We start from the raw sequence: 121896 nt of genomic DNA, 5'->3' as shown, positions 1-121896 counted from the left end.
GTCAGACGTTGAAAAGACGTCCCCCTCAGGGTGCAGAATGAAAGGTTTTCCGACGTCTTTTTCTGACGTCTTTTGGACGTCCAATAAAGACGTTGAAAAGACGTCCCCATCAGGGTGCAGAATGAAAGGTTTTCCGACGTCTTTTTCTGACGTCTTTTGGACGTCCAATAATGACGTCCATAGGACGTCTTTTTAAGGTCCAAATTTAGTTGAAATGTGGTCATTGTGGACATATTTTCAACGTCTTATAACGTCAACTGCAGACTCATTTTAGACATCATTTAGCTAAATAAAGACTCACACTTTGCACTCCATTAAACGTATTTATTCAAAACTTATTTTGTATAAATGTGGTTGTGTGTGTGTGTGTGTTTGTGTGTGCACAAATCCATAAAAGGTAAATACAACAAATAAAAACAATACAATTATAACATTTAAAAACAACATAAATAAACAATATATATACTTTAAAAAAAAATTAAAAGTGCATCTATTCAAAAAGTAATGTTAAAATGTTTTTTTATTGTGTACCCCTCCCTTTCTTGATGGTGCACGTTTAAGATGGTCTTAAGCATGTTTTCTTATCAGCTGCTCCGTTGCAACTTTACTCCATTACTCCACCTGTAAAAATGGAAAGACAAAAAATATAAATATGCAAAAGCAGCCTGTAGTCATACACCAAGTACACATACATGTTATAAGAAAACAGCAAGGTTTAAATCCTTTGTACACCCTTACTTCATAGCTTTTGCAGCACTGTACCAACTGTCCTCTAGGTGTAAAATTTCACCTCATGATTTATCATCTGTTAACAATTTCCCTGTATTTTTACAGTACTGGCAGCACGTCTATGTCTTGTTTATTTTCAGTGTATTTTACTGTAATACCTGTAATAATCATTTTCCTCACAGCTGCTCTTGTCTGCATTTAGCCGCCGCACGCACACACAGCAGCCTGTCATCAATCAGTGCACGTGAACAGAGCGATCTCTCTCACGTCTTAATGCTACAGTATCATAATTCATCTCTCAATACAATCACTCTCTGCTCTTGACTAAGGAACTGTTATACTTCATGAGAATGTGTGTATATTTAATACGTACAGTAAAGACTGTGAAGTGTTTTATTTTCAGTACTCTTAGGAGACAAAGTTTTTAAAGAGATATTAAATATCTCTTTGGAGAAGAGTACTAATTTATTTGATTCTCTATTAAAACAATAATATACCCAATTACTGTAAGTAATATAACAAAGGCAACATCTGTGGTATTACTTTATCTAGAAAAAAATGTAACAGTTACAGTCATCAAATAGCTTGCATATCAGCTAAAAATTGGAATTGGTATCGGCCGATCGCGAAGATAACAGATTGGTAATTTGTATCGGCTGAAAAAATCCTGATCGGAGCATCCCTAATCATATGGATATAATGATTAACTAAACAATTTGTATTATGTAATAGGTGTAATTAATGTAATTGCCTTCATAGCTTCATTCTGTATATTTTTAAAAAGACTACAAATGTTTTCATAAAACTATAACATTAATACCATATCATATGCACAATTAGTTGGTTCAACAGCCTATTCCTTAAGTATATATGTCCTCAAGACAGGCATTTAAGCATACCCGTGTGTATATGAACATTTCTGTGTAATAAATAAGTCGCAAAAAATAACTTGATCTGTTACTTGTTGCAAGCAGGCGGCTGTGTGCGCGTGCATAAGAGCACACTGAGTGAAGACAAAAGTGGTCAAGTTCTTTATGCTTTAAAGTGGCTTGTATTTTTAAAATGACATGACTTACAATGACGTGCAAATGCCAGCTCGGTCAACGGCCTGAAACGCGTGCTAAACTTTTGTATTGCAGTGTCAACTCACAAAACGAAATCATTGCAAAGCAGCTCGAGTTAGCAAGCGCTTTCTGCGGTGTCTTCAGCCTCCTGCGCTGATTGGTCGGACTCATGACTCCTAACAAATCAGATGGGCGGTAGGCGGGCATTGCTGTAGGCAACTGAAGAGTGCCCTGTTCCGTGTTCTGACGGCTCTCACTAAATCCATGGCTGCGTCAGAGCCGAAATAGTGCATTTCAAAATCAAATTACATTATCGGCAAATAGGCTTTTAAAATGTCCGATGTCGATAGTCAGCAAAATGCTTAATATCGACGTCTATAATCGGCCAGATTGATAATCGGTCGACCCCTAATTTTAACCACAGATTCTTCACAGCCAAACATTTAGTACACCCTCCTTGAAAATGTCTCCTTTGGTAGTGAAAAGAGCACAAACTGAAAACACAGCATGATGTTTACACACTAACTAGCTGTGGGCAGGTCATAGTTTTCATTTCTCCCGCAGGCAAGGCTGTAGGCGGAGATTAGTATCTCGTGTGACGTGGAAAATGTTATATGGACTGATTCTCCTGCCTGACGACTCGTTTCAGTGAGTCAGAGTCGACTCCGTACTTCAGAAGCCAATAACTTTATTAATCGTGCACTTTTTGGTTCAACTACTTTGCACATTGTTTACATTGATGGACAGCTACATGACACACTGCAATACAGGTCAGTTTCGATTTTGGATCTGTGTGGCTCTTTAATAATAACTGAATGATGACTATGTATATCAGGGTTCCCCAAATCTCATCCCGGAGGTAAGGAACACTACAGAGTCTATGTCCAACCCTAATCAAACTTACCCACCTGTGATTTTCTAGTGATCATGAAGACCTTGATTAGCTTGCTCAGGTGTGTTTGATCAGCGTTGGACCTAAACTCTGCAGTGCTCCGGCCCTCCAGGGTAAGATTTGGAGAACCCTGATGTATATATAACATCTGTAAAAAAAAAAAAACTATGTTACAATCACACTTGTGTGTTTGTGTGTGCTTAAGAAAGTATGCACGTTTGTTCTCTAGAACCGGGGATTTGTACATGTACATTATTTTCACATTAATATTGGATGCATTTCTTTTTTCGACAAATTAAACTATTAAAAAATTGTAACTTGTCTTATTCACATTGTAGCGTCGTTTAGACACAGAGGATCAAAAACAGTAAATCTTTTAAACACCTTCAGAAAAACCAAATCAAGCCCAGATTTTTGTATTCAAATTTAGACTACTTAGGAAGTCAGGGTTGAGACGAATGCCACTGAAAACAAAAAAAAAATGACTAACCTTAAAACCAGGAATTACTGGAGGCAGTGGAGAACGAGGTAAAATCTAATAAATTAAAGAAAGAACATTAATATGTTATTTGCAATTGTTGACACACAATATTACAGTACAGTCATTACCAAATGTTGAGAATTATGTTATTATTAAAGTCAAACTCCAAGAATGTGCCAGGCAGTTATAAAATATCTTAGGATGCCAATAATCAAGACAAGCAAATAGGTGAAAGTTATTACATGCGTGTGTATAGATATGCAGTCTTAAACATGGGACATTATGGGGTGGTTTCCCAGACAGGGATCAGCCTAAGCTAAGACTAGGCCCCAGCTCAATTAGGAAACACAACCAGTCTCAACAAACATTACCTACTAAAAACATTACGGACAGTTTCCCGGACAGGGATTAGATTAGTCCTAGACTAAAATAAATGTAAGAGCTGTCCAAACTGAAAACAACTTGCACTGATATATCTTAAAATACATTAGTGTCCTTTGTTTAGCCTCAAAATGGACACCAGTAATGTTTTTAGTAAGGCATGCTTGTCGAAAACTAGTTATAATTCCTAATTATACTAAGGGCTCATCCCGGCATTAAATAATACCCGTTCGGGAAACCACCCCTACTTGTGTGAATTTGGACCAAAACAAAGAGCACTGATGTGTTTTAAGATGTCACTGCAAGTTGTTTTCAGTTTGGACAGCTCTGTCTAATCCCTGTCCGGAAAACCGCCCCTATAAATAACAAAGAATCAACAAATCAAAATGATTCGTAGGCTACATAGTTCTGAAAGGTTCAGATGTTCATAGTGCTTTTCAGCATCCTTGCATTTTAACATACAGCCAATTATTGTTGTGCATTTAACGTTAAAAGTTAGCCTATACAATATCTAGCTCTCACTCACACACCTGTTTATAAGGAGTAAAATACAGGTATATTATTATTAATAATATAAATAGATAAAATCAGACATTGTTGAATTTATTAATAACGAATTAGATATTTGTATTATCCCAAAACAATTTAAATATACACTGTAAATGTGCATTTTGCATGTGGTGAGGGGCATAGCTGTATATGTAAACGAGTTATGTTGTCATTTTACTATTGTGATTCTGTAGCTGCTGGTGTTTAATTGCTAACTATATATAGTATAGTGTATTAACTGTTGTAGTTAAAGAACTAAATGCTGATCAAATTGAATCAAAATGTTGATTAAATGTTTTGGGCATTTTTTGTGCATTTGGGCGGGTTTTGGACAGTTTTTGGGGAAGAAACCATCAACTCTGGCAACACTGCATTTGAGCTTAGCTGGCAACTGATATATTCCTGTGGATGCAGGTTAGGAAAAAACACCTCTAATATTGACATCATTCAACCGGGAAGTAGGGGGCTGTAGTACAAACCGGCAGGTCACTGAAGGCTTTGAAAGGTGAACTGTATTAGAGAAAATATACCTTTATCATTTTGCAGGTATTATTTATGCTCTAACAGCAACATTACATGGTAACTAAAGTTTGGAATATGGGATCCGGAAAACGGGACCTTTACATGAAATTGAACAAAATGGTTAATTAAAAAGATCTTAAATTACCTCAGGAAAACTGGCACTACTGAAGGTAAACTGGCACAACTGAAACATAATTGAAAAAGAGCAAGATATTACATACGTCAGAATAGTTAAAATTTATTTTGTTTTCTTTGAGGTTAATCAAAACAAATACTTACTGTACAAATATGCTTGGTAAAATGGCTCTGAAAAGAGCCTTTGGAGTGTATGTAGGTCCTGTTTACAAAAACAGAAAGGAGAAAAAGAAGTCAAATATATTGCAAATGCCTTTGTAAATTAATATGCATTCAGTTTTCATTGATCTTTATTGACTAAACAGTATGTTAAGAACATGACAGAAAAGACAATTATTCTATTTTGTTTCAAATCCAAAGGTTAATAAAGGCTCTTAATTTTATGAATAGATTGCTAGGCAAAGGGGGTCATTATCAAGTTATCATCATGTTAGTTTCCTTACTTAATCACTTCTTTGTCTGACTGTCTACAGTGCCTGTGCGCTTGTATTGAACTGAGCTCTTTGATTGACAGGTGAACTTTTACCATAGAAGCCCACTTTTAAGCATGTCACTTAGACAAAATCATTAAAAATGCATTCAAATGGTTAATATTATAAAAGGACGGATGTCATTTTTTGTGTGGGAAGAAAAAGTCAATTTTACGACCGTGTATTTACTTTCATATGGCTGTTATTAAGGAACGAGTTCCCCTCGGACTGAAAGAGATAAACGAGTTCCCCAAGACGGTCTTAAATAACTCACTGAAAAATATTTAATACGCGAACATATTAACAGTCAGTTAATAACACCTAACCAAGGCATCAGTTCGTTAATAACAACTAACCAAGTCTGAAAATAGCCTACGGAATGTCCGCGGTGTCAAATTCTGTCATCCGTTTATCGAAAACAATTCTCGAAAAACTCGACGTTTTCTAACAAAAATATTTTTGACAATAAAATAAGTACACAAAACAAAATAAACACACACTGTTTGGAATGGATAAACATAACTTACCTGTTCACAGCAGGTTGAATCCGTTGAGTACGTTTACGGCTGGGGCTCGCTTAATTACGTCTGTTGATCACGTGCAAAAAAGATCACGCGCCACCTCGCCACCTAAGCTTTTACACACCCTTGTGGTTAAACTTAAAATTGCAATGTTGATTATTTTTGTAAATCACACTTGAATTTGGTTTAATTTGCAAATTACACAAAAGAAATGCAGTAGATTTTGGCACGCGTTGTGATTCATAAAAATATAACATTTTTTTCACTAAAAAAAACAACAACGTAATGTTACATTGTTTGAATCAGAACTCATATGTCGTTTTTATTGCATAAGTTTTTATATATTTTTTCCGAACCTGTTTTGAACGTTTAAATGACGTCCAAGAACGGACCCTCAAATATTGAACTGCATATCAACGTCCAAAAGACGTCGTAGTCAGACGTCCAAATACTGTACTGGATCTGCACGTCGTTTAGACGTGCAGATTAGGTGCAGATTAGGTTCTGGACCGACCGACCCGATATGGACATAATCTGAACGTCCTTTGGACGTCTCATGTTTGTTGGGATGGCTCTGGCTGAGTCTTTCTCAACTTCTCCCCAACGTGACGTCATCGCAGAATTGCGTTAAAAAAACCGTTAATACCAAAAACGTAAAAAAAGTGGTCTTTAAGACCATTTTTGAGACATTTTAAAAATTATACACATATCTTGAGTGATTTATGTACCCATTAATCGACAGTGGTGGTTAACCTGCAACATACACTTTAAGTGCGCGTTGTCAACTTGACATTCCTGCACGTTAGACTGAGTGTGACAGAGAAACGGGAAATAATCCGCCAACAAATGAAAGAGTAATTGCTGAAATTTCATAATAAGCACCAGTGAGGTGCAGGTCTCTCTCTCTCTCTTTCGCGCGCGTGCTCGCTTTCTCTGTGCTTGTGACGTGCAGCTGAGTCTCTGGCATGCAGAAGTCTCTCCAAGCGTGCGCAACAAACTCTGCCGCCAAATAAAGAAAAGAGTTCCCGCACATAATGCTGTTAGTTGTTATAAAGTTTAAGTTTACTCGCGTTTATATCAGTGACGCGTGCGCAGCTGGAGCGATGTAGTTTGGCGCGACGTTAGCTCACAGTACACACATCTGTTGGTTTAGATTAGAAAATCGACATGCAACGGTAAAGGTGCAAGGCTTAAAGTAAAGAGCGACAAGACCATCTCAAATGATCATCCCCTGATAGCACCATTCATATTTATAATCTCCTTATCTAAAGATCTTACACAGGTATGTTCCCTGTCTGTTTTGTGCATATTCATGCTTGTTCGTTTATGTATGCATACTAAATACAATGCATACTATATCTTCAATAGCCTACAAAATAAATAACTGTTTAAAAAATAAGATTTTGTCTATAAAGACTTATCTTTTGTTATCATTAATGCATTTTCACTTTAAAACTAACTTTAACTTATTATATGCTTAAAACTGTGCTGAGCATTTGGTTAGTGAGTGGCAATGAATTTTCTGCAAATTTGTATATTGCAAAACCTATATAAACATAAAGCTTATAAACATATATACTTTCACACATTTCGGTTTTATTATCACCACAAGTTGCTGTGTGTGGTTGTTAAATAAAGTGTCTTGTGTTTATGCTCAAGTAGTAGATATGTTAATAATGATATTATTGTGTTTTCTGGGTCAAAGAGGGAAAACTCACTGTTGTATGTCTCGAAAGAAACTAATGCATTTTGTAATGTAGATTACCTAAATATTACACTTAAAAAAAAAAAATTAGACTATAAATCGAGGGTATGGGGGGCCTACAAAACCTCTCAGCCCCAGGGCCTCACATTAGGTTAAGGCGGCCCTGGTCATTGTGGTTTAATTGTAGAGTTTTTAGGACCTTCTTTTACTGTCACTGTGCTATTTTTTATATGACATAGCTAAAAGAATTGCCCCCAGACACAAACCATTAGATGCTGAGTGTGTGGGCCTCATTTATACCATTCTCGTGGCACTAATGATGTGTGTGTGAATGTGAGACGGGTCTTGGTTTTGATGTATGAAGGTCTCTGTCCCACTGGCTCCACCACACACACACGATATGTAGGTAATGAGTAAACAACAAGCCTTCATCTTCCTCATCACGGACTCCGGTCCACATTTGATGTATGTCTCATTTGGCCGTTCCCCTCTGGTTGGATGCAGCCTCCACTGACATAAGCAGCAATTAGACAGGCGACGGGCCGAAAGATGGGTGCTGCAAGACCATTAACTCAAGAAAATGCACGTCTCAGACTGGGCACCCACACCCGATAACGCTCACTGGATACGCCAATCAGTTTCCCACAAACGGCCCATTATGGCTGCGGGTTCCAGTTTCTCTGCAGGACAGCCTTATATCCAACACATCACTGTGTAACTGTAGCATCTAGCGTAGAGGAAATGTGATGGTAAACAATGAGGTGAACATGTGAGCGTGCAAGAGAGTTTTTAAAATTCATCACAAGTTTTTTCTGAAGGTTTGTAGAGCACATAGTAATGCTCTCTTTTGGTTTCAATGTTTGTGCGCACGTCTTCTGCCTTCCACCCACTTGCGTTGCCTTGTTTGTAAAAGTATGCTAATAATAATTCAGATGCTCTAAAGCACATTTTGGAGACACCTTACACATTGGGTTGGTGAATATATACAGTGGCATGAGATGAAAGGCCACAGTGCTGAGGCTGACTTCACTCGAGAGTCAAATTCAAAGGAATTACAGTCACTGAGTGAAAATAATCTTTTACAGAGTTGGATGGATGCAAAAGTGTCATACCCATTCAGCCAAATGGATTTAGAATGCAGCTTTTCAAAAAATGTTATTCGTATATTTGATCTTTCGTCCGCTCAATGATGTTGTGTTTATCTAAAACGCTGTGGAGAAAATATGTTGTCTAAATTTAGTTAGTCCAGTCGAGATGCACTTTTTTACCATAATATTTTCTGTGGCACAAAATACTTTATTTTAACTACAAAAACCATGGTAAAACTACTGTAGCAAAGCCATGATTTATTTTGTGGTAACCTAAGTTTTATTTGTAGTAAAACCATAGTAAATTTGGTAACACTTGATGTGTTGTCCTTAATTAGACACAAGATGTGTTAATTTAACACATTCGTTTTAAGAGTGTACTAACACTTAATGACATTTAAATGACAAATTATATTTTTACCACTGTAGTTGAGGTCAAGAAAAATATTCATGATGCTGTTATTAACTCTTTCACTGCCAGCATTTTTTTTTAAAAGTTGCCAGCCAGCGCCAGCATTTTTCATGATTTTTACAAAAGTTTATGCCTTCCAGAAACTGTTCCTCTTTAAATATCTAAACATACAATATATCAAATGAAAGAACAGACCTTCTGCTTTCAAACAAAAAACCCTGTTTCATCCTACCTTCATCAGTTCTCTTATCACCTCTTAAATAAAGGTAGGTTTATTCAAAAACACCAAATTTTGAGCAAAAAGCTGAGATAATTCCATTTTTTGTGAAGGACTTTTGATAGAGATCAGATGCAGAGCGATCCTTAAAACATACACGGAGGTCTTTCTCTTTCATGTGAGGTGTTACTTTCGGGTTGTATAAGTTGATAATAGCGGTATTGCGGAAAGACGGAAATTCTCCTCATTGGCGGGAAGCGTTTTCTCTTAATTGACGAGATAACTCGTCAATGGCGGGGAAAGAGTTAAACTATATGACAGAGTATTAACACTTAATGACATTTTAATGACAAATGATATTTTTACCACTGTAGTTGAGGTCAAGAAAAATATTCATGATGCTGTTTTTAAACTATATGACAGAGTATTAACACTTAATGACATTTTAATGACAAATTCGATTTGTATCACTGGTAAAAAAGTGGTCAGTTATGTTTTCTCTGTAATGTCAAGTTGTCATGACAATTTATGATGTTTTGGTTAATTTCAAGTTGTCATAACAAAGACATCTCAAAAAATGTCAATTGAACAAATGACACTTAATGACAGTTCTCTTCAACGTGCATAAAATCTCCTTCATGTTCATAGCACGTGTCATGTCAGTCTTATGAACACCACTTCAAGTAAAGTGTTACCGTAAATTTTCATAACAGAAGCCCCCAAAACTACTTGCCCCAAGAAAATAGATCTATAATAACTGTGGATGGATGTGTTTGAATTTTGGATCAGCCCCTTGGATTGCTTATACAAGCAAGGGCGCTGATCCCGTGGAATCCCACAGAAAAATGCCAGATATGCTCAATTAATTTGATTCAAAAACCCTTTTGAAATTCGGGAGCCTCTCTGATTGGTGGATCTCGCGAAATGTAACATCTACAATGCTTTGATGAATAAGCTGAATATGGGACATTTTGCGTCTAAAATCGCACATACAGTGCGGCCACTTGGGCTCTCCTGTAGCATTTACTGTTGCTAAGCAACCTAAGCGTTGCGTGACGTTGTGCGGAGCACCAACCGGTAGAAAATCTACGCCATTCTTGCATGTATACAGGATTGCATATAGAGTAAAGGCTGCAACTTTTGGACACATGATGAGAGCAATGTAGTCATTAAGCTTGTTTTTTTCCCTAGACCCTAATAAAATTAAAAATAATAATAATAAAAATGTTGTAAATTCAACAAGCTTTTTAGTCTGGTTCCTCCTGGAGGTGTTGGAAAAACATCACACACTTAAATAATAATCTAAAGATGAGATCCATGCAGTAATCAATACTTTCCAGGGGCATATTGAGGCTTTGTAATTTGTTTTGTTTTGTGTTGTTGTCATCTACGGTTGGCCTGTTTTAATCTTTCATGGTGATTATTTAATCATTTTCTCCAAATCCAGTCTTTGAACCGACTGACTGCCCCTTTTCACTTTTCTCATTTGGCTGAGAATTATTAACTGAGATTTATCTAAAGGCCTCCGTTTGAAATCGCTATTTTTAGTGAATCTCCCAGCAACAGCACATGAAATCTCTGTCTGTCTCTCAAATCTATTAGCTTTTTCTGTATACAGACTAGTTTTTGATTAGCTTACCACACTCAGATCATTACCTTAACCATGTTGAATGTCTTAAGCTCAGATCCGTCATTAAGGGTGATATATTACAAGTTGAATCTCAGTCAGAAGACGTGTTTCAAATCATATACTACACAATATGCACTTAAACTGTGGACTATACTAGAGATGCACCGATATATTGGGCATTAATCGGTATCGTCAGTAAAAAAATCCACTATAGGCTAATGGACGATTTAAAGTTTAAAACAGCCAATAGTCATGGGCAATATAGCCTCTTAATCAAAAGTAAACAGGAAAATGCAATGAATTTGAGCTCTCTGAACATCACCAGAACCCAAGCGAAAATGGTTTAAAAACAGAAAAAAATTGAGAAACCAATAAATAAAACGACAAAAAAAGATGCACCGTTTAAGTGAATGGGAAGGACTGGCGTATCATATGCACGCCAAAGTGGAATTTGGCGTATGTATTGCATGAGTTTTACACTTCGTGCTATTTATACGCATCCTCTGGAGACTGGGTAGGATAACCCAAGTATGACGCCATAGACAAGCAACATTTGGGACAAAGTAAATACACATGTGAAAACACTTCATGAGTTTACACGTACATAAAATCAAAGTAAAGTCATTTGTATATTAATTTATGCGTATTTGGCGTGCTGTCCGGGGAGGGCTCAGAGCCCCCAATTTGGCCTGAACCCAGAGTACTCCCTCCCCTTAACTGGGAAAGAAACCAGCCAAGAGTAAGGTGAAGGCATGCTTTAAAACTTGTCACGGGATAAAGGTGAAAGATTTATATACCGGCTTCCTCTTGCACTGATTGGTTGATTACCTGAATGTGCGCCTCCTGAATTATGTTAAATAAAAAAACTTCATTAAGCTAGTAGTTTTTGGATGTTTTAATGCAAAAATCTTACACAATTGCACCTCGAATTTGAAGACCTTTAATTTCCAATAAAATATGAATACTGCTGATCATTTATATGTGTACGGCTTTATATTCTGTACCAGCCAATGCATCAGTTTTCTCATTAGGATTGCGTCCGTCTCTCTCTTTCTCGCTCTCTCTCTCTCTCTCTCTCTCTCTCACTCACTCTTTCTCCGCCTCAGCAGTCTGAGCAGATGGCGTTTAAGTAAAATATTATTTGCACCTCCCAGCAATCACACACAGCAGCACAGGTGAAAATGATTAACATAATGGAATCAAAGACCTTACACAAAAACTGAGTGCTCATATCAACGCCTTTCAATCAAACATCACATCAGCATTTACAGACCTACACAACATTCATTTTTAAGGTTGAGTTGACATTTTTTATTATTATTAATTGTATTGCTGACATGCACACACACATCTGTATCAAACTGAATTGTTATGGGAGATTTCAATATGGCCATCTCTGCTCACAACCTGACGTGTGGAGACAGGCCAGTGTCAGAGAGGAACACAGTTTTTGCCCGATTCATTGATTGAGTTCATTTTCCGGCATGTCATTCATTGGCATGCAGCTCGCGGTGTTACAGATTACAACAGCATATCCAATGCCGATGCGGTCATGTTTTGTATCCTGTTCATTTCACCTCTATCCTCCTGTCCAAAATCGAGTACTGTGACAGCACTGAGTTAAATGAAGTACTTACTGCTTGACCATTAAAACAGTATGTGTTTACATAGTATGTGTGGGTGCAGTTAGCATACTTTTAGGGATACTGCCATGTTTTCATTTTGATGTGATCTATACAGAATGTATGTCAACCTATTATGTACTGTAATAACAACAGGGGTGGTGGTACCTTTTCAAAAGTACACCTTTGTTCCTAAAGAGTGCATATTAGTACATAATTTATCATCGCAAATGTTGTTGTGTGTCCTTGTATCTGTCAACCCTACTGAAAAATCCAGCTAAGACCAGCATAAGCTTTTAGCTGGTCTCCAGCTTGATTTTAGCTGGTTTTGCTGGTGTAGGAAGCTGGTTTTGCTCGTTTAGCAAGCTGGTCTAGCTATGTTTTGGTCACTTTTTAAGCTGGTCTAGCTGGACTTAGCTGGTCAGGCTGGAAGACCAGCTGGCCCACCAGCATGACCAGCTTTTTCATGCTGAGAGGACCAGCTTAGACCAGCTACTGCCACCTTATACCAGCTAAAACCAGCTACCCGCCTATGCTGGTCTTAGCTGGACTCTTCAGTAGGGAAGAGGAGGATAAGCGAAAATGTAGCCTGATGACCGTAGCAAGTCTTCTGTGTCTTTTAAAGGGTTAATACAATGGCATGTTATATAGCAATGTCATTCAATGTTTAAAGTGCAATCTCATAAACATGTTGCAAGTCATGAAGTCATCATTGTCCCATTATTTGGTACATGAAAGCTTTTGCTAGTGCCCGAATTTGTTTTTTTTACAATTCTGATTTGCAACATGGGACCTACTGAGTGGATTGAAACACAGGCAGCATGTTGAAGCTAGATAACAGATGACCACAAAAGGTAAAATTGAGAAATAATAAAAAAGAAAGGGCCTGGCTACATTCTGAGACGATATTTCGGCGCGTCAGTGTGGGTGCATAAGAGAAACACATAAAGAGAGAGAGAGAGATAGAGAGAAACTTTAATATAAAGGGGGAAAAGGCAATACTCTTATATGTCACCGACAGATATAGGAAATGCCACTATTCTGACCTTTAACATTTGCCCTCTTATCTTTGCTGGAAAATTGAGCGTTTAACTTTTGTTCACCACTTCAAATGAACACAGAAACTCACATACCTACAAAAAAACAGACATGACCTCTGCCATCTTCAACTGCTGAATTATTCTACCTTAGGAGATGGACACACACACACACACACACACACACACACACACACACACACACACACACACACACACACACACACACACACACACAGTGAGAGAGAGAGAGAGAGACACAAGAGACCAGGAAAAGTCTTGTACGCATACGTTTAAAGAGGATGAATATACAGTATGAGTTGACTCTAACAGGTCAATGATTCATGAAATAAAGAAGTGCAAGCCCCCATGCACTCCTCAGAGAATGAGTGTCTATTAAAACTCAAACTGAAGTTTCAACCATTTTCATGAAAAAAAAATTCATGAAAAGATTTAGAGGTCTGCTTTGGATCTCACTGCCATAATGATTTCAGCCTCAGGTAGGAGACAGAAAGAAGGAAAACATCTTAAGGTAGAAACACACAAGGGCAGTAACCACACAAACAGCCCAATTTTGCCCCAATGTTTGATTTTTTAAAATAAAAATAGTATAGCCCTGAATGTTTTGGTCTTAAGACACACCAAACCAACGCCAACAAAGTAGCACAGCTTGTAAAGTCAACTCACATTGCCCACTTGCTGTCCGCGTCTGGGTCCAAAGTCGTCACTTCCGTTATTCTTCTTGTGCACTGGTTGGCTCTGAACCCCTTAGGCGTCTGCAGCAGGCACTTATTTTGACATGACACGTGATGCAAGTTTACATGACTCGCTGGACACATATTTTGAAATGACGAGCCACACACATGACGGGCTAAATCAGGGGTGTCAAACTCAATTCCTGGAGGGCCTGTGTCTCTGTAGAGTTTAGATCTAGCCCTAATCAAAAACACCTGATGCGTTTAATCAAGGTCTTCAGGATTACTACTAGCTCGACACTATTTACGCTGAAGCGGAGATCATTCACCAGCATGACAGAACAGCGCATCACGCGCTCCTTATGATCTTGTCATTAACTCTTTCACCGCCACTGACAAGATATCTCGTCAATTAAGAGAAAACGCTTTCCCGCCAATGACGAGATTTTCCATCTTTCCGCGATACCGCTATTATCCACCAGGTGGTGCCCTTCTGCAACTTTTTAAACCCGGAAGTATTGCCCTATGGCAAGCGGCTGCATGTCCGTGTCTGTTTTAAAGATCGCTCTGAATGGGATCTCTATGAAAAGTCCGTCACAAAAATGGAATTATCTCTGCTTTTTGCTCAAAATTTGGTGTTTTTGCAGAAACCTACCCATATTCAAAAGCTGATTACAAAAGAACCAAGGTAGGATGAAACTTTGTTTGAAAGCAGTATATATAAATATATATATATTTTTTTATTTATTAGATTTTTTGGTCAACAAAAAAATTCCATTTGCATCATTTTGCACATGAAAACATAAAAACGTATAAGTACATACATACAATTATGCATATACACATACAAAATCATTCAAAAAGAAAAAAAAAGAATATTAATACAAATAAAAAAAAATAAAAAAAATCCATTACACTTTTATTGACCAAAAGGTGTAGGCTGAAGCAAAAGCTTATTAAGCCCACCCTTAACTCCATACAAGCAGCAGTAATTTTTATTATTTAATATGGCGAAATAAAGAAGAACATTTTCTGGAAGGCATTAAACTTTGGTGAAAATCATGAAAAACGCTGGCGCTGGCTGGCAACTTTTTAAAAAAACGCTGGCGGTGATAGAGTTAACTAAAATGCACGTGCATTGTTTTTCGAGAGAAAAATCACGGATAATTAGCAAACTTCAGACGCTGTGAAAAACATACGTAATGTGTCTTTGTGGGAACTTTACGATATGTGTATGAATGCACGCACAGATTCCGGAAAATCATTGACAGTAAAATCACATTTTCCATCTATTTTCGTAATCTCTATGTGAAAGGGCTACATGTTGATACACTATATGTGAACCTGGACCACAAAACCACACTGTAAAAAAAATCAGTAGAAATTAGTGTTACTTGCAGCTGGTTGCTGGTAACTTACCGTAGATTTAAATTTATGTTATTTACTGGCAACATTTTGTTCAAAGTTAAATGAACATTAAACATTAATAAGTCTTTGTCTTTCCAGAGTAAAACTAAAATAACAGCATCAAGCTAAGCTTTCTGGGAAACAAAATCTGAAGCAAAAAACAGGAAAAGGTTGATGATGATTTCTGGTTCCCAGAATGCTTTGCATAAGGCTGTTATTTTAGTTTTACTCTGTAAAGACAAAGACTTGGAAATGTTTAATGTTCATTTAACTTTAAACAAAACGTTGCCAGTAAATAACATACATTTAAATCTACAGTAAGTTACTGGCAACCAGCTGCAAGTAAGTAACACTGTAATTTCTACAGATTCTTTTGCTAAGGAATTCATTTGGACAACATTAAAAATTTTGATTTTTGGACCCTCAGATTTCAGATTCAGTTGTACACTATATTGGCCAAATACTGTCCTATCCTAACAATGATGTATAAATGTCTGTGTAACCAGTATGACTGGTTTTGTGGTCCAGGGTCACATATAGTAGGTGAGGTTTCCAACCAAGGTCCACTTTCTTAATAAATCATCTTATACACTGCAAAAAGTTACTTTCTTACTTAGTATTTTTGTCTTGTTCTCAGTAGAAATAACTAAAAGTTCTTAAAGCAAGATGTATTTTCTTGATAAGCAAAATGACCTAAGAAAATAAGTCTAATTTTTAGACAAAAATTATAAAATTTAAGTGAATTTGTGCTTAAAACAAAAGGGTGGAAAAATTTTGCTTGAATTAAGTGTTTAAGAAAAAAGCTTATTTAAAACTCAAAACTTATTTCAAGATTTTTTTCTCACCCCATTGGCAGATATTTTTACTTGTTTTAAGAACAAATTCACTTTAATTGCATATTTTTGTCTAAAAACTAGACTTATTTTCTCATCAAGAAAAAGCTTCTTAATTAAAGAATATTTAGATATTTCTACTGAAAACAAGACAAAAATACTAAGTAAGAAAGTAATTTTTTTGCAGTGTAATTTACTAAAATGTAATATTTTAATATAGTAGATTGCTACATCGCAATTAAATATGATTATTTTGTTAGCCAAGTTTCCATCACCAGTACACCTTAATAAGGTGCATGATGCCCCTACTGGTCAGAGAAGAGAAAAACAACCACAAAAAATGACCAATTAGGATAGTTAAAGGATTGCTACACAAATGATCATGTCACTTGTGTGTTTTCTGCATCACCAGCTCTTCCTCTGAACAGAGCGCTTACTAAAACCTCAAATGACTCTGACAGGGTATTGAATTCAGTGAGTGCTGCTCTAACATACGCTTTGTGCAGAAGAGAGCACACACTGCTCTCCTGGTGTCAATAACTGAACGTTTAAGCGATGTAAACCATTCAACAATACCATTATAGACTTGGCTGCAACATGACAGCAGGCGGACTGAATACCTGATGGCCAGAAACGCTCTTTGTGGACCATAATGGTGAGATGTTTCCAGCTACAGGGTTTAGTGATTTTCCCAAAGTCTGTCTGAGTTTTAAATCATCTGGTTGGAAGGCATTTTGTCAGATCTGCTTAGTGCAGGCACACATTCATGCAATCAATGTAACAAATAATTCTTACAAAATACATTGTCTATAAAATACAAAAATGTTTATTGTTAATTTGTGTAAGGTTGTAATGCATTACCCAAGCATTATGTGTTTAAAGAATAAACCTTTAAAGGGCCAACATTTTTACAAGATATAAAATAAGGCCCCATTTACACGTACATGGTTATTTTGAAAAACGGAGACATTTCCCTTCGTTTACACGCAAACGGAGAATTTGCCTCTAAAACCGATTCTTTCTAAAAACTGTCCAGAGTGGACATTTTGAAAATCTTTGTTTGCACGTTTGTATGTAAACTGAGACAAACGGGTGTTTAGGCAGCCAACATCACAGTATGCGCCAGAGCTCGCACCATGACCTTGTTCAAAAGAGGAAGAGGAAGTGGAAGTGTTGCTGTTGTTGCTATTTTCAAGATTCTGATTGGCTTACATGGGCTTCTGCTTCTCGTTACACTGCCACCTACAGACTTGGCATGCTCTTGACGGCATATATCTTTGGGAATGTGTAAATGAACACTTTTCTGAAAACTGACATGTGTGCACGGTGTTAATTTTGAAACCGGAGAGGCTGAAATGTTCGTTTATGAAAATAGCGCCCATGTGTAAATGTAGCCTAAGTCTCAGTTGTGCGTTGTGTCTGTGAAGTTTCAGCTTGAAATACCCCACAGATTATTTCTTATAGTATGTCCAAAAAGCCCCTATTTGGGTGGGAGCAAAAAAAGCGCTGTTTTCATGTGTGTACCTTAAATGCAAATAAGCTACAACTCCTTACTTCCTTACCAACAGACCGTGAGCGCTTTTGGTTAAAATAGATCTGATTTCTGTAAATACAGTCTGAGACAATAGTATAATTAGCCACATTAGGGCTACAACACGCTTACAAACACATTAAGAAAACCTTTTGGGTAAAATTAACCAGTTAGTCAGTGGCTTTGGGCGGGGCTTTGTTTTTGTGATGTCACATTAACAAGAGAATCAAAACAGCAAGTCTAATGAGTGGTTGAATTTTTTTCCATTGTAGGGTTGTTGTGTTCACACACTGTCAATACACATTTATGTCTAAACACCTTGTAAACGTTGATTTTGCATAATATGGGCCCTTCAATGGAACAAATTTAATTAGTGAATATTATTTAATATCATAAAAGCATTGTTTATGGACAATACATGCTAAATGTTGTGTTAATAAGTAAAGTTAATGAATTTTTTTAATGTGAGCCTGTCTGTGAAATCTAGGCTAAAGTCTCATAATCTAATTTTACAGATTTGGAGCATCAAGATTTGATTTCCTTCATTAATTTCACTTTCATTTCAATCTTTGACAAGACCTCCCATACAGAGCAAAAAAATAAAAAATAAATTTCTCTGACCAAAAATATATTTTAAATATATGCTAAATATATTTTGTGAATGTTTATGCTCAATTGAATATATTTTTGAATTTGTATATATATTTAGTTTTAACCTTCATATATCAACAAATATTTCAAAATGTATTTCAAGGGCAAGCAAATACATTTCTAATTATCCCATATGACAAAAATGTATTTTTTGCCTAAATATATTTTAAATATATGCTAAATAAGTTAATTTTATAAAGTATACTGCAGTTAAAACTATATTTAATTTAAACCCTTTTAAGTTTTTCTTCCAATGCGAAGTGAATATATTTCCTTGAATTCAAGTATATAAAGGGCTAAATATATATTTTTAATGCTTTAAAATGTATTTACTTTTATAATATATGTCAAAATATACAACAAATGGCCAAAAAATATATTGGTGAAAAATATATTTCAACAATTATATTTTTTGGCCATTTTATATTTTGAAATATATTGGGCTTACTCAGTCAATATTAAATACATCAAGTATATATGTGTTCTTTACATTATAAAAATGATTTTATGTAGAAAACATACATTTACTTGGGTTTTTACAGGCAGGGTCACAAATGTTAATGCAGTTTCTCAATGCAGTGGAGAAAATGTAAAACAGATTTTTTTTAATCTATTCCCATCTTACTTTTAGTAGTCAACACACAGATAGCAAACACATCCGCCTGTGTCTCATAACCTCCCTGTGTTTACATATTAAAAACCAATACGCTTATAACTTCACATTATGTTCTTATACCCTCTATTGTGGAGGCCAAGATCAGACCTTTGTGACACCCAGCGGACGAACGCTTTTATTATGTTTCCCCTTTAAAAATGAAAGTGCTGACAGCCACTTATAAACACGGTTCTTGTTGTTCCCGCTTAAGATGCGCTGGAGAGAGATCCACAGCTCTTAAATTTGTCCTACCCCAGACTTTAGACTGTATTAAATCGCATTTATCCCTACTGTACATGGATGGGGAGACATCACAACACAGTGCTGAATGAATTTGATGAATGCTTTTATTGGGTCAGCATGCATGGACTCAAAAGTAGTTTAATGGTCCACAACTCACTCAATCAAGTCTTGATGATACAGTACTTCAGTCTTCACCAAACTTTCTCACAACACAATGGACGTGGTCTTACTGCTCCTTAGACGCTTTCGAGATATCTGGGGATGTTGTTAGTTTGCCGTGCCGAGCTGGGTTTGCTGACCGTAACTTCACCTGTGGGAGAGAAACAACACAATGAGAAACTTCTTTGAAAAGTAACAGTATTGTTCGCACAGACAGCGGGAATGATCATCTTTCATCTTGTATTTACGCTGTGTACACAAAATATCTCTTCTGTCAGAGCTGTTATGATACACTTTATTTGATTTAAGCTCTCCTGAACCCACGTCTGAGCGGTTTAATGTTTTCATTCGCCAATTTCCCGGTAAACAGCATTTTAATAAATCTCGCAAAGATCAGCTGTTATGAAGAGTCGGCTGGGTTTTCCTCAGGGGAATAAATTGTCTATATAGAGCTTCTGCAAAGACAAAGCAGGAGAGTTCAGATTGAGCATTTGTTTGTTGTTGTTTTAGTATTGCCTGTGTAATCTCTCAGTAATGTTTTTTCACAATTTACTCAAGATAATGATTTACTAAACCTGGTAAGCGTTAACAATAAGGATGAATTTGATATAACATGTATTAGCTGATATATCTGGTTTATGAAGCCACATGTCAGCGCTTTCCTCCTCCCAATCAGTGGCGGCTGTTGACTTATTTTTTGAGGGCGCACGATGTGAAGCTCGTCACAACATGTATTTAGCCCATTTGTGGCTCGTCATGTCAAAATAAGTGTCTGCTGCAGACGCTTTGAAGAGGTTTATGATAAAAGAGACGCTCGTGTTTGACAGATACACGCTTAATCTCATGCGTAATCAGAAATTAGTGTTAAAGGGATAGTTCACCCAAAAATGAAAATAATGTCATTAATGACTCACCCTCATGTCGTTCCAAACTGGTAAGACCTCCGTTCATCTTTGTAAACACAATTTAAGATGTTTTATATTTAGTCTGAGAGCTTGTTGATCCTTCATTGAAAATCTACGTACAGTATACTGTCCATGTCCAGAAAGGTAATAAAAACATCATCAAAGTAGTCCACGTGACATCAGTGGGTCAGTTAAAATGTGTTAAAGCATCGAAAATACATTTTGGTCCAAAAGTAACAAAAATGACAACTTTATTCAGCATTGTCTTCTCTTCTGTATCTGTTGTGAAGCGCATGTGCGAAACTAAAGTCACGTGACTGCAGTGATGCGGTGACGTACAACGCGGCTGACGTGTTATCTGGTGCCTCCCAGCTGTTTTTTTTAGTGCGCCTGGGCTTCATTTACAGTCTGAGGGAGACGCACGCTGTAAGTTTAAAAAAAACTTTGCAAACATGTCTGAGGATAACACATCATCCGTGTCACAGCAGTCACGTGAATTTAGCCTCCGGCATGCGCTTCACAACAGGGAGAAGAGAAAACAATGCTGAATAAAGTCATAATTTCTGTTATTTTTGGACCAAAATGTATTTTCAATGCTTCAACACATTCTAACTGACCCACTGATGTCACATGGACCACCCCGATGATGTTTTTATTATCTTTCTGAACATGGACAGCACACCGCACACAGACTTTCCATGGAGGGCCAGAAAGCTCTCAGACTAAATATAAAACATCTTAAACTGTGTTCTGAAGATGAACGGAGTTCTTACGAGTTTGGAATGACATAAGGGTGAGTCATTAATGACATTATTTTCATTTTAGGGTGAACTTTAAGTATTTTGTGAATGTGAGCGTCTCTTTTATCATAAACCATTTTGACGCATGTGCAGCAGGCACATATTTTGACATGACACATGATGCACATGGTTCACATGACACTCTAAACACATATTTTGAATTTGCGCCCCTCAGAAGAGAAGTCACCAGCCGCCACTGCTGCCAAGACGCATGCACCTCACTCTCATGTTAGATGACAACAAACAAACAAACAAACTTCAAACAAAGACGACACACACATTGCTTTATGGATAAAAAAACTTTTTAGAACCAATAAAATGGCAAACTCATATATTCAACAAAGAAATAAAACTTTCAGAGCATTTTGTTAAGCGCTTTTCCCCCTGTCATGGACCTGTACATCATCACGGCATCTAAATCTTCTGCTGCTCTGTACCTTTCGTTGTATAAGCTTCGTCTTAAGTTTTTTAAGGTTGAGTAATGAATAGTGCAAAACAACGTTATTTTGTGTTTTTATGGTTAAAAAACATTATTTTCCACATAACATATATTTTTGTAGCTCCAGATTTAACTTTCTTCCTGAAACGTACGGATTTGAAAAGCTCTGTGTCCCTGATTGGCCAGCTAATCTGTATGTTGTGATTGGCCTGAATACCTCTAACGTCAGCCGGAAATGTGAGGCTCTTTACCATGTTTGAAAGATTTGTGCACAATGCAATGCTAACAGGAGTTAACTTACAGGCTGTGAGTCCAAAGCGGGAGCAATTATGATAATGTCGGTCTTGTCTACATCACCAATCTCAGGAAGTAAACTGCTCCCAACAATCCGTGTGTTTGTTGTAGTCCAAGAAAAGAGATTTACGTTGGAGACGATAACTGGCGTCATCGTTTACTTTGGGGTTTGTAAATTTTGCATATCGTAAACATGTACTAATACACACTTACACACCAAAGGAAATGTAAAATCGTGAATCGTGCATGGGTGCACTTTTATAAATCCGATCAGAGAAAACACATGAAGTGACCAGGTGTAAAATGGCCCTAACATTAACAAAGATTAATAAATGCATATCAACTATATTGCTCGTTGTTTGTTTGTATTAGCTAATGCATTTACTAATGTTAACAAATATAACCTTAATGTAAAGTGATTTCAAGTTTCTTTGTTTTGCACTGATTTACCCACAGTTTATACAATAGTTTTTTTAATAAACAGCAGCACTGATTTGCAGCAATACGAATGCATGAACTGTTGTTTTTACCCTCTATCCACTTTTTCTCTCACTGCCTTTGGCAAAAAAATTGAATGCGCTTAAAAGAATATTTGTGTGGGGAAAATAAACGCTTGAAAACAGAAACTTTGAGGCACTTCATGGGTGTCAAAGATTTTCTCCATGGGCACTGAGAGCCAAAGACCTCAATAAAAAAAATATTCTGGTTAGTAGTGTGGATGTGGTGATAAATAAAAAAATTTTTTATTCATAACCAGACATTTTACGCTTCTGGCTATGTATTCATTGCAGCTGTTTACCAGGGAGTTGATCTGTCAACCGTTTCGGCGAAATGCTGCAATTTTTGCAGTGTTTTATAGTTCAAATCGGTGATTTAATTTAATTTAAAGGTGCATTGTGTAACTTTTAAAAGGATCTATTAACATAAATGCAATATAATATACGTAACTATATTATCTGTGGTGTATAAAGACCTTACAAATGAACCTTATTGTTTTTATTACCTTAGAATGAGCCGTTTTTCTCTACATACACCACGCGTCCCCTTACATGGAAGTCCTCATTTTGCACTCCCATGTTTCTACAAATGGACAAACCCTTCTAGAGAGCGTGTTTTGTCACTACCTAGCTCTCTCTCTCTATGCGTTTCGAAAGAGAGGGGTGAGTTATGGACTGAGCCATTGGTTGCAATTCACAGTCTCACCACTAGAAGCTGCCACAAATCTACACAGTGTACCTTTAATATTTACTTTTAATCTAGATATTGCAATGAAGACTTATATCAATAACGTATACGCTACGTTTCTCAATGCATATAACTAAATAAAAAATGAGCAAATATTAAGTTTCAAAAGATATAACTAAGACTAATTAAACAGAGTCTGTTTATCTAGAAGTATCTTTGCTTTAGGCCACCCAAGACACTTACCCACTGAAGCAAAGCCACGGATTCAAGTATCCACACTTCATAATGAAAATGATTATTAAAAAACTTTAAACAGTTACCCTCAGGTGGCCGCATTTCAAAATTTAACAGCTAAACCCTGCAGCTGTTCTCTGAATTCGGAAGGTTAATTGTTCCCTTTGGAGCTTTCTCCTTTAAGAGATTTGTTCAAATTTTCTCCATTTGTTAAAGCTTTGAACAAACCTTGTTTGCATCTTCATTGCTTAACTCGGTAAACACCCTTCACGAGCGATTACACAGATAAAAGGGCTCGTATTAATTCCACATTCCACTGCCTTTTCTTTGCCTTGGCATAAACTCAACACAGCGTTTACTGAGTTTTTCCCTTGGCCAATGCAATCCCAGAATGCTTCTGCCTGAATTTATTTAATTATTTAATTATTTATTATTTATTATTTAGTTTTAACTTCTCTCCGCATTATGATGAAGCATTTTAAAATATTAATGATCATTAATACTTTCATATCCATTTGGGAGCCTGAATTGATTGCATTTTAATATTTTATTTTGTAACATCATATAACAAAATTTTAACATCATGGGCCAGATTTACTAAACAGGGCAAATTAGTCAAGTTAAGCCAAGTCAAGTTGCTTTATTGTGATTTCAACCACATATAGGCAGTTTCATTGGATGCACGGTTAAGCATCTGGGCGTAACTTCACTTCCGGTCTCTGTTTGTTTAAAGGAATACTCAATTTTCTAAAGAAAAAATCCAGAAAATGTACTCACCACCATGTCATCCAAAATGTTGATGTCTGTCTTTGTTCAGTCGAGAAGAAATTATGTTTTTTGAGGAACATTGCAGGATTTTTCTCATTTTAATGGACTTTAATTAGAACCCAACGCTTAATACTTAACTCAACACTTAACAGTTTATTCCAATGGAGTTTCAAAGGACTCTAAACGATCCCAAATCAGGCATAAGGGTCTTATCTAGCAAAAAATATGCACTTTTAAACCACAACTTCTCGTCTATGTCCGGTCCTGTGACGCGCCAGCGCGACCTATCGTAAATGCGTAGTGATGTAGGGAGGTCATGTGTTACATATATGAAACACACATTTGCGGACCATTTTAAACAATAAACTGACACGAAGACATTAATTATGTTCATTCCACATACAACAACGTCAGAACAGTCCTCTTTCTCAACACATGTAAACACTGGGGCGGAGTTTCGCATTCATCCTCTGTGACCTCTTGACGTCATGACGTATTGCATGAGGTCACGCTGGCGTATCACAGGACCGGGGAAGACGAGAAGTTTTGGTTTAAAAGTGCATATTTTTTATTTTTCTTGTCAAAAATGACAATCGTTTCGCTAGATAAGACCCTTATGCCTCGTTTGGGATCATTTATAGTCCTCTGAAACTCCATTGAAAAAAACTGATAAGTGTTGAGTTACGTATTAAATGTTGGGCTCTATTAAAGTCCATTAAAATGAGAAAAATCTGCAATGTTTTCCTCAAAAAACATAATTTCTTCTCGACTGAACAAAGAAAGACATCAACATTTTGGATGACATGGTGGTGAGTAAATTATCTGGATTTTTCTTTTAAGAAAATGGACTATTCCTTTAATGGTCTGACTAGTGTCTAAACTAAATTCTGGAACAGATACCTTGTCGAAAATAACAAATGTTTTGGTTCCCAAAAGACGAGGGAAGACAAGTTTGGCATGCATTATATAGTACACATTTTACACAGCTAGCTCAGTGTAGTTTTTGATACACTTTAGCTATTAACTAAGGTAATGTATGAAATAAGGTAATCTACTAATTTCTATAATGACCAGTTTTGATCCTTTTTGGACGTAAAATATTGCCGTAAAAACCTGTAAACTAGCAAGGGCACACCTTGGTAAATCCAGAAAGGACTTGCTTATTTATTAAAGGTACTGTATCATTTTTAGTGGCAACTAGCGGTGAGACTGCGAACCGCAACCAACCTCAATGTCGAAATGTAATGAGAAGCTACGCTAGCTGCCAGTGGCGGCTCGTTACTGCCTTTGCGAGGGGCACAAATTCAAAATATGTGTTCGGAGTATCACGTGTTTTGCTCGCGTCTCCAAAACATGTGTTTGTTGCGTCATGTTAACCATGTTTTGTCAAAATAAGTGCCTGCTGCACACGCGTCAAAACTGTTTATGATAAAAGAGACGCTCACGTTCACAAAATACACGCAAGACACTTCCTTAACGGTAAACTCTGATTACGCATGAGATTATGTGAGTATCTACCAAACGCGAGCTTCTCTTTTATCATAAACCCTTTAGTTTGCCTTATTTTGACAAGTGAGGCACTAAGGTTCACTCGACACGCCAAACCCATATTTTTAAGTTACGAAGCACACACATGACAGGCTACATACATGTTGTGACGAACTTTGCATCATGCGCCCTCGAAAAAAGAAGTCACCGGCCGCCACTGCTAGCTGCCACAGGACAAACATATCATAATTTGAGACAACACGTGCCGCGAGCAGTTTGTCCGTTTAGGGCTAGTGTAGCAACATGACGCCGATTTCCATGTAAGGAGACACGCGGTGTATGTAGCATGGATTAAAGTTCTCCGTCGATTGCAGCGAGTCTACGACGGATTTCCGTCAGTGGCAAAATTATTAAAATATCTTTTCATAAAGACGCCGTGTATTCACCTTGTTAAGTGGAATGTGATCAAAGCCTGGAGTGGAGCGAAATCACGTTCCTCTCTCCACTGTAAGCGTTCTAATCACTACACACCAGATCCGCTCCGGGTTTTCTGGCTGTATCTCACGTTAAACTGAGGTAACTTTATTTCTGCTAGCATGGACATACTTGTAATGCAGAAAGGACCCGATGTTTTGGACATCGATAAAGGTGTATAAGACCAATGGAGTTTAACTTGGCTTAGCGAAATGAGGAAGATTGGCAAGCTTTCAGTTCGTGGGCTAAGAAATTCAAACAGCAGATCCGTTCCGGAGCCTATTGCTATCAGGGAGGTAATTTACGTGTCTTTGCACAGTAAAGGCCCGGGTATACTTTTTTTCCGCGTCCGGCTCGCGCGCGCACGCGTCCGCGCAGCTTTCCGAGTATTCCCCGCGGCTACACGCGGATGGCCGCGTTCGACACTATACGCAATACAAATGATTTCTTATTCAAATTATAAGTCTAACAGGCTGTCAGGGCAGCACTGATTTGGAGACATTTACAGTACATTAAAACATTCGGATAGGTGAAGAAAAGTAACTGATCCACCATTGCAAACACAGTTTAGAACAAACAATAAGACAACAAAGAACAGGAATAAAACAAACATGCTCCAGAGCTTTCTGTTCTTGGAAGAAGTAAAAGTTAAAGAAGAAAAACGATAGTATGTGTGCAAATGCTGTCTATTTCCTTTGTATAATTGTTTATAGTGGAGTGCCCTGTCAAAATATTTTCACGCGCATGCGCTGTTGTACGCGGACTGTACGCGCACTGTCCGCGCGGTCTCAAATTTTGGGCTGCACGCGGACGGTCCGCGCGGCCGGCCGCGGACCCTCTTGATGACGAAAATGACGTCATGCGGACGGCGCGCGTACGCGGACGTCCCTAGTATACTTTCGGCTTAAGCCTAGGGTCCTGTATTTTTGGGGTAATTGATTTGTCTCGTACGTGATCGTTTTTTACTGCTACGCTGATCTAACCACTTGCTGATACAACGAGTTTGTTAAACTCATGGGTAAACTTCACGTGGCGCAAAGATGACATCAAAATCCCGTCAGAGCGAACCGAGAACTCATTAGACGAGACTGCTTCCGAAATGCTCTCGCAGTACTTTGATGTCACCCACCTGTCAGTTCTTGCAGTTGCATGTGCGCGTGGTCAGGAAATCTTGACGTTTGTACATTTATCCGCATTTAAAAGCAAGTGATTTTAAATTGAAACAATAACAACAGTCTTAAATGTGCGCGCTGTTTCTGTATGAGGGGAATAAGCAAGTCGCGCATTCGCTTCTCTTTGAGCTTGTGAGTATTTTTGCCGCTTTATTGGCCTTAAATACACATAAGGTTATGCGCCAAAAATTCCGTCTTTGCAAGTATCCTCAAACACGACCATTTAAGATTTAGGAGAAAGTAAACAGCAGAAAAAAGGGTGAGTTACCTTTTTTTGCTTATATCTGTCACTAATGTTAATCAAAAAATTAATATCTCACTGACTAAATCAATTTATACCTTTACTAAGATACATTATTGTTTATTATCCTTATTTCATCACTGACTGTTTATCCTAAGTGAGCTTGAATTTTGTTCTTGTGTAATATACGCACGTTGCGCACAATGCGTTGTTTTAAGTGCATAACATTGCGAAAATAGCCCTCAGCCCTGCCTCTATTGTAAAATAATAATTTGTTGATAAAGGGTACAGTCATTTAATGTAACTGTCACTATGATTACAGGCGTTCTGTGTGAATTGTACACGAGTTTTATTCGAGTTGCTCGTTCAGGGTTTATATTCATACATACTGTATTAGAGCTGTGACTGTAAGCGGTTGTGTGAGCAGAACAGACCCTGGATTATTCGTTTATGTGTACTGAATAATATGATATAAACATTTCTGTACCACTTTTGAAAAAGTTGTATTTGTTCACATTATTAAATGCATTATATAACATGAACAAACTATGAAAAATATAGAGTATATAAGCATTTATTAATTCATGTTTATGTCATTAAAGTAATTGATGTTAGTTCATGGTGCATAAAACTAATGTTAACAGTTCCAACCTTGATTTAAAAAAAATGTATAAGTAAATGCCAAAATTAATAAGATTTACAATTAATAAATAATTAAGATTCATTAAAGGTTGTGATATTCATATTTATTTTTATATAGTGAGTTATTTAGCGGTTTCACCTTAATCTGAAATGCACTGCAAACTACATCTTACAGAATAATTTTTTTTAGTTTGTCACAAGTAGATTAACATGACGGGATAACGTTTTTAACTGTTAGTGCAGGAGTCACAAGTGTTTTGTTTTAGACAGATATTAAAGGTAATGGTTAAATTAAAGGACTGTGTTAAAAGTAAAGCTGTAAATTAACAAACTATTAATAAACCTATCATATGTTGTAATTAAGTGTTAACACTGTTTATTCACAAAAAAACATACTCGCACCGCTGCTGCATTTCATAGTGACAGTTGGCAACCCTATAAATGCCACAGTAGACTTCAATATGGCATTAATGGCAAAAAAACATCTCCCCTTAGAATGCTATTGGTGTCGCCTATTTACAAGGAATATGACGTGGCCTGAAAAAAATTTCAGTCAGAAGAATTTTTTTCACTTTAATCCATGATGTAGATAAAAACGGCTCATTTTGAGTTAATAAAACCAATACAGTTCATTAAGTAATTGCATTTCCGTTAAGAGATCCTCCTTAAATTTGCACATTGCACCTTTAAGTAAAACACAAGCAATTGTGTTTTATTACTCTTACAATGTAAGAAGAGATGACATATGACCATGCTTTGTATTATACTTTGTATGCTTTTCATAAACACCCTGCACTCTTATTTTCGTCAATTTGCGTAATGCATTGTATACTACGTCGCCAAAAGTGTCTGGGGCCACCCAAATAGGATTTTCTTTTCAAAACCGCATGCCAGGGTGTTGTACAACATTTTCCACCCTTCTGGGAAAGGTTTTTTTTACTAACGGGTGTATTGGGTAATGGTGGGGTCTGGCTTACAGCTGACATTTCAATTCATCCCAAAGGTTTTCAGTGGGGCTCAGGTCTGGGCTTTGTGTAGGCCGGTCAAGTTTATCCACACCATTTCTCTATGGACCTTGCGGTAGAGGTTTGCTGATGGTTACTTTATAGGCCACTGTGGGAAGAGCTGAAAGTGGCCATATTCCTCTCCTGGAGCCATAGGATTTCTTAGCCCCTTTGAAAGTTTGTAGCTACACCTGTTTTATTCAGAACATCTGTTAAATAATTCTGATTCAAACCTCGGGCTTGTGCTGGTTTTATAGATGGTGCAAATGGATCACGCCGATTTGATGAAGCTGGGATTGCTTCTTGATGGGATTACTATTCAAGTCACAAGCTTTAATACAGACAATTTCTTTGTTGCTGATTTCAGATATCAGTAAGACGCCATTAAAAAGATTCTGCTGTTGGCTAATGTTTCACTGCGAGAGATTTAATTGTTCTCTTTAATGGATGGGTTTAACTGCACAGATTAACATTGTGGATTTGCTGCAATGTGTTTCAAAGCTTTATGTTTGTTTGTTTATTGCATTTATTTGCTTTTGTTGCCCGTGGTAAATGGCTTTGTCCAACATTTCCATTAAAAACTGCAATAGGTTCTTAACATCAACAGGGTAATTTAAAAGTCATTTCAAAGGTGCGCTCGGTAATTTTCTGCTTACGCTGTGCTGGCCAATATGGCTGTCGTCCTAGATTTAAATTCAGTTACTTATGGCATTTTAGAAATGCTTGCGATCAGCCATAATGAATTAATTTTACGAGCAATGGGTCCAGTAGCAGGGGACGTAATGAGGTAAAGTGAGTTGTATTTGAGTGATATTGTACTTTACTGTGACCATCTCTATGCAAAATAAACCAGACCTTTTTACTGCTAATATGACTGAAATCTCAATGCAATCTCATGGCAATTCAGATGCATTTTACAAGGTGGCTAATTCGTATTCATTTGTACAACGATTTGCTTTCAACCCTGTGACATTGGGGTTGGGGTGGAGTTTAGGGCAGATGTTTCATTATTGTTTTTATGATTATCATACATTTTTTGTACTATTCACTTTGTATGAATTAGTCAATTCTTAAAAAACATATGGGAATAATCTCAAGTGAGTATTCATGATTTTAAACATTATTCTTAAACTTTAATTTTGTTATTAAAGTTTTATTTAGGGAAACATTACCTTTTAAAGGAGACATTTACAAGACTTTTTTAAGATGTCAAGTAAATCTTTGGTAAATAAAACACATATGTGAAGTTTTAGCTCAAAATACCATATAGATAATTTATTATAACATGTTAAAATTGCCACTTTGAAGGTGTGAGCAAAAATGTGCTGGTTTTGGGTGTGTCCTGTTAAATGCAAATGAGCTGATGAAATGCAAACACTGATCACCATAATGGTGTTTTGTTGAAATTGAAACTCAATTGTTCTGTCAATTACTTTTTTATCTCTCTCTCTGCACTAAATGGCAGTGCCGTGGTTGGATAGCTATGGTAAGATCCCCTTCTGACATCACAAGGGGAGCCAAATTTCAATTACCTATTTTTTCACATGCTTGCCAAGAATGATTTAACAAATCTAAGTTACTGGTTTGATCTTTTTCACCCTTTCTAGGTTGATAGAAGCACTGGGCACCCAATTATAGCACTTAAACAAGGAAAAAGTCATGTCCCCTTTAAAATATTTTCATTGTGAATTTTGACATAAACTATTAAAATATAAAAACACTAGTGAGATCTGTTTATCATCTTAATTGTTTCTCATTTCATTTTAGTTTTATCATATTTTTTGTATATATATAAAAAAAAACAGCTTTAAACAAATGAGTAAATGACGAAAAACAGATAAAGTGATCTCTACTGCTTTACTCTTATTGGTTGTCACTGCTGAAAATCGCTCGTCATTTGCATAAACTTATCGCAACTTTTTTGTGTAGCTGGACACGGCCCCTTCCTGCATTTTCATTACCCTTCAAATTGTGCAAATCGACATTGCGAGTTGAATATATGGACAATGGAAACACGTCAATTGTGTCAAAACTCGTAAAAAAGTTTTTAAGCTTACATGAGGTGCATTTTTTTAGGAAATGTGGTATCTGATCTCATGGAAAGTGGTGTTATAGTCATGAAAAATGTGATTAATTTATTTGTGCCCATGGCACGAAATTCAACTTTTTTCGTGTCTTGAGCACGAATATCTTTTTCGTATCAGTCGCACGAATTTCTATAAATAGTTTTTCGTGTTCGTTGCACGGCTATCTTTTTCGTTTCATTTTATGTATTGTTTTCTCGTTGTTTTTTCCTATTTTCTTACTATTGCTGCTTGGGGTTGAGTTTAAAATCACTTTTTGTTACATTTTCAGACATCCTAACCCAAACCCCAAATCTAACCCCAACCCCAAGCGACAATGATTTAAAAATAGAAAAAAATTAGAAAACAATACATAAAATGACACAAAAAAGAAAGTTGTGCCATGGACATGAAAAACTATTTATAAAAATGTGTGCGAGTGACACGAAAAAGACTCCATGGGCACAAATAAATGTATCTATTTTTTTTGTGATTATAACACAACTTTGGTATTTACAGGTCACCTGATGTACAGGTACTAAAATGTACTAGAAACACCTCAATAAGTGTCTGCTCTTAAGTATAACAGACTTTCCTTGCCAGCAGGGGCGTCATGCACCAATTTTTTTTAAGGGGGCACAGTGTCAACAGCTCACATAAATTTGTGCATACACAGACATCAAACGAAATATTATAGAGCTTTCAGTCTTTTCCATGGCACTTACATTTCTAACAATCTGAAAACCCCTGCTTTCATGCAAAAACAAATAAAAGTGATGACTAACTTCCATATCAAATACTATTTAATCGGAATAATGACACATTTGCATCATATTTACATCTGAAACTGCATGTTTTATTTATTTAAGTCTTAATGGCTTGTTTAATTGTGTCATTATGCATTTTGCACAACAACTGCATCATATAAAATTTATGTAATTTTAAATCCATAAAGAATATAAACAACGAAAATGACATAAGCTATAGCCACGTGATTGATTTTAATGTTCAATAATGATTAAAAAAAATATGAATGACTTATTGTGAGAGGAAAAACTATGTTTCAGATCAGCTAAATGCAGGGTCCATGATCTCTCAATGCCAATGTTGACATTTGAAATCACTTTAACAAACCCGTCCCTACTCAATAGAATCTGGACCTTCTTTTGATAGACCCGCCCCACACATATGCAACCCAGGCAAAGATGTCGTTTCGTAGACACCCCTTACTGTTGACTGGCTACAAGTGTGCTTTCATTTCGACATCATTTCGCAATTGATTTTTTCGTCGACATTTAAAAAAATAACGCTACAGTTTTGCGCAAATCTGTCATGGAAACGCAGCTGCTGCCAAGCGTCCATGAGATCGCGTTGTTGCTAGTCACTGTGGTGTGCTCAAGGCATTAGCCTTTAAACAAGTAAATCTGTAGACCAACCTCACTGTGTCCTGCATTTCTTCTGGACAGAAATCTAACCACCCTTTATGTTTAACCCCTGTAAGTTTCCAGTGGTTGTTATAGTTTAATCTCTGATCTACACCTTACGGGTCCTAAGGCCACAGATCTGATACAAGTCTGGCCGCTGCTTTTCCGTCCCAGAATTCTCCAGCCCAACGCCACTCCCAGCCATTAATCTCCTTTCTCTGCTTTGTTTATGGCGGCCCGTAAGTCAGAGCACCGCTTGACAGGGTCATCCCTCTCCTTCTACAAGATAAAACTTTTACAGGGCTACAAAGATAACAAACTGCAGCTACTGCCATGGGAGGCCAGAGAGAGAAAGTGAGTGAGCGAGAGAAATGGGAAGTTAAAAAAAGAATAAATAGCTACTTGTAAATTTGTTCTGGCAGCTGTCTTCTCTCTGATCTCTGGCTTGCTTGGAGCTAGCCGTGCTTTAAATATTTCGCAGTTATACTATATGAAATGCTACATACTGTAGGCTTAGTGGGGTTTGTCCTATCAGCATTGCAAAAAAGATGGAAAGGTATACGAACAGGTGGAAATTATGGTCAAACGCATCTGTTATGCATCTTCACACATGCGCACACACCCTCCCTTCGGTGCCCCGCAGAGATTACTCACATCGGTATAGTGCAGCAGAAAATAATGGCATTGGGTTGTTTTGAAATCAGACATTTGGGAGTGATTATCTTTTTCATGGGCCAATAAAAGCATTGGCATCCCAATTCATCCTGTTTCCATCTGCTAGAATGGCAGCTCATATCTACAGTACTGTGCTGAACTCCAACTGAAGCTCAATAAATACCAATAAAACTACTTTAGCCCCCTGATACGCACACACACACACTGGTCTAAACTCTAAGCGTGCATCCTCCAGGCAAAATACAGAAACAACAGCCGCGCCTGTGTTATAATTAAAGCTCATTATCATAACTGCACTGGAGTTTTGGAGTTTATACAGAATCTCTCAATTTTGCATCTGCCAAAGTTTTCATCAGATTGTGTAGTGCTGGTCTACACAAATGTGCTCTCCAACATTGCCTGAACATCAAATCCATTACAAGCTGAAGAAACTTCACTCAACTTTACTAAATACTCAAAGGTTGCTCTTCTATAGCTGGCACTGTTGTGCTGGCATTTTCAATTACAAACCATTTACAGTAAGTGTCAAAGTTATCTAACGCAGTATGTTTCACTTTTTCAGTGCCTCCCACAGAAACGGCAAGATTTTTGGGCACCGCGTGCAGACGTGCTTTGCTTCTCTCTGCATGTCTCTCCTATTGAAAATGAACTAGACACCCGCTTGAAATTATTTTTAAATGATCTATTAATCTGATAAGGAACACTGTGCCGTACATGGTACACCCCCTCCCTTGCACGTGAGGCTGCATAAACGTCATTGTAACTTTGAAGCAAAATATACGGTCATGCGGCACATCGTTGAAAAGCTTAGACTTTCGGGATTCCATTAAGCGCACACACAAAGCATTAGATGATTTTTAGCAGTCATAAAACTGTAATCTAGTTGTTAGTTACCTGAACCGGGCGGCGCCGATTTAGGATATTTACTTACCTTCAAAATCTTCCCTTTATCCGCTTTGGTGAAATTGTCCAAAACAAATTGTTCATAAATCCCCAAAAGTCCAAGGAAATGGAATATCCAAGCCTTTTAATCCAAAATGATTTGTTCATCTCACAATCTTGACGTTTCTGACTGAATTATTATATAAAAAGTGTATACAATTAGTTCAGTAACGGACATTCGTTCGAATCTCACTTTTCATTCACGATTTATAATGAATATATTCGGATGTCACGTTTATTGTGCAACGTCTGAGGAACAAATACGCCCCCTTGTGGAATTTCAGCCGTTCCATAAGGGGCTACATATTTAAAAATCAATTTTAACTTGATATTCTGTTATATAAGAGGTCATCATACTTAAATGAACATCCTGCAAGCTTCAGAACCTAAAACGTCGGAATGTGCCAAAAGGTGAAGTCAGATTAGAATTTAAACACCTCCTCCAAACCCAAATGGCAACGGACCCTTTTGTAGCCCCGCCCACAGCTTTGCGTGACATACATGTGGCCAGGGGCAAAGCAAACCGTATGCAGTGTCTCAACAATCAGTAAACATGTCTTTAAAGACTGCCAAATGTAACCAAAATTACTTTTTAATATATTTTTCCTGAGAGACTTTTATTTTGACGCGGTGATGTGTTATGAGTACCCATGGAAACGGAGTGTATGAATCATCATGCGGGCCGAATTGGACACCTTTTTGGGCCGTGTTCAGGATAGTTCAATGGAAAATTTTAATTTTATCATCATTTACTCACTATCAAGTTGTTCCAAACCAGGGGCGTCGCTAGACCCCTTTTACTGGGGCACGTGCCCCAGTGTAAATCTTTTGTGCCCCTGTGTAAATCTCAAGTTTACATTTTAGCAGTCAACTAGTTTATTCCTTTACAAAGACAATCGCGGCAAAACGGATCTATATGCAAAGTACCCAATTCACGTTTGAAAAAGCGAAGCAGGAGTCGCACTGACGTGTGCACGCCTCAATTCATGTCCGCGTCCGCGCACCCATTCATGTCCGTGCGCGACTGTTTTGCCGTGCGCAGCCGCATTCAAAGTACACGCGATTGAGTTGGTTTATGAAAACATGACGAGACTAAAGTAAGTTTCTAAATAATAATGAAAATCTTATTTTCACCCGATCATTGACGCATGTGATGGACATCAGAAATGTTTTGTGCAAAGCAGGAAAAGGGAAGCAAAAATGAGAGATGATGAATTTAAGGGAGTAAAGACACATCTTACCCTGTCAGGGCTCAAACATTAGAGGGAAAATCTCAGGAAAACCTCTGTCAATAGTCTATAAAATTGCATTGTTCACATACAAAAACTGTGTTATACTGTTCTGTATTTTCAGATATGAAATTAATATGTAGTTCACTAGCTCTAGGTCATTACATAAACAGTTAGCTATATAAGATAGATTTTTTTAGTAGCAGTCATAAAATGAAAATATTCTTAAAAATAAAAAAAGATGTTATTAATCATTGTTATGTAAAATGCAAATGTGCATAAACATTTTTCTCTCCTGCCATTATTTCCAAACATTTTATGCCTTTAAACATATAATAATATAATAATGTTGTATATATGTATATATGAAGATGATACTTAAATATTTTAAATAAATGTTTGTCTTTCCCAGTACTTGCAATGTTGGAATAGTGGGTTAAGCAAAGGAAATTGTATCTTAGCTTTCAAGAAAAAGTAAAAAAAAATGGGGGTCCCGTGCCCCAGTAGAGCTTTATGTCTAGCAACGCCCCTGTTCCAAACCAAGCAGATCTGGGGCACCATTCTATAGTAAGAAAAAAAGTCAATGGTGCCCCACAGATCTGTTTGGTTATTTACATTTTTCAAAATATATTCATTTGTTTTCATCAGAACGATAGAATTTATATAGGTTTGCTACAACATGAGGGGGAGTAAATTAGGATTTTTTTTTATTTTTGGATTAATTATCCCTTTAACATAAAATACATTGTAAAATTGTTAACTCTTTAATAGCTCAATTATTTCTCTTTGATATCAATGAGGTTAAATGGAGATCAAATGGAAACGTTTGTTCAAGAGAAATCTCACAAGTATCTTCATTAAAGCTTCAGAAGAGATCCCAACATTGTCAAAATCTTGACCATCTTTGAGTTTAATTCATTTGTTTTTTCAGATAGTTAGGTAGTTGACACTGTTATTGAACTTGTATACGTTTTTTTCCAATATTATTCAATGGTAGCGGTACGCTTTCTACAATGGGCAATCGATCGGACCAGGGAAATCATATTTCCCCTCTCTCCACTTTCTTAAAGCAAATTAAATTTGCTCCTAACTGTCCCACTGCAGTTAATTAGCTGCCTGCGGTAGCAAATTGCAAATTTACATTTTTATAGTTTTTCAAGTTAATTAGCTTGCTCGCTCAGCCAGACATTTCCTGTTTATGCGTCTTCCGTTGTGTACCGTCTGTTTCTAAACTATTCTGACATAGCGGTGTCTCTCGGTGACAAACCTGCGACAAACCCTCAATGTTCCCTAATTTTCTCAAAGCGATAACATGAATGATATATTAACACCAAACAAGAACATCATTCAGTGTGAATCAAATTAGTCAAACCCATTTATTTATCCCTCATTTTCTTTTTCTCTGCCAAATGGTTCCTGTCGTAATTCATAGAACATTGCATAAGCAATGCACAGGTCATGGGATCCGAGGAACACACATAGTGATAAAAAATATAAGCTGTCAAAGAAAAAATTCTGTCGCTGGGGTGGTACCCTCAAAGGGTTCATTTTTTTGTTATACAACACATTGAAATCTTTTGGGGTGCAATATTATACCCTAAGGACCTTACAGTCACCTGTAACTTTAAAGGTACATAATAGATTCTTAAAGCTCATGCTGTTTCTGCTTATCTAATGTTAATCTTGAATACCTATAGAGTAGTATTACATCCTTCATATATCCAAAGAGTCTTTAGTTTTATCAGATTTATAAAAGACAGTTTAGCTGTGCCGATTCTTTCCGAATAAACCAGACTCAATCGAGGCGTAAAGCGCGCAGAGCGAGTCACAAGAAAAACATAATCCCACTATCTCTGGATAACTTCTGATTTACTACATGTTTGTGTCGTGTACATTATGCACTTATGTGCCGACTGCCAACAAAACACAGACATTTGATGCAGTTTTACTTGCTGCCTGCGACTCATGACCCGGTTGGGACCGCCCCATTTCAACGAAATCCAGCATTAAGCAAACACACATGCACAACTCCGCTGCTACCTTGGATAAACAAACTATATCCATTGTTTCCATAAGCCTGGGTTCTTTGGGAATTTTTCTCACAAAAAACAACATACTTCTATGGTGATGTTGATTTCGTGTCAGCTTTTAGTTGGTGTGTGCGTGCCAAGCGTGTCGCACAAGCCCTGAAAAGTGAAGGCAAAATGTCTCGATCGCACCCCAGTGACTGGTCCTAGTATAGGTCATAAACCCCGCCTCCACCATGTTATTCAATAGGGACTTGAGTCCAAATGAACAATTTAATTACACTTCAATTATCTTTTTATCTTTTTTCCGAAGCTGGTTTCTGTCATTTACTGTAGTTTTTATCACGCTGATGTAAATTCAAGTGTTTGTTTTTAAAATAAGTTTGTTTTTAGTTCGTTTTTTAATGCTGTAAAAACAGTGGTGTCACTTCATGATTGACAGCTGTGATATGCGCATTCTGCGAGAGCGAGGGCGGGGTCTTGATTTTGTGGCTTTACTTCCTGCTCACTACTGCGCAGGACTGGTCCCGAAATCGCTACTGCGCAGACTCAAGACTAGGGATGCACCGAATCCAGATTTTTTGAGTTCGGCCGAATACCGAATCCACCGTTTAAGATTCGGCCTAATCCGAAACCGAATACCGAATCCTACTGGCATCCTTATTCCATTAACACAGTAAAACACATTAATGAATTATTCAACGTCCACAGCAGTGTATTTTTCATTTTATTTAATTTTAACTGTACATTATGCCAGAATGACAAGTTGGAAAAACTATTTTGACAATTACCCTATGCATAATGAAAGCGATGCGTTGCGACACGCTCTTTTTTCTAATAAGCAAGGAGCTACACGCTGAAAACTATATTTAACTTTGAGTGAGAAGCTCCGCTCGTCAATGTCAGTTTTCACACGGCCGTCCAATTACAGTGGAGGAGGGGCGGGACATTACCACAGCAACCAACCGGCTCACAGCTGAAGCATCACAGCTACCAAGCGCTCGGCTGAAAAACAGCTGGCATTTGGCGTCCTCAAGGCGTTTTCAGCCGTGTTTAAAAGTTTTGGTGTGTCCAGCCCCTAAGGCTCACCGAAAGAAAAAGCTCATCTCCACGTCAGCACCCGATGTGTGTAATCAACGGCCGCGTGACGTCGACCAGCGTAGCGCAAGCCTAGGGTTCGGTTCGGTGAAAAAAAATCTAGGATTCGGCCGAACCTGAACCCCGTCAAAAAGCCCAGTATTCGGCCCAATCCGAATCCTGGATTCGGTGCATCCCTACTCAAGACCCAAGATGTCAGAGCCGTATCGAGACACTGATGGCTTCACTTTTCACCAATGGAAGAGAGCGAACGGGCGTCGTCCATCTTTTTTTACAATCTATGGTGTGTGCGCTATTCTGGGTGAAGTGCCCATATAAGGACATCCACTGTACTTCCTGCACTGAAATTGCCCATAAAAGAAATAAAGGAAGATTGTTATGTATGAATCTTTCATAGTTGAAGAAACTTAGATGAACCCTGGCAAAGTGCTTTCGACATAGACATACCCAGTCACACGTCCAACGTCAAAATTGCATGATATAGCTTTACACCCCCCTCGCATTATGTTTAGTATAGGGAAGAACGAAGGCAAAAGTAACGTGGGACAAGGCAAAAGTAACAAAGCGATTTTCTCCCAAGCCCTGATAACATTTGTATCCCAAACTATGACAGCATATTTAGCACACAAACCCTTGACAGAGATGACAAATATTGTGTTATTTCCTCACCGTTTTGCGCGTGTAGGTCCAGAAAGCTGTTTTTGACCATGATAAGTAAATTCCAAAAGCGGTAATTTTTTCTTATAACGCGTTGTGTTTTTCGTTTCATGTGTTACAGTACTGATCATTCTACAGGTTATTTAGTGCTCTAACTGTGGGTTTACACCAAACGCGAAGTGTGCAATCGCATCGCGTTGCTCGCTCTCAATTACTCGCGGGATTTAACTATGTGTCATGCTTATTTTTCGCTCGAGTTGAATATTTTCAACGTGGGCGAAGACGCCTTTAAGGCGAATAGCGCGTGTTTTCACGGCAAACGCGCCACCCATATCACGTCTGATTGCGTCTTTGCATTGACTTTGTATGTAATCTACTTGCACAAATCGTTGAACTTGCATCTGGTATAAACCCACAGTAACACATCCTGAAGTTTCACTTCTCTGAGTTTTTCAAAATAAAAGTAAATCGTGTTTAAATGTGAGAAGTTCCTGTCGGGATGAACACTTGTTACTTTTGTCCTGCTGCTAATACTGTTGTATATGTTGAAAACTGATATTATTCTAATTTGATTTAAAGGTGCAGTGTGTAATTTTTAGAAGGATCTCTTGACAGAAATGCAGAATAATATACAAAACTATATTATCAGTGGCGTATAAAGACCTTTCATAATGAACTGTTATGTTTTTATTACCTTAGAACGACATCTTTTTATCTACATACACAGAGGGTCCCCTTACATGGAAGTTGCCATTTTGTGCCGCCATTTTTCTACAGAAGCCCTTAACGGACAATTTTTTTTACTAAGTTGTCTCCGACGATGACATGTTTGTCCGGTGGCAGCTACCGTAGCTTCTCTATGTATTTCAAAAGCGAGGGGTGAGCAGTGCACTAAGCCGTTGGTTGCAATTCGCAACCTCACCACTAGATGCCGCTAAAATTTACACACGGCACCTTTAATTTTATTTTCATAGTGTTCAAACTGTTGACATTTTTTTTTATTCTTAACAATTTAAGTTTGTACTGTTGGTTGCTTTTGAAACATCTGATAAAACTGAAATTTAAAATAAAAATGTATTTTCATTACCTGTAAAGTTACAAAACGGAACCAGTTTGGATATGACTGTGTGCCAAATGCAATTAAATGAATGAATAAAAATGCCACTAATTATTTGGGGGGTTGCAAAAAATCACTCCCAAAAAGCTGGGTTCTTATACTGTTTTAGAATAAAAAATATTGTTTCTCATTACACGGGGTCATCTCCATTTCTCCTCCGTTCCTAATAAGTGTGTGTACACAGGCTGTCACATGACTTCAGGGAATTACGCTGTGCAACATCATGTTTGTTGCCATTGCAAAGCTCAATGCATCTGTCTGTCAAACACATCTCTCCTGTTCTCTCACGGGTCTCACTGTTTTTCGGGGGGTGTGAGGGGGTCTGTCTGTCTGCCTCCGACATGCTGTTCCCCTAATCTCCCCTCTCTTCATTAACGCTATTCACAAGCCAGATGTTTATAATTAAATTTATACGCAGTGTTGAATAGCCAGATAAAGCGAACAGATAAATCTAACACGCCAGAAAAGGACAAATATTTGTACATTATCACTAATTAAGCAGGGGTGCGGGGGGAAGCCGTAGGTGAGCTTGCGCTTGCTGGTATACTTTTTCTTTAAAATTCTTGTTTTGTTATACAATATGAGTGTTTGTGTATCTCTCTCTCTTTCATTCTCTCTTAGTGTTTTGTAACCTTGTCAGAATCCTCTGGAGGGCAGCTGGGCAGATTGAACAAGCTTATCTTTTGTCAGTGAGAGATACATACAGAGATACAGAGTGAGTACATTTTCTTATGCAGTGTTTTTATAAAGTCCCCTTTCTTCTTGTATGGGGTTATGGTTCCTCAGTGGGTAAACAATTGGGAAATTTGCCTTGAATGCATAGCAAGGGAGACAAACGCGAACACATTTAATTACCACGCAGAGACAAAACACATAATTAAACAAAAGAATAAGATAAGCAAATCAGTAAAAGCCATGTGGTGGTCTAGGTCTTTACAGAATCATTTAATTTCTAAAGCAAACTAACATGTTACTGTGTAGCTCAGTGGTAGAGCATTGCGTTAGCGGCACAAAAGGTCATGGGTTCAAATTTAGGGAACACACAAACTGATAAAAATCGCTTTGGATAAAAGCATCTGCCAAATGCATAAATGTAAATGTAAACATCTTGTAGGTTACTTTACTTTTATATGTTATATTACTTAAAGGAAAACACCACCGTTTTTCAATATTTTACTATGTTCTTACTTCAAATTAGACGAATGAATACATACCAATCATACCTCTGATTACGCATGAGATTATGCGAGTTTCTGGCAAACGCGAGCATCTTTTTTTATCATAAACCCTTTAGACGCGTCTGCAGCAGGCACTTATTTTGACAAGACACGCGATGAGATCACCCGACGCGCAGAACACATATTTTGAAAAAAGTAACCACACACATGACGGGCTACATACATGTTGTGACGAACTTCGCTTGGAGCGCCCTCGAAAAAAGAATGCGTGTATGAATTGCACGATTTTTCAAAAGGCACGCTATTTACACAAAATTAATGTGAATTGGTCATTATTTTGTAGCCTGACCAGTTGTCTGAAACTCTCTTAAACCATAACAGACCAAACTGACCATGCTGGAAGGTCAGCAAACCAGGTTAGGCTGATCTAAGTTGCATTTCAATCAGGTGCGTATATATTCTTAAAAATAAATGCCACATGATGCCACAGAAGAAGCAGTTTTGGCAAGTAAGATTCCATAAAAACCTTTAACATTAAAAGATCCTTTACCAACGTTTTTTTTTATAGTAAAAAAAGGTTCTTTGGGCTGTTAAAAGATAAGAAAGAAATGGTTATTTAAAGAAGCTATGGCAAAAATGGTTCTTCCATGGCATTGCTCTGAAGGACGTTTTAAAGAGTATTGGTGAAATGGCTGTAATGCTTACTGGAGCTGGTGCTATCTTCAATTAAACACCCATTCAATCATTGTGCAGCGATGCAGACGTTGCTGGCAGTCCAGTTGCTGTGAAAACTGGCATTGGAAGTGCTGTCTCATCATCAGGCTTGCAACTTCTTTTGTATCTGTTGTTCATGAAAGTTGAGAGGCTGGAGCTGTGACCGGTTGACACTTAGACCAGACATATGGGCTGTGTCCGAAATAGCCTCCTATACCTCAAATAGTGCGCTATTTGAGGGAACATCCATTTTTAGTGGTGTCTGAAATCATTGAGTGCACTCATTGAATGCAACAATGCACCACAATAATGAGTGTCCGGCAAGCTCAAGTGTCTGAATTCACTCACTCGTTCTCATTCACTCCTTCGGGTGACCTATATGAGTGGACTAATGACTAATGAATGAGGGTATATGGGGGCTATTTCGGACCAGCTATAGTTTCTCTGTCCATGGTGCTGAAAGTAATGGGCAATGGGGAAGAACCCTTTAGAAAGAGATTCAAAAAGCTTGGGCGCCACGTGATTCATGGAGACTTCAGTTAGTTCCTGGAACTCATAATGAGCCGTTGAAAGACATTGAGTTAGAGGCAAAGAGCTGCGATTATTTTTAATCAATAGTCAAAATATGCATTCATTTATATATCACATGTAGTATTTTTATGTAGTTCTATCAAAAATGTTTTTTGACAAATAAAATCCACCAATATGGGAAGATTTGTATGATCAGCTGCTGGTATGTGCCTTATTAACATCTTTTACAATGCCAACAACTTCAAGGCTTTAAAATGTATCACACTGTGCACTCAAAAAAATAATTCATTGGATTAACTCAATTAAATTGTGGGCAGGATTTCCATCCAATATGAATGGAACTCATAAAAAACTGCTTTACACAATTAGTAGTAGCCCAGTTAGTAATAGCAACAAAAATAATTAACGTTGTCCCAACATAAAATTATTAAGTGGACTGAACATGATAAAATTAGGTTGAGATAAAAAAACAGTATTCTTTTTTTCAGAACCCAAACTCAAACTAATTGTGTTAACACAATTAAAAAGAAATCAATAAATTATAGTACATATTCATTTTGTGTTAGACTAATTTAAATATATATATACTTACTGCTCTTAATGATGTATTTTAAATTAATTCAACACAATTTTAATGTGTCATTTCTAAGAAGGGCTTGAATAAATTTTTTTGAGTGTGTAGTATGTATATAATGTTTATGCATGATTATAATGTAAAATTGACTGTGTGCTGTGTATATATGTCGTGCCTGTCTAATTAATAAATATACAAAGAACAAGATTTAAAAAGACTCATAAGGCACATTTAATTTATTGTAAATTATAATAATACCCCACTCAAAAAACAGATTAATTGGATTAACTCAATAAAATTGTGGGCAGGATTTCTATCCAATATAAATGTGTACCCCTAACTCATAAAAAACTGCTTTACACAACAAAAATATATTGAGTTAGTCCAACTCAATTTAAAGTAAATGGCAATACTCAATTAGTTGCCTCAACTCAATTTAGTGTAGTCTGAATAGCTCAATTTAGCATAGTTTGAGTAACACAATGTAGTGTAGTCTGAATAACTCAATTCTGTTATTTTATATAAAACGTTTTTATAACATACTAATTAGCATAAGCACATGTTAGCATGCTAATAAGAATAACATATGATACTTTGGATGAGCATGTGAGAAGAGACTGATCTCCAAACAGGCATTAACACAGTTAGTGCTCATTGAGAGAAATACATCACATCCACAACCTAACCACAAGCGCCACTCTTCTGCACAATGTTAACCAAACAATTAAAAAAAACACAAACGCTTCTAAATCAATAAGATAAACGGACATTAAACACTATTAAGTCTTTCTCTTTACCTAAAAATGCATAAAATAACACTAAATTAACAAAATTACTCTCCAAAAGCAGTTGCATGCAAAGCATGCTGGGAAATTCTTTTTCCAGAACCCAAACTCAAACTAATTGTGTTAATGCAATTAAAAAGAAATCAATAAATTATAGTACATATTCTTTTTGTGTTAGACTAATTAAATATATACACTTTTTGCTCTTAATTAGGTATTTTTAATTAATTGAACACAATTTTAATGTGTCATTTCTAAGAAGGGCTTGAATCATTTTTTTGAGTGCCCTTGCTCAGTGTTGTTTTCTTTTTGTTGTTAATATGAACATCTGATGGGAGATGCCGTCTTCATAACTTTGAACTATTATTAATCACTGGACGTATTAATATATGCATTTTGTTAATACAAGTGTTTAATAAATTAATTTATTGCATTTAATGTAATTTAATTAACCAGCAGAATCACAGTACCAAAAACACTCCACCCATAAGTTTTATGCATAAATATGCGCATGGTTAAGTATGCACATGTGCCGCCATCGCATTTAATAGCCTGTATCTCTAATTACACAATAATTGATGAATGTGCATTAAGACAACCTAAAAAGCTGCTTGTGTTTTGTTTTGTGTTGCTAATGTTTTCCTCATCCTGTCTTAGCCTGATCCATTTTCTACTAACATCCCCTAAATGTACTAATTTAATGAGAAATAATCCACTACAAATGCACTGATGAAAAAATTGATTTGATTTACATGTAGTGCTAATATACAATCTTATTTTTTAAACATTATTGGTTGGTTTCCCGGACAGGAATTAGACTAGTCCTAGACTAAAATAAATGTAAGAACCGTCCAAACTGAAAACAACTTATCTTAAAATACATCAGTGCCCCTTGTTTTGCCTCAAATCGCACACAAGTAATGTTTTTAGTAAAGCATGTTTGTTAAAACTAGTTATATTTCCTAATTAAACTAAAGCCTGGGAAACCACCCCTTTAAAGGATTAGTCCATTTTCTTTTAAAAAAATCCAGACAATTTACTCACCAACATGTCATCCAAAATGTTGATGTCTTTCTTTGTTCAGTCAAGAAGAAATTATGTTTTTGAGGAAAACATTTCTCATTTTAATGGACTTGGACCCCAACACTTAACCGTTTTAATGCAGTTTAAAATTGCAGTTTCAAAGGACCCTAAATGATGTCAAACGAGGCATAAGGGTCTTATCTAGTGAAACGATTGTCATTTTTGGCAAGAAAAATAAAAAATATGCACTTTTAAAACACAACTTCTCATCTTCCTCCGGTTGTGTGATGTGCCAGCGCGACCTCACGTAATACGTCATCACGTCAAGAGGTCACAGATGACGTATCGAAACTACACCCCAGTGTTTACAAGTGTGGAGAAAGAGGACCGTTCCGACGTTGTTGTATGTCGAATGATACTAATAAATGTCTTTGTGTCAGTTTATTGTTAAAAATGGTCCACAAATGTGTTTCATATATGTAACAAAATATTTAAATATATCGTTTAAAAGTGCATATTTTATCGTTTCACTAGATAAGACCCTTACGCCTTGTTTGAGATTATTTAGAGTCCTTTGAAACTGCAATTTTAAACTGCATTAAATCTGTGAAGTGTTGGGGTCCATTAGATCATATAAAAATTGTGTGTGGGGGGGTGATAGTGTAAATTAAGTGTAAATAACTTTCTTAAAGTAAAACATATCTCAAAGTGATGCATATCTGCAAGAAAAGAGAATCTAAGCTTTCAAACAGTATCTCATATGTGGTACTGGGTCCATGACAGACCATTAAAAATTAAAGGAATATTTTATATTAAGTCAAAATAAAATAATTCTGGACCCGGTACAGGGTCCACAGAGTCAAACAAGTTAAAGTCCATTAAAATGAGAAAAATCCTGGAATGTTTTCCTCAAAAAACATAATTTCTTCTCGACTGAACAAAAAATGACATCAACATTTTGGATGACATGGTGGTGAGTAAATTATCTGGATTTTTTTTTTTTTAAGAAAATGGACAGTAACTTTCGGGAACTCTTGAGAGGTTCCATGATCAGCCTTTTGCATAAAAAACAGTTCCATTGGAGTGAATTGAGTTGACGCGACTCTCTTCTTTCCTGCAACGTGAATCAACCCTTTTTAAAAAGGCCCTTTTGTAAGGAATGCTCAGGAATACTGGGATCCATTTTGCGATGTTTATTAAAACAAACCAATCTGGCAAGCAAATCCAAGACGTTAGGCAGAAGAGTAATCAATATACAGGCAGGCAGATCAAACACAGATAGGCAGTCCAAACCAGGCAAACAATACAAAGGGTAAATCCAAAAGGCAGAGAAACAGGTAAACAGGCAGATGGTCAATATCAGGCAGTCAGAATAATTACTCAGAAATAACGCTTGGTATGCAGGGGTTAGCTGGCAATACTTCGCGCTAGCCCTAGGCTAGCTTGAATCTTAAATAGCAACAAACAGGAAACAGTCAGAGAAGCAGAGGGCGGCGCCATGTCAGTACTCCGGCGAGGGCTCCCTCTGGCGGCGTGGCGGTATGGACGTTACAGAATCCCCCCCTCTAGGAGCGCCTCCTGGCGCTCGAGGCCTTCCTCTAGGGCGTGGTGCAGGACGGTCAGGTCTGGCTCGGTGGAACTCCTCGATGAGGTTAGGATCCAAAATGTCGTCCGAGGTTACCCAGGACCTTTCCTCAGGGCCATAGCCTTCCCAATCGACCAAATACTGGAGACGACCCCCACGCCGCCTCGAGTCCAACAACTCTCTCACGGCGTAGGCCGGTTCCCCTGCTACGTCGAGAGGAGGCGGTGGCTCAGCAGGCTCAGCGTTGGGGTCGTACTCCGCATGGTAAGGTTTCAGCAGGGAAACATGGAAAGAGGGAGAAATACGGTAATTAACTGGCAGTTCTAATTGGTAAGTCACATCATTAATTTGTCTAACAATACGGAAAGGTCCTACGTACCTCGGACTCAGTTTCTTAGATGGGAGCTGGAGTTTCAGATCTCTGGTGGAGAGCCAGACCCTTTGACCAGGTTGATACGGGGGATGAGGACGTCTGTGACGGTTGGCATGGAGCTCCTGGTTACGTATCGCCCTCTGGAGCCTAACATGAGCGCTTTCCCAGACTTCTCCACTCCTCCTCATCCAATCGTCCACAGCAGGGACATCAGAAGGCTCTCCAGACCAGGGAAACATGGGAGGTTGGTAGCCGAGTACGCACTGGAAGGGGGTGAGGTTGGTGGAGGAGTGCCTCAAAGAGTTCTGTGCGTACTCGGCCCAGGGCAGGAATTCAGACCATCGATGTTGCTCTCTGGTACAGTAGGACCTCAGGTAGCGTCCAATCTCCTGATTGAGTCTCTCTACTTGGCCGTTAGACTGAGGATGGTAACCAGACGTTAGGCTCACATTGATATCTAGATTATTACAAAAGGCTTTCCAAACCTGGGAGGTGAACTGGGTTCCCCGGTCGGAGACAATATCCTCTGGGATACCGAAGTTTCGAAAGACATGGTGAAACATAGCTTCAGCAGTTTCCATGGCTGTGGGCAATCCCTTAAGCGGTACCAGACGGCATGATTTGGAGAAGCGATCAATGATGACAAGTATGGCAGTAAAATTGTTGGAGCGGGGCAGATCTGTGACAAAATCTATGCTGAGATGAGACCAGGGGCGTTGGGGTATGGGCAAGGGTTTCAGAAGACCAGAAGGTAATTCTTTGGGGGTTTTGGACTGGGCACAAACTCGACAAGATTTAACAAACTGAGCAACATCGTGGTTCAGGGTGGGCCACCAGAAGGATGTCTTGACCAGGGCTGTAGTGCGAGTGATACCTGGATGACCGGAACTGAGTGATGTGTGAACCCATTGCATAATACGGGGACGTAGGGTAAGCGGGACATAGGTTTTTTCAGGAGGGCATTCAGGTGGTACCGGATCTTGCAGGTGTTCCTGGGTAATTTCTTGCATAATATCCCAGGCTATCGGAGCAATGATGTGAGTGGGTGGTATGATGGGGGTAGGTGAGTGGTCAGATGGCATGGGATCGTGATAACGGGACAGGGCATCAGCTTTACCATTCTTATGTCCGGGTCTGTAAGTGATTGAAAAGTTAAAGCGAGTGAAAAACAGGGACCATCTTGCCTGGCGAGCGTTTAATCTTTGAGCTCCCTTGATGTATTCAAGGTTCTTGTGGTCGGTCAATATTACAAAATGGTGCTTAGCGCCCTCCAACCAATGCCTCCATTCTTCTAGGGCTGCCTTGATAGCGAGAAGTTCCTTGTTGCCTACGTCATAGTTACACTCTGCCTGTGTGAGTTTACGGGAAAAATATGCACAAGGGTAGACCTTGTTTGCTGGACCATGACGTTGAGACAGAACAGCTCCTATTCCGGTGTCAGATGCGTCTACTTCAATGATGAACTGTTTTTCAGGGTCAGGGTGCTTGAGAATCGGGGCTGTGGTAAAGCAGGTTTTCAATTTCTGGAATGCATGCTCAGCTTGAAGGTTCCAGGGTAGTTTCTTGGGTTTGCCTTTTAACAGTGAAGTCAGAGGAGCCGCCACCATGCTGTAGTTGCGAATGAATCTGCGGTAGAAGTTAGCGAAGCCTAGGAATCTTTGTAAGTCCTTTACGGTGCGTGGTGTGGGCCATTCTGTAACGGCCTTGACTTTAGAGTTATCCATTTCAACTCCCTGTGAACTGATATTGTAACCAAGGAAATTAGTCTTATTCACATGAAATTCACACTTTTCTGCCTTTACATACAATTTGTGTTGGAGGAGGCGAGACAAGACTTCCTTCACATGGCAGAGATGGTCCTCCATACTGTTGGAGTAGATCAAAATATCATCAATGTAAGCTATCACATATTGGTTCAGCAGGTCTCGGAACACTTCGTTGATGAACGACTGGAACACTGCGGGAGAGTTAGATAGACCATATGGCATCACCAGGTATTCATAGTGCCCTCTAGTGGTGTGAAATGCGGTTTTCCACTCGTCGCCTTCACGGATGCGTACGAGATTGTAGGCGCTGCGCAGATCCAGTTTAGTGTAAATCCGGGCTTCACGAAGTTGTTCTAGGGCAGAAGGTACAAGAGGTAACGGGTATGGGAACTTGACAGTGATATTATTCAAACCTCGATAATCAATGCAGGGTCTCAGGCCACCATCTTTTTTTTCGACGAAGAAGAAACCAGCTGCAGCAGGAGAGGTGGAAGTACGGATAAACCCATTTTGTAGTGCTTCAGAAATATAGTCCTCCATGGCACGGGTCTCAGGTTGTGAAAGAGGATAGACTTTACTCTTGGGGGGCATGGCGTTAGGAAGCAACTCAATAGCACAGTCCCAAGGTCTATGGGGAGGTAACTCAGTAGCTTTGACTTTACTAAATACTTCAGAAAATTCATGGTAAACATCAGGAATCTTTATATTCTTACCAGACGGACTTTCTATGTTGGTAGATAGACAGGGTTTTGGTTTCAGGTGGTTGATGCAGACTTCCATACAGCGTGAAGACCACTGCAAAATCTCCCCAGTCCTCCAGTTAATTTTAGGATTGTGAGCTACAAGCCATGGGTGACCTAGGATTATGTTGTAGCGAGGAGAAGAGATTACATACAGAGTTAAAGTTTCTTGGTGAAGGGATCCAACTTGTAGTGTAAGAGGGACAGTACGGTGAGTAATCCCATTACCAATGGGAACGTTATTAACAGCAGAAATGTTTAATGGGGGTTGACAGGGAACGATAGGGATTTGAAACTTTGTGACAATATCTTCATGAATGATGTTTAAAGCTGAGCCCGAGTCTATCAGGGCAGTGAAAGACAGGGTTTCATCATTGTATGTGATGGTTACTGGTTGGGAACACATCTCATGACAAGAAGGGAGGTTTTTAAATTGGCTTACCAAGTTATCTTCACGAGGTTTCTTATCTGGACAGAAATCAATGCGATGGTCCGGTCTACCACAGTAGAAGCATAAATTCATGCTGCGTCTGCGGTGTCGCTCCTCCATAGTGAGGGGTGAAAACCCTATTTGCAGAGGTTCTATAACATTAGCGGTATCAGGAGCATTCATGGTTTTAGCTTGAGCTTTAGCAGGCACGTTTCTCATCAGGTTATCAATATGGACTGCCAGAGTAACAAAATCAGAAAATGTGAGGTTCTCACCTTTACAAGCCAGTTCCGCTTGAAGTTCCATATCTAGACTGTTCTGGAAAACATCTTTGAGTGATTTGTCATTCCATCCGCTTTGTGCTGCAAGCGTGCGAAATTCAATGGCGTACTCAGCTACGGGGCGATGATTTTGCGACATATGGATGATCCGCGATGAAGCACTTCTTCCCCCCGCTGGATATTCAAATACTTCTCTTAGTTGTTGAACGAAGTATGAATATGAAGTGCGGATACGCTGATCTGTGTCCCAAACAGCGGCTGCCCACTCGACCGCTTTACCAGACAGCAATGAAAACATTTTAGAGCACAAAGCCACATCAGACAGATTTTCACTCACATGATCCTCGAAATAAATATCAAGTTGACGAAGGAAACCTCTTACGTGTTCAGCAGTACCATCAAACTTATCTGGTTCGGATACACTCACCCGGTTAGCAGATGTGAAAGGCAAAGCCTGTATACGGGTTTGGATATAACCGGTGAGGTGATCGTTCACGGACTGAAGACGTGTGAGTTGTTCCTGAAAGCCCTGCAGGAGACTGCTTTGGTGTTCGCACGCAGCCCTCAGATTGGTGACATCCGCTGGATCGATGTTAGGCGAAGTATTCTGTAAGGAATGCTCAGGAATACTGGGATCCATTTTGCGATGTTTATTAAAACAAACCAATCTGGCAAGCAAATCCAAGACGTTAGGCAGAAGAGTAATCAATATACAGGCAGGCAGATCAAACACAGATAGGCAGTCCAAACCAGGCAAACAATACAAAGGGTAAATCCAAAAGGCAGAGAAACAGGTAAACAGGCAGATGGTCAATATCAGGCAGTCAGAATAATACTCAGAAATAACGCTTGGTATGCAGGGGTTAGCTGGCAATACTTCGCGCTAGCCCTAGGCTAGCTTGAATCTTAAATAGCAACAAACAGGAAACAGTCAGAGAAGCAGAGGGCGGCGCCATGTCAGTACTCCGGCGAGGGCTCCCTCTGGCGGCGTGGCGGTATGGACGTTACACCTTTACAGTGCATCAGGATCATAATCATTTGATAGGTTCTGCTCCTGTGATAGCTAAAATGTAAACAAATATTTCTCTCAAATAATATTGTTTACCAGCTGTTTTCCAAGGACCATAATGGCGCAACGTTAATAGTGCCAAGCAAGAAAGTTTTGTGAATAAGGCACAATCTATTTTTCTAATTTACATAGAAATGATGGCTTAATTGAATGCTCACAGTAGAGAGCTATTTTAGCGCTTTGTTAAACTGTATTGAGGGTAGTTAGCGAACAAGAAGCAGCTTAATCATATCGTATCTGCACCGATAACATCACATATAATAAGATTAATACAACAAATCCTCTACATTCTCTTGTTTATCTGAATAAATAATAATGTGCTAAATAATGCGCTGTCGAAAGAAGACTGCGAACAATCAGTGTTTGGTGGATGTGTCTTGTCCTGCTGTCCAATAAACTGATCATCTGGTTTGTTATCTTATGTGACTCATAAAAACAGTTTTGTGTAATAAAAGTGTTAATTATCTTAAATAATTTACTGTCTTTAGTTTGTGTCATATTTTATTTCAGAATCCAACATATAAATCGGCAAATTGCAACACTGTAAAACATGAACACAAAACCTCTTCTGTTCATATTCTACCTAACTCTTGCTGAATTCCCAACAGCTGGTATTTACAACACCACAAAACCATGTGTACGACGTGAGAGAAACTGTCTGCTGGAGAAAGAATCTTGTGTGAGAGAAAGCAATTTGGGGAACGGGGAGTGGAGACAAAAAGCTTTTCAGACATACCTTTATACTGAAAACATCCTGTTGAATTTATGGTGAAAAGTGGCTGCGGTTGCCAGACGTCTGCTGTCAATGATACAGTACAACTGCAGCAGAGGCTTTGTTTGATGCCATTTTTGTGCCTGTATTTTGCACAGGTCATAAATGTGCATACTTCACAGTGCTTTAAGTGGCCCAAAAGAAGTGCCGGTATTCTATTTTTTTTTATTCATTCTTTTTTTGCTGAATGGACTTCTATATTGAAGGGTTTTTATATTCAGCAGTCAACAGACGACCTTGTAAAAAATAATAAATCCTTATATAAGTTTGTGGATTTGCTTGAGCTAGAAATAGCAATTGAACATACATAAAATGTGCAAAAGGTAGATATGCAAGTAAAATTTTCAGCATGGTCAAATGCTAAAACTAGTTGTTCAGATAGAAAGAGCTTAAAAACAAAAACTTTAAAATGACACCAAGACCATGTCTATGGGTTCAAGAATAAAAAAATACTGGCCATTTTAAAATAGGAAGTCATCACTTTATTTTTTCCCATTGTTTTCCATTTTGCGGGTGGTAAAACTGCTGTCCGCGTCGTTTAAATTCATTGAAATTTCGTTCACTTGTAGTTTAACAATTAAACTAAATGTCTATTGCAATTTCAAGAATGTTTTTACTCTGCACATCGCCTGAGGAAATCCGAAGTTGCGTCGAGGGGAACCAAACTGACAGCCGCGACGGCGGAGATTATCACGTACAGTACCTACAAAAGGGTATTGGAAAAAGCTTGCGTCTGACCTGCAGCTATCATTCTGGCTTGGTGGGATGTCAGCCAGCGAGTCCTCTGATTCTGACCTTGTTCTTTTACTACTCAGAGTCTAAAACAAGGAGTGCATATTACGTGTTCATTGTATTTTCATTTTAACCGAGCAGCTATTGTTGCGCGTTTCATACACAAACACACACCTCTCCACACCACGTTGAGGCTGACTGACAGCAAAGGCGACGCATGCGCTTTTAACTTGTAAACTCAAGGGTGTATGGGTAATGTCGTCTCTGCTCTCGGTGGGACGAATTAGGAAGTGTACATTGTGAAGAGCTCTCTGAAAAGTGGCAGCGCAGCCTAAGGATTAAAACCTCTGATTTACACAGATGTGCATATGAGCGTTCCGGTACGCTAAAAGCAGTTTCTAGGCTGAGGGTGAGGTGGTCGTACGCTCTAGAGCTATATTTTGAAGTGGCCGTACTGAGTACCGACGCGTTCCGGCCCACTTAAAGCACTGGTACTTCATAAGTTTTATATACCAACTTAAACTGCCAAAACAGACTTTCTACCTTTAATTATATACTATAGACGACAAATAAATCGGACGCATGCCAAGTGTCGCGGTTACGTGCCTGAACCGAAGTGAACTTTCGCCTGTATTTATCTATTGGTCTGGCTAGTGGCTAAACTGATCTCTGAAACAAATACCTTGTTGAACATAAAAAAAATGGTTTGATAAGGATCAGGGGAGACGACGAGCATGGATCACAACTGTGAGGAGAGGTTTGGCAGCCAAGCAAGAATTCAAGGACCTCGTATACATTGTATACATTCATTTTAAACAATAACTTTAGCTCAGCGTAATAGTCAACTCTTTTCCTGCCATTGATGAGTTATCTCGTAAATTACGAGAAAATGCTACCCTGCCAATTACCAGTTTTTGTGCCAATCCATATTTGCACTATTATGCACTAGATGGCGCTCTTACCCAACTTATAAAACACTAAAGCATCCACTGATCTTAAAAACAGTAAAACTCTGTGTATGTTTTAATCTTCATTTAGAATCTGACCTCTAACAAAAGTCCTTTACAAAAATGCATTTTTTTTTTAAATTTGGTATTTTTGAAGAAACCTACCCATATTTGAAAGGTGGTAAAAAGAGAACAAATAAATAAAAAAATGAAAGTTTTTTTTAAAGCAGAGGGTCTGTTCTTTCTGGAAGGCATTAAACTTTTGTGAAAATCATAAAAAATGCTGCCGCTGGCTGGAAACTTGAAAATCATAAAAAATGCTGGCGCTGGCTGGAATCTTTAAAAAAAAAAAAAACGCTGTCAGGAAAAGTGGAAAAAAGTCACAAAGCCACTTGTTTATGTTGTTGCTGCTGAAACCGTCTATAGTAACAGTCTCAACTGTCCTGTACCTGTTTACCAAATTTCATTACTTTCCATTGTATGGTTCTATGTGCTGCCATAGACATCCATGGTGGAAGAAGAAGAAAACTATCGAAAGCGATAAATGTAAAGTGTGACACATAACTTGAATTATACTTTTCCAGGTCCAATACCCTCAAATTCAAGGAATAAATGTGGGGACACATTTCAAGTGAGAGCAAGGTTACATCATGTTACATTTTAAGATACATTGTTACAGTGCTTTTTGAGGGAACTCCTGCTGCGTCACTGTGGTGACACTTTGGGGACGCCTCCAGGGGTAAGTGCGTCTGAATATGTATATCAAATTCAACCAATGGTGAGGCTTAACGACAAAGACAGGGTGACACGGGAGCCAGGAAGTATATTGCTATCTGAAATATTGCCAAAGACGGCGTTACAGGGACGGAGGAAGTATGGCAAGGGAGACGCAGCGTCTCGTTCCCTTCTCAGAGAACAACAGTTACATACGTAACCCGAGACGTTTTCATGTGTCAAACACAACTATGCAAAAAAGCATTTTGGTAACATTCACATACAGAAGATATAAGAATTTAAAGCTAACTGTTTAGCATGTGTGCATAAAAAGTCTAGAAATTTTATGATATTATCCTACACTTTTTTTCCAGAAAACTATTTGCATAAAATAGATTCAAGCACTTTTAATGACCTGTATCTATGTATGTATATTTTCAAAAACTTCCAAGGGCCTTGAACCCCCCCTCCCCCCAGATTCACAAACTTTCAAAAATTTCAAGGACCCGTGGGAACCCTGTAATTTTCAGCTCATGTGGTATTTTATGTTTTTACATTGAATTTCTGTTAAATCGGCAAACATTTGCTGTGAAGGTCGGTGAGGTGAGATGAATGCAGACTTAAGCTCCTCCCCTCCACACACTAATTAGGTATTGACCAACCAATAAAGACTACAGAGAAAAGGAGATTGTAACTAGATTAAAAATAACCCATCTAACGAGCTAATGTGAAGGAGGTTGATCTATATCCGCAAGACCCGTTGACCGGGCTGACTTATTTGAGACAATACATATGTCAATACTCACATTCAAACCCAAATTCGAGCGTATAGTGCTATTGATCTGCAGAGGTAAACAAAACGGCTGACCACCCACCGTCGCGTGCATGGCCACCGAAACTATAGCGGCCCCAAGGCTACTGTATGAAGCGTTTATAAATTCATTGGACTTCAGCCCATCTTTTAGCACAAACGGACCTATGAGCTGAGCTTATGGGCCCATTAACTCCTCTGCAGCTCCATGTTTATCGTAATACTGGCAGTGCAGAATAGTCCCCACGGACAATACGCCAAGCATAAATCCACTCTCAAAAACCTCGGCGATGTTTTACAGCTCATTCTCATAGACTAAACGGCTCTCAAATGGGTGTGCGGGAATTAAAGGGGCCGTAGCGATTGTTAGCGGCATGTCTGATAAAACCCAACCTTGTAATGCTGAGACGGTACCGGCGGCATCGAATCAAAACACACACATAGGAGCAGGGCATCCATATTCACATTCGGCATATCGCGTGTCTCTACACATCTCGTTCTTGATTTAATCTCTACGGGAACATGCCCTCAATCTCATTCTCTCATATCAAACATTGACGCTCCCTCCGTGTGCATTTAAATTACGGACGACGACGGTTCGAAATCCTCATTTCCTGTCAGTTATCACAACGTGCGAACACACACACATCACTGCATTGACACAAGTTGAGCTCTGCTGGAAGGTTGAAGTGCTAATGGGGGTGAGTTATTCGAGACTGATGCGTATGTGTCGTTGTCAGGAGGATTTATACATCCCTGCGTCTGGATTTTCATTTGGGAGAGAATAATAACAGATCAGATATGGGAATTAATCACTGCTTTTTCCTTTATAAACCCTGAGAATTAGACATAGCTCGACCGCTCTCTCTCTCTCGTCTCGCTCGATCTCTTTCTCCTTCATCCCCAACCTTCTCCATTGTCATCTTGCGCCCTTCTTTTCTTTTTTTCTGCGTAAATGCCTCATAAATCAGGTTCATATAAAGCAGGCGTCACGTCGGGTCAGCTGTTGTCCCCTAGAAACTCATTAAAGAAAGAAGACAAGCACTTTTCCCTAATGAAAGCGAAGTGATGTCTAGGTCTTAACATGCATTATTCTACAAGGGATTCGAGAAGCAATGGTAAAGAATAGAAAAGAGACATATGCTGGAGAGAAGAGAGATAATGGGATGTTAATATGATTAATATAAATATGTGAGACAGAAAATTGGAAATTGGTGTGGTTAAACCATCAAATAATTTGGGACACTATCAGAAAAAGCTGTCATTGAGACGGCACCCTTTCAAAAAGCACACCTTTGCACCTAAAGAGTTCATATTTGTACTTAATATGTATGTATAGGTACCAATCCAGACAAAAGAGTCTCGGAAAGAGTGCATATTAGTACCTTAAATGTACATATATGTAATGTGGCAAGAAAAAGTGTGTGAACCCTTTGGAATTTCATAAATTTGTCATAAAATGTGATCTGATCTTCATCCAAGTCAAGGGTATTGACAAACACAATGTGTCTAAAAATAATTACACAAAAACTCTGATCTTTCATGTCTTTATTGAACACACTCATTCAACATTCAAAATGGCAGTGGAATAAGTAAGTGAACCCTTAGAATTAATAACTGGTTGACCCCCCTTGGCGGCAATAACCTTAACCAGGCGCTTCCTGTAACTGTGGATCAGACCTGCACATCAATGAGGAGGAATTTTAGCCCATTCTTCCTGGCAGAACTGCTTTAGCTCTGTCATGTCTCATGTGTATGGCCCTCTTCAAGTCAATCCATAGCATCTCTATTGGATTCAGGACTGGGCTCTGACTTAGCCATTTCAAAAGGCAGATTTAGTTTTTCTGAAGCCATTCTGTTGTGGACTTGCGCTGGTGTTTTGGATCGTTGTTCTGGTGCATAACCCACCTTCTACATAGTTTTTGCTGACATACAGACATTCTCACATTATCCTGAAGAATTGTCTGATATATTGTCTGACATCCAGGCCCTGATGCGGCAAAGCAGGCCCAAATCGTGATGTTTCCTCCACCATACTTTATAGTTGGGATGATGTTTTCATGATGATATGACATGCTTTTCTACGCCAGATGTAGCACTGTGTTTTTTCCAAATAGTTCAATCTTAGTTTCATCAGTCCACAAAACATTTTACCAAAACCGCTGTGGAGTGTCAATGTGCTCTTTTGCAAACTTCAGATATGTAGCAATGTTCTTTTTAGTAAGCAGTGGCTTTCTAAGCAAGTTCCAATGATGCCTTCAAATCTTTGGCTGTCATTTTGGGTTGTTTCTTTTCCTCATTGATCAGTCTTCGTTGTGTTCTTGGTGTCACTTTGACTGGGCGCCCACTTCTTGGTAGAGTAGCAACAGTCCCGAAGCGTCTCTATTTGTAGATTGTTTGCCTAACTGAAGACTGGTGAATTTAAAAAGTCTTTGAAATAACTTTGTAACCCTTTCAAGCTATATGTAAAGCAACAATTCATGATCACAGCTCTTCTGAAAGCTCTTTTTGGGGAGGCATGGATCACTCGCGTGTTCTTCTTGTGCAGAGCAAACTCTAAAAGTTTGAGAGGTTTTTATCAGTCAAAGTAGCTGTAGTCCACACCTCCAAGTTTATTATCTTAACCAGACTCCAGGTGTGCTAAAACCTGACTCCAATTAACTTTTTCGAGGTCATTAACTCAAGGGTTCACATACTTTTTCCACAAGCACTATAAATGGTTTTGGTTGTTCTCAATAAAGACATGAAAGATCAGATTTTTTTGTATAATTATTGTTTGACACATTATGTTTGTCAGTAGCCTTGACTTAGATGAAGATTAGATCACATTTTATGACAAATTTATTAAACTATGAAATTCCAAAAGGTCCACATAATTTTCCCTGCTGAAAAAACAGCATACCAGCAAGACCAGCATTGTGTTTTGTTGGTGTTTGTTGGACTTGGTTGTTGTTGGACAAGTGTGAATTGGCCTTTAAAGGGTACTGCCCTTTTTGATCTGTTCAAACAACTGCAGCACATAAAATCAGAAAGATGGCATTTTGGCTTGTGTACTGTAAAGTTTGCTTTGGTATGCTAGTCTGTAGTTTTCATTAACGGGTCTTTTGATGGTTCTTTTGGGAACAACTGTATGCCATTATGACCACAAGCTGATTCAGCGGTTACAGGATTACATTTTAGGCTTTAAATCAAATGGTTTTCCCATTACAGGCATGAAATGAACATCCTTGGGGACGTCCCCACAAGAATAAAGGTTCACAAAGGAACTAAGTAATGTCTTAATATCCTAATTTCCTGCAAGGTTTATGTTAATATGTGTGTGTATATGGGAATTAGCTTCGCTAATCAATTTGAATGGGGCGTTGTAGATTTTTGTTGTTGTTTATTCTTTGTTTATTCTTGGTAGCCGATAAAAGGTTTGAAAAGGAATATTGGTCTGATAACCCAAATTGCCTGTAACTATAGGTAGAGAACATTCAGACTCATGCAATAACTTTTCATTGCATGAAAGTTATTAGTAGCATTCATGCAATTAGTAACATTGCCGTAACATTTACCGAACACATCCTGTGTGAATAAGAGTCAGAGACAATGTCATAAGGCATGTTGCATGCCATCACAACAAGAAATTATGGCTCAGCTCTTTGACACAGGGATTTAAATGCAGATTAACATTCACAACGAGAAATGTGGGCAAACTGTGCTGAAACTGAGATTATTCGCCAGAATGACAGAACAGCACTAACTGAACCTCTGCCGACCCTGCTGGAAATAAAGAAACAGGTCACCGGAGCCGAAACATTTAACCCATTTAACCCAACTGATAGGTTATTCACTTCTCTCGCTCTTATCTTCTATCTCACTTCATTAACAATCACAGTAAATTACTGTAACATTTACATTTCAAATATAAGGACTTCATCCTTTATCTCTGTTTATATTGCCCCCTAATTAGTGATGCATTGAATATCAATGACCATATTGGTTAATGCCAATTTTAATTGTAATTATTGTTGCAAGTGTCCTGATTTGATCGATACTGAAGGCACAAAATATCCAAGCTCATTTTTACGCTGCCAGATTCCTACAGTGCTAAAGAGTTATTTGCTGTTTCTACTGAACTGTGTTGATTCTACATAAATACATTTTATTTAAAAAACAAAATCAATCATAAAGATAAAATAATTTGTTAAAAATATTCTGTATGCTGTAAATGCTTAGCGCTCTGATTCTGACATAATCTGATTTCACTTCTGAATCGGATTCTGAATGAGTCAGTCAAAAGTGTAAAAAGTTAAATATCTTTGCTGTTTTGGTTGTCCAGCGGCGCATGGGTGTTATTAATGAGATGAATAAACCCAAGTAGTCTGGTAATAATAAAAGAGTAAAGATACAGGTGGAGGAGGACTGTTGATTCTCAACACTCTAGAGGACTGAAATGTTTGAACATCAGCATGCTAATATAGATGAAACAGGTTTCCCTCATTTAAATACAGAATTAATTATGCATGAGTGCCTCATTAGTTATGCAACACAGTGTTTGGATAACATGTGGGAAAATTACAGCTTACAAAACGAAACAACTTGATGCTTTTGTAAAACACACATTAACAAACTAAAATCTGATATCTGTCTGTCAAGCCATCTGTCCATCAGTCCCTACATCCATCCATCTTCCTATTATCTATCTATCGTCTGTCTGTCGTCTATCTATCTGTCTATCTGTCTGTCTGTTTGTCTGTCTGTCTGTCTGTCTGTCGTCTGTCTGTCTGTCTGTCTGTCTGTCTATCTTTCTTTCTGTCCGTTCAAATATCTGTCTTTCCATCCATCCATCCATCTTCATATTATCTATCTATCGTCTGTCTGTAGCTATCTATCTATCTGTCTGTCTGTCTGACTGTCTGTCTGTCTGTCTGTCTGTCTGTCTGTCTGTCTGTCTATCTATCTATCTATCTATCTATCTATCTATCTATCTATCTATCTATCTATCTATCTATCTATCTATCTATCTATCTATCTATCTATCTATCTTTCTTTCTGTCCGTTCAAATATCTGTCTTTCCATCCATCCATCCATCTTCCTATTATCTATCTATCTATCGTCTGTCTGTCTGTCTGTCTGTCTGTCTGTCTGTCTGTCTGTCTGTCTGTCTGTCTATCTATCTATCTATCTATCTATCTATCTATCTATCTTTCTTTCTGTCCGTTCAAATATCTGTCTTTCCATCCATCCATCCATCTTCCTATTATCTATCTATCTATCGTCTGTCTGTCTGTCTGTCTGTCTGTCTGTCTATCTATCTATCTATCTATCTATCTATCTATCTATCTATCTATCTATCTATCTATCTATATATCTATCTATCTATCTATCTATCTATCTATCCAAGAGCACAAGCCTTCTATCTGACTGTCTGTCTGTCTGTCTCTCCATCCATACATTTAATGATTTATTTATTTATCTGTCTGTCTGTCTGTCTGTCTGACCATCCATCCAATTATCTATCTATCTGTTTGTTGTTCCGTCCATCCATCCTTCCAATAATCTGTCCATCTGTCTATACATTTAATTATCTATCTGTCTGTCTATCCATCCATCCATCCATCCATCCATCCTATTATCTATATATCTGACTGTCCATCCATGCACTATCCATCCATCAATCTAATTTTTTCTGTCTGTCTGTCTATCCGTCCATCTGTTCATCCATCCATCTATCTGTCCATCCATCCATTCAAATATCTGTTTGTTTGTTTGTCTGTCTGTCTGTCTGACCACCCATCCAATTATCTGTCTGTCTGTCTGTCTGTCTGTCTGTCCGTCCATCCATCTATTCAAATATCTATCTGTCTGTCTGCCCATCCAATTATCTATCTGTCTGTCTGTCTGTATATCTGTCTATCCGTCCATCTGTTCATCCATCCATCCATCTATCCATCCATCTATCCATCCATCTATCCATCCATCTATCCATCTATCCATCCATCCATCCATCCATCCATCCATCCATCCATTCAAATATCTATCTGTATGTCTGTCTGTCTGCCCATTCGATTATCTATCTGTCTGTCTGTCTATCCGTCCATCTGTTCATCCATCCATCCATCCAATTATCTATCTATCTATTTGTCTGTCCAATCTCTCTCTCTATCTTTCTCTCTCTTTCTCTCTCCCTCCATTTCTAACTGAGAGCACAAGCCTTTAAATACATACATACCATGTCAGCCTACCTGTTGTGCAGCAAATCATTGTCATTTATCTACTGTCGACATAAAAGCATTGTAACACATACACCCCCCCACGCTTCTGTCTGTTGACACATCAGTTTATGATCTCATTACACAGTCCATTAATTAGCAGTGAATTAGTAAGAGCGCGAGCAGCCAACAGTGAACACCTGTCCACACACACATACTCACGACTCCTCTCTATATCATGGCCTGTATGCTCTGCTTCTTGCATTCAAGTGATGACATGCTCAGTACGACGGCCTTCTCGACAAAGAAAATAAAGGTTTTTGCTCAGGCACCCGAGAGGACACCTAATCACACCGGCGATGCAACAGCCAATCACTTAACTACAATGTCATTCATCACCATGTGGGTTAATTGACAGGTTCTGCTGTAACTGGAAGAGCTGTGTCAGCACAGATAAATGCTGCGCGGGCAGACAAATAAAAGTTGTTGTTTCCGTTTAGCGCACACGGGAAACACACCAGAGGCCTATTTCACTGTAAATCGCTTTATGGAGACAATCGTAAAGGTAAATGTAATCTTGGGAAAGCCGTGAGACATAGAAAAGAGGGAACGTGGAGATTCCATAAACAGCCACAAGATAATAAACAATAGTTACTAGCAATAGCGTAATTTTAACATCTATATATAGACTCGGATATGAGTAACCCAAAATAAACTTTAATTTGGTTATATGTCATCATTGCCCAAATAACTTGCAAGATGTTGTTCCATCATGTAAGCAAAGTCAACAAAGTGTTTGCTTTTATTTATTTATTTGTATATAAAATGTAACACCCCATCATTTCTTAAAGTGTGTCTAACCGGTGCTTAAAAATAATAATGATAACTCAAATTGCATTTTTAAAACAAATCCTATTCAATGTAACTGATTCATCTGTGTTCTTTACGAAAGGGTCACCTCTAACTCCATAAAAAAAGCATGAAAAACAACACCATTGCTATAAACCAGCAATCGAATTTGGCATTGTGGTCAGGTTTTAAATTATTGCATCTAAAGGTCACTGAATCTAAGATGTGACTGTGATAGATTACTCCCAATGTCAAGTCAATAAGTGGTCGATGGCCATACCTGCTGGAACAAACCCGGTGGGCTTGTCTGAGAACGAGACGGCAGCGGAGATGCTGAGACATCAGTCGAAGCGCTGGGGCGAGACCCTTCATTAGCAGCCAGAGGCCAACGGGTCAAGTCTCGCCTGAGGGAGTTCAGTGACACGAGGCTGAAGAAACTAAGAGAGGATTTGGCGAATTTCTTTGTCTGTTTGAAGCACAAAGGTCTGAATAAGAACAGGCGCCAAGGGAAAAGATAGAAGGAAAAAGAGACGGGTCAGAGCAGGTTCACGGAAAAGAGAGAACGGTGTAGTCGGATTGTCTGGGTGAATTAGAAGCAGTATATATCGGCCTGCTACTTTAACCGGGTCAGACGCATGGCGAATACAAATGGCTTGATTTGTAAACATTTACGAACCTTTATGGCGCATGACGACAAACAGACACAACTAGATTCACACTTTCTATAAAGGAGTAAGTAAGAATTCAGCATCATTTATCCTTTACTACAAACCGGTTTGTCTTCTGAACACTTTAGATTTATGCATTTGGTGGATGCTTTTATCAAAGGCGACTCATAGTGCATTCAAGATAAACATTTTATCATTGTGTGTGTGTTCCCTGGGAATTGAATCCACACTTCTGTGTTGGTTTGAATGCTTGAAAGCCTCAACCCCATTATTAAAAATGACTTTATAATGACTTTACCAAGCTAAACATACACGTTCCCAGCAAGCAATTTTGCGCTTTAAAGGGGATATATCATGATAATCTGAGTTTTTCCATGTTTAAGTGCCATAATTGGGTCCCCGGTGCTTCTATAAACCTAGAAAATGTGAAAAAGATAAACCCAGTAACTTAGTTTTGGTAAACCATTCTCTGCAAGCATGTGAAAAATAGCTCATTGAAAATTGGCTCCCCCTGTGATGTCAGAAGGGGATAATACCGCCCCTTAATCTGCACTATGCAACCACGGCACTGCCATTTAGTGCAGAGATCAGCTCATTTGCATTTTAAAGGACACACCCAAAAACGACACACACCTTTGCACACACCTACAAAGTGTCAATTTTAACATTATAAATTATCTATATGGTATTTTCAACTCATGTACTCTGAGGACACCAAAGATTTATTTTACATCTTAAAAAAGTCTTGTGAAATGTTCCCTAATAGCCTAATAGCCGTCCAAACACAGAAAAACCGTTCATGGACCCCATTTACTTCCATAGTATTCTTTTTCCTACTATGGAAGTGCATGGGGTCCACGAACGGTTTGGTTACAAACATTTCTCAAAATATCTTCTTTTGTGTTCATCAGAATAAAGAAATTGCGGGTTTGTAAAAACATAAGAGTGAGTAAATGATGACAAAATTTTCATTTTTGGGTGAACTATCCCTTTAAAAAATCTTTTGGTGTGGCCCTATAGCTTACATGATGAAATATCTCACATCTTCTCAACTTTTATTGGCAAAAACAACAATTTCAACCAAATTCAAGCTTGACTAGTTAACTTAGATGGTGAAATGATGGCTATTGCTTTCTGGGTTAATAGGCTACCCTTACTATAACACATCGGAAATCATGTGCATATTAAAACCTATTTCAAACACTTTGTCTATTCTGGCCTCCCTTACATTTCTTAACTCTTAATAAGTTAAGATCTGCTAAAGATCTCTCTCTAACTAGAAGTCCTCTCTTTGTACTCTCGGTAGCTAATTTCATTTAAGTGCTTCAATTAAATGCTGTTTTGATGTGGCTGGCATGGCGAGACGTGCATCGAAAAAGGATCAAAGCGTTTTAAGAAATCTCTTGCTTCTCGGGAGGTTAATATTTCATTTTCAGTCTAATTTGCACCAAATCAAAAAGACAAGAAAGCCAGGCGACGGCACGCAGCGACAGCGAGCTTGGACCAGACACGTCTCATTCCCACTCCTGTTGCCGAGGATATTTCATTTACCGTCTGTTGGAGGGGGAAATGGCAGTGCACCCCCTCATATAAAACGTCTGGTCGTGGCGACGTATGTGAATGTGTTTGCTGAGGGTGATGCAAAACAGGGTACGCAAAAGGTACTTCACAGTGATGTCAGAGAAGAACACCTACTGAAAAATCCAGCTAAGACCAGCATAAGCTGGTGAGCTGGTTTTAGCTGGTCTCTCGGCTTGGTTTTAGCTGGTATTGCTGGTGAAGCAAGCTGGTCTAGCTGTGTTTTGGTCACCTGGTCTAAATGGAATTCATTGGTCAGAATGAAAGACCAGCTGACCCACCAGCTTAACCAGCTTTGAATGGCTGGGAGGACCAGCTTAGACCAGCTACTGCCACCTTAAACCAGCTAAAACCAGCTACCAGCTTATGCTGGTATTATAGGGGCCATGGTTCTTCTATGGCATCATGAAACAACTTTATTTTTAAGAGTGTGAATGTGGGTGTTGTCTGTTTTTGTGTCTACATCAGTGGTCTCCAACATGGTCCTGCGGGCACAGAGCACATTTTATTAATAGCCTCAATTGTAATATTTATTATTTTTTAATATTAGCTTGGCTTCTTTTATGCATGTTAACATTTTAAACCACAATAAAACATATTAACAAGTAAAATTAAATAAAATCAACAAGTAAAAGAAAAAAGTTGAATCTATGAGTATTAATCTTGCAGACTAGTGCGCCCTCTAGAGGTCCTCTGATTTGGCAACAGCTCTGTGAATGACATCATTAAATGAGTACTACTGTATCTATACTTGTGATGGTCTAAATGACTTTAAAGGACAGTTTATGTAGCCTTTGCTATTAAAAGGCCTTATGAATAGTCCAAATAATTTTTTCTATAATAATGTGTATAAAGTTTAGGGTTAAAAAAAAACTTTAGGCTGGTATAAAAACAATGCAAAGGGAGAGGTCCTCACTAATATGATGATGAAACAAATTGTGTGTGTCTGTGTGCTACAGAGGCGAATAGTAGTTTTCAGACCAAATTCAGTGAGTTTATGTGGTAATCTGAATTAAATCCCTTAGAGACTGCATTAAACAACACTGACCGAAAATCTGTGTGTGTGTGTCTGTGTGTATGGGGTATTAGTTTTGATTGGATTGACTCTGGGGATTTGTGTATTTAAACTGAGATTACCAATGCGATCCAGCTTTTGAGAGCTCTGTACACAGATGGAAAGAGAGGGAGGCCAACATCTCTGACCCTGTTAGCTAAACCTCTGCTGTTCGGGATAATGCCCTGGTCTTTCATATGTGAGCATAGATGAAACTCTTACATTTTTACACACTAACAACAGACGTGTGAATACTGTATGTGTGCATCTGTGCATTCATGATTGTGTTTGTGAGTCTAGTCTGATGCTCCACAAATGTGTATAAAGAGTGCCCTCTGCTGTTTGTAAAAGAAATAGATTTCCTTAAAAAAGATTGTTAGAATTATGTTAGCTTTCTTCTTTGGTAACAAATAGAGGAAACGCATTTGCTCTTAATCGACTGGATTAAAGAATTAATGAAATGTGACCCTGGACCACAATGTTGCTAGGCAACCACCAGGGCACATGTACTGTCAATCAAATATTGAAGCATGAGCGCTCTTTTGCTATTAACTGTCATAAAAAAAGGACGCTTGCACTGACCTTGATCGAGGGTGAGAGGTGCACAATCACACGCAGGAGATAGTGAGTGAATGCAGTCTTCGGTTGTTCCAAACAACTGTAAACTTCTGTCACTACAATGGAAAGCCCGCCTCTCCCCTCATTCGATTGGACAATGGAAAGATGGGTGCTGTGGCAGGTGGCAAAAAACCCAAGTAGAGGTAGCTGCAGGCTGGAGCAATGGGCGTGTCATAAGGTCGGAAAGAAATGGGGCGTGCCACGAGGAATGGGCGTGCTGTAAGGTCTTTTCAATTGGACGCGAAAAGCTTCCTGATCCACATAAAAGCGAGCCATAAACTTCATCACTATACAAAATACATTTCTTTCACTGTAAAAATAACAATAGTGATATTGAGAATACATTCAAAAGTACATTACCTTCGAAACCTTCTGTATGGCGCGGGTTACATGACGTCATCACTACCGCAACTTTTTCAGGATTAGGAATCCGGATTCATAATGTTTGTGATAAAGGCCCTTTTTGTAAAACATCACTTAAAGATATTAAACATTTATTTTTGTATTGCCCTTTTTCTATTTCATTTTGAACTAACTTCAAAACAGATATTCCTAAAATGGAAATTCCCAGTATTACAATTTAGAACCTCATGACATTTTACTTTGTTTCCAAAACCCATATTTTTCTGATAAAAAATTATATAATTCAATTATTTTGTTGACGTTTTATATGCTTAATACACAAATAAAAGAAACCCAAAACGTTTTTGAAAATATTACTACTTTGATTCATAAACTTTTATTTTGTCTTCATTTGTATTTTTCATTTTATACTTGTTATTCTCTGATTTACACATTTTGAGCTGTATTTACAATGCTTTGTATTCGTTTTTTATTGCATTATACTTGAAATGTCTGTATTTGAACTAAATAATAAAATAAAAAATAATTAAAAAACAAATTATTATTTTAAAGATAAAAATGTCTCTAAAAGTAATGTTATTTTTATAAAAATGGTACAGCAAATGTTTTTGCTGTATAAAGGCATATACGTGTTTGATCAAACACTCACCATATAATTATTAAATGAAGTAAAAATGGTTTAATAAACTTCTTTTAAGTGACATTAATCAATTGAGCAAAACAAACACCATTTTATCCAAAAATCATTTATTCAGTCATTTTTACAATACATTTTTGAAACGTCAATTGAAGTTGTCATCAAAGGCTTGTGTTCTTGTGTTCAAACTCATTCCTTCGAACAGAAGCCATCAAACTCTCTATCTAAATAGAACGCACAGTGACCCCCTTCATGGCGAACCGCGCAAAGTCTGTGGCTTTGCAAATGGCTTTGTATCTTTCACATGGTCTAACAACACAAAGCGCCTGCAACTGCCATAAACGTGTTTGGTGTGATCGGCCCCTAAGGGTGCAAAAATCGAAATATAGAGAAAATCGGATTTAAAGTGCACCTATTTTATTGATAAAAACAACGTTATTTTTTGTATATGTTAATATTACAATGCGTTTGCGTGGTTTATGGTAAAAAAACATTTTCCACATAGCCTACTGTACATTTTTGTAGTTCCAGACATCCTGCTTTCCTCAAACACATTGATTTTGTACAAAACTCATCGATCTGAAAAGCTTTGTATCCCTGATTGGCCAACTAATCTGTACGCCCTACTAAAAAATCCAGCTAAGACTGGCATAAGCTGGTGAGCTGGTTTTAGTTGGTCTCCCAGCTTGGTTTTAGCTGGTATTGCTGGTGTAGCAAGCTGGTCTAGCTGTGTTTTGGTCACTTTTTAAGCTGGTCTAGCTGGACTTATTTGGTCAGGCTGGAAGACCAGCTGACCCACCAGCTTGACCAGCTTTGCCAGGCTGCAAGGAGCAGCTTAGACCAGCTACTGCCACCTTTAACCAGCTAAAACCAGCTACCAGCTTATGCTGGTCTTTGCTGGATTTTTCATTAGGGCGTTGTGATTGGCCTGAATACCTTTGACGTCAGCCGGAAATATTACGCTCCTTACCATGTTTAAAAGATTCGCTTACAACACTGTAAAACCTAAAAGTTAACTCAACTCAAACCATTTAGGTAAACCGGTTGCATTAGTTTTAAAACACATACATTTGAGTACTGTGAACTTAAACAAATTGAGTTATATGCAGTTATGCACTTATATTTAAGTTCACACTACTTAAATATAAGTGTTGGTCTTGTCTACATCACCAATCCCAGGAAGTAAACTGTTGCCTACAATCCGTGTGTTTGTTGTAGTCCAAGAAAAGAGATTTACGCTGGAGACGATAACTCACGTCATCATTTACTTGGGGGTTTGTACCTTTTGCATATTGTCCTATCACACACTTACACACCAAAGTAAATTTAAGAACGTTGCTCTTTAAAGTTGTCCAAATGAAGTCCTAGCAACTGCATCCACTCACAAAAATAAAGTTTTAAGATATTTACGGTAGGAATTATTATTTTTTATTTTTAACATGATCTTAATTAATTTTGGCATAAAAGAAAAATAGATAATTTTGAACCATACAATGTATTTTTGACTTTTCTACAAATGAAGAGTTTCGTTGCAAAACGAGATAAATCCATTTTTTTACATTTTTGTCAAAACATGTTTATTATTATGTTATCATGTTATTATTTAGTTTTATGGTGCTACTTAGCTGTATTTTTTAAGTTATGAGTGTTTAAATCAAAACAAACCAACTGCAGTTGAATTGATATTAATTGGAATGCACAACCCAAAAACGAGATTTCTGAACAATTAAAAAAAACGGATTTATCTCGTTTTGCAACGAAATTCTTCAAATATACCTATGTTACTTATTACTGGTTTTGTGGTCCAGGGTCACAAATGAAGAAATCTTTGAGAAATGTTGTGGTTGTCCAGTGGTTGTGGTTAAGCTGTTTGTGTGTGGTTATGCTCATTGATTTCATAAGTACGTGCATTTTGTGAGAAATGAACCCACCATGACCATGGCGTAGCTAGCTCCAGTTGAGCTAGAGGGAATAGATGAATATTTATAAGATATTAACATTGTGCCACATTGATCTTGATTTATTTTAGTGCATTTGAGTAGGTGCTTCAGCTTTGCATTTGGCCCAGAGTTTTGGTCATTTTTGTGGTCATTTGTTGCAATGAAATGAGTCTCTGTCCATTGTTGATTGCTCTGAATCTGACCTGCTGCTGATTGAAAACAAGTGGAAGGCAATTTGTCGTCCTAGATTTTGTCTCCCTCTAGTGAAAGGTAGGGATATATTAGATTATCCTTTTGCAATATCGACACGTTTTACTTTTTATATACACTACATAAAGGGGCAGTTACCTGGACAGGGTTTAGATTAATCCAGGACTATGCCTTGGTAATATTAGGACATATAGGTCGTTTTTACAAACATACCTTACAAAAAACAATACTTGTGCGCATCTTGAGACAAAACAATGGCACTTAAGATGTTAGTTCAAGATGTTTAAAAATTAAGGCAGCTTAAATATGCATTTTAGTCTGGGACTATAAAAGCCCTGTCCTGGAAACCACATCAAAGAGTTCTCTGTTTTATGTCTTATTTCACAACAACATCCTAAAAGTTTGAATGTATTTTGATTGTCCTATTGAAAAGTTTCAATAACAAACCTCACAATAGCTATTCTTAATTGCAAAATTAGATTATTTCAGTTCAGAATGGCTTTTTATTGTTCAATCTTGGTGCTATTCTAATGTTTACTCTCTGAAGACGGTTTCATCGGTTATGTATCTGGCCGGAAGTTAAATTCGTGCTTGTTTGATGGTCCGGCTGTTGACTAAAATGACCTCTGGAATGAAAGTCTTGTCGAAAATAGAAATGTTTCGGCTCCCAAAAGATGAGTGACGATAAATAAATAGAATACCAATTGTTTTGCATTGTAAACCTCGCTTTTAAATACTAAAGGAAAATCCTGACTTTTAAATTTAAAGAATGAGCTTTAAATCCATTTCATTATTGTCAAGAACTAATTGTACAGCATGCTGCAAAGCAGATGCCTCCTAATATACAATACGCTATCTTGCCAAGTCGGTCAAGTTAATATGCAAGTTAATAAACAGACAGCTGGCTTACTCTCGTTCAGCTATCCATATTGTGACACTATGTATAAACAATTTTGTTTAAGTGTTCAAGACAAGCCATTAGTCATGTTTGTTCTTAGCTCTGTAATCTCTGGACACCATCATCTATATCAGAGAGACTTACAAACATCAATTACTTCAATCATTAATCCTGTTCATTATCCAAGTAAATGAGTAAATCAGTCCTGTGCAAAAATACATCCACATAGTCAGTTCAGCGTATCAGATGAGAAATGCCATTTGCTTTATTCAAACCATATCCAGGCTTCAATGCAGATGGATTGTAAAGGCCAAATCACCAAAATCACTAGAGAATTCGGCCAGCTGCTGCTCGGACAAAGGTTTTCCTGTTTTCCTGAAAGTCTGACATTCCAGAGATCAAGACTGTAAGAGAGAAAGGAAGAGATATCCACATGGGTACGATTGCTGACCTGTGACATTGTTTGTTTAAAAACTGTGTACTGCGGAAATGCTGCAGGTTGCCAACAGTGAATATGAAATGTATCTTGACCATTTGCCATTTAAGATCCGTCTGTAATTTAAATATTGCATAATGTGTACAGTTGTGTGTTGTATAGCATTTGACCATCAATGCATCTGGCTCCATCCACTAAACCAGGCAGCACACCGCCCCCTGCCAGCCAAAAGAATGTAGCGCCACCACAGGCCTCAGTCTCAGAATAAATATATTACACCTTTAAAGGAAAACACCACCATTTTTCAATATTTTTGCATTGCTGCAAACTAAGTGCCCTATTTAAACAGTCTTTAAATAGGGAAAACATGGAAGTGTTTGGTGGCTTTTAAATTCATCCCTGTTTGGATCCTAAGGAATGAATGGGGCTAGGCTAAATGCTAACACATTCATGACGTATTGTGCAAAGATGAAGTGCACGCATTGAAAAAAGATAGGGATGTATTAATTCATCTAAGTTGAGGTAAGAACATAGTAAAATATTGAAAATGGTTTTCCTTTAAATAGGTGTGTGTCAGTTTAGTTATATTTGTGAAGTGCTGTTGTTTAATATTCTCGCAAATATGTGACACTGTCTGTGATTATGAGATTAGGAGCATCAAAGTTTAATTTTCAATATTTGACACAGTCTTAGTCATTATTAAAGATAACAAGGTTACATTTTCAAAGAATGTTCTTCACATTTTCTAGGATGATTTTATGCTGAAACAATGCAAAAAACGACTCTATCTGGGCTTTCCCAGACTAGGTCACAGTCATGTAGAAATCTGACTTGTGAAGACACGTAAAGCAAATATCTTAAATGTCCAAGGAATGCATCAAAGCCTTGTCTTTACTTAAAGCCCCCCAAACCAAAAAATTGCACTTTAAATGTGTTTCCAGTAGACGATGAATCACCAGTGTGTGTGCAGAAACATCCTGTTATTATACAAATCCATTTTTTCTTCTTTGTGTAATCGCCTTTAAAACGCAACAGTTACCAAAACAGGCTGTTGGGGATTCCCTGTGATGTCACATTGATTACGCCCCACCCATAACCGCTCCCAGACTCCGTCTTATGAGCGTGTAGTTTAACCTTTTGCCAGAGACAAATGTTTTGATGTAGTCCAAAGCACATGTGTAAGTGCTCTACCCCATACATTGCATACGGGGGGAACAGAAGCTTTCTTTGCATTTAAAGAGACAGGATGTTTTTATTGGAGCCACAAATGGCCATGTTCAACATCATATAATGAAAGATCTGTGGTATATTTTGAGCTGAAACTTTACAGACACATTCTGGAGATACCAGAGGGGATACTATTTTTATAAACCTTTAAGTAATCATAATAATAATAATAATACATTTTATTTATAGGCGCCTTTCATGGCACTCAAGGACACCTTACAACAAATAAATATAGAAAACAGTCATAAAATACACAACAGTCAAATCACATTAGTCAAAACATGCAGAATAAATATTAATAATAGGCCTGCTTAAAAAGATAAGTTTTTTACCGCGATTTAAAAATGTTTAAAGATATATGGTTGCTCATGGGAGTACGAGTAATGATTCTAGCTGCTGAGTTTTGAACAAGTTGCAGCCGGTTCAGTGATTTGTGCGGGAGACCATAAAAAAGAGCATTACAATAGTCCAAGCGAAAGGTAACAGGAGCATGGACCAAAATAGCAGTACTTTTTTGTTGAAAGGGCAGGACGCAGCCGATTTATATTTCAAATATGATAGTACGCAGTTCGAGTGATTTTGTTTAGGATGGCTTCAAATGATAGTGTGTTATCAAAGATGACCCCCAAGCTCGTAACATAATTTGAAGGAACAATTGTAGAACCATCAATAGACATAGAATAACCACTTATTAAGATTGTTTTTTGTACCAACAAGAAGAATTTCAGTTTTAGTCATGTTGAGTTTAAGAAAATTATTTGAAAACCAAGCTTTAACTTCAGATAAGCAATTAAAATAAACTTAGTGGAGGGAGATTGGCAGCAGGTTTGGAGGATAAATAAAGCTGGGTGTCATCAGCATAACAATGGAAGTGGATTCCGTGTTTCCGAAAAATAATGCCAAGCGGTAGCAGATAAATAATAAAAACTAAAGGACCCAAAACTGAGCCCTGCGGAACACCAGTAGTAATTCGAGAGGGGCTAGATTTAAATTTACGTAGCTGAACAGTTTGGGTTCGATCAGCCAGATAAGAAGTAAACCAAGCCAGAGGAATATCATTGATTCCAATTGACTGTAAAAGAATGTCATGCGATATAGTGTTGAATGCTGATGTTAAATCTAAAAGAATTAATAAAGAAAGACGCCCAGAGTCAGAGGCTACCAGGAGGTCATTAGCAGGGCCGTGCACAGGGGGGGTGGCCCGGTGGCTAGAGCCACTGCCCCTCTGCCCTACCGCCAACCCGTGTCAAAGTGTTCTGTTACCGCTCGTCTAAAGATCCACCTTTTCTGGTAATCCACTTCGTGATTTCCCGCCCGCTATGCAGCATCTCTCACAATCTGTGTCCACTCTTTGAGGGCCGGAGATGACAGTTTGTTGAATTAATAGGTAGATTAATTACATTACCTGAGTTGTTGAGCTGCTCAATTAGTAATTTGGTAGTTTGAAGCCGAGAGAGGTTGTGTCCTACATTTATTTTTGCTTGGTTGTTTTCTCGTGATCACGACTTAATTTTCTCCTTACCTTATGAATTGGTTGGCCTATTCATGAGCATACATCATGTTTAGGGGAATAGGGCATTGCCATGTACACTGCAAAAAAATGATTTTCAAGAAAAAAATGTCTTTGTATTTTTGTCTTGTTTTCAGTAAAAAAAAAATATCTAAAAATTCTTAAATTAAGATGTTTTTTCTTAAAGAGCAAAACGACCCAAGAAAATAAGTCTAGTTTTTAGACCAAAAATATCAAATTTAAGTGATTTTGTGCATAAAACAAGGAAAAAATCTTAAATTGTTTTAGAAAAATGTTAAAGATTTTTTGCTTACCCCATTGGCAGATTTTTTTGGTTTTGTGCACAAAATCACTTAAATTTGATTTTTTTTTTGGTCTAAAAACTAGACTTATTTTCTTGGGTCGTTTTGCTCATCAAGAAAAAGCATCTTCATTTAAGAATTTTTAGATATTTTTACTGAAAACAAGACAAAAATACAAGATTTGTTTTCTAGAAAATACGTTTTTTTTGCAGTGTAAGGTGAACAGAAACACACCCCTTGTCCCCCCTTGGGCTTATCAGCAGGTGGTCACCCTAGATGTGATTAAAGCTTACGTGTATTCAAAAGAACATAATTTTTAGACAGCAAAAGCATATTTAGCTTAATTAGCATGAATGAACAAATGAGATTTTACTTGGATCAGGGATTCGCTCAAGATGAAACAGATTTGCCAATAATTGGCCATTTGATAGTGGTGAATTTAGGGACCGTCTATAAAGTAACTCCATATACGTTTCTACTTTACAGCATTAAAATGGAATTACTTAAAGTCAACAAACAGTCACAAAACCAACTGTAAAGTGTTCATGTGGTTGTCAACTATGCACACTTTTTTAGATTTTTTTTTTTTATTTAAATAAACTGTTAAATACTATTGAAGACAGAAACATGTGCATTGTTACTTTAGAGATGGTCCCTAAATTCACGAACATCAAACATCCAACTTTATTTATTAAGTCTGTCGACAATTAGCTACGCGTGGTAACCCAACTATGCATCAGCAGTCCAATTCAAAATAAATGAAATATTATGGACAGGAAATTACATTATGGCATTTGGATTATCATGTCAGGATAACAAGAAAACAACTTTTGCTATCTCAAGACCATGAGAAAATTAAATCGAGACCACGAGAAAACAAGCAGCAAAAACAAAAATATGGATGACCTCTCTCGGCTTTCGTATGTTTTTGTATTTCTGTGGGTAATGATTTGCTCTTGGTCTTCTAAAAGTGCTAACAACTTAGCAAGTAAACATTCTTAGAATTACAGTGATTGTCTAATAAAAGTAATGTACCCGACGAGATCCAATACAAACAACACCAAATTTGCTGCCGCTGGCACACTTTGTAGAAAAAAATAAAAATAAAAAACAATGTTTTCACAAAAAAAAGAAGACTGCAAAGGAAGGCTGCAAAAGCTGTTCAAAATTGTAAACATGGATTCAAAGCTTCAGCACGTAAATCATATAGAATATTAGGCAGTTTTGTCACACTTTAATTCTTGTTATTAAGTATATTATCCATTATAATCACTTCTCTTTTTCTGATACTAATCTATAACATATTATATTGTTAAAACCATATAAATTGTGCCCTCCCCCAGTGCCCCCTTTTTGGTTTGGGCCACTGCCCCTCAAAATGTCTGTGCACGGCCCTGGTCATGAGAGATCCTGACAAGTGCAGTCTCCGTGCTATGGTACGAAATCCCGATTGAAATTCTCATATAAGTTGTTAACAGATGAATCTGAGCCGCAACGACACGTTCTAACATTTTTGACAAAAATTGGTTAGAAATTGGCCTACTGAAATCAGTAGGATCTGCACCTGTCTTCTTGAGTAAAGGAGATATTAAAGGGGGGGTTTAATGGTATTTCAAGCCTTCTGACTTATTAACACAGTTATAGAGTTGTTTCCTCATGCTAAACGTAGGCAAAGTGTCAAAAATGCAGTTGGCCGTGTTTCAGAGTATTTCTGTGCCGAATGCACTTCGCCAGGGTTCGTACAAGTTTCGGCTAATTTTTTTCGATTACGGTTCTAACTGACGTTTCAGGGGTTTTCGATACGTATCACTTCTTTATATGGGCTTCCGCCGGAAAACTTCCCCCGGAAAAACCCGCCCAGCCATCAGTCAGCGGGAGACGCTAGAGCTTGCTAACAGCTTATCACGCCACTCAGCCTTGTTTAATTTCAAAAGTCAACAATGGCACAAGAAGAAGTGTGTTTTTGGATGTAAGGAGAAGACATCCAGCCTTATGGAAACAATGGATATAGTTTATTATCCGGATTAGCAGCGGAGTTTTGCGTGTGTGTTTGATACGGTGGATTTTCAGAACCGGGTCATGACGAGTTACACGTGGTAAGTAAGACTGTCTTATGTTGGAAATAGGCGCGTGTATATTATATAAATGACACGAACATGTAGTGAATCATAAGTTAAAACAGTGTTGTATATTGTTGTATGACTCGTACTCGCTCCTCCCGTGTTATAACTCCTCCTTCTTCATTTTTTCGTACGTTATCGGAAAGATTCGGTAAAGCTAATCTTTCTTTTATAAATCTGATTAAACTAAAGACTCTTCAGAGATATAAAGGATGTCATACTACTCCATAGGTACTCCAGATTAATATCAGAAATGCAGAAACAGCGTGTGTTACGTGAGCTTTAATGTATTTTTAAGAGATTGAGGAACGACACCAAATATAAGAGATGAATGAATAATTGCAGTGATCATGACTAAATAGAATTTTGCATTTTGGTCCTATAAATAAAAACCTAAGTTCATTTAGCTTATTAACTGATATAGAGTACTGTGCACCAGACTTGTTGTTTTAGAAGTTTTAATGTCGATCCATATTTATTTTTTAATCAATTTTATTAAGATACAAACAGAAAATACAGGAAATATGTCCAAAAAAAAAAAAAACAGGACTAAATGTCTTCTTTAGGCATCGTGGGTGTTTAATGTGGTCTCTCTTGGCACTAAACACATCTTGAGCGTTTTTGAGCAGAATGAAGTAAAAAGACTAATTTCTTTAAAATTTAAAAATTAGAATTTACTTTCATTTAGGTTTAAGAGATCCTGCAGTTTCTTGCTTTGCTCAAGTGGAAGGAGAGTTTACCCTAAAAACTTGACACATCAGTTTACATTTGTATACAGTTTTTAATATTATGTACACATTTCCTGTATTTTCTGGATGTATTCTATTAAAGATAATTATATATGATCACTATAACATTGCAAAAACAACAAATCTCATTGTGGCATGGTGGCCTAAGACTTTTGCACAGTACTGTATATTTATATATATTGGTCGCCGTGATTTCACCATGTAAGTTGTGATCCTGGATCAACATTTTTTGTTGACACACTAATCCTAATTCTGCAATCTGATTGGTTAATGAAAATGTTGATCCAGGACCAACAATGGTGTTGATCCAGGATCACATCTTACTTGGTGAAACTTACTTAGTGTTCATAATGCTGTGATGATTACCTAAAAGCCTTTGCACCAAATATTTTGATTATTTCTGCTTGGTTAAAGTCAGAATAAGAACTTAACTATTTAAATAGTTTTTAATTATAGGCCAGTTTATAGTTATCATTTTTAGAATTATAGATGTTGTAAAAAGTTTTTTCACATGAAGGCGCCATTCCAGTAATTTATGTTTGCTTTGGAACACACTGACCCTGTTATCTCAAGAAAGTCAGCATCACACGATTCCGAAGTAATATTAATTCTTAGTAGGCGACAGAAGTCTGCAGTCAGCCCATTCTCATGAAATGCATTTAAATAGCATGCAGTGTGAAAATTTGTGCAATACATATGAACAAATTCATCCTATTCTATTGATACACATTTCATGAGAATGGGTTGCTGCAATAGTGCACTGTTCTCTGCAGCCTGGCAACTTACTGAATTTTTCAAATATATAATTTCCAATTCAGTGCAAATACAGTAGCCTATACAATTATGATTTTTACCATAATCATGCAGCCCTACCATTTTAATATTATTCAATTAAACATATTCAAAAACTACTCAAAGGGAACAAAATGTGTTTCTGTTTTCCCCTATATTTCTATATTTTTTGAATGGTGGGTCTTGAGATTACCTGTAGGGTTGAAAAAGTTTGGAAACCCCAGATATATACAATACACAAGCAAGACTTATTAAAGGAATAGTCTACTCATTTTCAATATTAAAATATGTTATTACCTTAACTAAGAATTGTTGATACGCCATAAAATATAGTTCCTCTTTTAAATCCGCTTAGAAAAGCGCTACGTTTTATTTTGTACCACCAAACTTGCTCGTATAACTACTCGTCTTAAATAGGAAAAACGTTGATGTGTTTGGTCACTTCTAACTTTATCTCTAAATGGTACCATTGAATGAATGGGGCTAAGCTAAATGCTATCGAAGCGTCGCAGCACGCTCCAGCGCTTACGTGCACGCACACAGATGATAGAAGGATGTATCAACAATTCTTAGTTAAGGTAATAACATATTTTAAAATTGAAAATGAGTAGACTATTCATTTAAGTATGCAGGGAAAACAAATGGAAAAATAAAATTCCTTATCTTAATTTTTTTAGCACTTATAATGTAAGTACTTTGCCAAATAACGTAAGGTGGGCCTTTTGTCAAAAAAGAACAAATATATAATGGACTTATCATATTCATATGAAACTTTTTAAACTGATGAGTTTTGCATCAAATAGATTTTTGTTACTCTTATACGACTTATGATTTTATTGACCTATGATTTTAAAAAATATGATTTTTAGAACCTTTTTTAGAGGCCATTCGTATCAAGTCACGCTCAAGTTTATTTTAAATCTAGATGCGTGACAAGCTCACTCAAATAGACGTGTCTGAAACAAAACTTGTGTTCACAGGCGTGCGCTTTGAACAGCAGAGGAAAACCGTGCATCCTTTTTGGGCAATTTTTGGGACAGCTTAGGGACAGCAACCGTCAACCCAATGGCATGACAACACAGGCCCTTATGGTAAAAAAAAACAGCCCGGGCCACCGGGAATTTTCTCAGTCCTCCCTATGACCAATCCGGGCCTGGCTGCAGTAATGTCAATGAAGCCAGCAAAGTCTCCGACCTTGGATGGCTTTCCTGTCAAAAAATAGAAGAAGTGCATTGTCGCATCAATATTACGAGACGCTCTGGCTTTGGATTAAACTGCCTGCAACATTCAATTATGCACTTATCACTTTAATCATTAAAATGGAAAAAGACCCTTATGATCCTGAGGTCTCATCCGGTTTGTGTAGTTTCAGGCGGTTGTAATCTTAGAATAACATATATGGAATGTTGCGAATGGACAGAATCAGAAACAATTATTTTAGAGTGCCGTGTAATAAAAAATATAATTAATCTTGGATTATTAATTATAATACTTTAGATAAAATTTTACAATCAATATTTTTTAGACTTACTGGCTCCGAACTTCCATGATCATAAGTTCCCTTTTCTTTTTAAGGATTACAGTGATAGATGTGTTGCACTATGTGACACCAGATACTGACTGATTTTTGGATGCCACCAGCTCCAAAAGATTTGCATATAGATCCAAACCTCTCTGACCCGTTACACCAAAAAAGTAAAACTGCACCTTTTTACTGTGGTAAAATAATCATTCTGTCTAATCAGCATCTTGATATGCCACACCTGTGAGGTGGTTGGATGATCTCAGTAAAGGAGAAGTGCTCACTAACACAGATTTGTGAACAATATTTGAGAAAAATTTTGATTTTTGAGTTCAGCTCATGAAAAATAGGGGTCAAAACAAAAATGTTGTGTTTTTTGTTTTTGTTTTGTTTTTTTGTGTATTTCTGAAATTACAACATGCTGCCTATAAATCCCTCCTTTTAAATATATTTTGCTGAAATATATTTTGGAATATGTTTACTGATATATTTTTTAGCTATATTTTGAAATATATTTTAAAATTAAATATATTTTAAAGCATAAAAAATATATTTAGCCCTCTATATATTTTAAATCAAGGAAATATATTTATGTCGCATTGAAAGAAAAACTTTGTTTATGTTATGAACCTGTAAAAAATATGTTTTAAAAAGATTAAAATTAAATATATTTTTAAATTTAAAAATATGCTTTATAAAATTAACTTGTATTTAGCATATATTTAAAAATAAATTTGGTAAATAATAAATGTTTTGCCATTTGGGATGCAACTTAGAAATGTTTTTGCTTAACCTTGAAATACATTTTAAAATATATGTTATTATATGAAGGTTAAAATTCAAAAATATTTTCAATTGAGCATTACTTTTTACAAAATTTATTTAGCATATATTTATTAAAAATATATTTTTGGCCAGAGAAATGTATTTTTTGCCATTTAGTCTCTGGCCTTGGATGGCTTTCCTGTCAAAAAAATAAGAAGTGCATTGTCGCATCAGTATTACGGGCGCTGTGGCTTTGGATTAAACTGCTTCCAACATTCAATTATGCACTTATCACTTTAATCATTAAAATGGAAAAGACCCTTAAGATCCTGAGGGTTCCGGTTAGTCTAGAAAATGTAACATACTAGTTTCAGGCGGTTGTAATCTCGGAATAACATACCATGGATTGTTGGACAATCAAGATCAATCATTTTTGAGTGTTGTGTAATAAAAAATATAATTATTCTTGAATGATTAATTATAATATTTTTAGATACAATTTTACGATCAATATTTTCTAGACTAACTGGCTCCGAACTTCCATGATCACAAGGTTCCTTTTACTTTTTAAGGATTACAGTGATAGATGTGTTGCACTATGTGACACCAGATACTAGCCGTTTCTCAATGTCAAGGAAGGATCCTCGGAAGCCAGAATTTCGAGGATGCTACGTCATCGACGTCTGTCGAAGGACTGTTTCAGTGTCGAGGATCCTCGAAATTTCAGCCAAGCACTGAGTCCTTCGTTCTAGAAATATCCCATAAACAAGAAAGGATGCATATGTGTATCCTTTGCGCTCTTCACGCGCTGAAATCACCCACAATCCTATGCGCGCAGCACCGAAAGCACACCTTTCAATGACGCAATGACCTGCACTTGCTAGCCTGTTCCATTTAACGTGTTCTCCGAAAGCTTAAGAGGAGCCTCGCCTAGACTCTGAAGGAAGTGACTTGTAAGGACTTGTCCTGCCAAGGAAGTATTCTTGACATTGAGAAACGGCTACTGACTGATTTTTGGATGCCACCGGACCCCAATTGTTATGGATGTCAGCGCCAACACCCCTGGTGTCCAATCTTCACACTCACCCGAATTTTAACACAGACTACAACCCCCATCATGCCCATCTCTCTGTTGATTACATGCCACCTGATGTTCATTACCATACCTATATACCTGGGGCTTTCACGCACGCTCATTGCGAAGTCTTGTTTGCCCTGTTCTGCACTATTGAGCAGTATTTCTCTCTATACCCATGTTTTTGTTTACTTGGTGTTTATATTGGACTGTGTTAACGTTTATAATTGGTATCTGCCTGCCCCGACCTGGGATTGTGTTATCTGTCTAATTGCTGCCTTACCTTACCTCTGTCTGTTCTGTCTGCTGTAATAATGATACTCCAAATAAAGATTTGCATATAGATCCAAACCTGTCTGGCCTGTTACACCAATACAATAAAACTGCACCTTTTACTGTAGTAAAATAATCATATTGCCTAATCAGCATCTTGATATGCCACACCTGTGAGGTGGTTGGATTATCTCGGTAAAGGAAAAGTGCTCACTAACACAGATTTAGACAGATTTGTGAACAATATTTGAGAAAGAAAAAAAGATTTTTGAGTTTAGTTAATGAAAAATAGGGGCCAAAATCAAAGTGTTGTGTTTTTTTTATTTAGTGTATTTCTGCAATTACAACATGCTGCCTATAAATCCCTCATTTTAAATATATTTTGCTGAAATATATTTTGGAATATGTTTACTGATATATTTTTTGACAATATTTTGTATATTTTGAATAAAAAAAAATACATTTTAAAATATATGTTATTATATTGTGGCATCGTGAGAGGTAGGGTATCACCAAAGTGTGGGTTGTTTCACAAATCGAGTCCAGGCAGAGATCAAATCTTTGGGGTTTTTTTTAACCATCAACTTAAACACCAAAACAATTTTTAACCAAAAACTCTTCCAGCTTCTCTTTGTGTGCCCTATCAAACACAAAACAAACAAGACTCTCTGTTCTCAGCTCACTAACAGGGAGAAAGTGTAGAGGCTTTTCTCCTTCATTCGCAACAGCTGTCTCCACCATTGAGGAACCTGGTAATTGTAGTCCCTGACCCGGTGGCCATCTTGGTTTGTAGTCCCCATGCTGCAACCACAAGCCCTGCGTTCCAGTTCGTTTTTTTATGACCTTCCCTCACTAACTTCCCTCAGTCTCGTTCACTCGGATGTACGCCATTGCTTACGTTGTATGAGTGCCCACTACTGCTGAAACACTTGAAGTAGGTTCAAATGGATCGCCCTAAGCCCTTGATCACATGGAAAGTGGAGACCACCCCCTCCATCATTTCAACTGTGCAAAGCGCGAGTTGCTGAAGCGACGTCACAATCGTGTTGCATTGTGGGATATGGAGCTTGCTGAAGTGTACATATGAAGCAGACTCGCTACCTTGGTCAAAATCAAGGGAGCGAGGGTCTGTCCATACAAACTTCCCTCATCCACTTGACGAAGTGAAACGCACTTCAAAATGGCGACAGGGACTCCCCGAGGGGAAGTGTTTAGGGAAGTCCGCGAGTGCGTGTCTAAAACTGGAGTGGAACGCAGCCATAGATGGCAGATACTTTGCCTCTATAGCATACCCTCTCACGATGCCACAATATGAAGGTTAAAATTCAAAAATATTTTCAATTGTTCATTACTTTCTACAAAATGTATTTAGCATATATTTAAAATATATTTTTGGCCAGAGAAATGTATTTAAAAAAAATGTTTGCATCTAGAGTTGAGCACGGTAAAAGGCAACGTCCGTTCGGACCGAGATCTATGATTGGTTGAAAATTTTTTGGTCGTACGCCTTTCACAGATGACATAAATTTCTACAAATACATTTAAACAACTTTACATAGTGATTGCAATCAAGATGTGAGGAGACTTTTTACCAGCATAACTAAAAATGTTTCTGTATCAAATGAGATACCGTGCCTTTAAATGACAAAATAAAGGAAGTCAACAGCAGTAACCTAGGTAACACCTAAAGTGCATCACAGAAAGGGAGGAAACAATTATAAAGTCATATTTCTTTGCTATTAAATTTATACTCACATTTTCCAGAATTTTTGGAATCATAGCATTGAAATCTGCATATGGGTATTTGGGAATTTGTATTTCTGCATCTTTTTAATCCTAAAAGACTCTTATCTGTGATCAGGTGCTAAAAGCTCAAAATAGGCTTTATACAGGGTAGAGTTGTTAACCAAACACACGCAGGGGGAAGTTACATCACAATGTACTGCTGATTTAAGCTTTATTTTGAGGAACATGTTTCGCTGGTTATTCATTTCTAGCAAAACGTCCTCTGTAATAGTAGAAATGTTAGGAAGAAATACGGATGTGTTTAAATTTAAGGAAAGTTTTTTGATTTATAAAACACAACCTTTACAGTATACCCTTAAGCAAGGTTGCAACATTTTAATATTATTGACGATGTCACAAGGTGACGATCTTTTTGGGCGGAACCAAAAGTTGGGAAAGTTTGGTTCCGCCCGGATGTTTCCGCCCAGACCGGGAAGAGGAAACACCGGACATCCGGTAGCATCGCGAGGGCTGTAATCAGCAAATCAAGCATAGCTGTGCGTTGTTAAGAGGAGCGCCGGGTGATTGGAAGACAGAAGCACACAAAGGAGTATTTAAGAGCAGTTTAAATCACAGTTTGGTGTGCTTAGTGTGAGTTGAGGTGCGGAGCTGTGCTCGTCCGATACGCATTGGTGGCTGTTTATACTTTCCCTCTCTCTTTCGTAGTCTGCAGTGGAAACGCTGGAGTAATAGGCAACCCTACGGGTGGAAGAAGCATCTGTATAAGTGGCACGTTTAAAGGAACAAAGGAGGAAGGAAACGTAACGTGTTTTGCAACGTAAACAAAGGCGGACCGCTGTGAGTATAAACTCCTGTATTAAAACGAAGTGGAAAACTAACCTGTGAATTTACTGAATACCTCCAGGAGGAGGAGGGCGGCCCTACCCCTGAACCAGCGTGGTAGGTGAGCCGCAGGAGCATTTCATCTAAGCAGCCACAGCAGCAGAATAAAATATCCAGGCCGTATTATCATCGCCCCCATCCAACCCAAGCGAAGTGGAGGACGTCGGGCGTCTCTTTGTGTACACCTGTAGTGTGGTGGGTGAGTCTTTGTATTTTGAAAACCTTTCACGTTGAAGTGGTGCTGTGTATTTGCTGTGGGTTGCTGTGCAAGTGCTGTGTGTCTTGTCAGACGTAACCCCACATCATCCATTTAATTGAGGAAGAGACGGAGAGGCTAACGGTCCTAGGAAGAATCATCTATCATACGCTGTGTGCGGCTTTTAGTGTAAAGTGACGGCGTGGGCCTCTGGAAGCCGCCCCCCGTCTGTATCGGCAGATTTCGGAGAACGGCGGTGAAGATTCGGAAGCTGGCAGTGCGTGTGAGTACAACTACGGGCCATTTGCAGTGATACCTTACCTGTGTATATTCCCTTGTTGCAGAGTTAGAGGCGAAGGAGCTCCGCCGCCCCGTGGTCTCTACGAAAGGGCGCCCCTGTCCGGCGATCGAACGCCGGACAGGGGCGCCCTTTCGTAGAGACCACGGGGCGGCGGAGCTCGACCCGGTGAGACGGTGTGACATTTCGCCCCTCTGCCGACCAGCGAACTCGCCGAGAGGGTCTTGCCCCGGCGCCTTCTGGGAAATCATCGCCCGTTTGACCTTCTGTGTAGGCCAGCCGTCATAAGCCCGCCCCCGTTACATTGTCGCACCATCCCTGCCATTAGAAGGCAGTATAGCGAGCCGTGGAGGAGCTGCACTTACCAGGAGCTGTAAACAGCGGAGAGGTGAGAAATAACCAAGTCAGAAATAACCGTGTCTTTGTGTCCCAGCCGCTGCCTGTGGAGAAAGAGAGAACGAGAGTGAACGTTAGGAGAACGAACTGTGGACAACTATACGTACCAAGAGCTGTAAACAGCGTAGAGGTGAGAACCATCTAAGTTCAAAGTAACCGTGTCTTTGTGTCCCAGCCGCTGCCTGTGGAGGAAAAGAGAACGAGAGTGAGCATCGGGAAAAAACGAGCCGTGAGGAAATTATACTTACCAAGAGCTGTAAACAGCGGCGAGGTGAGAATCATTCAAGTCCAAATTAACCGTGTCTTTGTGTCCCAGCCGCCGCCTGTGGAAAGAGGAAGGAAGGAGAGTGAGCTGAACACAAAGAATTGTATGAGCCCGAGTAGCAAGGCCTCTGGAGAGTGCAACACAGGTACGCAGGTGGAGTGAGCTAACCCCCAAGTACTCACCCTATTTTATCTTTGCCTCCAGGAGAGAAGAGGAGGGCGCCACGGATAGCGGGGACAGGCAGGAGCCTGTTTTTCACGTCTCCCCCCCCCCCCCTTTGGTCTCCAGCCCCCCTGGACCCCCGTTGCCCCTTTTCCCTTCCTGCCACCTCCCTGTGTCGTGGCCTGCCTGGAAGGCAGAGTCAGAGCCTAGTTTTAATTGCACCTCCCCCATCCCCCAAGTTATTTTAAATATTTAAATAAAGATTGTTTTAATACTCACATGTTCTCGTGTTGTCTGGTTATTGGGTTGGCTTTGGGAACCTCCTCGAGGTGGAAGTTGAGAAGGGGCGTGGCTTTAGCCATTAGCAGCCAGCCCCTGGGTGTGACAACTACATGCCATCTGCTTGTTACAAATGCAAATTTCCATTTCTTCCTGGAATAAGCGATATGTGACGTGTTTTTTGAGGCTTTAGAACAGGTTTTTGTAAAAGATACTACATGTCGGTGCTTTGCCTCTGAGCCCTTTTTATAAGTCCCAGGAAACCAAACTTCTCGGACTTTCCCATGCTGTTCGAATTTCTCTAGAATCCAGGCTTTAGATCTGTTTTTATATTTAGTGCAGTAAAAATGCTTGACCTGCCATTATTGCTGTTAAGTGTTTAAAAAAGTTCATGGATGTTTAGAAGCTGGAATAATCATATTAACTATTGCCTGCCCTGCTTTTATCTTTGTATATATTAGCATTCTTAGACCTAAATTGTCTTGATAAATAAATACACTTAGGAAATAAAGGTGCTACACAATGTCATAGAAGAAACATTTTTGGCTGTGTAGTTTTACAAAGAACCTTGAAGAACCTTCTTTGTAGTGGATAAAGATTGTTTAGATTCAGTGGCGGCTCGTGACTGCTCATCCGAGGGGCGCAAATTCAAAATATGTTGCCCGTGTTTTCAAAAAATTTGTTTGTTACGTCATGTGCATCACATGTTTTGTCAAAATAAGGGCCTGCTGCACATGCGTCAAAACCATTTATGATTAAAGAGACAATCACGTTCACAACATACACGCAAGACTCCCTTAACACTAAACTGATTTCCCATGAGATTATGCGAGTATCTGGCAAACGCAAGCATCTCTTTTATCATAAAACCTTTAGACGCGCCTGCAGAAGGGACTTATTTTGACAAGACACGTGATCACTCGATGCGCAGAACACATATTTTTGAAATTACGAACCACACACATGACGGCCTACATACATGTTGTGACGAACTTCGCATCGAGCGCCCTCGAAAAAAAAAGTCACCGACGGCCACTGTTTAGATTATGAAAAGGTATGAAAGAAATGGTTATTTAAGACTGAATGGTTCTTTAGGGAACCAAAAATGTACTACTATGGCATCACTGGGACAATCCTTTTGTAGCACCTTTATTTTTAAAAGTGTAGGATGTCTTATATAAAATATCAAAATACCATAATATCGTTTGGCAAAGAACAATACTTCAAAGTAAATGTAATGATCAAGCATTAACATCTAGAGATATTTCTACCACCTGTCAGAAAAAAATGGTCAAAATATGGTATCACTGGGCTTTACCCTTTCATAAAGCACACCTTTGCTTCGAAAGAGTGCATTAGTACATTAAAGATACATGTTGGTACCAAATGTATATGTACCTAAATGTTACAGGACCTTTTGAAGGGGTACTGCCCCATGTGAGGTACATATACCTTAATAATGTACTTTTTGGGGTACAATATTAAATCCTAAGGACCTATTTTATAGATAACAATTTTCTATTGGTTAAATTTTAGGGGTACAAAACAGTTAACTGTACCCTTTTTCTGACAATGTAGATGTTTTGACAATTTTTTTAATTGATGTGTTTTTGTTTACATTTCAAAGAGAAAAGGGCCATACTTTGCATATAAAACGTGTTTATTGCACAAACGTGTTTTGGCTTAGCGCCTTTCTCAGTATACTTGAGGCACACCGAGGAAGGCGCTAAGCCGAAACTTGTCTGTGCAATAAACACGTTTTATATGCAAAGTGCTGCCTTTTTCTCTTTGAGATTACTTATACGTTTGGTCAAGCACTCTTACAATATAAATAAGAAATTGAGTGAAGCCTACTCCTACGACACAATTATTTGTTTACACCATGTATTATATTATTATTATAAGAAGAACAGTATTAAGCTTGTCATACTATATCATTACAAAGGGTTTAGATATCTGAGCGCTGTTTCATAAAATAAACTGCATATGTCATCCTACCACACTTTCTCCAACCCATACACTGTTAGACTTTTTATTGTATATATGCTGTAACTGCCCCATTACAGTACCATAACTGTACATGTTTTTTACAGTATGATACCTTTACCGCAGTTCCATTTTACAGTATAATACCCTTACTGTAACCTAGCAGGGGCGTCGCCAGCTGATTTTGCAGGGGCTTCAACCTTGGCTCATTTCAGTCAGTTCACACGACACACCTTGTATTTCTCATGCTAAGAAGTAAGAGATAAATTGTCCTGCTATATACAATTAATGGATGAGCGCAGGCATACCAGGGGCAGTTCTGTTGAGTTCAGCTGCTTCGAGTTTTTTAAGTGTACTCAACTTTACGTAGCGCCGTAAGAACTGACAAGCAAATGACATCAGATTACCGCAAAAAAATCTTACGGACGAGGCTGATTTTAAATTGCTCTCGCGTTACTCTGATGTCATTCACTTATCGTTTCTTGCAGCGCCTCATGAAGGCGTACATACCTATTAATGCATCCTACAAGGCAATCAGAAAGAAATGAGAAGTTGTTTCTGGTTAAATTAAATTATCCCACTTCAAGCACGTTCATTGCTAACATGGATTTAACGGAGTGGAAGTTGGATGAGCAAGATCCGATGAATGTGGTAGATATAACCCATTTTTAAGCATTTTGATTTCACGATTCCTGGACGAAATCTCAGTGCCTTATCAAAGACACTGAGAGCTAATATTGGGGAATAAAGCCAAATTCGTGCTAAATTATTATTGATTCAGTCAAAAACTCCAACAGCTTTGCAACCAGAAGCTTTAGTTACCTAGAACTAGATGCTTCCTGAAATATATAATAATGTAATAGAGATGCATTTCATTATTATTGCCCTTTCATCATTAAATGTTCTGCAATACTGTATGTGTACAGTAAGCTCAAGTTAAAAAAGTACAATTCCATAATTTACTTAAAGTGCTGTATTTTCATGTACTAATGTTGTGCTTAATATAGCCTACTTTTTTCTTTAGTACATTAATATGAAATATGCTAACATTTGTATGAAAGATGAGTATAAGTTTACTTTAAGTGGTATACAATTTTGTAATACGAGATAGTATGTTAAATGCATTTCTGTTCATATTCATGACATCTCAAAATAACACAGATAAGGACACCTATGTTTTTAAGATTATCTTAAGTACTAAAGAATAATTTTTGGTATATTATGTACAAGTGTGTGAAAATAGGACACTTTAAAGGGATAGTTTACCCAAAAATAAAAATCATTACAATTCTTAAAAAATTAATGAACACTGAACACTGAAAACACTGAACATGCGCAGCCGTTATAATTGGTTCTAGGCTAGCGAGTGGGTGGTCTAGGCTAGTGATCCCTGTATTTACATAAAATGGTCTGGATTAAGCCCCGGATGTCCTTTAATGCTGGAAATGCCCCGTAACCTAGTTGTAAAAAATATATATTGCCTTGAAGGGGAATCGAACCCAGGTCACCCATGTCATAGGTCCGTAACACTACCACAGTGCCATAGAGTCACTCAATGAAAGTTACTCGCCCAAGTAGCCTCTTCTGTCACTCTCCCGACACCCTGAGGAGCGAAATCTGGCGTTGCTAGTGTTTTGAAGTCTTGAGGTCAAATTCAAATTTGACGGTCAAGCATTTATCCATAATCCCTTTCTTGTTTCTATCTACAATTCTCAATAAATTATTTACACTGCTGAAAAACAATTCACATTTTGAAATTTGCTTCACTGCTAAAAGGATAACAACTCAAATGTATTTCATTTCATAGATATATTTTATTTTTCCATTTGATATGCTTTTATAACACTAGTAGTTTTATTCAACTACAGTAGCACTACTGCTGTTGTTTTACAGCAGTTTACCGCAAAACATACAGTAAATCACTGTAAATTAAATGATAATACCCATAATGCAATGCATATTACAGAAATTAACTGGAAAAGAAAATGATGGTATTTTACTGGGCATTTTGTGGTAAGTAACTGTAGAAATTACAGTTAAGTCTAACAGTGTACGATTGCTTTGGTCGTTTGTCCATTTCACCAAATATGACCAATAGATGCATTTACTAAATTAGCGCCTCTACCGGCAGCAGGTGAAACTTAATATAGTAGGGTATAAAATGATAAATTAGGGTATAATTTTGCTATGATGACATGTACTGGCATAAGATTTTCCAATTTAAACCGCCAGGTATTTTATTACACATTACACTATTCAGGCATTTAAAGCAAATAACATACCAATTTATTTATTATATGATATAAACAAAACTTTAAGTCACAACTTTTAAAAAATGTACTTAAAATATTCCAAGTGTACCGAGGTTAAACGATCGATTGATTGATTGGAAGAAAAGATACAAAAGTGATGACAATCCACTGTAAATATCAGATCCGGTGTACACAGATTCAAAAACTGGCGCCAGAAGAAGCGATGCTACGTCATCTATGATTGTGAAAGGGCATTGGCTCTCGTGTGTCTCATGACCGATTGCATCATTACGTTAGCTAAAAATGTGAAGCGCCATTGTCTCTTGTGACCGACTACGTCATGCTAGTTTATGTTTGAATGAGATCTGACTATGTTTTGATCACAGAGTTCTTCATATAAAGTGATCGTATGGCTTCAGTTCGCAAGGTTTGCATTGCGAATGGTTTTTAATATTTTTATACTGTTTTATGCAAGAAATACCAGTGACTGTACTTTTACTTGCGTGTTGTGTTTTATATGGTTGAGAAGTGGTTGGGTTTAGGGTAAAGGTGAGGGTGGGGTTAGATGCTCCAAAATATCTTTAAAACCATAAATGTTTATGAAATCGTTTCTACATTTACAAATTCATAAAATTAAATGTGTTTAATCTGATGTATAAGGCAAAAAGCTTAAAACGTAACAACAGATTGTATTTATAAGCTACTGCCCCTAGAGGACACTAATGCCTTTATACGTCACTTTACGTCGTAATAAGGTGCGTGCACAAACGACCTATGAGGTCGTTATTTTTTGGAGGACAGTCTCCACTTATCTCAACTACATCCACCAAACTTGACACAGACCCGTTCTGACTCGTGAACAGCCTAAAGGATGATCAGACCGGTTAGAAATCCTACAAGATTCCTTAGAAATCTTTGTCAAAAGCAATAGAGAATAAACAGAAAAGCAAAACATCCAGCTTAATTAACAAAGTTTATTTAATTGATTTAAATTTACATGGACATCAACTTTATTATTTTATGTACAAAGATGAATGAACTCTTGAGAACTCGAATAAATAGTTCAAGTCGAACAAGTTCTCCTTTTGAGCAACAAATTATTGCAAAAGAAAATAAAAGTTCCTGAAAAAAGCAATTCTATTCTTGAGATGGAGACCAGGAACAAGCATGTGACTCAGATACACCATGTGAGCTGAGCTCGCTGTTAATTTAAGAGAGACAAAAAATATCTTTGTCTCTCAACAGGTATTGTTTCAGAATTGTAAAAACTTGGTATAAGTGCTTGTATTATTGCCTCCCTATGACAAATCGCTTGATTGTTTCTTGATCCTGGTCTTTGTAAGCGTCTGCTTAATGCCTAAATGTAAATGTAAAAGGTGACCCGCTAAATTAGGATTATATATGAAGAGTTTGGTTCCAAAACGCAATAAACGGCATTTTTTTTGTTATTTTTGTTCTATTATCATCACGTTGACATATCCAACAAACGTTGAATGAATAATGAGGTAAAAATGGTATTTTGTAAACATATGGGAAACTTGAGTGTGGACTGCCTCAGATAGCACAGATAGACACAAATGATACACCATCTTTTCAGGTCCTACTCAAAAAATGAGTCCATTCACAGCATTTTTTTTGGTTGTGTGCATGAATAATCCCTTGCTATTTACAGAGGTGGAAAGTAACGAATTACATTTACTCACGTTACTGTAATTGAGTAGTTTTTTTGTGTACTTTTACTTTTTTGTGTACTTTTTAAAATCTATACTTTTACTTTTACTTAAGTATGTTTTGTTTAAAGTATTGTACTTCGCTACATTTTAAATTATATCCGTTACTGAGTAAAAATATATTTAAAAAAAGCAAGGTGATAAAGACGCGCAACGGATGATTGATGGGCGGGGGAACGTGCAAAAAGAACCATGGAGACGGACGAGACAGGCGTGCGCTAATGCAGACCCGCCTCAGTTCAAATCTTATGAAAGAAACCCCTGGTCATATTTAAGCAACCACTTTCCACTGACGCGAAGCGAGTGAATCATTCCTATGAAAGGTAGGATTCATGCTCTCGAGTACGAAATTGCAGACCGGGTTTTACCGCTCATTTGCACGACACTTTTAATACAATGCGTATTATCCTCCGCAGTCTAGCAGCTTCGCGTCAAGTCAAACACAACTTCAGAACGTCCTCGAGAATGCACAGGTCATTAGACATTGCAGAAAGACAGAGAGAGAGAGAGAGAGAGAGAGAGAGAGAGAGAGAGAGAGAGAGAGAGAGAGAGAGAATAAAGATCTGACATCAGGTACCCAGGTCAGGGAAGCTATAAACGTGTCAAAAGTATACATGGCACTCATCTCATTATATGCTCATTTAAACTAGATATATAGTTTAATAAAATAATGTGTTACCAGCAATACATCAATTACAACCTTACTATAGACCCCTTGCACGTGACGTCACGCTCTACTCCCGCGAATTATGGACGCCATGACGGACGGCGGAAGTGCTATGTTGTAAATGGACGGCAAGCCGAACAAGTACGTGTTTGTGTTCGTTAGGGTCATGAAATGGTTATTTCGTGTTGCTATGATGCACCTACCATTACAGAAAAGTGGCATAAATACATTATTTTTTACATGAATGTTATTGTTTAATGCTGCAGTGACACCATAAATCATAGCTGCCTGCCAACTCTCACGTATTCACCGTGAGACCCACGCAATTGACCCCATTCTCACGCCACACATCCATTTTCACGATGTAAGTAACCAGTGCTCGCAGTACTGACACGCTTAAATTTTAGCGTACCCTCGCTGTCTTTTGCGTGCCACCACTTCTCATGTTGCTGGTACTTTGCTGCAAAGAGTCAAAGAGCATTTCACTTTATGTGGCGCTGCGCAGGAAGTTCGGCAGCGAGGACATCAGAGTACCGCGAGAGCAAGTCGAAATGTTACAAAAGGATCCGCCTTTACCTTTGCTCTCGCGTTACTCTGATGTCATACGCCGATCAGTCAGCTCCGCACCAGTCGAACACACAAAGCGTCAAGGTCTGGATGAAAAGCAGAGACCTGCCAGGTGCACAACACCGGATTCCACGCACGCAGATACCCTCAGAAAACAGCAATTTTAACCAACCATCACTCACGTGTGCATGTTTGCAAACAGTACAAGCCTGCGTGATGTTTGCGGTGACAGGTTTTAATAAAAGAGAAAAAAGTCAATTGATATTTGACATCTATAAACAATAATATATACGAAATATAATTATATGGTCTTGACATACACATTATCTGTTGCTTTAGTTTAATATAAACTACTCATTTGGTTTATTTGATTGTGACAGTCCGTCACCAATCACAAATCATCACTTTACGCTTCTCTTTCTCAGTGGATAAACTGAATCAAAGCTGCGGTTATCTGCAGTTATACATTTTACAGAGACCAGTATTCATTAGATTTTAAGAACTTTTTTGGCACTTTTATCAGAAGAAAAGCATAATAGAATTGTATAAAATAATAGTAAAGACTCTAATCTCAGGCATTTAAACTCAGTAAAAGCTTTTATTTCAATTTAATTTCTAAAATATGATTCGATTTGTATAGTGAACCATTTTAACGCAGTCTTTTCCAACTATTTAACACAGAAATAGCTAAAATCCACACTATTATCAATTGGCAAATGGTTAGGACCTCTCTCACTCCAAGCTGAACTCAGAAGTTGGCAGCTCTGCAGACTTTTGAAAGCCTTAAGATCAGCACCAGTGTATGGGGGTATCCCGTTTACCACATAGTGGTACAAATTATGCGGGCTGAAGTCGGGCAGACTCGGCGATTTAATGAGGTCCGTGAAAATTGAAGGAGGAAGAAGGTAAGGGTCGGTATCCAGTCCCGCTATCTCTAACTTCTCTAAATAGCGCTTTTTGTGAGGACCTACCAAATGCCCTACCTTTACCGATAACTGCAAAACAACTTCTTTAATATAAGAAGCCATGTATTTTAGTGTAATATATATTTAAACTGTTTAAAACTAATCAAAAATCCCGCTCGTCTATTACTAATCAACCTAGTGCGTCAGTGATTTTGCCGTCCAGCATGGCGTCGTCACGTGGTCTAGGTCACGTGTTTGCAAAGGGTCTATAGTGATTGTATTTACTAGCTGCTGACCACCTTCAAAAGTGCATAACTCACATGTAAAATCATTAAATAATTCCATAAATGTTTCTTAGTTTAAAAAAGCTTTTTATTTTATTAACTTTTTGTTATTGCACTTTAATTGTAAAGATGTTCCTACAATTAAAAACAACTAGTTTAAGATTTATATCCCCTTGTCGTTTTTGAACTATACTAAAATCCTCCACCTCTTCCCGCTGTAAAAAAGTTACTTTTACTCTGAGTAAAGTTAAGATGATTTACTTTTTACTTTTACTTGAGTAGATTTTTAGACCAGTAACTTTACTTTTACTTAAGTAAAATATTATTAAAGTAACTTTACTTTTACTTGAGAACAATATTTTAGTACTTTTTCCACCTCTGGCTATTTATTATATGTGCAAAACAACAAATTTATATTTATATGAAAAATGTATTTTCGCACCCTTCAGTAAATTAAGAATATCTTTTGAATGCGACATGCTAAAGAGGTCATTCTTTTTTTGAGTATTTACTGTCTGCTGCTGGTAACAACCAGAATGGTCTGCAGTCTGCTAGAGCACACAGAACCAGAGTTATACACTATCAAAGACAGTATTTACAACATAAAAAAAGAAAATTTGGTGTTTTATCATATGAAAAACAACATAAAATATAGCTGCAAGCAGCAATTGCGGGCCCTCGCACGTTTTTTTTTCCGCTACACGGTGCCTCCAAGAAAACGACGCAAAGTGGGCAAGTGCATCAAGTGGGTAAATATCAGTGGACTATTTCATGTTGCTACTGACCAATTTGGGTACTGTAAATAAAAGAAACCCCACATTTAGACAAATGGGGGCGCTAGTGAGCCACTAAATAGACACACCATTATCTGACCTTTTTGTCAACACTTAACAGCTGACAACTCTCATGTGTGTGCCAAATTTAAAGTTAATCTAAGCATGCCAAGAGCCTTAAATATGCCTGAAATTAAAGTAAAGTTTGAAGCGTTGCCATGGAAACAGCGTTCGAGATGTCAAAAATTCCTTCGCAATTTAGCATCTACAATGTCTCAGCAACATGTTGACCACTTTTGGTGTAAATCGCATAAACATTCTAGGAGGAGTATTTAAAAGAACATCACATGGAACTGTCAAAAAAATCAACCTTTGTGACTGCAACACTTCCTGGCGCCTGGTGGTGGCGCTATACCCGAGACTCACAATAGGCACATCGATGCAATTAGAATCTTCAGACGAACAAACACCCCGTGTGTCATCATAATAAGACATTTTTTGCCTTAGATATTAGACACTTCCTGTTTCTCTGATTTCGCCATGAATTTGTCGCCTCGTCATGGCAGAACTGTTCGAGATATCAAAAATCCCTTCGCAATTTAGCAAGTACAATGTCTCGGAATCATGATCACCACGTTTGGTGTCAACCCCATGAATTCCCTAGAAGGAGTATTCAAAAGTTCACAGTATGCTTTTTTGAAACCATCCAAAATGGCCGACTTCCTGTTGAGCGGAGCTAATAGGTTTGATTGTGAAAGTTGTTCGGGTCGATGGGATCTATATACGTACCAACTCTGGTACATGTGCGTACATGTTTGCCCGATTTGTGCACCAATATTTTTTTTGCATTACAGGGGGCGCTACAGAGCCCTACTGCCACGCCCGTGTTCCAGCATTTGCCGGGTCCTAATGGCCGACGACTTTGAGGTCTGTGCCAAATTCCCGGTGTTTTCGAGCATGTTAAGGCACCCAAAGTGCATGCCAAGTGCTTAAATATGCCTGAAAATGAAAGTAAAGTTTGACGTGTTGCCATGGGAGCAGCATTCCAGATATCAAAAATCCCTTCGCAATTTATCATCTACACTGTCTCAGCATCATGTTGACCACTTTTGGTGTCAATCGCATGAAAATCCTAAGAGGAGTATTTAAAAGAACATCGCATGGAACAGTCAAAAAATTCACCTTTTGTGACTGCCACACTTCCTGGTGCCTGTTGGTGGCGCTATACCCGAGACTCACAATAGGCACATCGATGCAATCGGAATCCTTGACCGAACATACTGCGTTTCATCCCAATAAGACATTTTTTGCTTTAGATATTAGACACTTCCTGTTTCTCTGAATTCGCCATGAATTTGTCACCTCGCCATGGCAACACCGTTCGAGATATCAAAAAACCCTTCGCAATTTAGCAAGTCCAATATCTCAGAATCATGTTCACCACGTTTGGTGTCAATCGTATGAATTCCCTAGGAGAGGTATTTAAAAGTTCATGATTGACACACTTCCTGGCGCCTGGTGGTGGCGCAATACCCGGGAGTCACAATAGGCACATCGATGCGATCGGAATCTTCAGACAAACAAACACCCCACGTGTCATTACCATAAGACATTTTTTGGCTTAGATATTAGACACTTCCTGTTTCTCTGATTTCGCCATAAATTTGTCGGCTCGCCATGGCAGAACCGTTCGAGATATCAAAAATCCCTTCGCAATTTAGCAAGTCCAATGTCTCGACATCATGTTCACCACTTTTGGTGTCAATCGCATGCATCCTCTAGGAGGAGTATTTAAAAGTTCAATGCATGCATATTTTAAACAATCCAAAATAGCTGACTTCCTGTTGGGCGGAGCTCAAATGTTAGAGGGCGAAAGTTGTTCGGGTCGATGAGATCTATATGCGTACCAACTCTCGTACATGTGCGTACATGTTTGCACGATCTGTGCGTCAATGGGTTTTTTTGCATTACAGGGGGCGCTACAGAGCCCCCGTGCCACGCCCGTATTCCAGCCTTTGCCCGGTCGCAATGACGGACGACTTTGATGTCGGTGCCAAATTTCAAGAGTTTTCGAGTATGTTTAGGCACCCAAAATGCCCAAAAGTGTTAAAAAAAATAAAAATAATAATAAAATATAGCTGCAAGCAGCCATGGCGGGCCCTCGCACGTTTTTTACCGCTACACGGTGCCTCCGAGAAAACGATGCACGGTGGGCATGTGCATCAAGTGGGTAAATATCAGTGGACTATTTCATGTTGCTACTGATCCATTTATGTACTGTAGGTAAAAGAAGCCCTACATTTTAGACAAACTGGGGGGCTAGTCAGCCACTAAATAGACACGCCTTTATCTGACCTTTTTGTCAACACTTAACAGCCGACAACTCTCATGTGTGTGACAAATTTAAAGTTAATCGAAGCACGACAAGAGCCTTAAAAAAGCCTTAAATAAATGTAAAGTTTGACGCGCTGCCATGGAAACAGCGTTCGAGATGTCAAAAATTCCTTCGCAATTTAGCATCTACAATGTCTCGGCATCATGTTGACAACTTCTGGAGTCAATCGCATGAATATTCTAGAAGGAGTATTTAAAAGTTCACTGCATGCAATGGTAAGGCTTAAATATGCCTTTAAAATGAAAGTAAAGTTTGACACGTTTCCATGGGAACAGCGTTCAAGATATCAAAAATCCCTTCGCAATTTATCATCTACTATGTCTCGGCATCATGTTGACCACTTTTGGTGTCAACTGCATGATTATTCTAGAAGGAGTATTTAAAAGTTCACTGCATGCAACTGTACGGCTTAAATATGCCTTTAAAATGAAAGTAAAGTTTGACACGTTGCCATGGGAACAGCGTTCGAGATATCAAAAATCCCTTCGCAATTTATCATCTACTATGCCTCGGCATCATGTTGACCACTTTTGGTGTCAATTGCATGATTTTTCTAGAAGGAGTATTTAAAAGAAAGTATTAAAAAAAATCCACCTTTGTGACTGACACACTTCCTGGCGCCTGGTGGTGGCGCTATACCCGGGAGTCACAATAGGCACATCGATGCGATCGGAATCTTCAGATGAACAAACACCCCGCGTGTCATCACAATGAAACATTTTTTGCCTTAGATATTAGACACTTCCTGTTTCTCTGATTTCGCCATGAATTTGTCGCCTCGCCATGACAGAACCGTTCGAGATATCAAAAATCCCTTCGCAATTTAGCAAGTCCAATGTCTTGGCATCATGATCACCACGTTTGGTGTCAATCCCATGAATCCCCTAGAAGGAGTATTTAAAAGTTCAATGCATGCATTTTTTAAACAATCCAAAATAGCCGACTTCCTGTTGGGCGGAGCTTAAATGTTAGAGTGCGAAAGTTGTTCGGGTCGATGAGATCTATATGCGTACCAACTCTCGTACATGTGCGTACATTTTTGCCCGATCTGTGCCCCAATGTTTGTTTTTGCATTACAGGGGGCGCTACAGAGCTCCCTTGCCACGCCCGTGGTCCAGCCTTTGCCCGGACCTGATGGCCAACGACTCTGACGTCTGTGCAAAATTTCAAGAGTTTTTGAGTATGTTAAGGCCCCCAAATTGCCCCGAAACGTAAAAAAAAAAAAAATAAAAAAATAATAAAAATAAATATAGCTGCAAGCAGCGATGGCGGGCCCTCGCACGTTATTTTACCGCTATACGATGCCTCCGAGAAAACGATGCACGGTGAGCAAGTGCATCAAGTGGGTAAATATCAGTGGGCTTTTTCATGTTGTTATTGACCCATTTGGGGACTGTAGGTAAAAGAAACCCCACATTTTAGACAAACGGGGGCGCTGCTGAGCCACTTAAGAGACACGCCTATGTCTGACCTTTTTGTGCACACTTAACAGTCGACAACTCTGATGTGTGTGCCAAGTTTTAGGTTAATCCAAGCACGCCAAGAGCCTTAAACATGCCTAAAATTAAAGTAAAATTTGACGCGCTGCCATGGGAACAGCGTTGGAGATATCAAAAATCCCTTCGCAATTTATCATCTACTATGCCTCGGCATCATGTTGACCACTTTTGGTGTCAATCGCATGAAAATCCTAGAAGGAGTATTTAAGAAGAACATTGGATGGAACTGTCAAAAAAATCCACCTTTGTGACTGACACACTTCCTGGCACCTGGTGGTGGCGCTATACCCGAGACTCACAATAGGCACATCGATGCGTTCGGAATCTTCAGACGAACAAACGTCCTGCGTATCATTACAATAAGACATTTTTTGCCTTAGATATTAGACACTTCCTGTTTCTCTGATTTCGCCATGACTTTGTCGCTTCGCCATGGCAGAACCGTTCGAGATATCAAAAATCCCTTCGCAATTTAGCAAGTACAATGTCTCGACATCATGTTCACCGCGTTTGGTGTCAATCGCATAAATCCCCTAGGAGGAGTATTTAAAAGTTCATCACATGCGTTTTTGAAACAATCAAAAATGGCCGACTTCCTGTTGGGCGGAGCTAATAGGTTTAAGGGCGAAAGTTGTTCGGGTCGATGAGTTCTATATGTGTACCAACTCTCGTACATGTGCGTACATTTTTGCCCGATCTGTGCCCCAATGTTTGTTTTTGAATTACAGGGGGCGCTACAGAGCTCCCTTGCCACGCCCGTGGTCCGGCCTTTGCCCGGACCTGATGGCCGACGACTCTGATGTCTGTGCAAAATTTCAAGAGTTTTTGAGTATGTTAAGGCCCCCAAATTGCCCCGAAACGTAAAAAAAAAATAAAATAAAAAAAAAAAATAATAATAATAATAATAATAAAAATAATAATCCGAGCAAAAACAATAGGGCTTCGCACCTTTCGGTGCAGGCCATTCTGGCCTGCTCCTCGGTGCTCGGGCCCTAAATATAGCTGCAAGCAGCGATGGCGGGCCCTCGCACGTTTGTTTACCGCTACACGGTGCCTCCGAGAAAACGATGCACAGTGGGCAAGTGCATCAAGTGGGTAAATATCATGCTGCTACTGACCCATTTAGGTACTGTAGGTAAAAGAAACCCCACATTTTAGACAAACGGGGGCGCTAGTGAGCCACTAAATAGACACGCCTTTATCTGACGTTTTTGTCAACACTTAACAGCCGACAAATCTGATGTGTGTGCCAAATTTAAAGTCAATCTAAGCACACCAAGAGCCTTATATATGCCTGATATAAAAGTAAAGTTTGACACGTTGCCATGGGAACAGCCTTAGAGATGTCAAAAATTCCTTCGCAATTTAGCGTCTACAATGTCTCAGCATCATGTTGACAACTTCTGGTGTGAATCGCATTATTTCCCTAGAAAGAGTATTAAAAAGAACATTGCATGCGACTGTCAGGCTTAAATAAGCCTTTAAAATGAAAGTAAAAAGTTTGACGCGTTGCCATGGGAACAGCGTTTGAGATATCAAAAATCCCTTCTCTATTTATCATCTCCAATGTCTCGGCATCATGTTGACCACGTTTGGTGTCAATCGCATGAATATCCTAGAAGGAGTATTGAAAAGTTCACTGCATGCAACTGAAGGGCTTAAATATGCCTTTAAAATGAAAGTAAAGTTTGACGCGTTGTCATGGGAACAACGTTCGAGATATCAAAAATCCCTTCGCAATTTATCATCTACTATGTCTTGGCATCATGTTGACCACTTTTGGTGTCAATCGCATGAACATTCTAGGAGGAGTATTTAAAAGAACATCACATGGAACTGTCAAAAAAAATCAACCTTTGTGACTGCAACACTTCCTGGCACCTGGTGGTGGCGCTATACCCGAGACTTACAATAGGCACATCGATGCGATCGGAATCTTTAGACAAACAAACACCCCGCGTGTCATCACTATAAGACATTTTTTGCCTTAGATATTAGACACTTCCTGTTTCTCTGATTTCGCCATGAATTTGCCGCTTCGCCATGGCAACACCGTTCGAGATATCAAAAATCCCTTCGCAATTTAGCAAGTCCAATGTCTTGACATCATGATCACCACATTTGGTGTCATTTGCTTGAATCCCCTAGGAGGAGTATTCAAAAGTTCACCGCATGCATTTTTTAAACAATCCAAAATGGCGGACTTCCTGTGGGGCGGAGCTAAAATGTTAGAGGGCGAAAGTTGTTCGGGTCGATGAGATCTATATGTGTACCAACTTTTGTAAATGTGCGTACATGTTTGCCCGATCTGCGCACTCCTGTTTGTTTTTGCATTACAGGGGGCGCTACAGAGCCCCCGTGCCACGCCCGTGTTCCAGCCTTTGGATTTCTGCGATGACGGACGACTCTGAAGTCTGTGCCAAATTTCAAGAGTTTTCGAGTATGTTAAGGCACTCAAAAAGTCCAAAAGTGTTGAAAAAAAAAAAAAATAATAATAATAATAAAAAATATAGCTGCAAGCAGCGATGGCGGGCCCTCGCACGGTTTTTTACCGCTACACGGTGTCTCCGAGAAAACAATGCACGGTGGACACGTGCATCAAGTGGGTAAATATCAGTGGACTATTTCATGTTGCTACTGACCAATTTGGGTTCTGTAGGTAAAAGAAACCCCACATTTTAGTCAAACGGGGGCACTAGTGAGCCACTAAATAGACACGTCTTTATCTGACCTTTCTGTCAACACTTAACAGCCGACAACTCTCATGTGTGTGCCAAATTTAAAGTTAATCTAAGCACGCCATGAGCCTTAAATATGCCTGAAATTAAAGTAAAGTTTGAAGCGTTGCCATGGCAACAGCGTTCGAGATGTCAAAAATTCCTTCGCAATTTAGCATCTACAATGTCTCTGCATCATGTTGACCACTTTTAGTGTCAATCGCATAAACATTCTAGGAGGAGTATTTAAAAGAACATCACATGGAACTGTCAAAAAATCAACCTTTGTGACTGCAACACTTCCTGGCGCCTGGTGGTGGCGCTATACCCGAGACTCACAATAGGCACATCGATGCGATCAGAATCTTCAGACGAACAAACACCCCGCATGGCATCACAATAACATATTTTTTGCCTTAGATATTAGACACTTCCTGTTTCTCTGATTTCGCCATGAATTTGTCGCCTCGCCATGACAGAACCGTTCGAGATATTAAAAATCCCTTCACAATTTAGCAAGAACAATGTCTCGGGATCATGTTCACCACGTTTGGTGTCAATCCCATGAATCCCCTAGAAGGAGTATTCAAAAGTTCACCGTATGCATTTTTGAAACCATCCAAAATGGCCGACTTCCTGTTGGGTGGAGCTAATAGGTTTGATTGTGAAAGTTGTTCGTGTCGATGGGATCTATATACGTACCAACTCTCGTACATGTGTGTACATGTTTGCCCGATTTGTGCACCAATAATTTTTTTGCATTATAGGGGGCGCTACAGAGCCCTACTGCCACACCCGTGTTCCAGCGTTTGCCCGGTCCTAATGGCCGATGACTTTGAGGTCTGTGCCAAATTCACGGTGTTTTCGAGCATGTTAAGGCACCCAAAGTGCATGCCAAGTGCTTAAATATGGCTGAAAATGAAAGTAAAATTTGACGTGTTGCCAATGGTGCAGCATTCGAGATATCAAAAATCCCTTCGCAATTTATCATCTACAATGTCTCAGCATCATGTTGACCACTTTTGGTGTCAATCGCATGAAAATCCTAGGAGGAGTATTTAAAAGTTCACCGCATGCAACTGTCAAAAAATCCACCTTTTGTGACTGTCACACTTCCTGGCGCCTGGTGGTGGCGCTATACCCGAGACTCACAATAGGCACATCGATGCGATCGGAATCCTTGGCCGAACATACACACTGCGTTTCATCCCAGTAAGACATTTTTTGCTTTAGATATTGGACACTTCCTGTTTCTCTGAATTTGCCATAAATTTGTCGCCTCGCCATGGCAACACCGTTCGAGATATCAAAAATCCCTTCGCAATTTAGCATGTCCAATGTCTCAGCATCATCTTCACCACGTTTGGTGTCAATCGTATGAATTCCCTAGGAGAAGTATTTAAAAGTTCATGACTGACACACTTCCTGGCGCCTGGTGGTGGCGCTATACCCGAGACTTACAATAGGCACATCGATGCGATCAGAATCTTCAGACGAACAAACACCCCGCATGGCATCACAATAAGACATTTTTTGGCTTAGATATTAGACACTTCCTGTTTCTCTAAATTCGCCATGACTTTGTCACCTCGCCATGGCAGAACCGTTCGAGATATCAAAAATCCCTTCGCAATTTAGCAAGTCCAATGTCTTGACATCATGATCACCACGTTTGGTGTCATTTGCATGAATCCTCTAGGAGGAGTATTCAAAAGTTCATCGCATGCATTTTTTAAACAATCCAAAATGGCGGACTTCCTGTTGGGCGGAGCTAAAATGTTAGAGGGCGAAAGTTGTTCGGGTCGATGAGATCTATATGTGTACTAACTTTCGTAAATGTGCGTACATGTTTGCCCGATCTGTGCACCAATGTTTTTTTTTGCATTACAGGGGGCGCTACAGAGCCCCTGTGCCACGCCCGTGTTCCAGCCTTTGCCCGTTCGCAATGACGGACGACTTTGACGTCTGTGCCAAATTTCAAGAGTTTTCGAGTATGTTTAGGCACCCAAAATGCCCAAAAGTGTTAAAAAAAATAAAAATAATAATAAAAAAAAAAAAAAAAATAATAAATCCTAAGAAAAACAATAGGGCTTCGCACCTTTCGGTGCAGGCCATTCTGGCCTGCTCCTCGGTGCTCGGGCCCTAAATATAGCTGCAAGCAGCGATGGCGGGCCCTCGCACGTTATTTTACCGCTACACGGTGCCTTCGAGAAAACGATGCACAGTGGGCATGTGCATCAAGTGGGTAAATATCAGTGGACTATTTCATGTTGCTACTGACCCATTTAGGTACAGTAGGTAAAAGAAACCCCATATTTTAGACAAACGGGGGGCGCTAGTTAGCCACCAAATAGACACGCCTTTATCTGACGTTTTTGTCAACACTTTACAGCCGAAAACTCTGATGTGTGTGCCAAATTTAAAGTTCAACTAAGCACGCCAAGAGCCTTAAACATGCCTGAAATTAAAGTAAAGTTTGACGTGTTGCCATGGGAACAGCGTTCGAGATGTCAAAAATTCCTTCGCAATTTATCATCTACAATGTCTCAGCATCATGTTGACCACTTCTGGTGTCAATCATATTATTTCCTCAGGAGGAGTATTTAAAAGTTTACCGCATGCAGCAGTAAGGTTTAAATATGCCGTAAAAATGAAAGTAAAGTTTGACAGGTTGCCATGGGAACAGCGTTTGAGATATCAAAAATCCCTTCGCAATTCATCATCTACAATGTCTCGGTATCATGTTGACCACTTCTCGTGTCAATCGCATGAAAATCCTAGAAGGAGTATTTAAAAGTTAACTGCATGAAACTGAAAGGCTTAAATATGCCTTTAAAATGAAAGTAAAGTTTGACGCGTTGCCATGGGAACAGCGTTTGAGATATCAAAAATCCCTTCGCAATTTATCATCTACAATGTCTCGGCATCATGTTGACCACTTTTGGTGTCAATCGCATGAAAATCCTAGAAGGAGTATTTAAAAGAACATTGCATGGAACTTTAAAAAAAATCCAGCTTTGTGACTGACACACTTCCTGGCGCCTGGTGGTGGCGCTATACCCAGGAGTCACAATAGGCACATCGATGCGATCGGAATCTTCAGACGAACAAACACCCCGCGTGTCATCACAATAAGACATTTTTTGCCTTAGATATTAGACACTTCCTGTTTCTCTGATTTCGCCACAACTTTGTCGCCTCGCCATGGCAGAACCGTTCGAGATATCAAAAATCCCTTCGCAATTTAGCAAGTCCAATGTCTCGACATCATGATCACCACGTTTGGTGTCAATCCCATGAATCCCCTGGGAGGAGTATTTAAAAGTTCACCGTATGCATTTTTTAAACAATCCAAAATAGCCGACTTCCTGTTGGGCGGAGCTAAAATGTTAGAGGGTAAAAGTTGTTCGGGTCGATGAGATCTATATGCGTACCAACTCTCGTACATGTGCGTAAATTTTTGCCCGATCTGTGCCCCAATGTTTGTTTTTGCATTACAGGGGGCGCTACAGAGCTCCCTTGCCACGCCCGTGTTCCAGCCTTTGCCGGGTCCTAATGGCCGACGACTCTGACATCTCTGCCAATTTTCAAGAGTTTTTGAGTATGTTAAGGCCCCAAATTTGCCCCCAAACTTAAAAAAAAAAAAAAAAAAAAAAAAAAAAATAATAAATCCGAGCAAAAACAATAGGGCTTCGCACCTACGGTGCAGGCCATTCTGGCCTGCTCCTCGGTGCTCGGGCCCTAAATATAGCTGCAAGCAGCAATGGCGGGCCCTCGCACGTTTTTTTACCGCTACACGGTGCGTCCGAGAAAACGATGCACGGTGGGCAAGGGCATCAAGTGGGTAAAATATCAGTGGGCTATTTAATGTTGTTTCTGAGCCATTTGGGGACTGTAGGTAAAAGAAACCCCACATTTTAGACAAACAGGGGCACTAGTGAGCCACTTAAGAGACACGCCTATGTCTGACCTTCTTGTCAACACTTAACAGCCGAAAACTCTGATGTGTGTGCCAAATTTAAAGTTCAACTAAGCACGCCAAGAGCCTTAAACATGCCTGAAATTAAAGTAAAGTTTGACGCATTGCCATGGGAACAGCGTTCAAGATGTCAAAAATTCCTTCGCAATTTATCATCTACAATGTCTCGGCATCATCTTGACCACTTCTGGTGTCAATCGCATGAATCCCATACGAGGAGTATTTAAAGGTTCACAGCATGTAACTGTCAGCCTTAAATATGTGTAAAAATGAAAGTAAAGTTTGATGCATTGCCATGGGAACAGCGTTCGAGATATCAAAAATCCCTTCGCAATTTATCATCTACAATGTCTCGGCATCATCTTGACCACTTCTCGTGTCAATCGCATGAAAATCCTAGAAGGAGTATTTAAAAGTTAACTGTATGCAACTGAAAGGCTTAAATATGCCTTTAAAATGAAAGTAAAGTTTGATGCGTTGCCATGGGAACAGCATTCGAGATATCAAAAATCCCTTCGCAATTTATCATCTACAATGTCTCGGCATCATGATGACCACTTTTGGTGTCAATCGCATGAAAATCCTAGGAGGAGTATTTAAAAGAACATTGCATGGAACTTTCAAAAAAATCCAGCTTTGTGACTGACACACTTCCTGGCGCCTGCTGGTGGCGCTATACCCGGGAGTCACAATAGGCACATCGATGCGATCGGAATCTTCAGACGAACAAACACCCCGCGTGTCATCACAATAAGACATTTTTTGCCTTAGATATTAGACACTTCCTGTTTCTCTGATTTCGCCATGACTTTGTCGCTTCGCCATGGCAGAACCGTTCGAGATATCAAAAATCTCTTCGCAATTTAGCAAGTCCAATGTCTCGACATCATGTTCACCACTTTTGGTGTCAATCGCATGCATCCTCTAGGAGGAGTATTCAAAAGTTCAACGCATGCATTTTTTAAACAATCCAAAATAGCCGACTTCCTGTTGGGCGGAGCTTAAATGTTAGAGGGCGAAAGTTGTTCGGGTCGATGAGATCTATATGCGTACCAACTTTCGTACAAGTGCGTACATTTTTGCCCGATCTGTGCCCCAATGTTTGTTTTTGAATTACAGGGGGCGCTACAGAGCTCCCTTGCCACGCCCGTATTCCAGCCTTTGCATGAGCCTAGTGGCACGCGACTCTGACGTGTGTGGCAAATTTCAAGACTTTTCGAGTATGTTAAGGCTCCCAAATTAGCACAAGTGTTGAAAAAAAAAAAATAAATAAAAAAAAAAAAAATAAATATAGCTGCAAGCAGCAATGGCGGGCCCTCGCACGTTTTTTTACCGCTACACGGTGCCTCCGAGAAAACGATGCACGGTGGGCATGTGCATCAAGTGGGTAAATATCAGTGGACTATTTCATGTTGCTACTTACCCATTTAGGTACTGTAGGTAAAAGAAACCCCATATTTTAGACAAACGGGGGTGCTAGTCAGCCACTAAATAGACACGCCTTTATCTGACGTTTTTGTCAACACTTAACAGCCGAAAACTCTGATGTGTGTGCCAAATTTAAAGTTCAACTAAGCACGCCAAGAGCCTTAAACATGCCTGAAATTAAAGTAACGTTTGACGCGTTGCCATGGGAACAGCGTTCGAGATGTCAAAAATTCCTTCGCAATTTATCATCTACAATGTCTCGGCATCATGTTGACCACTTTTGGTGTCAATCGCATCAATTTCCTGGAAGGAGTATTTAAAAGTTCAGTGCATGCAACTGTAAGGCTTAAATATGCCTTTAAATGAAAGTAAAGTTTGACCCGTTGCCATGGGAGCACCGTTCAAGATATCAAAAATCCCTTCACAATTTATCATCTACAATGTCTCAGCATCATGTTGACCACTTTTGGTGTCACTTGCATGAATATTCTAGAAGGAGTATTTAAAAGAACATTGGATGGAACTCTAAAAAAAATCCACCTATGTGACTGACACACTTCCTGGCGCCTGGTGGTGGCGCTATACCCGGGAGTCACAATAGGCACATCGATGCGATCGGAATTTTCAGACGAACAAACACCCCGCATGGCATCACAATAAGACATTTTTTGCCTTAGATATTAGACACTTCCTGTTTCTCTGATTTCGCCATAAATTTGTCGGCTCGCCATGGCAGAACCGTTCGAGATATCAAAAATCCCTTCGCAATTTAGCAAGTCCAATGTCTCGACATCATGTTCACCACTTTTGGTGTCAATCGCATGCATCCTCTAGGAGGAGTATTTAAAAGTTCAACGCATGCATTTTTTAAACAATCCAAAATAGCTGACTTCCTGTTGGGCGGAGCTTAAATATGAGAGGGCGAAAGTTGTTCGGGTCGATGAGATCTATATGTGTACCAACTCTCGTACATGTGCGTACATTTTTGCCCGATCTGTGCCCCAATGTTTGTTTTTGCATTACAGGGGGCGCTACAGAGCTCCCTTGCCACGCCCGTGGTCCAGCCTTTGCCCGGACCTGATGGCCGATGACTCTGATGTCTGTGCCAAATTTCAAGACTTTTTGAGTATGTTTAGGCACCCAAAGTGCCCAAAAGTGTTAAAAAAAAATAATAATAATAATAAAAATAATAATAAAAAAAATAATAATCCGAGCAAAAACAATAGGGCTTCGCACCTTTCGGTGCAGGCCATTCTGGCCTGCTCCTCGGTGCTCGGGCCCTAAATATAGCTGCAAGCAGCAATGGCGGGCCCTCGCACGTTTTTTTACCGCTACACGGTGCGTCCGAGAAAACGATGCACGGTGGGCAAGGGCATCAAGTGGGTAAAATATCAGTGGGCTATTTAATGTTGTTTCTGAGCCATTTGGGGACTGTAGGTAAAAGAAACCCCACATTTTAGACAAACAGGGGCACTAGTGAGCCACTTAAGAGACACGCCTATGTCTGACCTTTTTGTCAACACTTAACAGCCGAAAACTCTGATGTGTGCAGAGATGTATAGTAACGAAGTAGAACTACTTCACTACTGTACTTAAGTACTAATAGGCAGTATCTGTACTCTACTGAAGTATTATTTTTTTCTCCTACTTCCACTTTTACTTCAGTACATATTTTCGATGAGTTTAATACTTTTACTCCAATACATTTTTTATGTGCTGCATAGTTACTCGTTACACTCAAATGTTACGAATCATTCCAAACCTACATTATCACTGATACACATTAGAAACACACACAGATTGTGGTCTAAACCAATAGGAGATAGTGAAGAGCGGACCCCTCCCTCCCTCTCACTCACAAATATGAGCCGCGGTTGTGGACAAATGTGAAGTGAAGAGAGAACCAAAGTGCACGAGAGAGACCGATAGAGAGAGAGAATTCGCGAAAAAGGGCGAGTGTGCGCGAAAGAAGGAAACCTAAATACATTGAAACATCTTGTACCTTTACCCATTACCATTACATCGACTAATATTTCATTAATTCTGAATTCTCTATTGCCATATTAGTTAAATTAATCTGAACATTCCTGTCCTTGTACTCCTGCTACAGCCAAAGCAATTGTGCGTGTCCTTTAGCTTAAACATTTGAAATAATATAAACAATATTATATTCAAACTTTTGACTGTTTTCTTTAATAACTACATTACACAATACTTGTACTTTTACTTTCAGTACTTGAGTAGTATATTTTAAAATAAACTACTTGCAATACTTAAGTACAAAACATGTTTAATACTTCAGTACTTCCACTTAAGTGGTGTGCTCACTTTTTTGATAGAGCACTTATACTTTTACTTAAGTCTGGGTCCCTAGTACTTTATACATCTCTGGATGTGTGTGCCAAATTTAAAGTTCAACTAAGCCTTAAACATGCCTGAAATTAAAGTAAAGTTTGACGCGTTGCCATGAGAACAGCGTTCGAGATGTCTAAAATTCCTTCGCAATTTATCATCTACAATGTCTCGGCATCATGTTGACCACTTCTGGTGTCAATCGCATGAATCCCATACGAGGAGTATTTAAAGGTTCACAGCATGTAACTGTCAGCCTTAAATATGTGTAAAAATGAAAGTAAAGTTTGATGCATTGCCATGACAACAGCGTTTGAGATATCATAATCCCTTCGCAATTTATCATCTACAATGTCTCGGCATCATGTTGACCACTTCTCGTGTCAATCGCATGAAAATCCTAGAAGGAGTATTTAAAAGTTAACTGTATGAAAGGCTTAAATATGCCTTTAAAATGAAAGTAAAGTTTGACAGGTTGCCATGGGAACAGCGTTTGAGATATCAAAAATCCCTTCGCAATTTATCATCTACAATGTCTCGGCATCATGGTGACCACTTTTGGTGTCAATCGCATGAAAATCCTAGAAGGAGTATTTAAAAGTTAACTGTATGGAACTGAAAGGCTTAAATATGCCTTTAAAATGAAAGTAAAGTTTGACGCGTTGCCATGGGAACAGCGTTTGAGATATCAAAAATCCCTTCGCAATTTATCATCTACAATGTCTCGGCATCATGGTGACCACTTTTGGTGTCAATCGCATGAAAATCCTAGAAGGAGTATTTAAAAGAACATTGCAAGGAACTTTCAAAAAAATCCAGCTTTGTGACTGACACACTTCCTGGCGCCTGGTGGTGGCGCTATACCCGAGACTCACAATAGGCACATCGATGCGATCGGAATCTTCAGACGAACAAACACCCCGCGTGTCATTACAATAAGACATTTTTTGCTTTAGATATTAGACACTTCCTGTTTCTCTGATTTCGCCACAACTTTGTCGGCTCGCCATGGCAGAACCGTTCGAGATATCAAAAATCCCTTCGCAATTTAGCAAGTCCAATGTCTCGACATCATGTTCACCACTTTTGGTGTCAATCGCATGCATCCTCTAGGAGGAGTATTCAAAAGTTCAACGCATGCATTTTTTAAACAATCCAAAATAGCTGACTTCCTGTTGGGCGGAGCTTAAATGTTAGAGGGCGAAAGTTGTTCGGGTCGATGAGATCTATATGCGTACCAACTCTCGTACATGTGCGTACATGTTTGCACGATCTGTGCATCAATGTTTTATTTTGCATTACAGGGGGCGCTACAGAGCCCCCGTGCCACGCCCGTGTTCCAGCCTTTGCCCGTTTGCAATGACGGACGACTCTGACGTCTGTGCCAAATTTCAAGAGTTTTCGAGTATGTTAAGGCACCCAAAATGCCCAAAAGTGTTAAAAAAAAAAAAAAAAAAAAAATAATAATAATAAATATAGCTGCAAGCAGCAATGGCGGGCCCTCGCACGTTTTTTTACCGCTACACGGTGCGTCCGAGAAAACAATGCACGGTGGGCAAGGGCATCAAGTGGGTAAATATAAGTGGGCTTTTTAATGTTGTTACTGACCCATTTGGGGACTGTAGGTAAAAGAAACCCCACATTTTAGACAAACGGGGGCACTAGTGAGCCACTTAAGAGACACGCCTATGTCTGACCTTTTTGTCAACACTTAACAGCCGACAACTCTGATGTGTGTGCCAAATTTAAATTTAATCTAAGCACGCCAAGAGCCTTAAATATGCCTGAAATGAAAGTAAAGTTTGACGCGTTGCCATGGGAACAGCGTTCGAGATGTCAAAAATTCCTTCGCAATTTAGCATCTACAATGTCTCAGCATGATGTTGACCACTTCTGGTGTCAATTGCATGATTATTCTAGAAGGAGTATTTAAAAGTTAACTGCATGCAACTGAAGGGCTTAAATATGCCTTTAAAATGAAAGTAAAGTTTGATGCGTTGCCATGGGAACAACGTTCGAGATATCAAAAATCCCTTCGCAATTTATCATCTACTATGCCTCTGCATCATGTTGACCACTTCTCGTGTCAATCGCATGAAAATCCTAGAAGGAGTATTTAAAAGAACATTGCATGAAACTTTCAAAAAAATCCAGCTTCGTGACTGACACACTTCCTGGCGCCTGGTGGTGGCGCTATACCCGAGACTCACAATAGGCACATCGATGCGATCGGAATATTCAGACGAACAAACACCCCGCATGTCATCACAATAAGACATTTTTTGCCTTAGATATTAGACACTTCCTGTTTCTCTGATTTCGCCATGACTTTGTCGCTTCGCCATGGCAGAACCGTTCGAGATATCAAAAATCCCTTCGCAATTTAGCAAGTACAATGTCTCGACATCATGATCACCACGTTTGGTGTCAATCCCATGAATCCCCTAGAAGGAGTATTCAAAAGTTCACCGCATGCATTTTTTAAACAATCCAAAATAGCCGACTTCCTGTTGGGCGGAGCTTAAATGTTAGAGGGCGAAAGTTGTTCGGGTCGATGAGATCTATACGTGTACCAACTCTCGTACATGTGCGTACATTTTTGCCCGATCTGTGCCCCAATGTTTGTTTTTGAATTACAGGGGGCGCTACAGAGCCCCCGTGCCACGACCGTGTTCCAGCCTTTGGATTTCTGCGATGACGGACGACTCTGACGTCTGTGCCAAATTTCAAGAGTTTTCGAGTATGTTAAGGCACTCAAAAAGTCCAAAAGTGTTGAAAAAAATAAAAAAAAAAATAATAATAAAAACAAGCAGCGATGGCGGGCCCTCGCACGTATTTTTACCGCTACACGGTGCCTCCGAGAAAACGATGCACGGTGGGCAAGTGCATCAAGTGGGTAAATATCGGTGGACTATTTATGTTGTTACTGACCCAATTGGGGACTGTAGGTAAAAGAAACCTCACATTTTGGACAAACGGGGGCGCTAGTGAGCGACTTAAGAGGCACACCTATGTCTGACCTGTTTGTCAACACTTAACAGTTGACAACTCTGATGTGTGTGCCAAATTTGAAGTTAATCTAAGCATGCCAAGAGGCTTAAATATTCCTGAAATAATAGTAAACTTTGATGCGTTGCCATGGCAACAGCGTTCGAGATGTCAAAAATCCCTTCGCATTTTATCATCTCCAATGTCTCAGCATCATGTTGACCACGTTTGGTGTCAATCGCATGAATATCCTAGAAGGAGTATTGAAAAGTTCAATGCATGCAACTGAAGGGCTTAAATATGCCTTTAAAATGAAAGTAAAGTTTGACGCGTTGTCATGGGAACAACGTTCGAAATATCAAAAATCCCTTCGCAATTTATCATCTACTATGTCTTGGCATCATGTTGATTACTTTTGGTGTCAATCGCATAAACATTCTAGGAGGAGTATTTAAAAGAACATCACATGGAACTGTCAAAAAAATCAACCTTTGTGACTGCAACACTTCCTGGCGCCTGGTGGTGGCGCTATACCCGAGACTTACAATAGGCACATCAATGCGATCGGAATCTTCAGACGAACAAATACCCCGCGTGTCATCACTATAAGACATTTTTTGCCTTAGATATTAGAAACTTTCTGTTTCTCTGATTTCGCCATGACTTTGCCGCTTCGCCATTGCAACACCGTTCGAGATATCAAAAATCCCTTCGCAATTTAGCAAGTCCAATGTCTTGACATCATGATCACCACGTTTGGTGTCATTTGCTTGAATCCCCTAGGAGGAGTATTCAAGAGTTCACCGCATGCATTTTTTAAACAATCCAAAATGGCGGACTTCCTGTTGGGCGGAGCTAAAATGTTAGAGGGCGAAAGTTGTTCGGGTCGATGAGATCTATATGTGTACCAACTTTCGTAAATGTGCGTACATGTTTGCCCGATCTGCGTACTACTGTTTGTTTTTGCATTACAGGGGGCGCTACAGAGCCCCCGTGCCACGCCCGTGTTCCAGCCTTTGTCTGTTCGCAATGACGGACGACTCTAACGTCTGTGCCAAATTTCAAGAGTTTTCGAGTATGTTAAGGCACCCAAAATGCCCAAAAGTGTTAAAAAAAATAAAAATAATAAAAAAAAAAAAATAAAAAAAAAAAAAAAAAAAATAATAAATTCGAGCAAAAACAATAGGGCTTCGCACCTTTCGGTGCAGGCCATTCTGGCCTGCTCCTCGGTGCTCGGGCCCTAATAATAATCCGAGCAAAAACAATAGGGCTTCGCACCTTTCGGTGCAGGCCATTCTGGCCTGCTCCTCGGTGCTCGGGCCCTAATAAATTCGAGCAAAACCAATAGGGCTTCGCACCTTTCGGTGCAGGCCATTCTGGCCTGCTCCTCGGTGCTCGGGCCCTAAATATAGCTGCAAGCAGCAATGGCGGGCCCTCGCACGTTAATTTACCGCTACACGGTGCCTTCGAGAAAACGATGCACGGTGGGCATGTGCATCAAGTGGGTAAATATCAGTGGACTATTTCATGTTGCTGCTGATCCATTTAGGTACTGTAGGTAAAAGAAACCCCACATTTTAGACAAACATGGCGCTAGTGAGCCACGAAATAAACACGCCTTTATCTGACGTTTTTGTCAACACTTAACAGCTGACAACTCTGATGTGTGTGCCAAATATAAAGTTCAACTAAGCACGCCAAGAGCCTTAAACATGCCTGAAATTAAAGTAACGTTTGACGCGTTGCCATGGGAACAGCATTTGAGATATCAAAAATCCCTTCGCAATTTAGCGTCTACAATGTCTCAGCATAATGTTGACCACTTCTCGTGTCAATCGCATGAATCCCATACGAGGAGTATTTAAAGGTTCACAGCATGTAACAGTCAGCCTTAAATATGCTGGAAAGTGAAAGCAAAGTTTGACGCGTTGCCATGGGAACAGCGTTTGAGACATCAAAAATCCCTTCGCAATTTATCATCTACAATGTCTCGGCATCATGTTGACCACTTTTGGTAACAATCGCATGAAAATCCTAGAAGGAGTATTTAAAAGAACATTGCATGGAACTTTCAAAAAAATCCAGCTTTGTGACTGACACACTTCCTGGCGCCTGCTGGTGGCGCTATACCCGGGAGTCACAATAGACACATCGATGCGATTGGAATCTTCAGATGAACAAACACCCCGCGTGTCATTACAATAAGACATTTTTTGCCTTAGATATTAGACACTTCCTGTTTCTCTGATTTCGCCACAAATTTGTCGGCTCGCCACGGCAGAACCGTTCGAGATATCAAAAATCCCTTCGCAATTTAGCAAGTCCAATGTCTCGACATCATGTTCACCACTTTTGGTGTCAATCGCATGCATCCTCTAGGAGGAGTATTCAAAAGTTCAACACATGCATTTTTTAAACAATCCAAAATAGCTGACTTCCTGTTGGGCGGAGCTTAAATGTTAGAGGGCGAAAGTTGTTCGGGTCGATGAGATCTATATGCGTACCAACTCTCGTACATGTGCGTACATTTTTGCACGATCTGTGCCCCAATGTTTGTTTTTGCATTACAGGGGGCGCTACAGAGCTCCCTTGCCACGCCCGAGTTCCAGCCTTTGCCGGGTCCTAATGGCTGACGACTCTGACATCTCTGCCAATTTTCAAGAGTTTTTGAGTATGTTAAGGCCCCCAAATTGCCCCGAAACGTAAAAAAAAAATAAAAAAAAAATAAATAAATATAGCTGCAAGCAGCGATGGCGGGCCCTCGCACGTTTATTTACCGCTACACGGTGCCTCCGAGAAAACGATGCACGGTGGGCAAGTGCATCAAGTGGGTAAATATTGGGGGACTACCCATTAAGGGACTGTAGGTAAATGAAACCCAACATTTTAGATAAACGGGGGCGCTAGTGAGCCACTAAATAGACACGCCTTTATCTGACGTTTTTGTCAACACTTAACAGCCGACAACTCTGATGTGTGTGCCAAATTTAAAGTTAATCTAAGCACGCCAAGAGCCTTAAATATGCCTGAAATAAAAGTAAAGTTTGACGCATTGCCATGGGAACAGCGTTCGAGATGTCAAAAATTCCTTCGCAATTTATCATCTACAATGTCTCGGCATCATGTTGACCACTTCTTGTGTCAATCGCATGAATCCCATACAAGGAGTATTTAAAGGTTCACAGCATGTAACAGTCAGCCTTAAATATGCTGGAAAGTGAAAGCAAAGTTTGACGCGTTGCCATGGGAACAGCGTTTGAGATATCAAAAATCCCTTCGCAATTTATCATCTACAATGTCTCACCATTATGTTGACCACTTCTGGAGTCAATCACATTATTTCCTCAGGAGGAGTATTTAAAAGTTTACCGCATGCAGATGTAAGGTTTAAATATGCCTTAAAAACGAAAGTAAAGTTTGACAGGTTGCCATGGGAACAGCGTTTGAGATATCAAAAATCCCTTCGCAATTTATCATCTACAATGTCTCGGCATCATGTTGACCACTTTTGGTAACAATCGCATGAAAATCCTAGAAGGAGTATTTAAAAGAACATCGCATGGAACTGTGAAAAAAAATCACCTTTGTGACTGACACACTTCCTGGCGCCTGGTGGTGGCGCTATACCCGGGAGTCACAATAGGCACATCGATGCGATCGGAATCTTTAGACGAACAAACATCCCGCATGGCATCACAATAAGATATTTTTTGCCTCAGATATTAGACACTTCCTGTTTCTCTGAATTCGCCATGAATTCGTCGCCTCGCCATGGCGGAACCGTTCGAGATATCAAAAATCCCTTCGCAATTTAGCAAGTCCAATGTCTCGACATCATGTTCACCACTTTTGGTGTCAATCTCATTCATCCTCTAGGAGGAGTATTTAAAAGTTCACCGCATGCATTTTTTAAACAATCCAAAATGGCGGACTTCCTGTTGGGCGGAGCTAAAATGTTAGAGGGCGAAAGTTGTTCGGGTCGATGAGATCTATATGTGTACCAACTTTCGTAAATGTGCGTACATGTTTGCCCGATCTGCGCACTACTGTTTGTTTTTGCACTACAGGGGGCGCTACAGAGCCCCCGTGCCACGCCCGTGTTCCAGCCTTTGTCTGTTCGCAATGACGAACGACTCTAACGTCTGTGCCAAATTTCAAGAGTTTTCGAGTATGTTAAGGCACCCAAAATGCCCAAAAGTGTTAAAAAAAATAAAAATAAAAAAAAAAATAAAAAAAAAAAAAATAATAAATTTGAGCAAAAACAATAGGGCTTCGCACCTTTCGGTGCAGGCCATTCTGGCCTGCTCCTCGGTGCTCGGGCCCTAATAATAAATCCGAGCAAAAACAATAGGGCTTCGCACCTACGGTGCAGGCCATTCTGGCCTGCTCCTCGGTGCTCGGGCCCTAAATATAGCTGCAAGCAGCAATGGCGGGCCCTCGCACGTTTATTTACCGCTACACGGTGCCTTCGAGGAAAACGATGCACGGTGGGCAAGTGCATCAAGTGGGTAAATATCTGTGGAGTATTTCATGTTGCTACTGACCTATTTAGGTACTGTAGGTAAAAGAAACCCCAATTTTTAGACAAAGGGGGCGCTAGTGAGCCACTAAATAGACACGCCTTTATCTGACCTTTTTGTCAACACTTAACAGCCGACAAATCTGATGTGTGTGCCAAATTTAAAGTTAATCTAAGCAGGCCAAGAGCCTTAAATATGCCTGAAATAAAAGTAAAGTTTGACGCGTTGCCATGGGAACAGCGTTCGAGATGTCAAAAATTCCTTCGCAATTTATCATCTACAATGTCTCGGCATCATGTTGACCACTTTTGGTGTCAATCGCATGAAAATCCTAGAAGGAGTATTTAAAAGAACATCGGATGGAACTGTCAAAAAAATCCACCTTTGTGACTGACACACTTCCTGGCGCCTGGTGGTGGCGCTATAACCGGGAGTCACAATAGGCATATCGATGCGATCGGAATCTTCAGACGAACAAACACCCCGCGTGTCATCACTATAAGACATTTTTTGCCTTAGATATTAGACACTTTCTGTTTCTCTGATTTCGCCATGACTTTGCCGCATCGCCATTGCAACACCGTTCGAGATATCAAAAATCCCTTCGCAATTTAGCAAGTACAATGTCTTGACATCATGATCACCACGTTTGGTGTCATTTGCTTGAATCCCCTAGGAGGAGTATTCAAAAGTTCACCGCATGCATTTTTTAAACAATCCAAAATGGCGGACTTCCTGTTGGGCGGAGCTAAAATGTTAGAGGGCGAAAGTTGTTCGGGTCGATGAGATCTATATGTGTACCAACTTTCGTAAATGTGCGTACATGTTTGCCCGATCTGCGCACTACTGTTTGTTTTTGCATTACAGGGGGCGCTACAGAGCCCCCGTGCCACGCCCGTGTTCCAGCCTTTGTCTGTTCGCAATGACGGACGACTCTAACGTCTGTGCCAAATTTCAAGAGTTTTCGAGTATGTTAAGGCACCCAAAATGCCCAAAAGTGTTAAAAAAAATAAAAATAATAAAAAAAAAAAAAAAAAAAAAAAAAAAAAAAAAAAAAAATAAATTCGAGCAAAAACAATAGGGCTTCGCACCTTTCGGTGCAGGCCATTCTGGCCTGCTCCTCGGTGCTCGGGCCCTAAAAATTAAAACTGCAAGCAGTGATGGAAGGGCCCTCGCACTCATGTGCACCGCCACTCTATGGCCTTAGTAAAGCAATAAACCAGGGGGATTTAAATTTCCGTGGATAAATATAGGTGGATATTCAAAGGAACTTTGAAGTGCCACTACTCCTTTATGCAGCAGGTGGCGCTATGATTGTAATTGATTGTTGTAACATTGATGTGTTGAGGCCAGGACCCGTGTCAAACGTATGATGTCTGTGACAGGTCGGACATTGCATGTCTGAGTTACAACAGCTTTCTCATGGCGAAAAATCAAACTTTGACAGGCCACAACGGACACGCCCCTTTAACGAAATGTCAAGATCTTCACAATTTATCATTGTGAAGTCCCTAAGTTCAGACTGACCAAATATGATGATGATCTGAATACATTTCAATGAGCAGTAAATCACAGTGTAAAACATGTCATTTCCTGCTTCCAGCAGGTGGCGCTATAACTTACTGAATATTGCCATGTTGATGTGTTCAGGACAGGACAATTATCAAACTTGTGAAGCGTGGGTCAGATTGGACATTTTAAACCTGAGTTAGAACAACTTCCTGTTTCATTGAGAAACACAGAAATTTGGCAAGCCGCCACATACACACCCTCCATTGAAATGTCAAGATCTCTGCAATTTAGCATTGCAAAGCCCTTTAGATGACACTCACCAAATATGATGATTATCTGATTAAATTTATAGGAGGAGTTTGTTAAAATACGAAGGCCAGAAATGGCAAAATTTGCACTCAAATTACAGAGAAAATTCAAAATGGCTGACTTCCTGTGGGGTTTAGAGCTTTGCTCCAAGAGACTTTTTTGTAGGTCTTGGGGTGATACATGATCCTACCGCATTTCGTATCTGTGCGATTAACGTAGCGGGGGGGCTGCTCTATTGAATTTTTGTAGGTGGCGCTATAGAGCCATTTTAACACCCAAGTTCTGAAGCCTATATCACATGAAAATATTCGCCACTTTTGACACGTGTGCAACGATTCATGACTTTTTGAGCTCGTTTAGGCTGTCAAAAATGGGATTCATTTAGCGATACTTTGCGAGGCCGCAACGGACACGCCCTTTAACGAAAAGTCAAGGTCGTTGCTATTTATCATCACACAAGGTCTTGAGATTAGACTGATGAAATATGATGTTGATATGGTTAAATCTCTAAGAGCAGTACGTCACAGCATAAAAGGTGGTATTTCCTGCTGCCTCTTGGTGGCGCTATGACTGATACTGAATTATGCCATGTTGATGTGTTCAGGCCGGGACCCTTATGAAACGTGTGAAGTTGGGGGCAGATCGGACTATGTATGTCTGAATTACAACAGCTTCCTGTTTCCTGGTGAAACATCACACTTTGCCAGGCTGCCACGGACACGCCCTTCAACGAAAAGTCAAGATCTTTGCAATTTATCACCGCAACGGGCTTAAAATCAGTCACACCAAATATGATGATGATTTGATTAAATCTCTAAGAGCAGTAAATCAGAGCGTAAAACATGGTATTTCCTGCTACCTCTAGGTGGCGCTATGAGTGAAGTTGAATATTGGCATTAAAATGTGTTCAGGCCAAGACCCTTATCAAACATGTGAAGCGTGGGGCAGATTGGACATTGTATGCCTGAGTTAGAGCCACTTCCTGTTTCATGGCGAAAATGCTGAAATTTGTCAGGACGCCACGGACACACCCTCCGACGAAAAGTCAAGATCTCCGCAATTTAACATCGCAAAGGCCTTTAGATGAGATTGACCAGATATGACGATGATCTGATTAAATCTGTAGGAGGAGTTCGTTAAAGTATGAAGCCTGGAAATGACCAAATTTGCACAAAAATCAAGGCAAAAATTCAAAATGGCCGACTTCCTGTGGGGTTTAGAGCTTTGCTCCAAGAGACTTTTTTGTAGGTCTTGGGGTGATAGATGATCCTACCAAATTTCGTATCTGTACGTTTTTCGTAGCGGGGGGGCTGTTCTCTTGAAATTTTGCAGGTGGCGCTATCGAGCCATTTCTACACGCCCACTTCTGGCGCCTGTGCCACATGTAAATTTTCAGCACTTCTGACATGTGTGCAAAATTTCATGAGTTTTCGAGCATGTTTCGCCCCTCAAAAATGCGATCCATTTCGGAGAAGAAAAAGAATAATAAGAAATATAGCTGCAAGCAGCGATGGCGGGCCCTCGCACGTTATTTTTCCGCTACACGGTGCGTCCGAGAAAACGATGCACGGTGGGCAAGGGCCTCAAGTGGGTAAATATCAGTGGGCTATTTAATGTTGTTACTGACCCATTTGGGGACTGTAGGTAAAAGAAACCCCACATTTTAGACAAATGGGGGGGGGGGGTGGCTAGTCAGCCACTAAATAGACACGCCTTTATCTGACCTTTTTGTCAACACTTAACTGCCAACAACTCTGATGTGTGTGCCAAATTTAAAGTTAATCCAAACACGCCAAGAGCCTTAAAAAAGCCTTAAATAAAAGTAAAGTTTGACGCGTTGCCATGGGAACAGCGTTCGAGATGTCAAAAATTCCTTCGCAATTTAGCATCTCCAATGTCTCAGCATCATGTTGACCACTTCTGGTGTCAATCGAATGAATATTCTAGAAGGAGTATTTAAAAGTTCACTGCATGGAACTGAAAGGCTTCAATATGCCTTTAAAATGAAAGTAAAGTTTGACACGTTGCCATGGGAACAGCATTCGAGATATCAAAAATCCCTTCGCAATTTATCATCTACAATGTCTCAGCATCATGTTGACCACTTTTGGTGTCAATCGAATGAATATCCTAGAAGGAGTATTTAAAAGAACATCGGATGGAACTGTCAAAAAAATCCACCTTTGTGACTGACACACTTCCTGGCGCCTGGTGGTGGCGCTATACCCGAGACTCACAATAGGCACATCGATGCGATCGGAATCTTCAGACGAACAAACACCCCGCGTGTCATCACAATAAGACATTTTTTGCCTTAGATATTAGACACTTCCTGTTTCTCTGATTTCGCCATGACTTTGTCGCTTCGCCATGGCAGAACCGTTCGAGATATCAAAAATCCCTTCGCAATTTAGCAAGTACAATGTCTCGACATCATGATCACCACGTTTGGTGTCAATCCCATGAATCCCCTAGAAGGAGTATTCAAAAGTTCACCGCATGCATTTTTTAAACAATCCGAAATAGCCGACTTCCTGTTGGGCGGAGCTTAAATGTTAGAGGGCGAAAGTTGTTCGGGTCGATGAGATCTATATGTGTACCAACTCTCATACATGTGCGTACATTTTTGCCCGATCTGTGCCCCAATGTTTGTTTTTGAATTACAGGGGGCGCTACAGAGCTCCCTTGCCACGCCCGTATTCCAGCCTTTGCATGAGCCTAGTGGCACGCGACTCTGACGTGTGTGCCAAATTTCAAGACTTTTCGAGTATGTTAAGGCTCCCAAATTAGCACAAGTGTTGAAAAAAATAAAAAAAAAAAAAATAATAAATTCGAGCAAAAACAATAGGGCTTCGCACCTTTCGGTGCAGGCCATTCTGGCCTGCTCCTCGGTGCTCGGGCCCTAATAAGAATAATAATAAACGGAGCAAAAACAATAGGGTCCTCACACTGGTGTGCTCGGGCCCTAAATATAGCTGCAAGCAGCGATGGCGGGCCCTCGCACGTTATTTTTCCGCTACACGGTGCGTCCGAGAAAACGATGCACGGTGGGCAAGGGCCTCAAGTGGGTAAATATCAGTGGGCTATTTAATGTTGTTACTAACCCATTTGGGGACTGTAGGTAAAAGAAACCCCACATTTTAGACAAACGGGGGAGGGGGGGGGGGCTAGTCAGCCACTAAATAGACACGCCTTTATCTGACCTTTTTGTCAACACTTAACTGCCAACAACTCTGATGTGTGTGCCAAATTTAAAGTTAATCCAAACACGCCAAGAGCCTTAAAAAAAGCCTTAAATAAAAGTAAAGTTTGACGCGTTGCCATGGGAACAGCGTTCAAGATGTCAAAAATTCCTTCGCAATTTAGCATCTCCAATGTCTCAGCATCATGTTGACCACTTCTGGTGTTAATCGAATGAATATTCTAGAAGGAGTATTTAAAAGTTCACTGCATGGAACTGAAAGGCTTCAATATGCCTTTAAAATGAAAGTAA

General features: G+C 39.0%; 2 long non-coding RNA genes across 4 annotated transcripts; both read right to left on the bottom strand.

The window, feature by feature from the left end:
* Positions 1-310: 310 nt before the first annotated feature.
* On the bottom strand, positions 311-6314 carry LOC129428192 (uncharacterized). Of its 3 annotated transcripts, none has more exons than XR_012370596.1 (5): positions 4898-6314; positions 4764-4802; positions 3176-3220; positions 2698-2833; positions 311-621 (listed from the first exon to the last, which is right to left on the bottom strand). It is a non-coding gene; the product is annotated as an uncharacterized lncRNA (long non-coding RNA). The 3 variants fall into 3 exon arrangements; XR_012370595.1 differs by having other exon boundaries at positions 2702-2833; XR_012370597.1 differs by lacking the exon at positions 2698-2833.
* A 13238-nt stretch (positions 6315-19552) lies between these two features.
* Positions 19553-66914, bottom strand: LOC141365197 (uncharacterized). The gene is made up of 2 exons (XR_012370373.1): positions 66462-66914; positions 19553-19780 (listed from the first exon to the last, which is right to left on the bottom strand). It is a non-coding gene; the product is annotated as an uncharacterized lncRNA (long non-coding RNA).
* Between the last annotated feature and the right edge of the window lie 54982 nt (positions 66915-121896).

This window comes from Misgurnus anguillicaudatus, chromosome 7 (assembly GCF_027580225.2).
Source record: "Misgurnus anguillicaudatus chromosome 7, ASM2758022v2, whole genome shotgun sequence".
Taxonomy (NCBI): Eukaryota; Metazoa; Chordata; class Actinopteri; order Cypriniformes; family Cobitidae; genus Misgurnus; species Misgurnus anguillicaudatus.
Note: the sequence above shows the minus strand (reverse complement) of the source record. Positions and strands in the feature narration are given on the sequence as shown.